Source organism: Toxorhynchites rutilus, chromosome 1, assembly GCF_029784135.1.
Source record: "Toxorhynchites rutilus septentrionalis strain SRP chromosome 1, ASM2978413v1, whole genome shotgun sequence".
Lineage (NCBI taxonomy): Eukaryota > Metazoa > Arthropoda > Insecta > Diptera > Culicidae > Toxorhynchites > Toxorhynchites rutilus.
In genome coordinates, this window is record NC_073744.1 from 54,015,679 (window position 1) to 54,159,857 (window position 144,179).

Below are 144,179 nucleotides of genomic sequence, written 5' to 3' on the forward strand. Positions count from 1 at the left end.
CTATCGAAGTGTGTTAAAAGCGTTGGAAGCGTCGCGCCGAGTGAAGGAGAGGCTAATCGCGCCCGGTTTGATTGCTTTGCTGGATTGAATGCTGGAGTTTTTAAACGGTTTTATTTGGAACACACCCTTATCTCTGCAGTCATTATGAAACTGCGTATTTCATGATCTTGAAAATCCTAGATGGCGACCGCTACAAAATGGCGGATTACATAAATATTTTCTCAAAGCCCCATCAATATGGGTATTAAATGGAGGAATTGACTAGTAGAACACAGTTATTCATGAGGAATGCAAAACCAAATTATATCACGATACCAGACGGCAAATTCCTATTACGACATGCTTGCCATCAAGTGTGTGTTCGTTGCCGGCTGAACAATAACTCCTACAACATTTGTACCGCTTTTGAGTGTTTAGATGCAAATACGAAACAATCAAAATTTGTCGTGTGCTGAGGCTTTATTCTATCCTTTCATTTTTTTCTTTAATTTTATGCATGAAAAGTTAGTAATTCTGGGATCTGTGCTCCATGATATTCGAATAATGGACACCCCTTAGTGTAGTCCTACGTCTCTCCGGTTATGTGCCCGACATTACCCACCCGTCTTTTGACGTAGGATTACGTCTTTCGGGAATATATTGGGGTACAAATTGAAAATCGAGAATCGAGCACATCGTAAAAATTGTAAAATAAATAAAATCAAACACTTATTGCTCAGTTATTTCATGATGGATTGATTAAATTTTTGCGTCAATCGATTTCGGTATTCCATAACAATTTTTTACACTGAAGAAAATAATATATATTATGAAACTAACTATCGAACAATTGAAAAATCTCAACCCCTATTCTAACGGAAATACCCACTTTTGATTGGTCGGAATTGATGACACATGCGGCGAGTCCCTAGCAGAGACATCAAAACCAAGCTGCCTGCAAATATATGCAATTCGGGGGCAAGTAAGGTGAGTAATACGATTAATACTAGCAAATACAATTTAAATTTGGAACTTCAATGTTGGTTGCTTCGTGAAATTTCATGTCAATTACCGATCGTGTATCGTGAAAAATTTAGCACAAGTGTAAGTGTAAAATTGTATATGATAGCAGTTGTGTTAAAAATGATTTGATATTGAAACGATTTATTTCAATTTTCATAAATAAAAACCAAGGTGTGTTCCCGCTCGAGAACGGGTCGTTTGGTTTAAGCTGTCTATTGTGTTCATATTGTGTTCATTTTCACCCAAGGAATGTTCATGCAGCGAGAAAAAATCAAAAAAGTGAAGAAATATTCGAAAAGTGATTTCCCATATGCTCTACATATAGTATTAGGTGTTGTTAGTCCAATTAAAATTCGTATGGGGTTGAATAAACATTCAGAAAATAAAAGTTATAAAAAAAATTACCTTTTCCATTTCAAATATGTTTTCTATATATTAAAGTAACATATTTTTACTGATGAGAAAAATTGATAATTGTGTTCGGTATTGATAATTATATTATTGATTAATTATTTAATTGGTGAGGTTTTTTTCTTTATTTCGTCCATACATAACACAGGAAGCATCTCGTCTAGGATCGTCTAGGATCACAGAGGGCGGTTTTCATTATGGCTCGTTCCACTTCAGTATCTTTTATCTGATACGCACCATCCAACGACTGTTTACCATCCTTATGTCATCACCACTCGGTAAACACTGGTGGAATGAAGAAAAAATACCCAACATCAAAACAAAACAGTCATTTTCAGGGTCACCAAATCATTGTCAAAGAGTTTAACGATGTAATTCTTCAAACATATCCAAAATCAACAAATAGCCTAACGGAATCCTTCGTCAACTATGCGGTCGTGTCTCGGACACAACCCTCCTGTGACTTTTTATTCAACATTTGTAACGCATCTTCTAGGATTTACTTCCGTACAAATGCTGACTGATACAGAACTAGCGGCAGTTCTTGAGGGGATGAACTGTAATCAGTGATTCATAGGATCACTAAACTAGATGTTGACATCAATTTCCGGCAAAATGTTGTTTTTTTAGATCTGGCCCCAATGTCAAGAATCGGCTTCGACTAAATGACAGACGTATGGCACGATTGGCTTTTATAGGATGGTTGTCAGCTGAGTTGTGGGCAGATACTATTTGTTGTCAAACAATTGAAAAATGTCAAGCATAATCTACACGAAAGTTCCGCGTTCTGATTCATCAATTGATACAAGCATTCTGTGCTCTCCCAGTTGCTCATTCAATACGAATACGAGACTGTGCAATGAATTATGTGTTTGGTTTGATTTTCCGCTGCGGTAAATCTCACGTTTATATTGGACCAATTCGCTCTCCCCCAGTTCTCATCTCATTCCCATTCGACGGGCTTGATTCTCGAATACACTTCACGGTGGAAACGAAATAAACGGCACACAATTGAACTACGTTTTACGAGTTAGTGAAGTGTCGAAGATAATAATGAGTTTTCAGGCAGAATGAGCACATTTGTAATAAAAAATCATTATGAAAATTAACTTTTTCGTATCAAACTGGCATTCAATGTGAGTGGAAAACATTGTTTTCTTCATGTGATATTAGGCTGTCAAAAAAGTCCTGCGGTATTTCCGCGAGGTGTCGTTGTAAGCGCGTAATTCTAGTTGTATTCATTGTATCGAGTCATACTATAGCTTGTTGGAAAGGTATTTTTGCGCGCTATAATATAGTCCTTGACAGTGTTTTGTTTGGTTAAGTCGTTCGTGAGTTATAGTGTCGCAAATATGGAGCAAAATAAAGAGAAAATCCGACATATTTTACAGTACTACTATGACAAAGGCAAAAATGCATCTCAAGCTGCCAATAAAATTTGTGCAGTTTATGGACCCGATACAGTTTCCATTTCCACCGCACAACGATGGTTTCAACGTTTTCGTTCTGGTGTAGAGGTCGTCGAAGATGCGCCACGCTCCGGAAGGCCTGTCGTCGAAAATTGCGACAAAATCGCTGAATTAGCCGAGATAGACCGGCAAAAAAACATCTTTGACCGTATCGACGCATGTGAATCGCTGTCGAATCGCAACTAAATCGACCCGTTTCTGAAGCGGATGGTGACTGGCGATGAAAAGTGGGTCACTTACGACAACGTGAAGCGCAAACGGTCGTGGTCGAAGCCCACTGAAGCGGCTCAGACGGTGGCCAAGCCCTCATTAACGGCCAGGAAGGTTCAGCTGTGTGTTTGGTGGGATTGTCAAGGAATAATCTATTATGAGCTGCTTCCCTATGGCCAAACGCTCAATTCGGACCTGTACTGCCAACAACTGGACCGCTTGAAGGTAGCACTCATGAAGAAGAGGCCATCTTTGATAAACAGAGGCCGCATTGTCTTCCATCAGGACAACGCCAGGCCACACACTTCTTTGGTGACGCGCCAGAAGCTCCTGGAGCTCGGATGGGAGGTTCTTTTGCATCCGCTGTATAGTCCGGACCTTGCACCAAGTGACTACCACCTGTTTTTGTCCATGGCGAACGAGCTAGGTAGTCAGAAGTTAGCCACAAAAGAGGCTTGTGAAAATTGGCTATCCGAGTTTTTTTGTCAATAAGGAAGCAAGCTTCTATAACAGGGGTTGGCATCTCGTTGGGAACAAGTCATCGAACAAAACGGCGCATATTTGACTTAAAACAGATGATTGTAACTAATTTTATGAACAAATGAAAATTCATAAAAAATACCGCGGGACTTTTTTGACAGCCTAATATAATAATCTCATACAACAATTTCATCTGAAGATAATTTGATATTATAATGATAAGTTTAGTGGGAAACTAATACTAATCTCGTATCTAGATGTCGACACCGTACCGTTGTCATCGCGGATACGTTTCATTCCGTTTCCACCGTGAAGTGTATTCGAAGTGTATTCGAGAATCAGGCCCGACATCTTTTATCGTGCATCATCCAACGACTAATCATCATCCTTTTGCCATCATCGCACGATTGTACCACTGGTGGAGTAAACAAAAAATACTCAACAAATTACACTAAACGCTCCTTTTCAGGGCCATCAAATTATTATCCAAGAGCTAAATATTGGAATTTTTCAAACATATCCAGAATCTATTACATTGATTCCGCTATTGAAATAACATTGACTTAAAGCGCTGCTTTGATGGAAACGTCGTGACGAATCCGGTAAACATTCAATTGATCGAAACACCGATAACAATCGTTCGCAAAACGTTTATGAAGTTGTCCTCGGCCAAGTCCGACGGTGGAATTAGTACTCGAAGGGGCTCGTTTTTATGTATCGAAGTACCCAGATTCCTTATTATTGAAGTAAAGTCGTCGCATACTTCCGCAGCAGACGAGCACGGATCATTGCTTGGCTGTCCAATATGTCTCAATGTTCATTAAAGAACGTTAATTGAATAGATTTTCATGAATGTCACTTACCTGTCCTGGATCTGGGTTAATTCGTCCGTGTTCTGTGAAGAAATCAAGATCAAAAAGTCATGCCATTCAACTCAATTATCAGCTTGACAGTTAGGTTGATAATGTTATGTTTATATTTTCTTTGTAAGTGCCAGTGACAATTGTCAAAGTTACCGATATGTATAACATCTAACATTCCTTCTACATACAGTTGGTAATATTTACAGAAAATATGTACATTCGACTGATGTTTACATTACCAAAGATTTATTTCCTTTTTTTTAGTCCATTTTCTGGGTGTATGCATGTATCGATGTTTGAGTTCAACGTGGTTTGACATATACTACAGGTGAGCTAGATTTTTTTTTGTATCGTAAAATTACTCATACGTATAAAATAGCGTGCAGTGTGTGTGCGCTATTTTACACGCTATTTACTAATACTAACGCGAGGACCCTTTTAGCATTCCTGATAACTTTCTAAGTTCGTTGGTTCGAGTTAACGGTGAGTAGACAATGAATCGTCCATTAATGATGTAACTGCTGCGTAATGGATGACGAGATATATGTGAAGGGGGACTTCAACCTAATTCCAGGAAACATATATGTGACTGCCAAGGATAAGCTGGACGTTCCCGAGAACCTCCGGGCACAGAAGATGCCGAAGTTCGCCAGGAAGTTCTTTAATTTGGCGAGCGATTTGTACTTGCGGAAAGCGAAGTAAACCTTTAGTTATCGCATTGAATGGACAGGGGTATTTGGAAGAGTGTCTCCAAAAGCAGCATCTCCCTCTGGAGGCTCACGACGATGCTACGATCTTCTGGCCGAATTTGGCCACTCCACCAAGGACGTTCTATAGTGGTATAAGACGAATGATGCTGACAGATCTGAACCCCTCAAACACTACGGAACTGCGCCCAATCGAAAAATACTTAAACGTTATGGGCTCTATTCCAGAAAACGAGACGAGCAATTCGTCTCGTCTCGCATTCATTCACTGTCGAGACGAGCAAAATATCCTATTCCAGTACACGAGTTTCATTGAAATGTTTTATTAGGTAGAGTGGTAGAGCTATTACATTTTTGACGGATACCAATATCAACATTTATATTTGGTTGTGACCAGGGTATATGTATATGTGTATAGGTATGTGTATATAAATGTGCACCAGCTTCATCTACACTTTAATATGAAGGGAAATGCGGTTTGTAGAGGAGGGGTTGTTTTGTTGTTGTCTGAATCCAGGTGTCCAGACCAAAAAATATGGCGTTTCATTCAAAATATATTTTATCAGATGGTTATATGGAGTATTTCTGAGTCGTGGCAGATCTCACTTATGTTCTCAATAGAAACATCTAAATATTGGATGCTGTTCCCAATCAGATCAAAGCGTTTCGGGCGATTCACGTTTCTAAATTTTCGAGTTCAATCGCTTATCTTCAATCAGTAAAAGAAAAATCACACACTTTCATTGTTAACGACTCCAATAATAGCGCTATAATTTTTCAAGTGTGTAAATCTACACGATGAAATTACTACCAATCACCACAAACTGCTTTATTTCACTCATGTCATTAATTTTCTTTCGTCGTTCCGAGCCTTGATCTCGACATTTCGCAATTGAAGTCGGGACATTTTGATCGCATTAGTTTATCTTCAAATTTCATCATTATCCGCTCCGTACAATCAATCATCGGTTCATAGTATACAAATGATAAAATTTTACCTTATTTGCGTTGCGAAAAATATTGTACCGACCTGGCGCAGCGAGAGGGAACCAAGATTAGGCTGCTGCCGCTTTTCTCCCCGACCCCCCACCAAACGGAAGCCAAAGAAAGTTGCACAACCGCACAATCTGCTGCTGATTGACAGCCCCAGCAGCAGCAGCCACGAAAAGTGCTGTGGAGATTCATTTTCCCTCTAATAACTCTTGGCTGAATCGCCATAGACTTTGGGAGAGACTGGTGATGCAATCTCTTGAGGTCTTAATTTTTAATCGATCGAAACCGTGATTTATCGCTTATTGCGATCAGCCACAGCACACACACACACACATACAGAGTTCATGATGATGGGAACTCAATCGAAACCGTTTTCTTTTCGATTGCTTCCCAGACACACCTGGACTGGGTCGGAGGGATGGTGGTGGAAATTTGTTAGAAACTGGATCAGTTCTTTTTCTACATTGAGTAATCTAATGATCAAAGATGTTAGATAACACTTTTCTTAATATAATTGATTTTGATATATATTTTGTGAAATAAACCAGGTATACTGGCTAATAATCTGTTTTATCACAATATCATTGGGCCTAATCAGATTGTTCGAAATTCATGCCGAACGTCATTTGGTCTTTCGCTCACTTGAAAATACGAAAACCTCAAATGATAATGGTTGTTAATGTCGCCGTACGCATACCGGAGCATTTATATAACACCGGAGAACTGGGTTCATTTTTGGAGCACGAAGACATGGTCTTTTTTGTAAGTCAATTTACACACAGGTTGCGACATGTTCTTCAATGGGAGAAAAACACCAACAATCCCAAAGGATTCGTTTCATATTTACATTTAGTCGCAGCACAACACAGTGGCAGCCCGACCACAGAATGTGAAATTGAGAATCTGCATCAGTCAGGTTGAGTGGGTTGTGCATAGCCCAGGAAATTAATACTTTCATACAATGTTTTATCTGCGGTTTGCGGAACTCGACCGAATATGAGTAAAAGTTTTGTTTCGAGGCTTCTCGTCGCTGGATGCCCTTATTAATAAAGTGACTGGTAGGAAGTGAAATTGAGTGGTATGACACGGTTAGTTGGCCTCACAGTTTATCTTATTACGGTTAAAATGGCAGCGATAAAATGTGTATTATAAAGTCAATGGAGTCGGATTGATAAGAATCTCCAGAAACGATGCTACACTGCGCATCATAACTATAGAACCACTAATTTTTTTTCTGAGTTTCCAAAGATGTGTAAGAAGTCGGTTGAATCGAAGTATATTGCGTAGGATATAATAACTATCTTCATTTATAAGAATGGACATTTAAACTTTATTGTTGTGTCCAGGCGCGAAACATTAAAAACTATAATTCCAGTGTTTCATAACTATAGAACCTAATGGAGAAACTCTCACTTTTTTACAGAACTAACGTCAATTTCACATGAATTACAATAATTTTCTAATTCGTAGGTCATCTGGAGTTCTCAATCAGTAACCTATTCGGGGTGGTTTCGACCAAGCTGCGCCATGCTGTAGTGTGTATCTCGTTCTACGCAGAGGATACTACTCGTTTGAGGTGAAGGTGGAAGGAAGTGGCTGCCGCAATAGTGCTCATTTTTTTCATCTCCCTCCCTCACCCCTCGCCTGAAAATCAATAATTTTGCGAAACAGTGTGAAGAAAATGATCGTTTTCGCACACTTCCCATCAAGTAATATCAACCAAACTCTAATCGATTACTCACAAGATATTAAATTTTCATCTGCCGTCGCACTGTATAGTGAAAAACGTTGGAAAACTCGAGCTAGTGCTCTGAAAGTTAAATTTTCATTTTTCAATTTCCCGCAATGGTTTTGTTTGTATTGGTGAATACATCGTTATTTTTTCGACACTGATGCCAGACAACACAATCGAAACAGCAATGAAAGGCACATAATAAAATGTTATTCCTGAGTCAAAGCGTTTCATGCCATGAAAACCAATAAAATAAAATTGTGTTGATATCAATACAATTATCGTTTTCACGTTTAATGAGTCTATAATGTAAGTCTTAGCAACTATAGCATTGGTTAAGAAAATTGTATTGCATAGCTCGGAACACTGCCATGGCTGCCTCTGCTATTAAAAATAGTAAACGGAAAAGTAAAGGGTGTGTCACATCAAATTGCATCACGGAAAAAACGCTGTAGAAATTCGCCCAGTAGACCTTTTGAAAATTTTAGACAGTAAAATAAAAACTATTAAACAACTTTTGGCATTTTCTTTTTATTCATACTTCAAGCCCAAGCCCGTATGCTCGCACCTTCCTCTTTACCCCGTCCACAAGGTTCTGTACAACGTCAGGTTGTAGTTTTTTTTGAACAGAAATCCATTTTCTCTTGAAGTCCGCCTCCGATTTGACAACTTTTGGGTTCTTCCGGAGGGCCTGCTTCATAATCGCCCAATATTTCTCTATTGGGCGAAGCTCCGGCGCGTTGGGCGGGTTCATTTCCTTTGGCACGAAGGTGACCCCGTTGGCTTCGTACCACTCCAACACGTCCTTTGAATAGTGGCACGAAGCGAGATCCGGCCAGAAGATGGTCGGGCCCTCGTGCTGCTTCAATAGTGGTAGTAAGCGCTTCTGTAGGCACTCCTTAAGGTAAACCTACCCGTTTACCGTGCCGGTCATCACGAAGGGGGCGCTCCAATTTCCGCAAGAGCAGATCGCTTGCCACACCATGTACTTTTTGGCAAACTTGGATAGTTTCTGCTTGCGAATCTCCTCCGGAACGCTGAATTTGTTCTCTGCGGAGAAGAACAACAGGCCCGGCAGCTGACGAAAGTCCGCTTTGACGTAGGTTTCGTCGTCCATTACCAGGCAATGCGGCTTCGTCAGCATTTCGGTGTACAACTTCCGGGCTCGCGTCTTCCCCACCATGTTTTGCCTTCCGTCGCGGTTAGGAGCCTTCTGAACCTTGTATGTACGCAGGCCCTCCCGCTGCTTGGTCCGCTGGACGAATGAACTTGACAAGCTCAGCTTATTGGCGACATCCCGGACCGAACTTCTCGGATCACGTCTAAACTGCTTAACTACGCGCTTGTGATCTTTTTCACTGACGGAGCATCCATTTTTGCCGTTCTTCACCTTCCGGTCGATGGTTAGGTTCTCGAAGTATCGTTTTAGTACTCTGCTGACCGTGGATTGGACGATTCCCAGCATCTTACCGATGTCCCGATGTGACAACTCCGGATTCTCGAAATGAGTGCACAGGATTAATTCACGACGCTCTTTTTCGTTCGACGACATTTTTCCAAATTTACGAAAAATTGACAGTGAAGCATGGCCAACGTGATCTATACACTCTTATCTGATTATAAGCGAAAGCTGAAAATATAATTCCTATAAATTGAATTTCTACAGCGTTTTTCCGTGATGCAATTTGATGTGACACACCCTTTATTATATTCAATCAAAATGCCTCGGCCAACGAAGAGAAGGGTTAAAGCTCTCCAACATGGATATGTGAAAGACATACGATCAACGAAGGAAATATCAACAACGAATTACTGTGCGAAAGAACTAGTTAATACCAAAAGAGCCCACATGTGCTATAAATTTACTCATGTTACGCTCGCGTATGATCATATATATATATATATATATATATATATATATATATATATATATATATATATATATATTTATATATATATATATATATATATATATATATATATATATATATATATATATATATATATATATATATATATATATATATATATATATATATATGTATATATATATATATATATATATATATATATATATATATATATATATATATATATATATATATATATATATATATATATATATATATATATATATATATATATATATATATATATATATATATATATATATATATTGTTCATCGGAACACATCGTTCACATACATTTTACTTCAGTATTGAATTGTTATTTTTTCCAAATGTATTCTATGACTCGTGTCAGTGAAGCGCCATGCAGTCTGATTAGAGAATTGATCTATTTACGTTCCAAAATCAAAATAAACGGAGTGCTTTGCTATTCTCTCAAAAACACCATTGCCCCATGAAAACACGTGCTTTTACCTATACTACTACACTGCCCATGTTTGTATAGGAGACGTAAGCGACAAAATGAACAAAATCGACGTTTTCGCCGTTATGCATTCCACGCAATGCAATACGTTTGCTCAACATGCAAACAAACATTTTTTGTTCTAAAACATTTGAGCAATTTTGAAAAAAACCTTTCCGAAAAATCACTGTTTGTCCGCATAACAGACGTAGTTCCATTCAGCTTTCATACATCGTTCGAAAATCAACGATTGTCAGTATTATGTGCTATAAGCTAAATCTACATTTGAATCAAATTCTTTGTAGAAACCAAACATGCCTTTCACGATAGTGTCTTATTATTTAGTGTTTTCTAATAGATGAATATAAGAAACCATTGAAACGCGGCTCATTTATTTATTACTAGCTGACCCGGCAAACTTCGTCCCGCCTAAAATGTATTTTTCGTTATCACATTCACGTTTTCTTACTGAGCGCACGTTCATAGGTCCAATCGCAAAAATGTTCATTGATTAGAAAATCTACCCTTTGAAATTACCTTTTACTATAAAATTCCAAAACTGGTCATTATAATATCAGATTATTTTCGTACACAATCCTCGTTCAAGATTGTTTAACCACTTGCAAATAACATGTTTCTCCATTACATGGAATAAATGTTTGATACAGAAAATATGATACACTAAAGACAGCCCTAAATCGGACAATTCCTTTCTCGAGTTTTGCTCTTATCAACATATTCGGTGATCCATTTTTATTTATATAAATAGATGAAGACATAGGAGTGAGTTTTATCACATTAACCCTCCTGTACTCGCGTGCTAAATCATAACACGTATACTCGCGCACGGTGTCACAGACCGAAAATTGAACTTCTCTGTAATGTTACCATTGTGTATTTTTCAAGCTTTATTGGCATTTATTTGAAGAAGAGGGTATGATTAAATGAAAAAATTCCAAAAAATATGTTTTCTTCGTCTTTATTATGTTTTAATAGTCATCTAATTCAGCCTCCTCAAAACAGATTAATTTTTGATACTCCAATACAAATAACGAAATTCGAATTTATCACTGTTATTAATTAAAAGTAAGCAACTGAATATAATTCATGAAAGTATAAAGAGCTATAAAATAACATAAAAACGTATTCATCGATTGTGGTTTCATTAGAGTAAGAATCAGAACATAGCATAACTGCATGCTCGAAACAAACATATTTTTTACATTTCATGCAGTTGTTGCGTGTTTTTCGGGTCTTTTATCGAATAGAAGAATGTGTAACGACCTCTAGATAACCACCAGATGATAAAGGTTCTGGAATATAACATTTGCATATTTCTAATATTCTTTGTCTCTGTATTCTTGGTAATTCTTGATATTTTTAGATGGGGCATAAAAAGATTACATAAAAGGATTTCTAGGTACCTCTTTTCTGTTATTTTCTTGTCGTTATTGTTCATTATAAAAAAAATAACGCCGAAACTGTAACTGTTAAAAATTACCGTGAGCCACCGATTAGTTTATAGTTTACTGTTTACATTTCTTCCACATGTGAAATTTTTCCACAAGTGTGTATATGTATGACCAGTATATTTAGCGAATAACTATACGAAAGTCAAACATTTATATTTTTATTTTTTTCTAAAATTTGAAAAAAAGCACTTGTCCAAAAAAGTTACTCATATTCTCGCGTCGGTGTGTCAGACCGAAAGTGTTAAGCAAGTGGCACACGCCCCTTTTATACCAACACATACCATCATAGAAACATTTCTCATATTCAAAAACCTTCACATGCCAAATTTGGCTCCATTTGATTGATTAGTTTTCGAGTTATGCAGAAATTTGTGTTTCGTTTGTATGGCAGCTCCCCCTTAGAGAGGGGAGTGGAATGTCAAACCAGGTGGAGTGTGGGGTAGGGGTAGGGAAATATAGGGCCTGATCACGAACATCACTGCACGGTGAAAACGAAATGATTTGTATGCAAAATAATATGCGCTTCATTTCGTTTTCACCGTGAAGCTACGTTCATGATCAGGCCCATAGTGTTTTTGATTTAGGAACCAGGGAAGAGAAATGAGATTGATTTGATGATGGTGAGATGCCGGCGTTCATTGATCGTGGCAACCATTCACAATACGTTGTCTGTGTCGAATTACTAACCCAAATAAAACCACCGAAAACAAAAACAAATAAAAAAATAACTTCTTTCTCTCTCTCTCTCTCTCTCTCTCTCTATTCTCTTCTTTGATGAACGTTAGTCCATTTTACATAGACAACTTCTCGTGTCCACATTTTGCGATTCCACTTTGCTGGTATAGGAGAAGTGCGTTATGTATTTTAGATACTGAATAACAAAAGTGCTACGAATTTTATTTTGTAAGGCGCCCAAATTCTAAATTTCCAATCATACGGTGTTAAATGGACCAGCAGAAGTATAATATACCCATGAGTTGTTTCTCTCAGAGACTATACAGCTCAGAGAAACACCTTGTATGAATCAGAGATTCCATCAATCTATTCCCTTCATGCCCACCAGCGAAGAGAAGAAACCGTTCCTCCGATAAGCCTGTTCTCCCAGTATTCGTGCATTAATTCTCCAGTCCGCGCTCTTGTTTTCCTGCATTCTCTGAGCACATAATATAGATGCCAGATTTGAAGACATGTTTTCGTAGTCAAGACATTTAATTTTGTGAAAACATACTGAGGTAATTTCAAAGTATGTGAAAACAATTGTTTATGTGATATATCGAACATGATTTAGAAATATCGTGATGGTTTGCTCATTTTTGTTCATTATGATTACATTTGAAGACATTTATTCGTGCCATGCAGAGATATTTGAAAAATCATCTGGCATCTCTCACATACAAGCTATTTCTCTCGTGAGAATGTTTACGGCCGAAAGCGAGCAAATTGCCCCGATCGAGGGTATGCCATACTACCCGATGGTAAGCTAATGCGGAAAATATCAAATTGAGAAAGAAAAGAATCCTTTGTTACCATTTTCTTCATCTGAGATATTCACTGGGAACTCGACTCAATAAATATGACCCACAGCTAAATCGGTTTCAAGCAACAAAAACCTTATAGAAATTATGTAGAAAATTACATCGAAAATCACTTCCAAAGAAAATTATTTTTCTTATTTTTCTAAAGCATGTTACAAAATTTAAAACATGCATGGTAGGATTCTATCATTGACTAACACGATTGCCTATAACCATTGCATTTCTATTCTTGCTGGTTTACGAGAAAATCAGGCGGGTCAAAGTGCCCGGCAGGCGCGTTTTAGACACATCTCCTCTATTTGAAACAAGGTCGAGGCAGTACTCCCGAGTTCTACAGCCGACCCTGAGTAAATAAAAACGAGGTGAGCTAGGCCGGGCAGTACGTCGGAAAAAATGGACAACTTCAAATTGTACTCCTGGTGCAGAAAAAACCGCATTGTTGATGTAGAACTGTTATCTTTGGACGAAATGAAATTTGAGAATTTACTCTTCAGTACAATTTGTGATGGTCCCAATCAACAAGGGCCGATGTTTTGCGTGGTTTTGTCGCTTGGACACATTAGAAGCCCAGGCCAACCACAGATATTCTCACACAAACATGAGAAACTTGGCATTTTTCAGTTTTCTGACATCGATATCATCAATTGGGTAATTGTTGTATTAAATGGTGTACAATGTCGTAATAAATCAATTTAATATTTTTCGGTAAAACACAAATCTCCATTGATCGTTGAGAATTCAACTCGCTTTCGATTAATAAAACGATCATAATAAGATTAATTTCAAACTTCATAGCGGAGCAGATAGTTGTAACACACTCGTAACACTCTGTGTTACCAGTGCTCAAAATATTATCTGTATTGTAGTTATTTCCAAACCCTCCGATAGATTGATATAACTCAAAACAATGATTCACAATACGCCAATTGCTCGTCGTACAAAGAAAAATTGCCAATGGACAGGAATGAAACTTTGCTTTGGTTCCGACCGCCATATTACGCTAGGCTGCGTTTCCCAAAAGTACTGCGTAGTGAAAGTAATCATGCGTGGAACCCATCTCGATGTACAATTAAAGCCCTTTGGCGAGGGGTTACTCCACGCGGTGTGGCCGATTTCACAATCGGCCAATTAGCACTCGAGACAACCTTCCACTAAATGACCAATCAGCTGCCAAAACAAGGAAACTGCACTGAGGACTGTAATTGTGCTGCTTGTGCAGTAAATACACAATCGAAATCGATTCCTTAACCGAATAAAATCCACAAATTGCAACCGATCACTGCGAAAAAAAGGGCCAGTAATCATCTTCGGTTTCGCTGCTCGAGGACACACGGTGTGCGATCGTTTGAGCGGATAGTTGTATCTGGGTTACCTGCGAAATACTGTAATCACAAGTTGAGGGTGCAAAATCAAACAACAGATCGAATGAAGCGGACTGCCGTTCACAAATCGTTGCAGCAATAGTTCATTTCAGCCAGGAGTTGAAGGACGAACCAATTGGGAATGAACAGAATTGTCGGGTTTTCGCTGCTATTTGCGATCCAATCACGGGCCAAGCCGAGAACATGAATAGCGATCGGAAAGATACTCGTCACACGACGGGGTTGGTGTTACCTGCCACATGCGAGGCGAGAGGCGCAATAAGGAAGCGATAATAAGCGAGAGTGCCTTCCTCCGTGCCACTTGGCAGATCCTCGATGCGCCATATCCGCTGGAGGGGAACAGTTCTAGAGAGTGTACACTTTCGCTTCAAAGAAATAAATGACCTGAATTGATTGTAACTTCATATCGACGAAATAACACACAATAAGTATATCGTTCATAACAGAGTTCTCTTCAGTGCTGTAAATGAAGAATTTCATGACTTGAAACACACTTGTTAACTTCAGTGCTAAAGGAACGTATTCATTCGCTTGAGTTCGGGATTTCCGTGAGATTCTGTGCTTTTCAATGTTTTTTTATCCTTCAGATTACGAGTTTGTTATTAATTCCAATTGATATTGGATAATTGAAGTCGAAATAGTCATGAGAGTTCGTTGCAATGATGATATGTGAAACATGACCTACCCCGAGGGTCGAGGTTACGAGAACATTTACCTAGAAATTACGGCATTGGTAAGGTTCACTGTTACTCTATCTATTTAACTCACATGAAGAGTTGCTAAGTTCACTGGAAACTCGAATGCTAGTTTTAGCATCGCCGTAGAGTATCCCGATGTCCGATGAGTCATGTATTACAGACCATTGGTTTAGCCGATACATTAACCAGAAAAGTCAGTACTTAACACTTTACGGACCGCGTCCCATCAGTTGCGGACCGCTCACGGAATTTCTCGTTTCCGCGTTCCTTCTTTACGCACTTGTGGGAAATTAGCGGGTAAAAGTGATTGTTGCGTGCAAGTTTCTGTTCTTTTTTTTGCTGGATTTAATGAATAATGAATTATTCCAGTTGAAATAAATTGATTGTTTATCAAGTAAAAACCTTCAAAAACATGCTCATTAGATAGAGAATTGAATCATTCATCTTTCCACATAATTCTTTTTTTTTCTTGATCGTGACAATGAAAAGTTATAGACTGAAACGTGAGCATGAATAGGAAAATATACAAAATTTTGAAAATCAAAAAAAGTTGTTCGAATATATTGGGTTGGGGAAAAAGACATGTCGTATTTCTGATCGAAATCTGACGCTTTATTTAACATACTTAAAATTATCCAATTTAAGTAAAATATGCGACATTTTGTTCGCAAACTTGTTGCCATTTAGAAGGCAACTTCATTATCACCCCCTCCTTATTTGCAAAAAAAACTCCGACAGCCAGTTTTCGCAAGCCTTTTTTGAGGCCAACTTAGTATCACCAAGAGCGTTTTGCATGGACCGGAAGAGATGATAATCACTTGGAGCCAGGATCGGACTATACGGTGGGTGCAATAGGACATCCCATCCGAGCTCCCGTAGTTTCTGGCGGGTCATCAAAGATGTGTGAGGCCGAGCGTTGTTCTGGTGGAAAACAACACCATTCCTATTGATCATTTCTGGTCGCTTCTGGTCAATCGACTGCTTCAAACGGTCAAGCTGCTCACAGTAGAGAACTGAGTTGAGGGTCTGACCATAGTTGAGCAGCTCATAGTGGATGATTTCCTTCCAATCCCACCAAACACAAAGCAAAACCTTCCTGGCCGCCAATCCGGGCTTGGCGATGGTTTGGGCCGGCTCACCGCGCTTGGACCACGACTTTTTTCGCTTTAGGTTGTCGTACGTGATCCACTTTTCATCACCAGTCACCATCTTCTTCAAAAATGGGTCGAGTTCGTTCCGTTTCAGCAGTGCATCGCAGGCGTTGATTCGGTCTTTTTTGCGTCAACTCGTGTGGCACCCATACATCTAGCTTTTTTGGAATCCAATCTTCTACAAATGGTTCCAAACGGTTTTATGGTCTATACCCAGTTCCTGGCCAATCGAGCGAGTGCTCACATGCCGGTCTGCTTGGATGATTTCAACGATTTTATCGGTTTCCACGTCGCCTACCAGTACGGGGTGTACCTTCGACAGCCACTACACCAGAACGAAATCGATCGACCCAATGCTGTGCTATGGGAATCGTTACAGTATCGGGTCCATAAACTACACGAATTTTTTCGGCCGGCGTTGCAGTTTTACCTCGCAGGTAGTAAAAACGTAAAATATGGCGAATTTCTTACTGGGTGGACTCCATCTTTGACGCGCTATAACTTGAGACTGAAAAGGACAATCACAACACTGTCAAAACGACACTTGTAGCACAAATTGTCGTCTTTAAATAGCCGTATAGTACGACCCGATGCGATAAGTACAACACGAGATATGTTCAAGTGTTGCTATATATTGACAATTAACGACATTTCTTTTCCCCCAGCCCAATAGTTATCGAAGTTATTCGATAGCGAAATATTTTACCTATCGTCCAGCCACAATTTTATTAATAGAAAAAGGGTATTAAAAGGTTAATGTTTTTTGAAAGGACCCAAAACACATTCTGGAGATAGTACTTATTCGATATAGAACAAAGCAAAACTTCCATTGGTCGGAAAAGGGTGTAAGAAAAGCTATAGCTTAAAACCTACACTACTTGTGTGGGGTAAATTAATTATTTTAAGAAAAATTTAAAAAAGTTATTTGAAAGGACCCGAAACTCATTTTTGAGATAATACTCATTGGATAGAGAATAATTTTATCCTTCTTTAGCCAAATTTTCGTTGGCCGGAAAAGAGTCTAAGAAAAGGTATGGGCCAAAATGTATACAAGTTGTAGGAGGGAAATTAATAAATTTATCGAAAATGGAAGTACAACTTTTTCACAATCGAAAATAAATGAAGGAACAGACAGCAAAGTCGAAATTTTTAGGCGATTTTTGAAATGCTTTAAATTCGTGAAATATCGACGCATGAATACGGGATATAAATTACTTTAAAGCATAATTTACATGTATTTGCACAAAATATTTTACAGAGAAATTTGTATTTTGATGTATGTAGATGTAGTGGACAAAAATACCGGGGAGAAATGAGAAAACTATTTCTTTCTGTTTTTTGAAAGATAGCAAATCCAATTAACGTTATCAACTGTCTTTCACTTGATTTCTAGAACGTTGTTGTGGACCATTCAGTACTGAGATAGCACTGAGATAGCAAGCAAACGAAAAATTTCGAATTCGTGTTTGATAATAAATAGTTCAATAAATTATCATCGAAAAACTATTTTGAAAAGTCTAATAGATTATATACACCCAGAATTTTTTTACGCGGGGAATAGAATTTTGTTATAATTTATCGCGGTATACCATAGTAGATGTACTTTGAGTATTTTCTCAAATTTTCATTTCCAAGCCTATTGAGAATGGGGAAAAAAAGAAAAACTCATTTTTTCACTATAGCTCTTATAGTGAACCATATAGGAGAATTATCTTATTATTATCTGAAAAAAATCACACATATATTTAAAAGGCGTAAGAACACATTTAAATATGAACTATAGTACAGGGAAACTTCGATATAACGTACCCTCGTTATAACGTACCCTCGATATAACGTACATTTTACTTCGATATAACGTACACATTTCCAAAGTGTAAAGGATATTTTTCAATATATTTTTTTTCCTGATAGAACAATGAACAATGAACAATACATATATGTGATGCTAAAACAAGTTGTGTACCTTCAATCAATCCCGAAATACAGCTGATTTTGGGATTCCGGATTCTAAATGAATCAAGATTTAATCAACACTACGAAGGAAAACATCATGAGAAAGGCTGACTTCGTCTTCTGATTGAAGTTATTCGTTAACTTTACTAAAACAGCAACAAAATAATGTATTATAGACTACGCTTGTGGGTACTTTATTATGCTTCGATATAACGTACAATTCGATATAACGTACAATTTTGAAAGTGAAATGTACGTTATATCGAAATTTACCTGTAGTACTATATCTCCAAATCCTCAAAAACATCAATATTTTAAGATTTTTTTAGTAATTTTTTAGGAATTTATTTCTTGATTATATTTTTCGATATATCATAGTAAGATGCAGTATTTTTTTACAATTTTTTTATCTCGAAGCTGTTGCGAATGGCGTGCTAAAATTGAAAGGTACGTTTTTCACCATAGATCCTATGGTGAATTACATAGGGATTCGAAAAATAGTCAAAATTTCTATACAATAGAAATTTTTACTTCAATTTTACGTTTTACTTCTTTACCCAGCCAGACCCTTTACCCCGTACAACTCGTTTTGGCCGTGTTTTGGCCTATAACTTTTCTTAGACCCTTTTCCGACCAATGAAAATTTGGCTCAAGATAAATAAAAATATTCTTTATCGAATGAGTACTATCTCAAAAATGTGTTTTCGGTCCTTTCACTTTTTTCAATTTTCTTTAAAATAATTAATTCCTCCTGTACAATAACTTTTCTCAGTCCCTTTTGCGATTAATGAAATGGTGGATGGAAGATAGGTAGAATATTTCTCTATCGAATAACTCCGATAACTATATTCGAACAACTTTTTTTGTTTTTCAAAATTCTGTATATTTTCCTACCCATGCTCACGTTTCAGTCTATAACTTTTCTCTGTCACGATCGAGGATAAAATGCATTATGTGGAAAGATGAATGATTCAATTATCTATCTAATGAGAATGATTTTGAAGGTTGTTACTTGATAAACAATTAATTCATTTCAATTGAAATATTTCATTATTCATTAAATCCAGCAAACGTTGAACAGAAACTTGCACGCAACAAAAATTTTTATCCGCTGAACTTTCATCCGCTAACTTCACACAGAGGCGAATGAACTGCAAAGTTTAAAGCCTCTTAATAATTTGCGAGCAAAGCAAACAACTTCACACAAGTCAAAACGTGCGATCCCAGGTGTATGTCTTACAGATTTCTTCCCGGTCCTTAAATTGTTAAGACCTCGCTCACCTAAAAAAAAGGTGGTTCAAAAGGTGCAGTTTATTATACTGTTTTCTGTTGTTTGTTTATTAGTTTATTTATTCCTCATTAATAATATGAGACTTCAAAGCCGATTCTGACTCGACCCTCTAAAAACATAAAAAACAATTTTCATTATCAGATGACTAATTTTTTTCACGACTGATTTTTATAAGAACTTATTCAGAATCATTGATATTTTTGACGTAGGACTACGTCTTTCATTTTTATACTGAGGTGTGAGTTCAAAGTTTCTAAAACGAGTGCGTTAACAACAAACAACAAGATTTTGAGCATTGATATCTCCTAAACAACTGAACGAAATGGTATGATAAACACTTTGTTCTCGAAAGATAAAATGTCTACGCGTTATATGCTTGTGATTAATTGATCCGAAAACTTGTTTCAATAGCTTTAAAATTGCCCGCTCGAAAATCCACTAAGTTACAGCGATTGGAACTTGGTATCGCTGCTGTGGCAAAGCTAACTTCGTCCATCATGAATCATGAATCACCAAGCGGTGTCACCAAAAGCCTGTTTGTACAAACCAACGGCATTGGTGCGCCGTGTTCGTTAAAGATTACCCCTAAGGCCAAAAGGGAACCCACCGGGGAGATGAATGGTACCGCGAGGAAGGCAACAAAAGAGCACCAGCATCAAAAAAGGTTTCTGCTTGAGGAGAATTGCTGGACGCTTAACTCGTCGATTGCCGGCGGGCGTCGAGCGTCGAGGAAGAAGACAGACGCCAAGAAGAAACTGAACCGATGTCATTGCAGCTACCGGAGAGAAGAAAACAGCTACCGCTCCAGAAAAATTCAAACCTACTACTGTGACGAAGGTGAGTACCAAGAAGAAAGCTCCTGCTACTGCCGGTACAGCTGTAGCAAACAAAAAACCTACTAAACCATCGAAAACCGTTGCACAGAAGCCGAAGACACCGATGTCGCAAAAATCAGCAAAGCGGCTCTGAGCAGTGATGCCACACGTACTGATTTATCTGGAAAGGTACGGATTGTTCCGTTATTTTTAGTACAGATTGTGTACGGTACAAATCACAGATTTTCGTCAAAAAGTACAGAATGGTACAGATTTTTCCGTGTGTGAAAGTTCTTACATTCGAACAAAGCAACATTAAGGTACACGACTACTTTTACGCCGCAGTATCGCTTGGAGCGACTTTTTTAAATTTCAATTCATGACAGTACGTAATCTAGATTAAAAAAAACTATATATAAGCATTGTAAAACACACGAAGGACTTGTAAATTTAAATGTAGTAATTGTAGTGAATAAATGAGCATTTTTTCATGCAAAATTTCTACAACGAATATTTTCGATGGTATACATTTTTGGACGAAAAAGTACAGATGAAAAGATTTTTAACCCCTCTGGTACAGATTAAAATGTGGCACCGCTGGTTTTGAGCGCAGCACAAGGGACTTTGTTTCCAGCAAATCAAATCCAGTTCTTCTTAGAACTTTGAAATATTTCAAGCAAAAGAGTTTATATTGTTTTCCATTTTCAAATATAATACTGCGATCGAATACATTTTGTTTTGTTTCAACGTAAGATCACATCTTTCGGCATTTTATTAGGAGTTCAATGAATCTTAAGAAATTCTGCTCGACGCTCGCCGGTAAACGATTTTTACTCAACAATTTTTCAAATGTGATAGAGCACGACATTTATGTAGACTGAATGGAAGCGACAGATGTCTTATCTATTGGAAATGGTATACAAATTATATCACTCACAAAGGAGCCATATTTCACGTTTTTACTACCTGCGTGGTAAAACTGCAACGAAGGCGGCCGAAAAAATTCGTGTAGTTTATGGACCCGATACTGTAACGATTCGCACAGCACAGCGTTGGTTTGATCGATTTCGTTCTGGTCTAGTGGCTGTCGAAGATATACCCCGTACTGGTAGGCCAATCGTCGTGGAAACCGAGTTGACGCAAAAAAATCCTTTAGACCGAATCAACGCCTGCGATGCACTGCTGAAACGGAACGAACTCGACCCATTTTTGAAGAAGATGGTGACTGGTGATGAAAAGTGGATCAAGTACGACAACCCAAAGCGAAAAAAGTCGTGGTCGAAGCGCGGAGAGCCGGCCTAAACCATCGCCAAGCCCGGATTAACGGCCAGGAAGGTTTTGCTGTGTGTTTGGTGGGATTGGAAGGGAATCATCCACAAGGAGCTGCTCAACTATGGCCAGACCCTCAACTAGGTTCTCTACTGTGAGCAGCTTGACCGTTTGAAGCAGGCGATTGACCAGAAGCGGCCAGAAATGATCAATTGGTGTTGTTTTCCACCAGGACAACGCTCGGCCTCACACATCTTTGATGACCCGCCAGAAACTACGGGAGCCCTATTGAACGGGATGTCCTATTGCACCATTGCACCATGACGTTTTTCGAAAATTCATAACTTTTGAACTACTGAACCAATTCAGATGAACAACATATCAAATTAAAGCCAATGAGCTAATCTTCTATAAAAATATCACACTCAAATTGGATTCTGGTCGCAAAGGTATAGTCTATTCACATAGGAATATTGAACGAAGAATATGAAATTTGAAAAATCATCTCTTCAAAACAAAACAAAAGGATCTTTGATATCGATACATGTTATGTAAAAAATGCTCAGCTTTCCAGAAAAAAATATAAAAAATATAGCGCCTTCTATCTTTTACCGAGAAAACTATGGAAAACTAACTAAATCAATAATTATAAAAACGAAAATCACAAAAATAGTATTTTTTCAAGTGAAACTAATTCATAAACCTCGATTTGATATGCCAGTCCTCTGAATCGGTTCAGTAGTGCAAAAGTTATAAATTTTCATAGTGGGAAAAATGAGAAAAAATGTTTTTTTCGAACCATCGGTTAACTTTGAAAAAATATATCTCAAAAACATCTCTGATATCGAGGCATGTTATGTGAAAAAATCCTCAGCTTACAAGAAAAAACTCAAAAAGTATATAGCGCCCTCTAGTCCAAAGCCCTTCTTCTTCTTCAATGGCACTAACGTTCCTACAGGAACTTCGCCGTCTCAACGTAGTATTACTTGCGTAATTTTTATTAGTACTTAGTTGAGATTTCTATGCCAAATAACAAGCCTTGAATGCATTCTGAGTGGCAAGCTCTAGAATACGCGTGATCACAGTGCAAGGCGGAGGAAATTTCTTTGACGAAAAATTCCCCCGACCAGAACAGGAATCGAACCCGAACACCCGGCATGTTAGTTATGACGCTAACCACTCGGCCAAGGGAGCACATGCAAAGGGAGCCATGCAAACAATAAAAAAGACTATAATCAATGAGTATGAAAATAAAATCCATTTTTTTGCAAGTTTAATATTTTTTATGAAAGGTTAGCTTATTGGCTTCAATTACACCAGGACGCAATGTGTACTGTGCTTCGGAAGCCCTGGATCCACCCGACCCAGTCGAGCGATTTGCTGGTTCCTGCAGTCGAAGTCATCTTGGCCCTGCGGTCGAGGCTGGTGAAAGGGTTTTCCAGCCTGTGTTGACAGGCAAGTATCTTATTATTCACGACGCTCCTTCTCTTGATGCTTCGTCGAATTGCAGCGGAATACCACAGGTCATTGGCGGAATCTCTATTCCCAACGTCGCTGATGCCAACGGTTCAACTGTCCTCCTGTATTACCAAAACCTTGGCGGAATTAACACCTCGTTAGCGAAGTACGCGACTGCCTGCAGCGATGGCTGCTACGACATCTACGCGTTTACTGAAACATGGCTCAATGACAACACAATTTCAAGCCAGCTCTTCGATAGTAATTACGCCGTTTTCCGACAAGATCGATCACCCTCCAACAGCAACATAAGGTCTGGTGGCGGAGTGTTGTTGGCTATTCGTTCTCGCTATAAGTCACTGTTACTATCCCCTCCCGAAAGCCTGACGGTTGAGCAATTGTGGGTGTCGATCGAAGCGGGCGACTCAACGCTTTTCATCTGTGTGGTGTATATTCCTCCGGATCGTGTAAACGATAATATTCTTATCGAAAAGCACTTGTCGTCGCTCGACTGGATTATCTCTCTTATGGGCGCGAAGGACAGTTTGACAATCCTTGGAGATTTCAACTTGCGTGATGTGAGATGGGAGCAGAACACCCATGATTTTTATTTCCCTACATCTGACTACATCTGACTCGCATCCCGTAATCTGTTGGATGCTTATCGCACTTCAAGACTCGGACAAAAGAGCGGAGTTATGAATCGTAACAACCGTATGCTTGACCTCTGCTTTGTGAGTGAGGAAATGTGTTCCAGTTGCTCCGTAATACCAGCTCCTGCTCCGCTAGTGAAAAGTTGCATACATCATACCCCGTTGCTGGTCAGCATTGATATTTGCGTACAATGTGATTACAAAGACACGACAGAGAGCATATACTACAACTTCGACAAAGCCAACTTCGACGAGATGAACAATTTCCTCTCAAACGTTAATTGGGATGAAGAATTGGCCAATCGCGACGTCAACGACGCAGCATCAACGGTATCGTGCATCATAATCTATGCCATTGATCAATTTGTACCAAAGCGAACTAACCGTGTACCTCTTAAACCTGCATGGTCGAACTCGAAGCTTAAGCGTTTGAAGAAGCGGAAAAGGGCAGCTCTTCGGGAACATGCCAAACTTCATACCGAATCCACGAAAACGCGTTATTCCAAGGCTAATTCGGACTACAGGCGGTTGAACGATCAACTACATCAAGCGCACCTAAGACAGCTCCAACGTCGTCTGAAATCCAACCCTAAGAGGTTCTGGCAACACGTGAATAGTCAAAGGAAGGAAACAGGCCTCCCCTCAACCATGACTAACGGTGTAGTGAACGCTGCAACCATTCCAGATATTGCAGAATTATTTCGTAAACAGTTTAGCAGCGTTTTCAGTAACGAACGAACAAACAGCCAGGACGTAGCAGCTGCATCGCGCAACGTTCCTTTCTCATCCTTCTCAAGTGGTCCGTTTACTATTACGAGAGAAATGGTTATCTCAGCCGGGAGTCAACTGAAAAGTTCGAGGGGTTCCGGTCCTGATGGTATTCCGTCCTTGGTCCTGAAACGCTGCTTGATTGCTCTAGCAACACCTCTACTTTCAATCTCTCCCTGAGGTCGGGTGACTTCCCATCCTGCTGGAAGGAATCTTACGTTTTTCCGATTCACAAAAAGGGTTGCAAAAGGACTGTATCGAACTATCGTGGAATAGCCGCTTTAAGTGCTACGTCGAAACTTCTCGAGCTAATTATTCTCGAAGAATTGGTTCAAAACTTCGCTCACTGCATTTCGATGGACCAGCATGGTTTCATGTCCAAGCGCTCAACGACTACCAATTTAGTACAGTTCACTTCCTACATCATCCGTGAAATTGAGCAAGGCCATCAAGTAGATGCTATATATACAGACCTCTCTGCAGCATTCGATAAAATGAATCACGACATTGCTTTGGCTAAGTATGACAGGTTAGGTGTTCAGAACGACCTGCTTGCTTGGCTTTCTTCTTATTTGACTGGTCGAAGCATGTCTGTCAAAATTGCGGACTATGTTGCTCCTTCCTTCCCCGTGACATCTGGCGTTCCTCAAGGCAGCCATCTAGGGCCATTCCTGTTTCTGCTGTATATGAATGACGTCAACTACATTCTGAAATACCGCAAGTCGTCGTACGCCGACGACCTCAAGTTGTATCTCGTGATACGGAAACCAAGCGATGCTGTTTTTCTACAGCTGCAATTAGAAGCTTTCGCCGAGTGGTGCCAACTAAACCGCATGTCACTCAATGCATCGAAATGCTCTATAATTTCATTCGGTAGACAACGTGCATTGATTCAACACAACTATGTTCTATCGGGGATAAGCTTGAAACGGGAATCGACGGTCAAGGATCTTGGATTACTACTTGATTCCAAGCTTACATTCAAGGACCACGTCGCCTACGTGGTGTCGAAAGCTTCATCTCAACTCGGGTTCATGTTCCGCTTCGCCAAAGAATTCAAGGATATATATTGCCTTAAGGCTTTGTACTGTTCTTTGGTTCGACCAATACTGGAATATTCGGCTGTAGTGTGGTGCCCATACTACCAAAACGAGGTGAACCGCATCGAAGCAATCCAACGAAAGTTTATCCGTTTCGCTCTGAGGCATCTTCCTTGGAATGACGTCCACAACTTGCCCAGCTACAAAAGTCGTTGCATGTTAATACACTTGGAATCACTTGAGGCGAGACGTAACATCACGATGGCATGCTTCATTGGTGACCTGCTCCAAGGTAACATCGACTGTACTTCGCTGTTAAGCTGTCTTAACATAAACATCCGCCGCCGTAATTTACGCTCTCACGTTTTCTTATGCGTCCATCCCTCGCGAACAAATTATGGATTTAACGAGCCCATGCGAAGGATGTGCCGTGTCTTCAACAGATACTACGATGTGTTTGACTTTAATGTTTCAAGTGTAGAAATAAGAGTTGTTTCCGTAGAGTTTTTAATTAATATGTGTAGTGTCGTAATTTTCATGTCATTGGGATAACCATTGTATCTGTTGGCAAATGAATAAATATAAATATATAAACATATAGATTAGGGACTCTCAAACTATTTTGGGCAAAAGACCGCTTTTCTAGAGTGAAGTGATACCATCGAGCCCCAACACCTTTGTGGTTGGTCAGTGAGGGAACTTGATATCAATTTCTCATCATTACATAGACATAAAATTCACATTTCAATTATTTACACTAAAATGATAGTCATTCTTCCAACGTTTTGGTTAATGTAACACAACTTATACAGTATTTATTCGACCCCTGGGGAACTGATATCGACCACTTCGAGAAAGCCCGAATTAGATATATCGATCAGTAGTTTAATTCATAACTAATTAAAAAAATTTTTAATTCATAACTAATAATAAAAAAAATCATGGGAAAAGTGGTTTTTCAGACCACCTTAAAATGAAAAAGGGCATCCTAATAAAAAAATTAAAAAATACCAATCTTATCTCTAATGTATTATGTTTTGCAATATAGAACAAAATTACCACTTTTGACGAAAATCTGAGAACCACTATATCTGTTTGGCATGGAATGGCTGTATATTCAGATTTGTGTGTTTTCAAAGCAATTTTCAAGCTACTGAAACAAGTTTTCGGGTCAATAAGTAACAAGTAACAATAACTCCTAGACATTTTATCTTCAGAAAGCGGTAATTATCATACCCCTTCGTTTAGCCGGCAAAGAGATATAAACGCTCAAAATTTTGCACCACCAACGTAATGTTCTCGTTTTCGAAACTTTGAACTTATACCCCGGTACTGAAGTGAAAGACGTAGTCCTACGACAAAATGTTCCATCCATAAACTGTGGTTTCCCATGGTGGTGGAATGGAGATGAACTTCAATTCTTTGAACGATAGATACATGAGTTAGAAAAAAGCAGCAAAACAAACGTGATTTGAGAGCTGTCATACCATAAGAATGTCAGTTTTTTTACACCCTTAGTTATGATCTGGGAAACGTGATCGGCATCAACAGAGATTGTAACAACACCCAATGATTTAAACTGATTTATCTTTTATCTCCTCCCACGTCGCATCCGGTTTAGCCAAGAAATTCGCTACTATTCCCTTCCGAATAATATTATCGTGGCAACACCGTTGCACGATTTTCCAAATGTCATAACAGTCAGCCCAACGGTTCAATCGTCGGTTTGTGATGTGCGCCCGAAAGCAGCCGGAGAGTGCGCCTCTGCTCCCGACGCGAATGGTCTATTCAAAATCAATACACTTGTCCGAGAGGTACTTCCCCGCTCGGATTGTGCTGTCAATGGGACCTATGATTGAGCCATGGATTTGCAACATTTTACACTTCCTGTCTGTTTGATATATCCCTCTGTAACGGGGAAGATTTCTTCACCTCGAACGTTCGATCGAGAATTGCTTGTGGGTGTATCGGCGAAAACAGCAATTTCAAATCAGTTTGAGAATGTGAGCTTGTGTGTTTTTGGTTGTTTACCTGGAATTAGCAGACCACACGATGCACCAAACGAATGAAATATAAACATTGAACAGGAAGAGACAAGTTTGTGGAAACTGTGGAATTTTATATCTGTGAGTTCTTCCGGCTTGCATCGAACAATATGAACAAAATATTGGCATTGGAATGGAAAGCAAACGCAAGGAGATATGATGCATTGAATCCATCCATTCAATCGAATCAAACCGAAACCCGTTCCACTGTTATAGCTCATTGTTGGTCGATAATTTTGTATACCATTAGTTATCGGCCATTATTAAGATACAATTTCCGTCTGACCGCCCTAAGGACATGCGCGGCCATATGCCCATCGGAAAGCCGAATCCAAATCACGTGAGTCACTTGTTCGCAGCAGCCGCACAAAGCAACGGAGCAGCGTTTTCGCGGCTGCATATTGTACGATGCGTAGGTGAAAGTGTTAATAAATTTAATGCCGCAGTTTTGTTAACATGCAAAATGTGGGGGGAAATCCGACAGCTACATCGGCAGCATCGTACAGAACAAATCCGTGTCCTCCTGGACGGTCGAACCGGCCGTCATGTGCTCGCGAAACCGTGCGGAGGTGGTTTCGCTCGAAAGAAATACTGTAAGATGGGTGTATACAAACGGCAAAACTGCTGTTAAAGTGGCAGCCAAAGTGGAAAATTGAACAATGGACCGGGCGAAAGTTACACAAGATTATGATGTTTCGATCGGAGAGCCTATACTATAGGAACTATACCGGCAGTGAGGCTGCAAATTTCTGGGAAATCTAATGTAATAGTTTGTTAACCGTTCCAAAGAGCCGAGGGTTGAGAACCACTTGATCCGCAACAATCGCCTTTCCCTTTCGAACCCATTTAAAGCAAACACCATTGACTAGCGGCGTTGAATAAGTTTGTAATTGTTTTGTTTGTTGTATGTCATCGGGACGGTTTGTGTACATTGCATGCTAATCGTAGGTCCTCCGCTCCGAACCGATAGGCAGTTTTCGCACGAACCATTACAAAACGTTTTCGAGACGACCCGCGCATTGCACGCAGCCACGCTCCACGATAGCTCACCTGGTGTGCGAATACGAGGAACTGAGTGATTTCATCGTGCGCCCAAGCTGTTGATTTTCCATTATTAATTGCTCTCATGGAAAACAGTAATTTAATTTCATTAGAAGTAGCTTTGCTCGGCCAATGCTGCGATGCAGTCACAGAGCGTTCGCTCGGCTAAGCGCGGATTCTTGTCGAGCATGGAAGCGAGTGGTGTTTGAGACTGTAGGTTAGTGGAATTGGAAACTGTTTAGAGCAGGGGTTTTTCAGATTTATTTTTATGGCAAAGTACTTTTTATAGCAAAAACTATTGACGGAGCACTTGCATTTTTTTGGCAATAAAACACATCATATTTGCAATGGTACTACTCACATATTTCAACCAAACATGACAATTGCAAATTTTCAGAAAACTCTGAAAGAAAATGGGAAAATTCGGAAAATCGAATTCCCAAGTTTTCTTCAATTAGGGTGAATGATCTTGGTTTGTCCAGTCGAAAATATGATCATGGTTTGCCCACTTTTTTGAATGCTCTAATTCAGCGCTCCTGTGTCAAATAAGGCCTTCGAATGTTTCGAAACATATAAATGAAATTGCCTTTTACATGATTTATAGTAGTTTGATAGTATATTTTTACGAAATCACTTGTTTTAAAGGATTATAAAATACACCTTCTATTTGTGTCAATGCGCCCCTCATTCGAGCTAACTTTTAATCGATCACCAGATGATTATTTGGCACGTATTCAGACCTTTTCTGGATTACAACACTTATAAATATTGTAAACATCATGCTTGCTCACCATTTGTATCGGATTTACATAGCTAAACCATTAAATTAACGCATTTTAATGAACTCAATTCTGATCATGAGTTGTCCAATTCAATAATGTTGTTTTGTCCACATGATTTCTATGGCAACCGCTTGGCGCGCTGCAGTTTGTTTATGTTTGTTTATGGTGTGCTTCGCGCATAGCAGAAGTATGGTTTTTCTGTGTTGATTGTGTTGAGGTGAACACTTCTAAAATGCCCATGAAAAGGCAATATTCTGAAGAAAGCCTAAATTATGAATGAATCAATATGATGACAGTAAACTCAAGCAATGATAAATGCAACATCTAATTGTGAATTCGAATGTTTTCATTCAAAAATGGAGATTTCTAAAACCGGACAAACCATGATCATTTTTTTGGGCAAACCATGATCAGAGGTGGTCTAACCATGATCATAATTCTTCTTTAAGGATAATCGTTAAAAAACATAAAAATTTGAATGATTTCAACACCTTATGGTAGTATTAGCAACTAGAGACTTGGGGCTTTTCAACAAACCCAAACTCGTATCGATTATGTGTGATTTTCATGAAGAAAAATCGATTTGCATTTACTAGTTGCGTAAAAACACCCCAAATTGGACAAACCAAGATCATTTACCCTACATCATGACAAGCGTTGTTAGTTCATTTGATGTTTGCGCTAACGAAATTCAGAATTTGTGTTTTTTGATTGAGTTAAGTGACGACTGAGAAATGTCGTAAAAGATTAAAAATGTATTTACTAGTACAGTACAAAGTTATCTTGAAGAAGTCCGAAATACTAGTACAAAATTAAACATTTTCATTCTGCTTCGGACCAATTTCATGAAACTGTTACAATTTTAACGAAATGCTTTATCTTGCAATATTTCGGATCCCTTTTGCGCGATTCCTAAAATTTTCAGCGTTTTACCTTTAAGATTTCGCTTCTGCTTCCCGGTGCCGTTTCATTAACCCCTCGTATACTCGTGTCTCATATCTCAGTCCGAAATACTAGTACAGTCCGAAATACTAGTACAAAATTAAACATTTTCATTCTGATTCGGACCAATTTCATGAAACTGTTACAATTTTAACGAAATGCTTTATCTTGCAATATTTCGGATCCCTTTTGCGCGATTCCTAAAATTTTCAGCGTTTTACCTTCAAGATTTCGCTTCTGCTTCCCGGTGCCGTTTCATTAACCCCTCGTATACTCGTGTCTCATATTCCGAAAAGTCTCAAATCCCGAACACTTCGTTTAAAAATGTAAATTTACTGAACTTTATTTTTTTTTTTTAATTCGTTTATTTTTACAGGCTCAGTTACTTAAGTTTAAAGGAGCCGAATTCTTAAATTTAATTTTAAAACTATATATATAAACAATTTTCTTACATCTATGGTTAGTAAGGTGGAAAACCGATTACTCGCGGTGTACTCGAGTTTAGGAGGGTGACATATTTTTAGGAGAAGGATGGGATATAAGGAAATTGTAACAATGTTGATGAACACTCAATTTATAAATCTATTCGTATATCTATAGTGTATTTACATTTCAACTTATTCTACTATTTATAGCAAGGGGACGAATTACCCGCAAAGGAAGGAAAGGAGGGTATAAGGATGTAGGGGCAATCACACACGAAGATCTATAGCTTCAAGGAAAGCATATATATGGGACATGTAATCAAGGTCTAACCGAGCCAACACATCTCTCACCGGCACATTGGGCTGTCTTCCTCGGGCCCGAAGGGAGTTTTCTAAATTCGATCTGGCGACCAGATACACCTCGCACGACCAAACAATGTGCTCGATGTCGTGATAACCTTGGCCACAAACGCAGAGATTGCTGCTGGCAAGATTGAAACGGAAGAGTAGTGCATCTAACGAACAGTGATTGGACATGAGTCAGGAGAAGGTGCGAATAAAGTCCCGACTCAAGTCCAGACTTTTGAACCATGGTTTGAGGCTAACCTTAGGGATAATCGAGTGAAACCACCGACCCAATTCATCTTCATTCCACTTGCGTTGCCAGTTAGCGATGGTATTTTTGCGGACTAAAGAATAAAATTCATTGAAGGCGATTTGACGCTCATAAATATCGCCTTCAATTGCACCTACCTTTGCCAATGAGTCAACCCTCTCATTACCCGGAATGGAGCAATGTGAAGGGACCCAGACAAAGGTAATGACATAACAGCGTCTGGATAAAGCACTCAAAATTTCTCGTATTCTCTCAAGGAAGTACGGCGAGTGCTTTTCCGGCCTCACTGAACGGATAGCTTCGACAGAGCTAAGACTATCCGTTACAATGTAATAGTGTTCAACAGGTCGTGAGGCGACGCTGTCTAGCGCCCAGTGTATCGCTGCCAATTCAGCAATATACACTGAGCAAGGATTCTGAAGACTGTGTGAGGTGCTAAAAAATTCGTTGAACACTCCAAATCCTGTGGACTCGTTTATAGTGGACCCATCAGTAAAGTACATATTATCACAATTGATACCCCCATACTTTTCATCGAAGATCGTTGGAGCGATCCTCGATCGTTGGTAATCTGAATATCCATGGATATCTTGCTTCATGGACAGATCAAAATGCACAGAGGAATTGATGTAGTCAGGGAAACAAACACGGTTGGGAATATACGAAGAAGGATCAACCTGCATGGAGATGAATTCATGATATGAACTCATGAATCCGGAGTGAAAATTTAGCTCGATCAGCTGCTCAAAATTTCCGATCACCAATGGGTTCATGACCTTACACCGGATGAAGAACCGAAGAGATAATAAATTGAAGCGATCTTTTAGTGAGAGTAGGCCTGCCAAAACCTCGAGACTCATGGTATGCGTTGAGGGCATACATCCCAACGCGATACGGAGACAAAGATACTGAATTCGCTCGAGTTTAATGAGGTGTGTTTTGGCAGCTGATTGAAAACAGAAACTGCCATACTCCATCACTGAGAGAATAGTTGTTCGATACAACATTATAAGATCTTCGGGATGGGCTCCCCACCAGGTGCCGGTGATTGTACGGAGAAAGTTTATTCTTTGTTGACATTTTTTTACTCAGATACCTAATATGGGCCCCCCAAGTACATTTGGAGCCGAACCAGACCCCAAGATACTTGAATGACATAGCATGAGTGATCGGTTTACCCAAAAGTTGAAGCTTTGGTTTTGCTGGTCTATGCTTCCTAGAAAAAACCACCATCTCTGTTTTCTCCGTGGAGAATTCGATCCCTAGCCCAATGGCCCAGGTTGAAAAATTGTTCAAAGTATCTTGTAAGGGTCCTTGCAGGTCGGATTCGTTTGATCCTACGACAGACACCACTCCATCATCTGCAAGTTGTCTTAGGCTGCAATTTTGTGTAAGGCAATTGTCGATGTCGCTTACATAGAAGTTGTACAAAAGGGGGCTTAAACATGAGCCCTGGGGGAGGCCCATGTAAGAGACCCGACTTACTGCCGAATCTCCGTGAGAAAAGTTCAAATGTTTATAACATATTATTCAATAGAGGCGGCAGACCCCGAGAGTGTAATTTGTCCGACAAAACCATTATTGAAACAGAATCGAAGGCCCCCTTTATGTCCAAGAATACTGAAGCCATTTGTTTTTTTTCGGCGTAAGCCATTTGAATTTCTGAAGAAAGCAACGCAAGACAATCATTCGTTCCCTTGCCCCTGCGGAACCCATATTGTGTATCTGAGAGCAGGCCATTCGTTTCAACCCATCGATCAAGGCGAAACAAGATCATTTTCTCCAACAATTTCCGTATACAAGACAGCATTGCTATTGGGCGGTACGAATTGAAGTCGGACGCGGGTTTTCCGGGTTTTTGAATAGCTATAACTCGTACTTGTCTCCAATCATCTGGAACAATATTATTCTCCAGAAACCGATTGAATAAATTCAACAAGCGATGTTTCGCCACATCAGGGAGGGTTTTCAGCAAGTTGAACTTAATTCTATCCGATCCCGGAGCAGAATTGTTACATGAGAGCAGAGCAAGAGAGAATTCTACCATCGAAAACTCGGAATCAAGATCGCACCTACCTTGTGGTATATCTCGAACAATTTTTTGCACAGGAGCGGAATCAGGACAAACCTTCCGTGCAAAATTAAAAATCCATCGATGTGAATATTCTTCGCTTTCATTCGTTGAAGAGCGATTTCTCATGTTTAGAGCCACTTTCCATAATTTTTTCATTGACGTTTCTCGTGACAAACCTCCCACGAAATTTCGCCAATAAGCACGTTTTTTCCCTTTGATTAAGTTTTTAAATTGATCTTCAAGGGCTAAATACGTTTGAAAATTTTCAGGGGTTCCACGTTTCCGAAAAGTTTTAAATGCATTCGATTTTTCTACATAAAGCTTGGAACACTGGCTATCCCACCATAGATTGGGAGGCCTTCGGGAAATGGTGGAACCTGGGATGGGTTTCGTTTGAGCGCGAACCGCGCTGTCATAGATCAAACGAGAAAGGAAGTTATACTCCTCCAATGGAGGTAAACCATCTCTGGAATTGATGGCTAGAGCAATCGCGTCCGCATATTTTTTCCAGTCAATGTGTCTTGTGAGGTCATATGCCATGTTTATAGATTCAGAAGAATTCGACCAAATGGTGATGGAAATTTTGATTAGCAAGTGATCACTACCGTTGGGGTTCTGGATTACATTCCACTTGCAATCTAACGATAGTCAATTCGAGCAGAGCGAGAGGTCAAGAGCACTTGGGTTAGCAGGAGGTTTAGGTACACGTGTTGTTTCCCCAGTGTTCAAAACGGTCATATTGAAGCTGTTACAAAGGTCATATATCAACAATGAACGATTGTCGTCGTACTGTCCCCACCAGGCAGTACCGTGAGAGTTGAAGTCTCCCAAGATCAATCGTGGCTCAGGAAGGAGTGAGCACATGTCATCAAGTTGTTTGCGGCTAACCGCAGCTCTCGGAGGCCAATACAAGCTGACAATACAGAGGTCTTTGCCTCTGATGTTTGCATGACAAGCAACAGCTTCGATCCCTCCAATAGGTGGAAGGTCAATTCTAAAAAATGAGTGGCACTTATTGATCCCCAAAAGCACCCCTCCGTATCTATCATCACGGTCCAAGCGTATAATATTAAAATCGTGGAAAGAGATATCATCTCGCGAAGAAAGCCAAGTTTCGGACAGAGCAAAAACATCACAATTGAAGTTATGAATTAAAAATTTGAATGTATCCAATTTAGGGATAAGACTACGACAATTCCACTGTAAAACAGTGATATCTCCGACCTCTCTATTTGAATTAGCCATCAAGAGAGATAATCATTGCAAGGAGGGGCCATGTTTGCATCAATTGTTGCAAAATTGTCTTTAATACTGGAAGCATTGAGATGACAAGGGTTCTGATGGAGTCGGAAACATTAAAACACGTGAAGATTTGATCCAAAAGGTCAGACAACTTTATAAATCCCGATTGGGAAGTTGAGCTTGACGGCGAAACAGGGACAGTTGGGGTTTTTGATGTCCCCTCGAGTGCTGGGTCGTTCGAAGATGAAATATTCCCACGGAAGCCAGGAGGAACCTGGTTTTGTTTGTCCGCTGCACTCGATTTTTTAGGCAAGCTAACAGAGGATATAACCGTGGGGACTTGTTCTTGAACTTTGGGAGTGGTCACATTTTTGCGCCGGGGATTCCCTTTGAAAATAAACGGTGTGCCCCCGCTAGCTGTATCCGCTTCCATTTCATCAACTGGCAACGTGGAAAAGGTATTGTGTGTTGAGATTGGTTGTTCTTGTTGTTGGGTCAGTGGCGAAGCGCCCTTCAAAATTTCCGCAAATGTGCGCTTCGAGCGTTCCTTTAAAGAGCGCTTCTGTTTCTCCCAGCGACTCTTGTAATTTTCACAAACTGAGAGCTCGTGTGGGGATCCCCCGCAATATGGACATTTATGCTCAGTCGCACTGCTGGATTTCCCCTCATGTTGCTCTCCGCAAGTGGCACAGCGCTCCTTGTTGGCACAATAATCCGAAGTGTGACCAACTGACTTGCATTTGTTGCAAGTCATGGGCTTTGGCACGAAGAGTCGTACAGGTAGTCTGAATTTGTCCACCATAACGTAGTCAGGGAGGGCGGCACCAGCAAAGGTGACTCGAAACGAGTCGGACGGCGTAAATTTAGTTTGGTCCCCATCATGGGAAAGTTTCCCGAGTTGGCGACAGTCCAAGATTTTCACTTCCATTGAGGGGAGCTTCTTGAACTTGCCTTTTCCTTCTGCTTTTATTTGTTCGCTCGTCAGACCCGTTTCAGTTATCACCCCCTCAATTTCTACGTTATGGGAGGGTATAAATGTTCGATATTCGAGAGTGAAATGTTGATCAGCAACAATCTCGTTTGCGTGTTTCCGTTCATTCACGACAACTCGTAATTTGTTCGGTCTAACCCTGCGAATTTCAGATACAGAAGTGTATCTGGCCAGATCTTTCATGATCTGAATCACGTTAAGGTTTTTTCCTTTCGGTTTTGGCCGGAGGAAAACAACCCAAGGGCCAGTTCCAGGTGCATCTTCTGGATAAACTCTGACACGTGGAGCGGAGACAACAGAGGGGGAAGACGAGGACGAGGATGAGGATGAGGACGAGGACGAGGATTGGGTTGGATCGGAAGCATCAGAAGGGGGAAGCGAAATCGATGATGGGAGAGGGGGAGTGGAAGTAACAGTGGGTTGAGAAGGGAGGCTTGCAATTTTCTTAGAGGGGGGCTTGGTAGGATGAGCGGATTCGTCCCCAGAAGAATTATCTTCCTTATGAGGGACTCGTTTATGTTTTTTTCCCAGATCTTGTATGAGATTCATTATCGGAGATCTCCATCTCTGGAGATCCTCCACTATTCTCCATTTTACAAAAAATTCTGTCTTATTTCTAAATTATTATTGATTTTAACAATAATCTTAAAAAAATAGCAAAAAAAAATTATGATAATAATATTAAACACTGAACAAATGAATTGAATAATAATATTAATAATAAATATGTGTACCTTAATATAAAAGTTGTTCCAATAATGCGCTCTACTGCCCTAATCAGGGAGAGACAGAGGCTACGCGCTACGGAGACAACACAATAGCGCAAGAATAGCTTACGCAGCCACGTGATGATGAATCCCGTTTGCGACAGTCACGCGATGGCGATCCCGTTATGCCGAATCAGTTCAACAGCCGCAATCCGGCTCGCTGCAAGAGCGCTGGTTCCTTTGTTCCTTCGTTCCACTTAACAAAAGGTCAGGTCGAAAGCGGACAGCAATGACCTTCACTCGTACACGATTCACTCGTACCAATAGCACAATAGCAGTGGCAAGTGGCAACGCACAATACCGACACTGAACTTTACTCGTCAAGAGTTGGATAGCGAATGAGAACTTTAATGTTATAAATAATTGAATAATAAAACTGACACTCTTCGTGGTGTAGGCTTCATTTTAACCATGCATTTGCAAAAAAGTGACTGTCTAAACCAGCGATAAAATGTTCGCGTTAGCAAATTTGCAATTCAAATTAAGTTTCGAAGCACAAAACCCAAGTTTTCGGGTGTACAGTATTTTTCCAAAGAAGAATAGCTAATTGGCTTTAATTTAATATTAGGCTGTCAATAAAGTCCTGCGGTATTTCCGCGAGGTGTCGTTGTAAGCGCGTAGTTCTAGTTGTATTCATTGTATCGAGTCATACTATAGCTTGTTGGAAAGGTATTTTTGCGTGCTATAATATAGTCCTTGACAGTGTTTTGTTTGGTTAAGTCGTTCGTGAGTTAGAGTGTGGCAAATATGGATCAAAATAAAGAGAAAATCCGACATATTTTACAGTACTACTATGACAAAGGCAAAAATGCATCTCAAGCTGCCAATAAAATTTGTGCAGTTTATGGACCCGATACAGTTTCCATTTCCACCGCACAACGATGGTTCCAACGTTTTCGTTCTGGTGTAGAGGTCGTCGAAGATGCGCCACGCTCCGGAAGGCCTGTCGTCGAAAATTGCGACAAAATCGCTGAATTAGCCGAGATAGACCGGCAAAAAAACATCTTTGACCGTATCGACGCATGTGAATCGCTGCTGAATCGCAACAAAATCGACCCGTTTCTGAAGCGGATGGTGACTGGCGATGAAAAGTGGGTCACTTACGACAACGTGAAGCGCAAACGGTCGTGGTTGAAGCCCGCTGAAGCGGCTCAGACGGTGGCCAAGCCCTCATTAACGGCCAGGAAGGTTCTGCTGTGTGTTTGGTGGGATTGTCAAGGAATAATCTATTATGAGCTGCTTCCCTATGGCCAAACGCTTAATTCGGACCTGTACTGCCAACAACTGGACCGCTTGAAGGTAGCACTCATGAAGAAGAGGCCATCTTTGATAAACAGAGGCCGCATTGTCTTCCATCAGGACAACGCCAGGCCACACACTTCTTTGGTGACGCGCCAGAAGCTCCGGGAGCTCGGATGGGAGGTTCTTTTGCATCCGCCGTATAGTCCGGACCTTGCACCAAGTGTCTACCACCTGTTTTTGTCCATGGCGAACGAGCTAGGTAGTCAGAAGTTAGACACAAAAGAGGCCTGTGAAAATTGGCTATCCGAGTTTTTTTGCCAATAAGGAAGCGAGCTTCTATAGCAGAGGTATTATGAAGTTGGCATCTCGTTGGGAACAAGTCATCAAACAAAACGGCGCATATTTGACTTAAAACAGATGATTGTAACTAATTTTATGAACAAATGAAAATTCAAAAAAAATACCGCAGTACTTTTTTGACAGCCTAATATATCGATCATCTGAATCGGTCCATCAGCTCAAAAGTTATATATATATATATTTTCGCTGTTCGGAATTTGAGACAAATGTAATAAAACATATTGTTAGCTTTTTTACCATGAATATGTATTTTTAAACCCATTTTATGGTGGAAAAATGGAACAAAATGCTCTATTGTATTCAAAAACCACATTAATTTCGCGAAAAAGCACCATTTTGAGTAATGAGACAGTGTTTAATGGCCAACAAAGCTTAAGTGTTTGGAATTTGAGACAAAACGATACTAGAATTACGAGGAATCAATAATTCATTGATTTCTTAGGAAATATCAACACTAGGACCATGCGATTCTCTCTAGCTTCCTCTTTCGTCGTTCGTTATTGATTGGCGTGTTGTTATTTTGACGTAGAACTACGTCTTTCATTCAGGGTGCCAAATCAGAAAACAGGTCACTATTTTATGAAATAAAGTTACCGTTAATAACTATTTTTGACACGAACGGATTTTTGCGATTTATATACCAAACGAATCGGAAATTCCCTAAGATTTGTTTGATATGCTATACATTACAATCCCCTGGTGTGTAAATGGTTAAAATTCACGAAAACTATAAGCGTTTCCATTTTCAAAATTTGTTCTGCTGATTTGTGACCTTTTTTACCCATACCGTCAATATCGAGCAACTTTTCGACAAGCAACGAAGGGGAAATCTTAAGATTAAAAGTCTCTGTGAACAAAGCAAAAGAAGAAGACCGAAGGGGAATATTTGCCTAGAGTATAAACAGTGGATCTCGCTGAGGCAAACTTTCAGTCTCGTTCTGTATTTAAAACAATGGACATCGCTTGTTTTGCGTCATCACATGCCTGCTATCGTCGGCTCTCTCCAGTATTAGGGGCTGTCAACATACCATACCACGTGGACAATTTTAGGGGGGAGGGGGGGGGTGTTACGAAAATGTCCACGCTTGTCCACGATGAGAGGGGGGAGGGGGTATAGATAATTTCCACGTGGACAAATAAAATTAAACTCGAAAGCCCAGAAAAAAATTATTTTCCAGGGCATTCATCTTGTACCGTTATGGAATCATTTAATTAAATAAATTAATTGAACATTATTATTAGTAATTTAACAACTCCGCTGACATTAATCACATAAAATCCAACCGTTCCATACGTATGACATTTAGTCGAAAACTTGGTAGTAGTCCCAGTTCTAGAAAAGAACGTTTGGGCTGGACCTTAATTTACCATCCAAATTCATAACAATTTTCGCTGTCAGCCTTGTGAATGTGACGGTGTAAATATAGTTTGTGACCTATTTTGTAACGATCAAACTTACAAAACTACTTTTCCTAAGTTTACGACCACCAATTTGATAAATGGAAGCCTTGACTTGAAAGGGATCCATTGCACAATGGTCCAGGAGATGCATTTAAGTGGAAATTAGCATTTAGAGCTTGACAGTTATTCTCTAGAAAAAAACTGTCTTAGATAAAGTTCTTCTTCTTCAATGGCACTAACGTTCCTACAGGAACTTCGCCGTCTCAACGTAGTATTACTTGCGTCATTTTTATTAGTACTTAGTTGAGATTTCTATGCCAAATAACACGCCTTGAATGCATTCTGAGTGGCAAGCTCTAGAATACGCGTGATCACAGTGCAAGTCGGAGGAAATTTCTTTGACGAAAAATTCCCCCGACCAGAACGGGAATCGAACCCGAACACCCGGCATGTTAGTTATGACGCTAACCACTCGGCCACGGGAGCACCTTAGATAAAGTTGTTACTCATGATAGAGTGCTCGTTTTTATGTTGTCAAAAATAGGGTGACCAAAATTGTCGATGAAATAAAAAATCTAACTTTCTTATCATAGTAAACATAGTTCGACAATGTTGTTCGACAATGTTGTGAGATGTCTCTATTTGAGACGTCTTTGCAGAACAAAGTTTTTCTCCATCTCTTGAAATAACCGGTATAGCGCCTTTTTTCTAAGTTACGTTAGGGTCACCATGAAAAAAACTGTTTTTTTGCTCTAACTTTTATATTTTAAATTGTACATGCAAACTGTCTTCGAAAGGCTTTTAGGGCATACTAATACAAACATTTTTCGATGCAGAACTTGTCAATATCCCAACTTTACTCAAAGTTATTGATATTTCTTCCCAAAAAACACGTTTGCATGTAAAATTTGAAATATAAAAGTTAGAGCAAAAAAAAAAACAGTTTTTTTCATGGTGACCCTAACGTTACTTAGAAAAAGGCGCTATATCGGTTATTTCAAGAGATACAGTAAAAATTTGTTCTGCATAGATGTCTCAAATAATTGTAGCTACAGCATTGTCTCTTTTTTCTTGATCATTTTCATTGAAATATATATTCTAAAAGTAATGGACATAAACTGTGAGCGATCGATTTATTTCCATTGTTAGGTGATGATAATTTATACCGCCAGAATGAAGATAATACAACAGGCTGTTAGTATTGTAGTTTAAAAAATTGTGGACATTGTTTTCCTAAATGCGGGTTTTGATTTAGTTTCCGTTCATGATAAAAAAAAACACTTCGTTTCTATCTCTTGAGAACTTTCAAGATTTTGCAAAACTGGAAGACGAACAGAAAATTCTATTTGATGTGCACGAGTCGTATCTCTGAAGAAGGGTTTCTAGCAGCGATGCTCTTTATTGTTCTTTATTGAAATGTGCTAAATTGTGAATTACTCTTCTATGGGTTGGCTCGGAAAGTTCGTGCTGCCATTGATGACAAACAATTCGAGGAATCTATCAAGAATAATACTCGGCACACGACAGATGAATTAACAGATTCACAAAGATATCAAAACATACCGTCCCTGAGCATCTGGTGAAGCAAGCTTACACAAACTACTAGGGCATATGGGTATATGGGTATTTGACCGAAATAAACTCTATTGATCACATCTTTATCTGCGACTCGTTCTATAAGCGTTAAAAATGTCGTTTGATGGGCGATGAAAAGCTCAATAATAAACAACAATTTAGAAAATCTTGGAATAATCGACATAAACCGTTATCTATTCCCAAAGCAGGTCCTCACTCGCAGAAAGTCATGCTGTATGTCTGGTGGTATTGAAAAGTTATGGGCTACAAACAACCAGTCTTTAAATTTTAATAAATACAGCACGCAGGTGGACGAATTGAGGGAAGGGAATTTGACAAGGTTTTTTGTAGCCACTAGACACTTTCCAGCCTTGTTTTGGGTTCTGTAAAAGCGAGGGTGTACCATTGTTGCTCAAACGATCTGTGTTTAAGTCGAGTAATTCCGAAAATATTTCGCAATATCAAAATAATTGAGGGGCTTAGAATGAAAGGGGTGTAAGTGATTTGATCGATTTCTCTTCAACGACTCTCTCTTTTGGTCATACCTTAGCTGCAAATACATTCCCAGCTGTATTTGATAATGTGGAAGATAGGTCAGAAACTCATCTATCGGATTCTATTAATTGGAACGTTTTTGCAGTTGAGTTATTAACTAAATAAAATGTTGATGAAGAGAAATCGATCAAGTCACTTACACCCCTTTACATTCTGAGCCCCTCAATTGTAATGGGATGATGAATCTACGGATCAGCGAAGTAAATGGGATCCGAAATCGACCACTGTTGACCGACTTTAAGTTCGAGCGGCAACTCGGTTATAACTTGAACAGCATGATGAGAATATTACTATTGCAACTATATCATCGGTACTTTTCGAACCAGCAATGCTGTTGGGAAATTGAGAACCTTACAGAGAATGTGCGTGATGTAGCTTGTTAGAGAGTTACAATGTAGAACGTTTCGACAACCATTTGGTCGAAACTATCAAATACACTTGCTGTAGCATTTATAAACATTAGACTAGCGTGAGTTATAAAAAAATTTGATCAGGCTACTTGTTTGCTACTTTTTTGATCTTGGGTGCTGGTAAAACAGGAGCTTCACACAAACGAGATTAGAGCAATTCACAGACCATTTCGTGAATTCATAACGAAATGACTGAACAATTCTGAGATGCTGAATGTATGTTCAGGAACAGTTATAGCATAATTTTTTCACGCACAGAAGCGATAACATGCTCCAGCCGGTGTACATGTATTACTGAGTGAATTTCTAAGCGGGCGCCAGCATATATACAGATTTATGGAATTTCAATAGTCTGTTTTAGAAGCAATTTTCAAACTATTGAAACAAGTTTTTGGATCAATAATTAACAAGCATATAACAAGTAGATAATTTATCTTTTCGATCTTTCGACCAGGTGTCTTGACCAGAAGCCAGACAAGAATAATTGCATTGAGACCATACAATGTCTTTCTCAGCAACAATTTTGTGGTACAAAAAGATGGCGTTACCCAACATGTAACGTATCCTAGATATTCGGTGACATTGATTGTTGAATTTTAGAACATTTTAGACGCTTCATGAATCCACTAAACCAATCTCTCCCGGCTAAGCGAGTTTTATATTGAACGGATTAGTAAACTTATTTTTTTCACCTAATTCAAATGCCATTTCCCGGATATCATATGACGTCAAACCAAATAGTTGATTTTGCAGGTCGAGAATATGATTGACCATCTCCAGTTCCTGCTGAAATGAAAAAAAAAACCGTTCTGTGTGTTGTTTTTATAGTTTACTCGGTTAAAGATAGAGGGCGCTACATCTCTATATATATAAAAATGTTCGGTTCGTTTGTGTACGCGTCAAAAACTCGAAAAGTACGGAACCGATGTAGCTCAAAGTTGGACACAATATACAATACACTTCAAGGAATGTTGTTACGGCATGAAAAATTGGAAAATTGAAAGAAAAATGATTTTATATATGACCAGAGTGCGTTTCTGAAATTGAGCTTCTAATGAAAATCGACTATTCAGCAAAGAATATGTGTTCTATGTGATGGAAACATCTTTTTTTCCACGTGTTTGACGACAAAATTATGAACTGAAATTGTGTTTCGAAGTGATTTAAAATTTATCGATCTCCCTCATCTATCTCTATATATATATAAATGTTCTATTCGTTTGTGTACGCGTCAAAGACTCGAAAAGTACGGAACCGATTGAGCTCAAACTATGATACAATATACAAAACAACCAAACACATCTAGGATTGTTGTTACAACATAAAAAATTAAAAATTCAACTCAACCATGCAACCACAATGTGCCACAGCAAAGCGTGGCAGGGTACAGCTAGTTTTTTATATTTTTTTCTGGGAAGCTGACATAACATATCCAAAAATCAGAGAGGCGTTATTTGTTGTTTTTGAGTTATGATTTTTCAAAATTAACCGATGGTCCGAAAAAATTTTCCCCTTTTTTCCACCACTAAAATTCACTTTGAACCACTGCACCGATTCAGATGATTGACATATCAAATTAGAGCCTATGAGATAATCTTCTTTAAAAATAAACTGGCGAGAAAAAAAGGAATTTTGTTTTCGTAATTATTATTTGTTTTTTTATAGTTTACTCGGTTAAAGATAGAGCGCGCTTGTCATCCAAATTGACAAATGAGGGGCTTAGAATGAAAGGGGTGTAAGTGATTTGATCGATTTCTCTACATCGACTGTCTCTTTTGGTTATAGCTTAGCCTCAAAAACATTCCCAGCTGAATTTGGCAATGTGGAAGATAGGTCAGAACCTCACCTATCAGATTCTATAGCAAACTTAAATTGGAACGTTTTTGCAATTGAGTTATTAACTAAAGAAAAAGTTGATGAAGAGAAATCGATCAAGTCAAGATCAAGAGAGAGCACACCCCTTGCATTCTAAGCCCCTCAAATACAGTTAGAAATGTGTTTTCAGCTATGTTCTGACCAAAAGAGAGAGAGAGTCGATGAAGAGAAAATCGAATAGGGGAACTAGAGGAATGTGGTGGAATATTGTAGCTCAACTAATTGTGGTTCAAGATAGTAAGTAAAAACCGCTTACTTATGAAAATTAGAAATAGTACATTTTTTATTATTAGAAAAAAAAAGTTGAAAAATCGAACTTTTTTTTTGTGAGGAGGTAAAGTGGTCACCTTTGGGGTTAGCAAAGTTTAGTAGATTTATGCATGTTTTTTCTTGGACAAATTTGTTTAAATCATTATTGAAATAATAGGTACATGTATGAAATGAGCTAGGCCTATTCACCTAGAGTCGTAATTGAAATTTTCTCATGCGTACAAAAACGTAGTGGGAAACACATAAGGGTCTGTCCACATACCACGTGGACAGAAAAAGCACGATTTTAGACTCCCCCTCCCCCTCCGTGGACAAGCGTGGACATTTTCATACTCCTCCCCCTGTTGTCCACGTGGACATTTTTTATTATTTTATTAGATCAATTTAGGAAATAAGTGAATTGCCCGTAAATTAAAATTTAATTCCATTTAATTTTATTTTGTTTCAAATTTTACTAGCTACACCACATTTTGTTGTGGCATATTGAGGTTTTATGGCAGAAAAATGAGAAATGGGTATGCATATTTTGCATATGAATTTCATTTAAAAATACTTGTAATATAATATTTTTTTTATTATCTGCGATGATATAAAGGCTATTTGGTTTGCAAACACGGAAATGCGCAATATCCAATAACGATCCGTATCCGAATATGAGCCACACAATTTTAAAGATTGATCTTGAGCAACGCCAATCGAATAAAAATAAATGGATTTAAAATAGTTATCGGATGCAATTTTAGTTCACGAACAACTATTCTTGATTGTATACTGTGTCATAATATGAGCTCTATCAGTGCCGAACTTTTCGAATTTTTGAAGCGCACAAAAAGGGAAAACACACAAAGGGACGAAATTTTTGAGCGAATTCGAAACGCCTATACTGCCGTTCTATGCATCGTTGTCCCATGTTCCGAAATCAGCAACCGAGAAAAATGCAATCAAAGATTTCTAGCATATTTGTCTACCAGAAGCTTTAAGTATTCCAATTTAGCAATACACCGGGGTTTTTATTAGCAGTAAACTGTTGTCTAATGAAATGTGAAAAGTTTCCCTCACTTAAATCTATCAAGCTTGATTACGGACTTAAAAATTCATGGTGGGACAGTTATGTCCAGAATACCAACATGGGACAATTGAACTTGATGTTGTTTTTTGAAATACTGGGAACAAACAATAAGTTTTTTTTTGTGTTTTTTTCCGAAAGATTATGCATAAAAACATTGTTTTATGAAGAAGGTAGTGATCTGCAACACCCTTGCAGAATATAAATCTCATTGTTATTAGGCACTCGCTAACAAGGTATACACGTGATTTGTTAACCTTTTTTTCGTTTGTTTGAGAATTTCAAACCAGAAATGAGTGCATTAGCCCTGCTGGAAGCGTGGCATAAAATTCTTGTACTTGTACCGTTTAATTTATTATGGATCTACAACAAAATAGATGATGGGACAGTTATGAATAGAATATCAACATGGGACAATTGAGCGTGATGTTATTTTTTAAAAGCTGGGAACAAACAATCTATCGAGTGAAAAATTATCCTTTAATTTTAAATTTCATGGAATAATGAGCGCACAACAAAACGATGGCCAAAAATGTCCAATACAAACTTGAAAACATTCAATACAAGATCCAGTTTTTGCTTTGACAAATACAGTATTATATGACCGAGTTACAGCGTTTCAAAAATCATTCAAAATTTTCGTTGTCGCATTTTGCTCCTCAATTTTTTTTGTCGAGTGTAGTTCTTTGCTTACTCCGGAATATGATCAGTCACAGGAAATGTCGGTTCATTCACACACTCGATTCCCTTTTTGTCGTCAGGGCAATACGAAATGTTTTCCGTAATCGTACGGGGTTTTTTTAACGGGCGCTAATAGCGTTTTAAAAATATTTTCGATATTGAACATAAAAACTCAAAATTTTAAGTTTACCTCTAAAAGTTACTAAGGTTTCATTAATTTAAATATTTTACGACTGCATTCTACGCAATTTTTTTTATCTTTCAAATGAGCAAGATGATTATTTTAGAGAACTTTCTAAATTAGAGTCAGCTCGAGATATACAATTAGGCTCGAGAAAAGTTCAATAATTCTGTCATAGTTGAGAATTGACCATACGCGTAGACGGATTTTTTCATCAAATATGATCCTCTATCACCTCCTGAAATATTCCGAATCGGCTACCTAATTCCATGTATAATTTTATCAAAATACTGAATGCTATCAGAATACTATCACTCAACTGTTTTAAGTTTGACGACTAGTGGTAAAATCATTTTCCGCAATTCTCTATGAAAATCTATACAGACTAAATATATGTTCTTGAGATATAACAAAATGTATGAGACGTTAAATTCGATGAAAAATCAATTACGTATATCATGAAATCTCAACCATTATAGAATCGTTTAATTTTTATATGTAACAAATATTTGAACACGTTTGACTAAGCAGCACTCTCAGGCGGCTCAATTCATTTATTGATAGATACCGAGAGTTTGGCATTTTTGTATATGTAATATGAAATTTAATTTTAAATGCATAGGTGATTGTATTGGAAAAAAACTCTTCCTGTCCACGTGGACTCAGTCTATACTCCCTCCCCCCTCTCCATGGACTCCCCACTCCCCCTAAAGTTGTCCACGTGGTATGTGGACGGCCCCTAACGCTTTTCATAATGAGGCTTGATTTTGGTTGGGGTGGCATATTTATCGTGGGTCAAAACCACAAAAGTTCCACTGAAGTACAACGTGCCTAAAAAGTCATGAAATTCTTCAAACATAAGGTGACTATCAATACGGTGTCAAACTATCAAACAAGCAGGTGAGCACTTTCCCCCACTATCCTATGTCACTCACCCCCCTTTTCGTTTGAGCCACTCAATTAATAACTCAACTTAGATTAGTTGACATTTGACGTCAGATCGCTCTATTCCGACGCTTTGTTCTGATCTACAACCTCACTTGCGTTACCATTGGGTGATTCACTGACGGCCAAACCGGGAGGCTTAGCTTGCTCGCCGTTACACATCTTTTCCATTATAGACAATTAAACAAAAAGTTTCGATGCAAAACAATGCTTTAGATTGAAATTATTACACCTGAAAATACGTACTCTAGTCTTTCCTTAATCAACTACCGACTGAAACCGACCAAGTTCTCCCGTACTAATAAAGTGTCGTAAGGTTCAAACTTGCGCAGGCATCATCCCGGTACGAGAGCCTATTCTACAGCCTGCCGAAGATTGGCATGTGAGAACACCATCACCATCGCGAGGCACAGGTTGCCGGCTATAGCGCGGTGCCGACGATGAGAGCCTTCGAACGATTTACGTGGCTCGTACGGTTGATATACATGTGCTACTCTGGATGGGATGGTAGCCCCCGATCGAGCCTTTCGAGCGATGCGAAGGTGTACAACGAAGCCCACGTTGCTTCATTTGTCAGTACACCCCCAATGGCTTTAGAGGGGGGGAGCTTCTCTCAAGAGCGCGCGCGGCTCGCTATGTAACCATCGGCTTCATTACCGGGGCTGGCAATTATGAAACGTAATATTTAGGCGGATGATGATTTACGGGGACCAAAATTTAATTAATTGAAAACGGGAAGTACTACATGTCGTGTACAGCAGCGCGTGAAGTAACGTTTCGGACAGATTTTTCTCCAGCGCTGCTCGTGTAATTTATGATTGGTTCAACGTAATTCAGGCATGCTTTCCTTTGCATAAGCCTGTGCGTTTGTTGGTTTACGGCGCCAGCCGTTTGATTGGGGACGACAAAGGCCCGATTGGGTCACGTGCTGCAAATTATGTTCATTATTTTGTAAGACAGTGCAAATTTCATATTTATTTTCCTGCTTCCTCTATTTCAACTCGGCTATAAATATCCCGCCGCTGTATTCCTGAGAATTGACTTCAGGGACGCACTGACTAACACAATGCGGCCACTTTCGGTATTCCCGTTTACGACTTCGTTCCACAAATATCAGCCTACATTGAACGCAAGCGTATCTGCGAAAGAAAGACACAACGATCATTAGTCTCAAGGACAGCATCAATTTAGAAGTGATCCTCTGCAGGCGATGTTTGTTTTTTTCTGTCCTCTTAGCTTTGAAACGGCAGATGTTTTAATGCGGATTCCAATTCAAAACAACTCGGGAAACAGTTTGTGCATTGTGCACTATCGTGTATATATTTATTCCATTTTTGCTTTATGCTTGATTTGGTAGAATTTGAATTGCACAAAAGCAACATCACGTCCCAAGGCAGAGTGAATGTGCAGCTTCTGTATCGACCGAAAGAAGCCTTATTCAATTGAAAATAAAAAAACGACGCACACCTTTTTCAGTTCATCTGCTATTTTCAGCTGTTTGTTGACGGTTTTTTAAGCAAACGCCAATTAATTATTGACCCTTTTCTCCGATTTTCACAACATATGCAGTCCATCCAATTTCGAATTGCATCAATGGCTACGGAATTCTTCACGGGCGAGCAAAATAATGCTGTGCTATTCCGATGGAATCAACAATCGCATGCCGATAGGGATTTCACAGGTTTAACTGCGTTTTAAACGAATTATAATGGAAAATAAAAATTCATGACAAAAAAAATATTCCATTCGCTCCGGCAACGAGAACCCTGGACTGCAGTATGTGATAATAACAGTAAAATATGCGCTATCGGGGGTACATAAAAGAGCCAAGTATCGAGTGCCGATGCTTTTCAGGTACACATTTGGTTCCGCATAATTGGATCCCCCTGTCTCGCCATTGTTTCCCAAGTCCCAACCATTCCTGTTGGATGTCACACAAGCCCTCGACCAGTTTTGGGAAAATTTTGTATAATATTATCCTCCAGCTTCGTATTGAAACAATTATGACTGTGAATCCACACACCCGAGAAACCCGACCATCCCTAGCCGAGAATCGTCGCAGCGGACGCCGCCGCCAGGAAATCTCGCCGCTAGCAATAGTTAACGCCTGCAATCAGCGCCACTGCAAACCAACTGCCGCCACCTCATTCGCGGGAAAAACTGAGCGGACGAAAAGCCCGAAGATTGGTGATTTGGTCGGTATGTGACCATGCGGTAGCCGTGTCGACGAGCGCAAAGGTGAGCCCTGCCGCTTTTTTTTTCGTGCAGGATGCAGACTCGCGAGAGCAAAAGTGCGCGCGGGAAGAAATAAACCGCCGCGATAAAATGATTAATCAGGGGGAGGTGTGCACATAGGAGAGATATCCTCTTAAATTAATTTATTATAATTAAAATAAATATTTATAAACGAACTTATCGCGTTGTCATGGGGCTGAGAGCTGTTATCGGGCGAACGAATAGATGAATGGGGCTTACTTGCGAGGCTTCAATAGACCGGTAATGGACGGGCGTTGGCGGTTACTAGATTGTGTATACCTAGTGATTGAAAATAAAACTAAAACAGCCATTAGGGGTACTTAATGCCGTCAATAATTGAAAGCGGTGTGCTGTGCTGGGTATTCTGCAAAACAGATAATATTTTTATTTTCCTTACTTCTAAAAAATGTTGTAAATAGTCATGGTGTTGCTACCGGGAGCACTGCCTCAAAACAGCGAAGAGCGAACTGAACACGGCTGCCCTGTGGGAAACTGGGTAAATAAATGACAGTTCGTTCAACATCAAATGTGTCAAGGGAGGTAAAAAGCAAGACGGGTCTATGGTACTAGGTGAGGCCGTTTCGTCACTAAGTTGGTTAGGGGAGCGGTATATGAAAACAGTACGGAAGAAAGCAGAAGGGGAATTATTTCCTTGAAGCGTGAAAGAGACAGACTGATCACGAGCGAGCTTGGGCGCAAGCGTATTGTGTTTTGTTTACAAACAAAACACAGTAGACTTCCTAGATGGCTGAAGAGTGGTTTTAGCAAGTTGGTCCACCTTAGGATATACTTCTACGCGCCTTGGTAAAAAGAAAAGTTGAATCGGAAATAGAAATGAATTAAGGCTGATTTAGACGGTGCCAGTCGGTGCGCTAGTTGTAGAATTCAATCACTAGAGTCTAGTTACCAGATCCATGTAAACACCCGGCTCCAGTTACTTGCGCAAGTATCGCACACGTAATTGGCCGCGCCAGCGAATAGTAAATTTTCTATATACTGGCGCCAATAGATAAATGCAATTGCTTCCCAACAGTGCGCCATATTATACATTTGTGCGAAATACCAGGTAGTTTTAGTGTGGCCACATATTTATTTGTAAAAAATCTTTTTCGGCTGTGGTGTTTCTTTCAAAATTATGTTTCAACGGCATATAAAATATTACACAGCTATTAATCATTGGTGTGATGATGCGTTGACGACATTGAGACTTGTTTGATGAGTTTGGGAAGTGTCGAAAATAATGATGAATTTTCAGGCGGAATAAACACAATGAATAGAAAGAAGAATTTTAATAAAAATAACTTCTCCGTATCAAATTAGTGTTCTATGAAAAAGAAAAACATTTTTTTTGCAGGTGGTGTAAAAAATCTCATACCAAAATTGTGCCTGAAGATAATTATTAAACGGTGTTATAAAAACCAATTTTGATATGGTTTTGAGAAAATATGTAATCCGTCATTTTGTGGTGGCGGCCATTTTGGATTTACATTCCTCATAAATACAGGGAAACTTCGATATAACGTACCCTCGATATAACGTCACTCGATATAACGTACATTTTACCTCGATATAACGTACACATTTCCATAGTGTAGAGGAAAAAAAAATCCAATATTTTTTTTCTGATAGAACAATGCATTCTCTGTATTGTGATGCTAAAACATGTTTTGTACCTTCAATCAATCCCGAAATACAGCTGGTTTTGTAATTCCGGCTTCTAAATGAATCATGCTTTAATCAACAATACGAAGGGAAACATCATGAGAAAGGCTGGCTTCGTCTTCTGATTGAAGTTATTCATTGACTTTACTAAAACAGCAACACAATAATGTATTATAGACTACGTTTGTGAGTACTTTATTATGCTTCGATATAACGTACAATTCGATACAACGTACAATTTTGAAAGTGAAATGTACGTTATATCGAAGTTTACCTGTAACTGTGTTCTACTAGTCAAGCCCTTTCATTTGATACCCATATTGATAAAGTTTGGGGAAATATGTAATCCGTCATTTTGTAGCGGCCGCCATGTTGGAGTTTTAAAATCATGAAATACGCAGTTTCACAATGACTGCAGAGACCAAGGTGTGTTCCAAATTTCAGATCAATCGGTCAACCGGTAGGGGCTCGAATTTCTATCAATGTGGTAAAGCGCTACAGACAAACATGTTACAAACCTACAAACATACAAATTACAGGGCAAGCTAAATAAAAACGTTTAAAACAGTTCCTATCAATGCTTTATGAGAAAAATCTGTATTCTTACCGTACAGAATCTGCAACAAAAAAAACCGGAAAAAAATACGTTTCCGGAAAAATCTGTACATTTGCCAACACTGGATGGTTCGACGGTACAAGGAACATCAAATTCAATTCCCTCAACGTATACATGGAAGAATCTATATTCGCGTTGACGACATTGAGCTTCGTGTGTTCGATTTGTAAAGCGAAAATTATAATAGATGATAAAACCATGTAAATATCAGGAAATTTGAGTAAAAACAGCTGATTAAGATTCAGTACGATGTCTTTTTTTCTTTTTTCTTTATTTTTGAGACCTCCTGGGCTGGTTCGTTTCAGCAAAAACGGCCGAAACCATGCCGCGATGTGCGCTTACTATAATTCATTTTACATGCACATACGGATAAGCAATTAAAAATAAAACAATAAACAAAAAACAGATTTCGTCACGAGAAGTTCCACGCATTTGAGCTTTTTTTTCCCTTTTCGTTTGACGAGGATGTCCGTTTACCATGGCCACAGGTAGGGAATCCGCGCCGCTCGAAGATGCCGACTGTTCTTGTTCCCCTTATCGTGAAGGGAAAGGAACAAGGATCTCCGATTTGATCATAAGTTTTTTGTTCAAATTTTAAAAAACAGATCGGCATCTTTCAAAAAACAGCAGTGCAGCAGTTCGTGAAGGGTCGTCGCCAAGCACATCACGAATGCTCCCGCTGATCCTGTGTAAGTTCCGGAGGTTCTCGTACTTTGGGCAAATACAGACGATGTGTTCGACTGAATTGCGAACATCGCACAAGTCACAAAGGGGATGAAAGGGTCCTCTGTTGAAGTTATGAGACATGTTGCAGTGGCCCGTTCTTAACCTGGATAAGATTCGTTGCTCTCTCATCGTTTTGACGTCTTCGAATCTGGTGATGGATCCTTTGATTCTCCGGAGGAACAGCGTCGCTTCAACGGACCATTTTTCCGCCCAAAAACTTTTGAAGGTGCTGGCGATCCATAGTCTGATGTCGTCTAGCGGTACTTTGCGCTTAACGCGTTGTCCAAGGTGACCGATTCCGGCAAAACGGCACATGAGGACTGTATCCGGCAGCAGATACCTCCTGATAGCTTGTATCCATGGGTGCCTAGTGGTAGTCGCGCCAACAGCATCGATGACGCTAGCCGAGTCGGTAACTATCAGGATCGGTTTGCTTGACGGCATAGTGACAGCTTTAAAGATTCCGGCAGCTTCGGCTGAGAACACCTGGCAAAGGTCGACGAGCTTCTTGCTGGAAATAAGAGAGTTATTATGACCGCTTGCCCCAAAACCAACTCCTTGCATCCCTTTGGAACCGTCCGTGTAGCGAATTTCATAATTTTGATATTTTCTTGAGACAAGTTCGACGAAGGTTTCGGAAGTTGTTCCTGATTGTATCATCCACTCGGACCACCGGCAACCTCCAGTCGTTAGTCCCAAACCAAAGCTGTTTAGCTATCGGTGGAAGGTTTGAGTGTGTCACCTGCTGCAAGATTTCGTTCGTTAAAACAGTCAGGTGTGTCTCCTTACCTCCGCTGGTTTTAGCGAGGAAGCTCGCCGTTCTGGAGACTATCGCTGCGTCTACAAAAATGTCAAACGGAGGTTCTCCTGTTTCGGCGCATACCGAGGCTGCTGGTGTTAATGGTAGCAGACCAGAGATAATCCGTAGTGCATTGTTGTAAATCGGTGTTACAGTTTTTAGGAGTTTATCTCTGGCCAGGCATGTCACTTCGAGACCGTAGTTGAGGCGGCTGTTGATGATGGCTTTGGCCACCCGTAAACGGATCGTTCGGTTGTTACTCCGGTGAGGTTTGGAGATGGTTTTTAAGAGGTTTAACCGAGTGGCACAGCTTTTCTTCACCTCGTCGAAGTGGTGCTGGAAGTTCAGGTTGCAGTCAACCACCACTTCCAGGATTCTCAACGTTCTACGGCGGGGAATGCGGTCGTTGTAGAGTTTGACTCCCGAATTGCAACCTTGGTGTTTGTGACTGCATACCACCATGTGACCACTCTTTTGCGCCGAAAGCCGAAAACCTCATTTGACAGCCCATTTACCGATAGCATTGGTAGCTGCCTGGATCTTGATGCGTGGTGCCCTGTGCGTGTTCCCCACCACTACCAAAAGGATGTCGTCCGCATACGCGAATACGGATACTCCCTTCGGTATAACCCGGAACAGGCTGTTCATCGCTATCAGGAAGAGAGTGACGGCTAAGACGGAACCTTGAGGTACACCAGTTTCTTCATGAAGGCGCCTGGAGCTGGTGTTCCCAACTTTTACCTCAAAGGTCCGGTTTGTCGCGAAGTTTTTAACAAAGTACAGCAGGTTTCCGTCTACCCCCAAGTCAGCCAGTGTTTTAAGAACTGGTGGAATCCAGGTTCGGTTGTACGCTTTCTCTAGATCCAGGGCTACCATCTCCAGATGCTGTCGATTTTTTCTGGCCTCAGCTACCACCTCTCCAAGGGATGCGAAATACGTGTTTGTGCCCATCCCCGGTCGAAAGGCAAATTGTCGGCAGTCCAACTTCCTGTTTTCGGTCAAGTAGGTCAGTACGATGTGTTTTAATTAATAAAATAACGTGAAGTAGAAATTTTCATTCAAATTTTGATAATTCAAAACTGCCTCCGGGCCTACAGAACTCATAAAGATTAATTTGCTTCCCTAAATGGTTAACGCCACCAGACGTCGACACTGTCATTCGTCATCGCGGATAAAGTGACAGCCAAGCTTTCCAGTTGCTGAAAATATGTATAAACGCACAGCATCAGTCAACTGGTGATCTAAATATGGCGTGCTGTTGACGTTCAAGTATACTGACTAACTGGCGGCCAATTAAGTGCGCTACACATATAGCGTCACCGTCACCGTCCCGTCAACTATTTTCTTGGACTTATTTTGCCGACGTCAAAGTTGCCGGTGATGGTGTATGTGAATGCTACCATACGATTTCCATGGGAGAATATTTGACATTTCATTCCTTTATGTTGACTGCATGGTGACGGGACGGTGTATGTGTAGCGCACTTTACTGGTCAACGTATAATGTGCGAATCTCATAGAACGTTACGGAAAAGAACGTCCACTTACCCTCAACGTCTCCACCAATTCACACATGCAGTCAATGCTTGCATAAGCACCGTCACGTCAAATGTCAAACGAATGATCTATTCAAATTAGCATGCCTAGAATCAGTTCTAAATATAGAAAAATTCAATGAAAATCATTTAATTATATTATTTGAATACTTAAACTGCGTAGTCCCGACCCGTATTCAACAATAATAATATATAGACTATTTCTCTCAGCTAGTCGCGAATGATTTTGATTCCGAAATTTAGAACTAAGAGATATGTTGGCATGAAAACTACAACCAAAATTAAACAAAAGCCGTGACACAAATCCCAGACAAAAACCCAACGAACCGTCCCTCTCCGACAATTAGTCTTCTCTACAAATCCTGCCGGTCGTTTTCGTTGAACGTATGCTGACGGGTCGTTACGTTGCCGGTGTATGTGAATGTTTTCAAAAGAATTGTATGGTAGAATAACTGACATGACGTGACGTAACGGGACGTGAACGTGACGTGGATGTTATATGTGAATCGCACTTAGATCAGCCATTAGAGAGAAGTGCGATTATTGACGTAGAACTACGTTTTTCCCGAAGGGTGCCAAATCAGAAAACAGGTAACGTTTTTGTGAAATAAAGTTAACGTTAATAACTATTTTCACAGCGAACAAATTTTGATACTTTGCACACCAATGGAATCGGAAATTCTCTAATATTTGTTTGATATACTATACAGTAAAATCCACTAATACCTAAACAGTTTCAATTAATGAAAGCATTCTCATTTTTCCATACATTTGTTCTGCCGATTTGTGTGCATTCCCGAACAGAGCTGCCAATAACGAGCAACTGATACATTCGTTTCTGCCCGTTTTCAACATATTCGTTTTAAATAAGCCATTCACGATTTGAAGCCACACCACTTTTCGTTTGGTGGTTTTCGAAGCAACGTAGTTGCCGCAGAGCGTCGAGCGGGAGGGGATTGTTTTCTTGGCAGGTGCAGGAGGAGTATGGAATAGAGTTTCTATCCACAAGGGCCCTTCTCAGGGCTAGAGGCGGGAAACAAAAATAGAATAGACTGAAAACACAGACACGAGTGATATGAGTGGATATCATTCATGCCTAAAGCCGGGTTCAGACGGTGCGAGTAAGCATACGAGTCGGTCTAGTCAGTTACTGCAGTGCAGCTACTCACACCGTGTGAACACATCATGCCAGTTAGTGTCATGCGAGATCCGGCGTGCGAGCTACTTCAAAGTTTTTTGATTTTACTCGCACTCGCATCCCTCAAAACGTCAAGAACAAAATTTAGCGTTCGAATCAGGGATGCCAAATGTCTCTATTTTTAAGTTATTACTTATGCGAAGATATTTATAGACTTGAAAATTATTGGAAAAACAAATTAAAACCTCATAGTTTCCAAACGAAATCGTTGTTATTTTGTTTTGCACGCTTTATTTTTGTGAGTTTTTGAGAGTTTTCTTGAGAATCTCTAATATAGAATCATCATCGGACACAATTTTCATTCAAAATTCACTCACTTGCAAGTCGTGAGTGAATTTTGAATGAAAATTGTGTCCGATGATGAAAATGTATTGTTCTAAATAACAGAATGCATATTCGATTTAAAAACGTACATTTTCATTCATTACTTTCATTTTGACGCGTATTTTTTCCACCTGTAAATCTACTATCATTCTAATTTCACAAATTGGTACACGAAGCTGGCAAGGCGAAATAAATAAAATTTGAAAAAAATCTTTTAGACTGCGATTTATAGCATCACATACTTCCGGAATTATCTTAGCTGTGGATGCTTTCGAGATTCTAAAAAATATCGCCAACAATCTGAACGATATTCCAGAAGAAAGGCACACCAATGTCGTTTTTTAATTTCGCTCTTGCAGGTATAGCATCCCTCATGAGTGTATCTTGGCGTTGTATTTTTGGAACAACGAAATCCAATTGTGTTTCCACTTATTCAGGTGTTTTTCTCAACACTGCTCTGTACTCTAGAGGATCATCATCGTAGAGTTCCTCCAATATTGTATTTGTTTTCTTTGCATCCAATTCCTGGCCCGAATCCTCTTGCCTTTCTGTTTTTTTTCGGATAGTACCTTCAGTTCGAAGAAATTCAGCACAATTTGTTTTTATACACAGTCAGCGTGTATTTCGCGATGAATTGTGTAACGACAAATGCAACTGAAAACCTGAGACGAAAACTGCCAATAGAGAAGTCGATTTCGGATCAATCATCTGTCAAATTCGGACCTTATTGCTGTTTCTTACTATTGGATGGATATTTGAAAAATCATCTGGCATCCCTGGTAAGCCATTGCTGTAGTATCTAGTTTTTCGTCAGCGGCTCACACTGTGTGAACGGACAAGGCGAGTCAACCAATTGTCAAGCGAGTTTACCGGCCCAGTAGCGGCTCACTGTCAAGTCAACGACCAGCAACGTATAAATGGGCCTTAATGCTGATTTCACGCACATACACACACAGCTCGATACAAGGAGAGGAAGCCCTCTGTATCGAGGTGTGCTACGACAAAGAAGAGCAGCATACGAGATTTGTTCGTGCTAGTGCCGATATGGAAGAGTATCCAGAATTTTGGAATATAGATATACACTGCAATTTATTTAGAAAAACGCATATTTCATGAAGGTATGCTTTCAAATTCCAGCAGGGTAACCTTACTGTTGCATGTTGTGGGGTTCGATCACATCTCAAGCGGAATATAGGAGCAGAAGGGTTCATACTTTATCATTGATAACTCTACTCTACTCAAATTTTTCGAGTATACTGAAGTAATAACAAATTAAATAGCTAAAAAGTTATTACAAAAATGTCGATGCATTCTAAAATAATATCCGAAGTGATGAACAAGAGAATTGAATAATATAATTTCGTAGTTCTACGTCGAAAACTGCGGTCGTGTCCTAGATACAACCCATTACATTTTTTTTAATAGCAGAAAAAGCGAATATAGTACAGAATTTCAAAGTTGTGGAAAGTGTAATCAACTTGAAGTATTTAAGTCGCTACAATCGAACAGCGAAGAATATTAAGTTGAGGTATGTATATTGAAGTGCTCCCTTGGCCGAGTGGTTAGCGTCACAACTAACATGCCGGGTGTTCGGGTTCGATTCCCGTTCTGGTCGGGGGAATTTTTCGTCAAAGAAATTTCCTCCGACTTGCACTGTGATCACGCGTATTCTAGAGCTTGCCACTCAGAATGCATTCAAGGCGTGTTACTTGGCATAGAAATCTCAACTAAGTACTAATAAAAATGACGCAAGTAATACTACGTTGAGACGGCGAAGTTCCTCTAGGAACGTTAGTGCCATTGAAGAAGAAGAAGATGTATATTGAATAACTGACCCTGCAAACTTCGTTCCGCTCAAACATTATTTTTCGTTATCAGGAGGAGGATTGTCAAACCACTTAAGAAAGGTTTCTTGTCTCCTAAAACCTCCACATTCCAAATTTGGTTCTGTTTGCTTGATAAGTTCTTGAGTTATGCACTCGATTAGGCTTCATTTGTATGGTAGCCCCCATAGGGAAGGGGAGGAGTACAAACCGCTGAGAGAGAGGGGAGGAGTGCCTACTTACTATAGAAACGTTTCGTATCCCCTAAAACCTTCGCATGCCAAATTTGGCTTCATTTGCTTGATCAAAGTTCGAGTTATGCAGAAATTTGTCGTTCATTTGTATGGCAGCCCCGCCTTAGAGAGGAGGGTGGAGTGTCTAACCTGTGGTTCGGAACATTTACTGCACCCTTAAACCTCCATATGCCTAAGTTGGTTTAATTTGCTTGATTAATTCTTGAGTAATGTAGAAATTTGTGTTTCATTTGTATCGTGATTTGTTAAAAAAAATTATTCAGTTTCACAAAAAAAAATCCACGTTGTAAGTGGATCATATTTCTTGGTACCAAGAATCGATCAATGTTATTTGCAATGTTATTTGCAAGTGGATGAAAAATCATGAATGAGAATTGTGTCTGAAAATAATCTGATATTATAATGACGAGTTTTGGTTGATGTACTAATAATTTTATAGTAAAAGGTAATTAGAAGATCATTCAATGAACAGTTCTGCGATTGGACCCATGAACATGCGCTTAGTAAGAAAACGTGGATGTAATAACAAAAAGTGAATTTTGAGCGCGACGAAGTTTGCCGGGTAAGCTAGTATATTCTGAAAATGGAGAGAATTGATTTTCCGGATGTTTTGCGATAAAGAACAAAATTACCACTTTTAACGAAAATCTGAGAACCACTCGATTTGGCATAGAGATGGGCAAAACGTTTCATTTCAGTGAGCGGCTCAGAATCGTGCGCTCGATGAAAAGAGCCGTCGCTTAGTCTCAGCAAATGTGGTTCCGTCAAATGTTTATCCACAATAGATGTTGCAGCAGCTTATGGATCATGTGAGGATCGAAGATTGCCAATCAATGCATCAAACTCCTCCCATACAGATGACAGCGCTTCATCACCAACGATTTGTGGTAGTTTCGTAGGTGTGTATTCTATGGATGTCATTTTTAGCGTCCTTATCAACGACTGGTGTGCATAATTGTACTTTCTGTTATCCCCAATACCTTGCTGCTTGAAGCGAGGATCTAGCAGTATTTGTTAGGCTACAAATTCGTCTGACTCAAGATTTGTAGATCATTTTACCAGCTCCGAAATTAATACAGAGCTTTTTTATAATCACTACAATTGATTCCACTTGATCCATATAATGTTGATCATGTCGAATTATCAGTCGGGAGAACATAGCAGTTTTCGATAACGACACAGTTTTCTCCCCGTTTTATATCCCAAACGTTTTTGAAATATTTCGAATGGAATGTTTTCATGATTAACTATATTATATTAGTCAAATCATTTCATTCGATACCCATATGCGGGTTGAATTTATTATAAATAACTGTGATCAACTAGTCAAGCCCTTTCATTTGATACCCATATTGATGGGGTTTTGACGAAATTAGTAGTGTGTCATTTTATAACGGCCACCATCTTGGATTTCCATTTTACATAAATAACTATGTTCTACTAGTCAAGTCCTTTCATTAGATACCCATATTGAGGGGGTTTTGAAAAAAATACATATTTCGCCATTTTGGGGTGGCGGCCATTTTGGGTGATCTACTAGGCAAGCCCTTACATTTGATACCCATATTGATGGGGTTTTGACGAAATTAGTTGTCTGCCATTTTGTAACGGCCGCCATCTTGGATTTCCATTTTACATAAATAACTATGTTATGGGGTTTCGAGAAAATATGTAATCCGCCAAAATTTACAAACATACAAACAGTTAAATGAAGCCGCTTAAAAAGTAGCATTGGAAACATATATTTCTTCCGCACTGCCGCAAGCCACGGTTCATCAGAACGAGCGTACGATTCACGATTCTTTATCAATAAGCCTGCTCTTAAACAAAACACGGTTATTTTATGAACCGCAGTTTTTTTTTTTGACCCGTGGTTCTCAAATGAACGGCTCTTCAATGGACCGCGGTTCAAATAGAGCCACGGTTCATAAAAGAACCGTGGGTCTTTTTTGAACCGTGGTTCATTCAAGAGCCGTACATATAAGAGCCGTTCATTTGAGAGCCGCGGCTCAAATGAGTGGCTCGTGAGCGCTCGCCCATCTCTAGTTTGGTATGGAATGGCTGAGGTATTATAGTTTTTGAGTTATAAATGTTTGTAAAAAATGAGAAAAAAAATCTTTAGCCCTTTTCAAAAAGTAGTCTAATTTTAGTAGTATATAAAGCTGCCTCAATGGCCAGTGTCATTACACTCACAACGTTTCACTGCAATCTGAGATGTTGCCGGCAATGACCAGTTGAGTTTGCATGAAATTCATCTATTGCATTACAAATAATATTACTTATTGCAAAGTGGATCAATATAAAACAAAATTGTGGACTATCAATCAATCAAGCAATCATTTTGTGAAATATATTTAAATCGATTTAAGATAATGAGATATGTTCTGATTTAAAAAAAAATTATAATAGTAGAGTCATCCCATTTTTTTTCTTTATGTCGAGCAATTTTTGTTTAGGTCCTTCTCAAAAGTAAGGTTAGAGTCAAAATGGACAAATTAAAGAAAATTGTCCTTTTTTGGTCATAAAGAATGCGTCTGCAGAATTTGAGCCAAATTTAAAAAAACACAAAAAAATCAAATGGAATCGCTCATCGGTCATCGTGGACCACCATTGGGCAGACTGCGTATGACAGTGATATAACGGGTGTTAAATAAAAAAATGAGAATTTTTTCAATACCTTTCAGTAACTCAAATAAAGAGCGTAAAATTTTCTTTCTCCAAGAAAATTGCTCTTTGGGCTCCCTAGAAACAGTAGGCGTGTTTGGTTTTGCTAGTTTGAATTTAGTCAAAGCAAAGATGGCGTCGAAACAGCACGTGATCCGCGAACGCATTGTACGGTTCTACGAAACGCATTTCCAGCAAGGAAAAAAGTTCACGGTGGCACATTTTAAGGAAGAAAATGTACCTGTCAGTACGGTATATCGTATCCTGGGTTCCCTGAACGTAGAGCGGAAGGTCGGAAGTGGTCGTCCGGTGACGATAATGACGAAGCAGAGGAAGACATCGTTAAAGAAGCTGTTTGACAACAAGGACGCAACCAGCCTGCGTGACGCCGGTCGGAAATATGGCTGCTCCCTCGTATTGATCCATCGGACCCTCAAAATGGAAGGAATCGTCTGCAGGAAGAAAACGAGGTCGCCGGAGTACACGGAGAAGCAGATTGAGACGGTTAAATCACAGTGTCGGTGGATGATCAAAAATTACCGCGGGACGTCTTTCGTTCTGGACGGCGAAAGCTATTTTCCGCCGTCCAAAACGCATATTCCAGGAAATGATAATTACTACTCCAGCGACAAGTCATCCACACCGCCTGAAGTGAAATACAAGTTCAAGCACAAGTTTGAAAAAGAGGTTATGTTGTACATCGCCATTTCCGACCGGGACATTTCAAAGTCTAGGTTTAAGCCGATCGGTCTGGCAATCAACCAACAAATCTATCGAGAAGAGTGCCTCGATAAAATCCTGCTGCCGTTCCTGAACGAGCATCACGCGGATGGGAAGTACGTCTTCTGGCCGGACAAAGCGTCTTCCCATTACGCCAAGAGGACGCTGGCGTATCTTGAGGAGAAAAAGATGCCGTTCGTGCCGAAAGATCGTAACCCAACAAACTTGCCCCAGTGCTGCCCAATAGAGGATTTCTTTGGCTCACTCAGTGCCCTAGTGTATAAAAACAATTGGAGGGCCAAGGACACGAAGCAACTGACTACAAGAATCCGGAATTGTATCCGGAAAATGGACGTGAGTGCCGTACAACGTTCTTGTGAGAGCATCGCGACAAAGTTGCGTCGAACAGCAGACCACGGCCCTTACTCAAACATTCACTGACATTTTTTTGAAGAAAATACATTATGTTATTAGTAAAAAATACTGAAATCGATGAAAAAACAAAAAAAAAATTATATGTGATTGAAAAAATTCTCATTTTTTTATTTAACACCCGTTATCCACCTGTGCACGCGCAAGATGACCGAGTTGGCTCCGGCAAGGAACTAGCCAATCCATCAATATCCAGTGACCGCTGGCCGGTTTCGAACCTGATGCTGCCGCCGCCGGTTCAAACGCCGCGAGTTGCGAATCAGAGTGCGGCGCGGGTTCAACGACTCGTGGCGGCCTCCGGCCCTCCGAAAATGCGGTCTCGATGAGTTGCCTCATCATCACCCGGTCAAACCTAGGAGATCGCGTCGCGTCGCGAACGCGTGCGTTTATGTGTGTGTGTGTATGCGCGATAGTTCCGGGGCGCATGTGATATAGTGGAAAACAAGACAGACAGAGGGTCAGAGACGGGAAGGAAGGGAGCAAAAAATAACTGGTATTTATCACTGATGGAAAGATGATGGGAGAAATTTTGCCAATCCGCCCGTCGAGCGCATTTGCTCCCGAGTGATCTATTGGTTGTCAATATTTGTCCGAGATTTAATTTTCCACTCGCCCAGTCACCGCCCGGTTGTGGTGTGATGAGGTGACTCGGGGAGGATAGAAGTGAAAATCTTAAGCCGAAACGGACTACCGGTTATATGAACTTTACCAAACACTGCTATTAATTTATGCGCCAGGAAAGATATTGATAAATTGAGTAAGAGGTCGTTTTGCACAGACTGACAGATTCCGGCTGGGATGGATAGCAGCAGTTGCTTCCCTCCCAATTCGAGTGGTGGTCTGGTAATAAAAGCTTTGGCGAGTGGCTTAGCGTGGAGTAGTTGAGTCGGTTATGAAACACGCTGTGCTCCAGTGATGTAATTAAAATAGGAAGATGATATTGTGCATAGAGCTGTAGTTACGTAAAGTTCCGATTTCTATTCAGTTATCACATTGCAAATCGCACCGTTTTGATGCGATCATAAACGCGAGTGAAGAACATCGCCAAGTTTCAACTCTAATGAACCTGAAACCCCGCCTGATGGATGACACCACCTCACTTGACACCTTCGCGGAATGTTGACAGGATGACACCGCGGCGAGTGGATTCAAAGCGGAACCACGGGAGCAGCAGCAGCAGCAGCAGAGGCGACGATGGCAACGGCCAACTCAATGTCCCCCAGCGGGGCGATGCGTCATGTAGCCACCACGCCAGTGCGGTGCACATTACGAAAGTATATTTACACTCGCCTTTGTTCAAAGTTCAAATCGAGGGTCAATACCTGTCGAGATCAACGCCCTCGATTTCCTCGCGTCTGTTCTTTTTTATTCCTCAGCGGTGAGGTCTGTGAAATCCCATTTAGCCGTTGAAATCAGGCGGTTCGAAGAGGCTGACGAGCCGCGGTTGCGCGCGCTCAGTCGACGCGCTCTGCGATGCTAATGTCCACCTGGCGGCGGCGGCGGCGGAGGTCTTAAAACTCAGAGCCATGCCGAGGCGACTTTCCATTCAACAGCGCATATAAGGGACGCTTTTACACCTTCTCGCGAGGTCGCGTGCACACGCTAGAAAATGGAATGTCACGACTCCGAGTAACATTCTTTTTATTTGTTTTCCTCTGGTTCATGTATTCACTCTGCTGATGGGATCAGGCTGGATTTGTGAGGTCCTCCGCGCCAGGGCAGTCGGCGCGAGTTAATGGAATTGTTGTTTATTTTACCGGCGCACGCGGATCGGTATTTGAAAATAAACCAAAATTGATACCTGTTTCACAGAACAGAGTTCTTCTCTAAGATGCCAGATCTATGGATTTGTTCAATCCTCGCAGGGATATGAATCCGTTTTCCGTGCTAATTTAACTTTCTAACAATTATTCTCGTTAGTACTCAAAGGACTTTTTCACGTTTTTGGTTCTGTTCTGCTCACTCTCGCAAAAATTCGTGCAAGTATGTCAAACGAATCGAAGAACTACGAACGTGCCCATACCATGAAATTTGACATTTGATTTGTCGATTTTTTTACCATGAAATTTGATTTGAATCGTCGATTTATGATGAACTAGCTGTCCCGGCAAACTTCGTCTCGCCCAAAATTTGTTTTTTGTTATCAATACCTCCAAACATTCACGTTTTCTTACTATGAGCAAGTTCATGGGTCCAATCGCAGAACTGTTCATTGATTGATCTTCTAATCGACCTCGTTGAATTTACCTTTTACTATAAACTAGCTAGTATTTCTAACAAAACTCATCATTCCAATATCAGATTATTTTCAGACACAATTCTCGTTCAAGATTTTTCAATTTCACTTGTCACTATGTAATTGTAGAACATATGGGAATTTAATTTTCCGAATTTACCCTTTTTCCTTCAGAGTATTCCGAAAATTTTCAAATGACATGTTTGGTAGGAATATTATTGGTTGAAATATGTGTATTATTTTTATGGGACCCTCTCTCCATTCCAGATGAGGGAGGGGTGTCATACCATCATTGAAACATTTCTCATACCCAAAAACCCTCAAAAACCTTCGTTTGTATGGCAGCCCCCCCTTAGAGAGGGGGGAGGAGTAAATTCACCATACAAAGGTTTCATGTCCCGTAAAACCTTCACAAGCCAAATTTGGCTCCATTTGCTTGATTAGTTTTCGGGCTATGCAAAAATTTGCGTTTCATTTGTTTGACAGCCCACCCTTAGAGAGCGGGAAGAGTGTCTAACCACCATAGAGACATTTATTGCACCCTAAAACCTCCATGTGCCTAATTTGGTTTCATTGGCTTGATTAATTCTCGAGTAATGCAGAAATTTGTGTTTCATTTGTATGGCAGCCCCTCTTAGAGAGCGGGGTGGAGAGTCTAACCACCATAGAAATATTTATCGCACCCTAAAACCTCAATATGCCTAAATTGGTTTCATTTGCTTGGTTAATTCTCGAGTAATGCAGAAATTTGTGTTTCATTTGTATGGCAGGTCCCCATTAGAGAGGGGGGAGGAGAGTCTAACCACCATAGAAATATTTATTGCACCCTAAAACCCCCACATGCCAAATTTGGTTTTATTTGCTTGAATAATTCTAGATTCTAGATTCTATTCTAGTGCAGAAATTTGTGTTTCATTTGTATGGCAGGTCCCCCTTAGAGAGGGGGGTGGAGAGTGTAACCAACATAGAAACATTTATTGCACCTAAAACCTCCACATGCCAAATTTGGTTTTATTTGCTTGATAAATTCTCGAGTAATGCAGAAATTTGTTTGTTTGGATTTTCAATATTGAAACAAACAAAAGTCATTTTCTATATTGAAACAAACAAAAGTCATTTTCTATATTGAAACAAACAAAAGTCATAGGAGGTTGTGTCCAAGACCCGACCGCATTGTTGGCGTAGAACGCTGTTTTTTTTATACTTTAAGTTGCTTGTTTCTAACTTCGGATACTATTATATAAAGCTGCGAAATTTTAGAAATTGTTTAGTAGAATGGTTTGGTTGCCCCGAAATGGTTTTGTTTATTGTAGAATCAGTATACGATAATCGATTGATGATTCATTTTTCCCCTCGCGGAACAATATACGTATGTCACAATGTTTCATGTCAATTCATTGAAAATGGCCTCTTTCGCAATAAACATGCACTCGCCCACAGTCGATTATATACTTGTTGCACCAGCACCATCATTCCACAGCTCATTACTACAACAATGACAGTACTTGCGAGTATCATGCTACATTTAGTATTGTCTCAGTGGAATCGTACCTCTACACATCGTTCGTACAACGTCAGCATCAGCACCAAACAAGCCTTCAACATAGCACGCATACAGAGACATACATTGGTGGCTCGAAGCGACCAATAATATAAACACTTCTCATCGTTTTGCGCTATTCTCAAGAAACACTTCTTTAACCTTTTGCGGTCGGAATTTTCCTTAAAAGAGATCCTTTTATCTTTCCACGCTAATAATATTTTGTTTATACGGAGTACCGTTATCTATTGCTTATAGAAACTCAGTATGCTTTCGTGAAAATGTTTATTAGACGTTAAACATCGTTCAGAATGTAAACTATTACAATGTTGAATGAAGTATTTAGTATGATTTCTTTCTGTGGCTGAGAGCAGACAAACGACCGCTAAGGGTTAATATTAGCGTGCTCGAAAATAGTTGGATTACTTTATCATGCTCGAGATAAGCACAGCTGTCACCCTTAGTGAAGAAAGTTTTGCTACTGGCCACATACAAAATTCCAGTTACATTCTCGGGGACTAAATAAACGAAATAAGCTTTTTCTGTCAATCTCATCAACCTCGGAAAGAGTAGCATTGCTTCATTATGATCAAGATTGGCGAAAATGCAATCTTAGTTGAAGGAAGTAACTCATAACATTCCAGCAAGACATTCACGATAGCCTAGCTTGGTATTCCCCAAATAATCATTTGGCGCACAACCTTAACGCCTGCTTCGCCATAGCGTCAGTTCAATGCATTGATGCAAAGTCAAAAGCACCAATGAAGCCCTTCTTCTTCTACTTGGATGACTGAAAGTTTGCCTGAGCGAGATCTAATATTTATATTTTAATCATTTCTTTAATGCTTCTAGTTTTCATCAATTTAAACCGTTTACATACCAGGGGATTGTGATAAATAGCATAACAAACAAATCTTAGGGAATTTCCGATTCGCTCGGTAGGTAAATCGCCAATATCCGTTCGCGGCAAAAATAGTTATTAACGTTATCTTTATTTCATAAAAACGTGACCTGTTTTCTGATTTGGCACCCTTAATGAAAGACGTAGTTCTTCGTCAAAAACTATTGTGGAAACTTTTTGATGATTGAAAGAACGTATAGCTATGACTCTGTCAGTGAAATCGCGATTGCTCTCAGCAAAGAAAGTTAGAGCGAAAAAAAGTAGTAACAATTCAGTCGTGTAGTTCGATTTCCCCCCTCGCTCTCACCAAGTTTCGTAGTCCAATCAGTATTTGTTCGGTTTCCTAGCCATGATAAAGTTCGGTCTGTACGAGAAGAGTGTGGCAACTGTCGCGTTATTTAACTGATTTAGGGCTGTCTTCATTCTATCATATTTTCTGTATCAAACATTTATCCCTTGTAACGGAGAAACATGTTATTTGCAAGTGGATGAAAAATCTTGAACGAGAATTGTGTTTGAAAATAATCTGATAATATAATGACGAGTTTTGGCAGAAGTACCTGGAATGTTATAGTAAAAGGATTAAATTTTAAAGAGAGATTTTAAAAGATTTTAAAGAGTAGATTAGACAATCAATCAATGAACAGTTCTGCGATTGGACCTATGGACCTATGAGCTTAGTAAAAAACGTGAATGTGAGAACGAAAAACAATTTTTGGGCTGGACGAAGTTTTTCCGGGTCAGTTATAAAGGGTGTGTCACATCAAATTACATCACGAAAAAAACGCTGTAGAAATTTAATTTTTCGGAATTATATCTTCAGCTTTCGCTTATAATCAGATAAGAGTGTATAGATCACGTTGACCATGCTTCACTGTCAATTTTTCCGTAGATTTGGAAAAATGTCGTCGAACGAAAAAGAGCGTCGTGAATTAATCCTGCGCACTCATTTCGAGAATCCGGAGTTGTCACATCGGGCCATCGGTAAGATGCTGGGAATCGTCCAATCCACGGTCAGCAGAGTACTAAAACGATACTTCGAGAACCTAACCATCGACCGGAAGGTGAAGAACGGCAAAAATGGATGCTCCGTCAGTGAAAAAGATCACAAGCGCGTAGTTAAGCAGTTTAGACGTGATCCGAGAAGTTCGGTCCGGGATGTCGCCAATAAGCTGAATTTGTCAAGTTCATTCGTCCAGCGGACCAAGCAGCGGGAGGGCCTGCGTACATACAAGGTTCAGAAGGCTCCTAACCGCGACGAAAGGCAAAACATGGTGGGGAAGACGCGAGCCCGGAAGCTGTACACCGAAATGCTGACGAAGCCGCATTGCCTGGTAATGGACGACGAAACCTACGTCAAAGCGGACTTTCGTCAGCTGCCGGGCCTGTTGTTCTTCTCCGCAGAGGACAAATTCACCGTTCCGGAGGAGATTCGCAAGCAGAAACTATCCAAGTTTGCCAAAAAGTACATGGTGTGGCAAGCGATCTGCTCTTGCGGAAAGCGGAGCGCCCCCTTCGTGATGACCGGCACGGTAAACGGACAGGTTTACCTTAAGGAGTGCCTACAGAAGCGCTTACTACCACTATTGAAGCAGCACGAGAGCCCGACCATCTTCTGGCCGGATCTCGCTTCGTGCCACTATTCAAAGGACGTGTTGGAGTGGTACGAAGCCAACGGTTTCACCTTCGTGCCAAAGAAAATGAACCCGCCCAACGCGCCGGAGCTTCGCCCAATAGAGAAATATTGGGCGATTATGAAGCAGGCCCTCCGGAAGAACCCAAAAGTTGTCAAATCGGAGGCGGACTTCAAGAGAAAATGGATTTCTGTTCAAAAAAAAACTACAACCTGACGTTGTACAGAACCTTATGAACGGGGTAAAGAGGAAGGTGCGAGCATACGGGCTTGGGCTCGAAGTATGAATAAAAAGAAAATGCCAAAAGTTGTTTAATAGTTTTTATTTTACTGTCTAAAATTTTCAAAAGGATCGGTCTACTGGGCGAATTTCTACAGCGTTTTTTCCGTGATGCAATTCGATGTGACACACCCTTTATATATTTTTTAACCTCGAAAAACTCAACAATAACAAACCAGCACGAGTTGTATACTCAATTTTGCGATTAACTGTAGGTACACAAAAATCTATTTGATTATTCACGCGAAATTTTGCTTTTTATGTACTACAAAAAAAAATCTAGATTTAAAAAATATTGCGAAATAACACGAACATAAAACTGGCATCACTTGTTCTGCTCCGTGCGATATCTCCGTGAGCCCTGACGGATTGAGGTTAGAACCATTGGTAGACATTCTGTGATTGGGAAATGGGGAGGGGGTCGGTCAAACTTCTGAGCAAGCATGCGCTTGCTTCAAACACAGAGTTAAGGTTTCACCCCTTCAGAATCAACGGCCCATTTTATGTCCCCCCTTAACAATGGCTCACCCCGACCAACGAGTCACAGTCCCGCTAGAACCCAGATTACAGTTAGATCAATTACCCAGGTTCGTTGCTCTTGAAACATAAATTGATCCCGGGACCGAGCAGGCCCGTGATTTATGGTGCACGATTCATCGAGAGCTCTCTTTGACAGCGCACTGCCCAAGCAACGATCCGCAAGGGTTTGAGTTGATGAACCGCTGTCCCAAAGTATGCAATGGTAATTCTTTTATAGAACCTTCTGTGGGCCCAATAAAGTCGAAGAATCGGCATAACTCCGCGCTGCCATCTTGGGATGGTACTGAGAACCCACCGTGGGGATCTAATTGTCAATTTCTTCAGCAATTATTTTATTGGTACCTCGTGTCCGAGACTCACCTTATTGGTAGTTTAAAATGCATGTTCGCACGGTCGGCAACCGACATTAAATTACTAGTTCGTGCACTTTATTACTGTTATTAAACAGCTCTAATATAATCCCACAAAAATATAGGATTCCACGCAGCGAATCGTGCAATGAATGCTCTTTCTCTTCGAAAGTAGTTAGCTGCTCTACAGTTCTAAAGCATGAAAAAAATCGTAAGCCCATCGTACTTGATAAAATTAAAATTCCACGCATAAAATAATCGAACACATTTGCATAGTAAATTGCTTAATCGGGCACCGAAATGAGATGCAATGAAAAGGGGCTTTACTGTTGTGAAATTGGCATGTCGAAACAACAGCGAGATAAAGGCAAAGAGGGCAGTACTTAAAACAAAAAGTCAAAGCCAATAAAAATCGCGAATGCTACTGCCGTATTTCGTGCCGTAGATCGATCATTTTTTTTCATAGCAGCAAAAAAAACAAAAACAAAATAATAATGGAAAAGGTATGGCGAACCGAGCCACCGGGAGACCGGGCTGTCGAACGGCATAAACGACAGGTTGACATTTGTGGTCTAGAGCTGAGACCGCGGTGGTCTTTCGCCGGTCTACGATGTTGGAAGAGACGGTGAAAACAGAAAATAAAAACCGGTGGCCACGACGGGGAGATCTTATTACCGTCCCAATGTGAGTGCTGTTTTCGGGGTGCTCTGCTTTGACTGCGGGAGGTGATTCGCGATTTACGCTATCCATATCCGCATTTTTTCGGCGCTGTTTCTTCGCCCCTGTCGTGGAGCATCATCAGCCTCGGCTCAGTGGCGGTTTTTGCACCTTTCGGCAGCTACCTGATTGCAGCAGTGGTTTATTACCAGGTCTGAACGGTGACTGCATCCGCGCCACCGGAGATGACTCGCGGCAGCACAATAATTTAAACAATGTGCAATCAAGAAGATTGAGCTTAATATGCATGCTAAAGGTGAAAATTACACCGCCGGAGAACGAATCTTCGTGGGATGTCGAGATCTACAGAAAGGAAGAGCTTTTTTGTAGTGTCTGCCCAGAATGGAAGATGAGTATTGTTGCATGTGGATAGAAGCATACAATCCGCGTCGCATCTGGTAAATGAACGTGACTATAAACGTGAATAATGACGATTGGGAATTGGTCCCACAAGGATGAGGAATGCAATCTTTCGAAGCATTGTTCATCTTAGGTGGCACTAACGTTCTCAGAACGGTTTGGTTGTCTCTACGTAGTATTACTTGCATCATTAGTTAATAGCACATAGATAAGATTTCCTTTTCAAATATCACGTCTTGAATATATTCTGAGGACCTATACGACCCAGTGCAAGTCGATAGAAATCGCTATGACGAAAGATCCCGCGGTTTGGAACGAAAATCGAACCTGAAGCTCCCGGCATGATATGGGTGACGAATCCTCACTGACGATAACCACTCGACCATAGGAACGACGGGCAATAGATCCTGTGAACGTTGAATGTCGGCAACGATCTGTATGCTAAGATTCATTAAATGACGGCTGATCATCTCACTTTTGATTTCTGGTATCGTAATGCATCGAAACCCGGGCACTTGAGCGCATACGATGATAAATTCAACTATTCAAAATCTTAACATATCAAGGACTGAAAAATGACCGTTCCTATAGCATTAGAAGGCTTCCTTGTGGAAAAATAAATTACTGAATTCCACAAAATCATGTTATTTTTGTTCAAAATTTGTAAATTTCTCCATTGTGTCGTGATTGGAAATCCGTCCACTTGTGCTTTTAATTCCGGACACATCCTGTTAGCAGCATTCGCTTGAGAGAAATAAGTTATTGTTTTTGTAGAGCTTATTATTTCATTAATATTCTCTCATAATCTTAAACCAAGCATCAATAATGAACAACAGCTACGAAATTGCCGCTTGACCATGTTACTAGCTACGCTCTTGGAAAGCTCCAGGTGTCTTTCCATCATGTTATTGATCCATTCTGCTGAGATGATGATCTTTGAGGGTTTCCTACATTCTGAGATTTTCGACGACTTTTCACAACTTTTCCACTCCAGAAGCAGAAGAGTAAGTGTAAAGTTATATATGGTAGCAGTGGTGTTAAAAATGACTTGATATATGAAACGATTTATTTCAATTTTCGAGAACGAGAACTCGAGAACTGGTCGTTTGGTTTAAGCTGTCTGTTTTGTTATGTTCATTTTCACCCAAGGAAAGTTTATACGGCGAAAAAAATGGAAAAGTGAAGAAATATTAGAAAAAGTGATTTCCCATATGCTCTAAATATAGTATTAGGAGTTGTTAGTCCAATTAAAATTCGCATTGGGCTAAATAAACATTCAGAAAGTAAAAATTATAAAAGAAAATTACCGTTTACATTTCAAATATATTTTCTCTATATTAAAGTAACATGTTTTTACTGATGAGAAAAATTGATAAATGTGGTCGGTGTTGGTCGGATCTTATATTACATTGGTGAGTTTTGTTTTCTTTATTTCATCCATACATAACACAGAAGGCGACTCGTCTAGGAACACAGAGAGCGGTTTTCATCATATCTCGTTCCACTTCGGTATCTTTTGTCTGATACGCACCATCCAACGACTATTTATCATCCTTATGTCATCACTCGATGAACACTGGTGGAGTTAACAAACAATACCCAAAAACTAAATAAAACGGCCCTTTTCAGGGCCACCAAATCATTATCAAAGAGTTTAACGATGTTCAAACATATCCAAAATCAACAGATAGCCTAACGGAATCCTACGTCAACTATCCGGTCGTGTTTCGGACACAACCCTCCTGTGACTTTTTTTTGTTGTGAATGAGTAGCGTTCCTTAATCCGATTTTTCAGTATATCAAAGAGTTTTGCGGTTTTTCGGATCGAAATATGTGCTTCATACTTTCTAGGGTTTGTAAAATACTCTTATGAAACGCCTGCAATATGAAATTTTCATCGTGAACTTTTGATCCTGCCTTATTTAGAATCATATTTTGCATGTGTATTTCTTCCGAACATCTCGGATCTTTTGTTTTTTTTTGTTTTGATTTTTGACATTTTCTCGTCAACAGCTAGGTGCAATGCTTGACACTGCGCTAAAAACTGGTACGATATTAACTATCAGTCACATTAATTTAACATGCAAAAGATGATATTGTTTTGGTATGATATTGAATATAATGTAAAAGTATCCGGATTAAAAAGCATTACGGTACTACATGTATTCGCGATGGCGAAGTTACAGTGTCGATATCTGGTGCCCACACCGTTGTTTGTGCATCGAATGCTTGAAATTTTCTAAATAACTCTTCAGTTGAGTGTTTTGATGGCCCTGTAGAGAGCCGACAGTTTGTGTTGATTTTAAGAATCAGCTGAACATAGTTGATTCATTTTTTCCCTCTCGATTATATGCTTGTTAAACCATTTTTTTTAGTTCAAAGTTTTTTCATATTATAGAAGCTTAAAACTACATAGTTCATTCACCTCTAGCTTTGAGAAAGGTTAGTTAAATAAAAAAAGGGAAAATAAAACTTTTTTAAGTTAAACGGTTTAATGTACTAAAAGCTAGAAAATAGGCAAGTAGCAAGTAGCAAGTAGCTTAAAAAGTTTTTTTTAATTTTTTTAATTATCTAGTTTTTAGTACATCATCTGTATGATCAGTATACTTCTCTACAACAAAACCAATCAATTTTTTTAAATTTTTATTTCCTACCTAATTTTCTTCGGAATATTTCGATGATGTACTGCATTCTATGAGTCGAATCATTTCATTCGATACCGATATTGAGGGGATTACAAAAAAATACATACACCGTTTTGAATTTATGTTGTTCATAATGTAGTGTGTTCTCCAAGTCAAGCCATTCAGCCATTTTTTACCGGCGACCAAATTGGATATTTCAAGATAATGGAATACACAGTATTGTAATGACAGCAGAGATAAAGGTTTTTCTAAATTCCAGATCAATAAGTCAAAAGGAACGGGGTCAAATTTTTACCAATGTGGGACAACCCTAAAGACGTACAAACATACATACAAACAGGTCAAGTTGAATGAAACCGTTTAAAAAAAAATTGGCTATTTTGTTGCAGCGGCTTTCTTAGATTTGAATTTTCCATAAATTGCTGTAATATACTTGTCAAGCCCCTTCACTTGATACCCATTTTGATGGGGTTTAGAGAAAATAGGTAATCGCCATTTTGTGGTGGCGGCCATTTTGGATTTGCATTTCTCATATATAACTGTGTTCTACTAGTTAAGTTTTTTTTTTATATCCATATTGATGGGGTTTTAAGAAAATATGTAATCCGCCATTTTGTTGTGGCGGTCATTTTGGATTTGCATTCCTCATGTATAACTGTGTAAAAATCAAAATGTATTTGATCGTAGTAATATTAGGTTGGGGTGAAAGTTATTTACTATTTTCTCGATAGCTATCGAGAAAATCAATATCTTGCATAATATCGATCATACAGTTTCAGGTATAGGTTCGTTGTAAAGGTGACATTTCACACAAAATTTCCTTCGCTGTTTTTGTTTGTTCCATTCAGTTGTGAATTACAGGGTATTAACAATGGAGGTCAACAAAGATAAGATTCTACATTTTACACTTTTGCTTTTATAAATGCGAAAAACGCAAGCCAAGCCGCTGAAATTGCGATAATACGTGTAAAATACGTGCAATTTAATTGTTTTTTTCAATTTTTTTTTATTTTTAATCAAAATTTTTTAAATGTTTATTTTTTTTATTATTTTATAAACTAAATTGAGATCTCTACTGTCAGAAATGTCCCGTTTGAAGCTAGCGATTGACCAGAAACGTTCAAAACTGACTTACAGTAGAGGTTTTGTGTTCTATCAGGATACCGCAAGGCCACAGATTTCCGAGAGCTTGATTGGGACGTTTTTATGGATCCACCATATAGTCCGGACCCGGCACCAAGCGATTACCACCTTTTCCTCGCATTGGAAAATAGAAATTGTGATGAAGAGGAGATTGTAAAAATCTATTACTAGAGTTTATCGCCAATAAGGACCAAGACCTCTATGATAGAGACATTATGAGGCTACCTTTAGAATGGCAACAAATTTTGCAACAAAACGGTGGATATTTGATCCAAATCGGACAATCCGAAGCATATTAAAAATAATTTTGAATTTTATCCAAAAATAATGGATTACTTTTCCCCTAACCTAATATATTATAAATAGAAAAGAAAACTCTTTCGCTTCAAAGTAATTCAGAGTTCAAAGAAGAACTGGATTTAATTTGCTGAAAACAGAATCTCTTGTTCCCTGTGCCCAGAACCGCTCTGCTCTTTTTTGTGACATCGGTAATTTCGGCTTCCGTGCTACGGGTTTCTATGATTTAGTTGGTTTTCCTTGTTTGCTATAACTGTACCGACAGTAGCAGGAGCTTTTCTCTTGTTGCTCAATTACTTCACATTAGTAATTTTGAGCTTTTCGGCAGCGGTAGCTGTTTTTTTTCTCCCCGGTAGCAGCGGCAGTGGTACCATCCTTCTTCCCGGTGAATTTCTTTTTGGTCTTAGCGTGAATCTTTAATGAACTCAACACACCAACGCCGTTTGTGTTTGCGATCACTATCTTCTCGTTTGCCGTTGGAGCCTTTTCTTCGGCCCTTCTGAGCTCCATCACAGTTCGAAACATATTGAATGATTCTCTTCTTCACCGTGTTGTTGACTTATAAAGACTTTAAACTTTGCAGTTTATTCGTCTCTAGCCCTGAGAAGGGCCCTTGTGAAGTAAACACAACTTCAAACTCCGTCCGAACCTGCCTTGAAAAAGACACTTCATTGTCGTTCGACGCTCGTCAGCAAACCGCGTGCACTTCCTACAACGTCCAACGATGTTCTTGATGTTTCTCACCACTAGACCATCGCTCAAATATGTATCTTGTTGGTTAATGAATCAATAAGTGTTACTGGCTATGGAAATTTGGACGACAAACTAGAGGCGAATGAACTCTCTTAGTTTGAAGCCTCCAGCTACTGAGCAATAACCATTTCGTCCAGTTGTATAGGAGGTATCTCTCTAAATATTGTTGCTCCGACGTAATGCTTTTCGAAACTTTGAAACTTACACCCTAGTATAGAGATTAGAGACGTAATCCTAGGTCAAAACTATTTTTTTTTCTAGGTGACCCTAAGGTAACTTAGAACAAAAGCGCTAAATTGTTCATATTGAAAAAATAGAAGAATACTTTGCTCTACATAGTATTCAAAATATACAAAAGCTACATCACTGCACTATGACCCAGGAGGTGCATTTGATTGGAAATTAGAATTTAGAGCTCGACAGCTATTCTCTAGACAAAAACTGTCTTCGACAAAATTGTAACATATGATAGAGCGCTCATCTTTATTTTTTTAAAACCAAAATTATCTGCGAAACAGAAAATATAACTTTTTTACCTTTATAGTTAGACAACCATTCCATGCCAAACCGATATATTGCTTCTCATATTTGCGTCATAAGTAATAATTTTGGTTTTTTATTACAAAACATTAAAACCGTATTATTTAAATTCATTATTCGGTTGTCCATTCCCATTTTAAGGTGGTCTGAAAAAATAGTTTTTTCCACTTTTTTTCCCCAAAAATGACTTTTTTACAAAAAATCATAACTTTCAAACCTCTGAACTGATTTAGATGATCGTCATTTCAAATTAAATCCAATCAACTAACTCAAAAACTATTGAACTTGCAAAATAATGAATGTTATTTTCGTGATTATTGATTGTAGTAGTTTTTTTTATTGTTTTCATCGTTTTGGACAAGAGAGCGCTATATTTTTTTAAAATTTTTTTCGGGTTAGCTGAGGATTTTTTACATAACATTTCTCGATATCAAAGATACTTTTTTTCTGTTTTTGAGATATAATTTTTCAAAGCTAACCGAGCGTTCGAAGAAACAATTTTCCCCCTTTACTTACTACAAAAATTTATAACTTTTGAACTACTAGACCGATTCAGATGATCGATATATCAAATTGAAGCTTTTTAGTTAGTAAATATTACTTTTGCGAAAAATTTGGATTTTCGTTTTTTGTAATTATTGATCGAGTCAGTTTTTCATAATTTTCTCGGTTAAAGATAGAGGGCGTTATATTTTTCTATATTTTTTCTGAATGCTGAGGTTTTTTACATAATACAGGGTTTTCCATTTCGGGCTTCCGAAAGTATACAGCCCTGCGCTGACAACCGTTTGACATAGCTGTCAACCAAAGCGTCATATCGTTTGTTGAATGTCTACCATTTTACAATATGGATCGTTTTAGCATCGCACAACGTGTTAATTTTGTTAAATTATACTATAAAAATGATGAAAAACCGGCAAATGTTTCTCGAGCATTACGGACGGATTTTGGTCGTCATGGACGGCCTACAGAGCACACAATCACTAATGTAGTGCGTAAATTCGAACAAACTGGATCCGTAGCGGATATTGTGAAACCTGTGCATCATCTTAATGTGCGTTCGGCCGAAAATATTGCTGCCAGTGTGGAGGATGACCCGAATGTTTCGATTCCACGGCGTGCTCAGCAATTGGGCTTGTCAAACACATCATTGTGGCGAATTTTGCATTTGGACTTGCACCGACATCCATATAAAGTCCAACTGGTACAAAAATTAGAGCGTGGTGACCATGGAATGCGTCGGGCATACGTCGATTGGGTGAACGAACAACAGCAGCAAAATGCTGAATTTTCGCATCAAATTTTCTTCAGCGATGAGGCACATTTCGAGCTCGGTGGCTATGTGAACACCCAAAATTTCCGTATATGGGGCTCAGAAAATCCACACGTGATTGTGGAGAGGCCATTGCATCCGCCAAAAGTCACTGTTTGGTGCGCATTATGGTCTGGTGGAGTCATCGGGCCGTATTTCTTTGAAAATGAGGACGGCGAGACGGTAACTGTGAATGGTGAGCGCTATGGGCGCATGTTAACCGATTTTTTTTGCCACAAATTGAAGATATGGATACGGATGACATGTGGTTTTAGCAGGACGGCGCCACGTGCCACACAACACGACCGAACACGGCCATATTGCGAACGAAATTTGTGGGACGCATAATTTCGCGTTTTGGTGATGCCAATTGGCCGTCCAGATCATGCGATTTGAACCCGCTAGACTTTTTTGTGGGGTTATGTGAAAGACCGTGTCTATGCCAACTCTCCGCAAACTGTTGAACATTTGAAAGACAACATTCGTGAAGTTATGACCGAGATAGCTCCCCATATGTGCCGAAAAGTCATCGAAAATTACCTGTTCCGGATCAAGGTGTGCGAGGAAGCCCTAGGTGGACATTTGAATGATGTTGTATTTTACACATAATGGCATAAACCAAACTTTAATTTGAAATAAAAGTTTCATCGAAATTCGAATTCTAAGTGTGTTTTATTTCAATTTACTTTCGGAATTTAAAGTTGGAAAACCCTGTATATCCAAAAATCCGGGAGGTGTTATTTTTCGTTTTTGAGTTATTGGTTTGTAAATTTAACTTGTTTCAAGTCTTCGTTCAATTCCTATGCGACTAGAATCCAATCTTCCCACAAGTGTGTTATTTTTTTTCCAAGAAGGTTAGCTTTTATTTGAATATATTAATAATCTAAATCGGTTCGGTAGTTCAAATGTTATGAATTTTTGAAGAATAAGTCATTTTTGGATAAAGACCACCGGGTAACTTTGAAAAATCATATCTCAAAAACAAAAAAGCATCTCTGATATCGAGATATGGTATGTAAAAATCATTAGCTTTCAAAAAAAATATATTATTGAACTTCACTCCCTTCAGCTGTTTGTCATTCATTCTGGGACAAACATAAACAAAGTTTATTAGGTTTATTAGTAGCATTTGAAAGAGCATATTTCACTCTACATGATGTATGATTTTCAAAGTATGTTATTTTTCGTGTTTGAGTAAATTGAAATTGAAGTCATGAGTTTTTGGGTAAAAACATCAATAACTTTGAGAAGGATTAAGATATTGACAAGTTCTGCATCGCAAAATGTTGGTATTGATAAGCTCTTAAAGTCGTACGAAGACAGTTTTGTTGTAGAATTTGAAATATAAAAATTAAAGCAAAAAAAACCGTTTTTGCATGGTCACCCTAATGCAACTTAGAAAACAGTGCTAAATCGATTATATTAAAAGATAGAAAAAAAGCTTTGTTCAACAAAGTTGTTTAAAATAAATGGACATTGTCCAACCATGTTTATCTATGAAGATAAGAAAGTTATATTTTTCATTTCATCGACAATTTTGGTCACCCTATTTTTGATAACATAAAAATGAGCGTTCTATCACACGTAACAACTTTGTCGAAAACAGTTTCTGTCTAAAGAATAAATATCTCCCACAAAGTTGTTTTTAGCGATTTTTATCTAAGTTGCATTAGGGTAACAATGAAAAAACGGTTTTTTTACTCTTACTTTTATATTTAAAATTTTACATCAAAATTGTCTTCGTAGCGCGTAGAACTTCGTAGCTTCGTATTAATACCAACATTTTGCGATGAAAAATTTGTCAATATCTAAATCCTGCTCGGGGGGTCTCCGTAGCCACATTGGTTGCGCGTTCGCTTAGTAAGCGATCGATCGTGAGTTCAAAACTCAGGGCCCTCATTGACCATCTTTGTGTTGTTACAGAATAACTACGTCCACGCAACAATCATCAGCGATGGAGATCGATCCATGGTCGAAATAAGATCGATTCATCCATACAACTGCTCTGCTCTGCAAGAAACATCGGGCTGCTATTCTATTAATAACTCAACAATGATCATATCAACTGTCTCCGCTGTCCGGTCTAACTGGACAATGGAAGAACAGAACGAATACTCTTACGCCTAAATGGCTACTGTGAAATGTAATGTACCATATGCAATGGTATAGAAGGAATACTATAACGCCAAAAAAATGGCAACTGTGTAATGTGCTATTTATAGATATGACATGTGACATGTGCACTATTAAAATTCGGCTCTGTTACAGCTGAAATGCTAATGAGCCTGAAATAAACGAATGGGATAAAAAAAATAAATCCTGCTCAAAGTTATTGGTAGATTTTCATCCAAAAGCTCATGATTTCAATTTTAATTTACTCAAATACAAAAAATAACATAGTTTTGAAACTCACCTATCATATAGAGTGAAATTTGTTTTTTTTTCAAATTCCGTCAACAAACATTTTTGAATCTTGCCCCAGAAAGAATAACAAGCGTGTTTTTTGGGAAGAAATATCAATAACATTGAGTGAAGTTGAGATATTGACAAGTTCTTCATCGCACAATGTTTGTATTAGTAAGTTCTAAAAGGCTTTCGGAGACAGTTTGTATGTAGAATTTGAAATATAAAAGTTAGAGCAAAAAACAGTATTTTTCATGGTGACCCTAACGTAATTTAGAAAAAAGCACTATATCGGTTATTTCAAGAGATAAAAAAAATACTTTGTTCTACAAAGATGTCTCAAATAACTGTGACTACAATATTGTCGAACTATGTTTACATCTATCTATAAAGATAAGAAAGTTTAAATTTTTATTTCATCGACAATTTTGGTCACCCAATTTTTGATAACATAAAAATGAGCGCTCTATCATATGTAACAACGTTGTCTAAGACAGTTTTTGTCTAAAGAATAACGGGGGAACTCTTAATGGTAATTTCCACTTAAATGCATCTCCAGGACCATTGTGCGATGTAACCCCAGTTATTTGAGACATTTTTGTAGAACAAAGATTTTTTTTTCTATCTCTTGAAATAACCGATATAGCGCTGTATACTTGGAATCTCATAAAAAATTACACTGCTTTTTGAAAAGGGCCTTAGTTTATTTGCTTAACTTAAAACTTAAAAAAATATAAGACCTACAAAATTTCCAGCTCAAAGAGTTGAGTTTAGCGGACTAAATACTGTAATGATGATGATGATGGTATAACATATGCTGGAAGAGAAGTACGTTAGTAATGGGAGGCATATTTGGTCACCTGGTAGTAGAAATACGAAGTAATCATATCAACCACGCTAAATAGAGAAATAATGTCTAGAAATTCGCCCAGTAGACCGATCCTTTTGAAAATTTTAGACAGTAAAATAAAACTATTAAACAACTTTTGGCATTTTCTTTTTATTCATACTTCGATTCATACTACAACGTCAGGTTGTAGTTTTTTTTGAACAGAAATCCATTTTCTCTTGAAGTCCGCCTCCGATTTGACAACTTTTGGGTTCTTCCGGAGGGCCTGGTTCATAATCGCCCAATATTTCTCTATTGGGCGAAGCTCCGGCGCGTTGGGCGGGTTCATTTCCTTTGGCACGAAGGTGACCCCGTTGGCTTCGTACCTTTCCAACACGTCCTTTGAATAGTGGCACGAAGCGAGATCCGGCCAGAAGATGGTCGGACCCTCGTGCTACTTCAATAGTGGTAGTAAGCGCTTCTGTAGGCACTCCTTAAGGTAAACCTGCCCGTTTACCGTGCCAGTCATCACGAAGGGGGCGCTCCGCTTTCCGCAAGAGCAGATCGCTTGCCACACCATGTACTTTTTGGCAAACTTGGATAGTTTCTGCTTGCGAATCTCCTCCGGAACGCTGAATTTGTCCTCTGCGGAGAAGAACAACAAGGGGGTCTTCGTAGCCACTTGGTTACGCGTTCGCTTACCAAGCGATCGATCGTGAGTTCAAACTCAGGGCCCTCAATTGACCATCTTTGTGTTGTTATCGAATAACTACGTCCACGCAACCATCATCAGCGATGGAAATCGATCCACGGTCGAAATAAGATCGATTCATCCATGCAACTGCTCTGCTCTGCAAGACACATCGGGCTGCTGTTCTATAAATAACTCAACAATGATCAATATCAACTGTCTCCGCTGTCCGGTCTGCTGAACAATGGATGAACAGAAAGAATACCCTTACGCCTAAATGGCTACTACTGTGTAATTTACCATAATGTAATGGAACAGAAAGCTTAACGCCTAAATGGCTACTACTAACGACTGTGTAATTTACAATTTATAGAAACATAAACATATGTACATGTACACGATTAAAACCCGGCTCTGTTACGGCTAAACTGCTAATGAGCCTAATAAATAAATAAATGAGATAGAGAAGAACAACAGGCCCGGCAGCTGACGAAAGTCCGCTTTGACGTAGGTTTCGTCGTCCATTACCAGGCAATGCGGCTTCGTCAGCATTTCGGTGTACAGCTTCCGGGCTCGCGTCTTCCCCACCATGTTTTGCCTTTCGTCGCGGTTAGGAGCCTTCTGAACCTTGAATGTACGCAGGCCCTCCCGCTGCTTGGTCCGCTGGACGAATGAACTTGACAAATTCAGCTTATTGACGACATCCCGGACCGAACTTCTCGGATCTCGTCTAAACTGCTTAACTACGCGCTTGTGATCTTTTTCACTGACGGAGCATCCATTTTTGCCGTTCTTCACCTTCCGGTCGATGGTTAGGTTCTCGAAGTATCGTTTTAGTACTCTGCTGACCGTGGATTGGACGATTCCCAGCATCTTACCGATGTCCCGATGTGACAACTCCGGATTCTCGAAATGAGTGCACAGGATTAATTCACGACGCACTTTTTCGTTCGACGACATTTTTCCAAATTTACGAAAAATTGACAGTGAAGCATGGCCAACGTAATCTATACACTCTTATCTGATTATAAGCGAAAGCTGAAGATATAATTCCTAAAAATTAAATTTCTACAGCGTTTTTTCCGTGATGCAATTTGATGTGACACACCCTTTAACCCAGGAAGCTGAAAGAGGATTATATGGTCATTAAAAGATACTAATTGACTTGTGTGCCATCCATGCAAAAATTCTATTCTAAAAAAAATCAACATCTGTGTATGTTGTTGTGTGTGTGTGTGTGGGTGTGTTTGATTTGTGATATCTAACTACATATCTAACTAATTTTTTTGTATTTTATATATTTTTTTTATTTAATAAATAAAAAGTGTGTGACCTAACATATGTAATACGTTGGTAACACATATATTAGCTCACAGGCATTAGGTGTTAGTATGTATTCTAGTATGATGTGATTAAGTCGGTTACATATAGCATATAATCGTATAGTGGTTAAATGAGCTCCAAAAGATCCGTCTCCTTCAGGAAATGCAGTATTTTGTCCTCCTCCAAATTATCTCTTGCTAGGGCTGTCCTTGGGTTGTCAGCTATCTGAAACATTGTTCTCTTAACGTTGTAACGTGGGCAGACAAGTAGAAAATGTTCTACGGTCAGCCTGACGTTACATGTACTACAAGTGGGTGGTTCGGTTTTTTCAACCAAGAACCTGTGCGTTAATTTGGTATGCCCAATACGAAGACATGTTAGGCATATTTGAAAAGGTCATTGGTTTCTATCCATCCAAGGATGGGTAGTGTTTTTAATTTTTCTCAAAAAAGTATCTCTGCAGATGTTCCATCCCAGCACGTCATCAGAGATGAGTTAACCCATCTGGTTATATCATCAGATGAGACGCTTGTGCTTCATAGTTCGGATTTTCTCCCTTCTTTGTCTAGGCGATCAGCCTCTTCGTTACCGAGCATTCCACAGTGACCTGGGATCCAGCAGAAGGTGATATCATTTTGGGCAGTTTTCTCTTCAATTGCGAGTACCCATGGATGTTTGCTACTTCCGCTCTCGAGAGCAAGAAGCGCGCTAGCAGAATCGGTGAAAATAACCGTCTTTCTGTTGTGTTCGCACTTTGATGTAGCGATAAGAAGTGCCGCTAATTCAGCTGAAAATACCGAACAGATATTTGGGAATTGCAACTTAACTTGCAGGTTATTTGCAAAAATGCCGATACCTTCTTGTAAACCATCAAAGGATCCATCTGTAAAGATCTTGTGGTGAATAAAGTATTTGCTGTGGATGTGGTTGTTGAAAATGGCCAAAACTATGCTGCTGTTTTCACCAGCTCGCACAGAGTTTTTATTTGACCAATCAATCTGAGGTTTCCGTTTATACCATGGTCGAAGGTTAATAATGGGAATTGGTACAATCATTGGAAGAGTGGTTCGGCATGTATCCTGCAACCTGTTATTCACTCTCACAAGAGAGGATTCAACTGTTGGATGTTTCTCGAGCGTTCGTAGAATCTCGTGAGGAACAATTTGACGGGTAAATTGCCTGACTCAGCGAGTAACGCTTTACTTGAGGTAGTTCTAAAGGCCCCTGATGCTAGTCTTATTATCTTGTGATAGCTAGGCCTCAGTTCTTCAAGCGTTTTCCAGGTGGCACGGCTGAAGAGTTCAATACCGTAAGTAAGTTTGAAATAGACTAAGCTTCTTCCAATGTTGAAGATAGTTTTGCGGGATCCTGTTCGGCTTCGACCGTTTATAACACTAACTAAGTTAAGGCGGTTTTTAATGTCCGATATTGTACTCTTAATATGTTTATTGAATGTGAGTTGTTTGTCCACCATTACACCGAGAATTCGTGCAGAATTGACTCGTTTAATGGACTTACCGTTCAGATGATAAGAACGTAGTTTTTTTCCTGTGACGCTTATTGTTGCAGCAATGAAGAACTTGAGATTTTTCAGCTGAGATCCTAAATCTCACAGAATTCGCCCAGTTATTAACAGACGAGATTCCTTCCTGAAGTCTTCTTCTTGCTAGTTCTGGGAATGTAATATTTATACTGTAAAAGTAATTTCCTGGTATTTAAAGTTGTCCAGTTTCAATCCCAGAATCTATTCGAGATACCTCGCCTACACCTCTCCGCGTCAAATTGCTGAGCACACCCAACATATTAGGTTGATGACGAAACAAATTATCTAATTAATCTACTCCCTAATAACTTCCGGTTATTGTGGTACATTCACGATGTTCATCGTTGTGCTCTTCCATAAATAGTGCTAGAAACAAATTGTGTTTTTCTTTTAATTATTCTCACCCGACCGAATGGATCCTACGAAAACACCATCGTCACGCTGACTCAGAGCTATTTTTGATGAGATCGCCACTCTCCGGAGCCCTTTCGCCTTTTCGTTGTCCCTTCGCGCGGTGGAGAAAGGCTTATGCTGCCGTAAATGATGTTGGTGGTGATGATGCATTGTCATGCAAATGCAGAAATCCTTCGTGCGGTGGCCATTTAATACATTTCCCAGCGCCGAGAGTGCGTGAAGTGGTGGGGGAAAGGGAAGCAAGAGGGAACAAGAAAAGAGGGGGGAAAGTTGTAAAAGTACACAGAACTTAATGCGAACTGCGTAGCTTTGGGGTCTTGTATGTAGCACCCCCATCGTCAGAGACACGAAGTGGAGCCGTCGTGAAGATATGTGTAAGTACGAAATGGATGGGTTTGGATTTTGGTTTAGAGAGTTGATTTTAGACATTGGAACGCTGGAGCGCCGGGACGGCCCGTGCCTATCTACGGGGAGTCGGACAGATAGCGCCGAGTTATACCCATGTCACGTTCAATGCAGCATGCCGTAAGGCTAATGTTTCAGTTTAAACAAACAGACGACAGGCGAAATTCGTGTTGTAGGAAGGTGTTAAAATGTGAATTAGGTAATCACGATAACACTAAACGCTGCTGGTGCAGCATAACATCACATCACACACACACACGATGTATGGGCTCCGGAGACATGCGATAGAAGGTGCTGATTTTGGGATGACGTTATTAGTGTCGGGCTTCGGGTTCGGATATCGCTGGCCAGACTAACAGCTGTTTGGCCGGTGTCCAAGATGTCCAGTCGTGAGTGCACGGGTTTGTGCGGAACCCCTTAATGGCGTTAGATAACGTGTGATATTTCGTTTTTGGATGTCGCGAAACAGTGTTTCGGCCGACCAATTGATAGATAAACAGTGTTCACAAGGTATAATTATTGATTTAATGTTTCGGATTTCATCACGGTCGCGACGTTGAGTTCGTTAAGTGGCGACAGGTGAATGTACCCTTTGAGTGTGCCCGGCATTGAAATGCAGATCATTTGTTCTCACGCACCATACAACGACTCCAGTAATGGTGCATCTTTTCTATCTTTAGATCAGTCTGGTAGATGTTTATGCTGGGTTGTATATTTCATTTATATTAAGAGTTATAAACTTTATATATACGAGGGTAGGCTGATAAGTCGTGCACACATGCTTGTAGAAGTTGAACAAAGACCAAATAGCATGATTGGGAGGAAAACAAATTGAAGTACAAATCTTAGCCTTCAAAATCATGTTTTTATTTTGCCACATAGTCACAGTTAATCATCACACATGTCTCCAAACGTGTTACAAGTTTTTTCATACCGTGCACTGAAAAATTGTTCCGACTTTTCTCGAGCCCAGCACTCTATAGGTGCCTTCTCTTCATTGTCCGCGCTGTAATGATAACCCCAAAGATTTCTCTTGAGTAAAGACAAAAAAAGTAGAAGTGAGTAATATCTGTGATATAACTACTAGGTAGACTTGGGACTACTGCTGAGTTGGTAATCATTTGTTTGAAATTGCAATTCTCAACGAATGAATGAATGAATATTTAAAAAAAAATTACTGAATGTTTTTCTTTTTAGTGTGTGAGTGGATGTGAATAAGTATGAAATTGTAACAAACATAAAATTCAACTAATTCGAACCTGTTGGTGGTCCTGAAAAGAACCGTTGGGTTTACGTGGCTTTGTAAAAGCAACTGAAGATGTTTGAAGCATGATTAATATTTGCTGTGGTGAGAATAATATACGAAGTTACACGAAGTACTACGTCTTACAGGAATGGTGCTAAATCAGAAAACAGGTCACGTTTTTATGAAATAAGGTTAAAATTAATAACTTTTGTCACAGCGAACGAATTCTGATGATTTGCATACCAATTAAATCGGCAATTCTTTATGATTTGTTTGATCTATCTATATATTAGGCTGTCAAAAAAGTCCTGCGGTATTTTTTTTTTGAATTTTCATTTGTTCATAAAATTAGTTACAATCATCTGTTTTAAGTCAAATATGCGCCGTTTTGTTCGATGACTTGTTCCCAACGAGATGCCAACTTCATAATACCCCTGTTATAGAAGCTCGCTTCCTTATTGGCAAAAAAAACTCGGATAGCCAATTTTCACAGGCCTCTTTTGTAGCTAACTTCTGACTATCTAGCTCGTTCGCCATGGACAAAAACAGGTGGTAGTCACTTGTAGCAAGGTCCGGACTATATGGCGGATGCAAAAGAACCTTCCATCCGAGCTCCCGGAGCTTCTGGCGCGTCACCAAAGAAGTGTATGGCCTGGCGTTGTGCTGATGGAAGACAATGCGGCCTCTGTTTATCAAAGATGGCCTCTTCTTCATGAGTGCTACCTTCAAGCGGTCCAGTTGTTGGCAGTACAGGTCCGAATTGAGCATTTGGCCATAGGGAAGCAGCTCATAATAGATTATTCCTTGACAATCCCACCAAACACACAGCAGAACCTTCCTGGCCGTTAATGAGGGCTTGGCCACCGTATGAGCCTCTTCAGCGGGCTTCGACCACGGCCGTTTGCGCTTCACGTTGTCGTAAGTAACCCACTTTTCATCGCCGGTCACCATCCGCTTCAGAAACGGGTCGATTTTGTTGCGATTCAGCAGCGATTCACATGCGTCGATACGGTCAAAGATGTTTTTTGCGTCAACGTGTGTGGCACCCATACATCGAGCTTCTTTGTGAATCCAAGCTTCTTCAAATGGTTAATAACGGTTTGATGACTTATCCCCAGCTCTTGGCCGATGCTACGGCTGCTACTATGCCGGTCTTTCTCGGCTAATTCAGCGATTTTGTCGCAATTTTCGACGACAGGCCTTCCGGAGCGTGGCGCATCTTCGACGACCTCTACACCAGAACGAAAACGTTGAAACCATCGTTGTGCGGTGGAAATGGAAACTGTATCGGGTCCATAAACTGCACAAATTTTATTGGCAGCTTGAGATGCATTTTTGCCTTTGTCATAGTAGTACTGTAAAATATGTCAGATTTTCTCTTCATTTTGCTCCATATTTGCGACACTATAACTCACGAACGACTTAACCAAACAAAACACTGTCAAGGACTATATTATAGCGCGCAAAAATACCTTTCCAACAAGCTATAGTATGACTCGATACAATAAATACAACTAGAACTACGCGCTTGCAACGACACCTCGCGGAAATACCGCAGGACTTTTTTGACAGCCTAATATATTAATGTAATGAGAATATGCTTTTTGATATATTACATAGTGTTATCCTGCACAAATTGTATGGAGATGTGGATATAATACAATAATACAAACAGCGAAACAGAAGCAAATTTTTCAGCAAATATTGGCAGGACAATTGAAAACTATAAAACGTTTATAGAGTATTTATTGAGTATACCAATGAGCAAAATGTAAATAGTTGAATAAAAGCTATATTTCAGCATAACATTTTCGTTTGTTCAGCTCTTTTCATGAGTGGTTGAACAAAAACTTTATTGTGGCCTAGAGGCACGGACGCGATTTTGACATAGGACTGTGATTGTGTGTAATAATATAATTTGAATTGAGTTTTTTCATTGTTCAAAATCGGTTTTATTTTTGTCTTTTTTGATACATCAAATGGAAGGCATGATCATATGCGTGAGTACACCTTTTCGAACTTCTAAATCAGCAACCAGTGAAATTCATTAATTACATTTTTTAACCTAAAACATGCTCGCTATAATGACATCCTGGACCAAAATTCCATAAATTGTTTTTTTTGACCATTATCAATATTGCTTTATTTACAGATTTTTATGTATACATATCAATGTAGCTTTTTAGTGTAACATTATTTTTACTTTCGTCAGGAGTTTCCAAAAAATACATGATATATCTTATGAATATTTTCATAATTTTTGCTTTTTCTCCATTGTTTCTACCTCTAAGTATTGGATAGTGAAAATCTTTGAAATTAATTCCAGTTTGTTGAAATGTTCTTCCCATTACTATCTTGACGTGCTCCCATAATTGATTTATTCTTCGGCACGATGTAAATTTATGTTCCAAGGTTTCTCTCTCCCCGCAGAAGCCACAATTAGGATCTGGTCGCCGTTCTTGGTGGTACAGCATATCGTTATGTGGTATTTTTCCATGCACTAGTAAGAAGTATGTGGATTTCTCGTCTGAGGTCAGCTTTTTGTGGTTGATATTTTTCCAAACATGTTTCCAACTTCTTGTCACCTGTTCTGTAATTTTCACCGGTGGCAACTGATCTAAAAGATGCTGATAGATCGTCATGGCCTCCGGATTATCTAAATGACTTTGTGGTAAACTACCCATTATTGTTCTAATTATTCCTATGTGGAGTAGATCTGCTGGAGTTTGTTGGGAATATGATTCCATGGACGGCAAAACTGATCTCGTTCTGATATAGCGATTAACCAAAAGGGCTTTAGTTTTTAGATTTGGTGAATGGAGTCCCAAACCACCTTGTTTCTTTGGTCGCACTACATCTGTCATCCTAACACGCTGAGCTGGAACGCCTGCCCACAAAAAATATCCAATTTTCTTCGTTATCATTCCAACATATCTGTTTGGGATAGGCAATATCGAAGCCATATACCACATTTTAGAGCAGATAAATGTGTTTAACAACACAACTTTCTGCTTGATGTTCACTATTCTCGGTCGATTCATCCATATAAGTGAATTTATATTGTGGTATATTTTATCCCAATTGAGGCAGGCAGTGTCTTTTATGTTGTTTTTGAACCGTACTCCCAAAACTTTGATTTCATCTTTCTTCGCAAAACCTTCCCAGTGTTCTATCCCTGGTCCAATATCCATAGCCTCAGTTTTTCTTATATTTAGCTTTGCTCCTGCAGCCTTCTCGAACTGTTGAAAACATGTTAGGATACGATCAATTTTTGAAGGGCATCGAATAATTATAGTGATGTCATCTGCATAAGCTATCACACATTCTCTTGGAGCGCTACAAATCTCAGCAAGATTGTCCAGCAAAGGTTGCAGATAGATGACGAAAAGCAGCATACTCAAGGGGTCGCCTTGTCGTACCGATTTCTTTATCGAGAAAAGTTCGGTAACTTGACCGTTGATGATCAGCTGAGAGTTGGTTTTCATAGCTAAATTTTCTAACAGATCTACAAACTGTCTATTGAAGCCCATCATTCTCATATTTTTCAAAAGAAATGAACGGCTAACTCTGTCGAATGCATTACTCAGGTCACATGCAACTACGATTCCGCCGTTTCTTTCTTGTTTGGATAGAGCAATATGATCCCTGACTGTGCAGACCGCTTCGAATATCGTGTTTTTTCCGTTGCTGCACTTCTGGTGACTTGAAAGTACCGTTGTTGCAATTTTTTCCACCCGCTGCTTCAAAACTCTACTCAGTACTTTGTAGTCCACATTCAGTAAAGTGATCGGACGCAATGAGCTGATGCTATTATCTCCTCCTTTCTTTTTAACTAGAACTATTATTCCATCCTGTAAATCATCCCTCACGTAACCGTTTTTGATTTCATTTATTACAAGTGTGAATTCGTTCTTTATTATATCCCATGCTTTCAGATAAAACTCCCTGGTAAGACCATCCTTTCCTGGTGACTTGTTTGGTGCTGATCCTTTAATGACTGCATAAATTTCATCTTCTCCAAAATCTTCCATCAAGTGGTTATTTTCATTCAGATTCTCCATCATCGTCCTTGCCGGAAGAAAACGATCGTCATCCTCAATCTCGTCCTCATGAAATAAACTCTGATAGTGTTCCAAGATATAGCTGCGTATGTTATCTGTGTTGGTTATAGATTGCCCATCGATCGTCAAGGATGTTACGCTGGTTTCTCTTCTTCTGTTAGCTTGATCTGCCAGTTGAAATATGGAAACGTCTTCTCCTCCAAGAAAATGAAGATTCGTGTTCTTCCTGCTATTTGTGAATTTTTTCTGTTTTAGTAACATTATGGCTTTGATTTTATTTATTTCTGGTGTGCAGTCTTGATCCTTGTGCTTTTCGTATGCATTTTTCAGGCACGTGTGGTAAAAACCCATTGTGTTGTTGAATGTCCGAATAGCGATAGAATTTTCCCATTTGAAAAACTACGCAATTTTCCCTTTGGTATACGAAGACCACCAATCCGCCCATGTTGCGTAATTCCTCCTCTGTCGTGTCCAGTAAGCCCATTTATATCTGAGCTCATTCATATTTTGATCAGACAGTAAATGCTTATTCACCCTAAAGAATGGTCTATGAGTTCTTTGTATGCGTATAGGTAGTACAATGCGCATAACAACTCCTTTGTGATCGCTAAAACTGTTCGCTTGTAACTTGCAGTATCGTACGTTGGGTAAGCAGTTTGGAGTGACATAGATTCTATCGATCCTTGACATCGACCGACCACGCACAAAAGTGTAATCATTTTGCGTGTTGAATTCTCTCCACACATCTTTGAAGTTTAGCCTTTCACATAATCTTTTTAGAGCCGGACTCATATTTGATATTCCAGTGGCGTCAGCTGGATTAACTATGGAGTTGAAATCTCCCAGCAATATAGTGTATGGAGGGTAATCTTGCATGAATCTGGGCACGGTTTGATTGAAGAACTCTTCACGCGCCGATCGGTTATTTGATCCAGATGGGGCATAAATATTTAAAATTCGAACGTCATGCTCTAGATTGATGCATAATATACGAGAATCCAGGCTCCGGGACACACTGATTATTTTAATTCCATTTCGTATAGCAAAAGCCGTACCACGACAAGTTTCGCTTATATTGAATGTAATATTATAGCCGGGAATACAGAGATTTTCATTGATAACTTCCTGCATGTAAAGTATATCTAGGTCTAGTGTATATATAAGTGACTTGAGAGAGTTTATTTTGTTTTCGTTACTGATACCGTTCAGATTGATAGTTGCGAGAGTATAAGAGAAGGTTTGTCTACTGTTTATTTCTTGCATGATCGATTACGAGTTTACTTGCCGCTTGGTGCGAAGTTCTTGTTGAGCGCCGTAGCCTTTCCGAGGATTCATCATCGGAAATCTCCATAACGCCTCTCTCGGATAGTCGGGTAAGTGAGTTTGATCGGCTGCTTGTTGGTGTAGCCCTTGAGTGGCCTAAGTTGTCACTTACATTTGTTGGTATGTCGTATTCTTTCGTTGCCTTGTATTTGCTGGATATTGCTTCAGTTGTGATTTTTGCATTCGTGGTATCGGTTGAAATCTTCGGTGCTTTGTCTCGATTGTTGTGGTCTTCAAGCGATGATGCTGGTCGTTTCTGAGCTTCGTTTGCGCTAGCCTTTCCCGGGCCAGCGACAACGTCGGAGTAGAGTGATGACGATTTGTTTTGAATTTGTAAAAGTGTTCGATTTTGTGCACAACTTGATCCGAAGTGAACCTCTTGATTGCAGTATCGGCATGTTTGGATTTGATGTGTATAGGTGACGTGTGTGTTGTATCCTCTTACGTTCACGAAGGAAGGAATAGAATGGTTTATTCGTATACGGACTATTCGTATCCCACTTGGTATCTGCGAGAAGAACTCCGAACGGCACATCTCGTGCTTTACGCTGATGATCTCACCGTATGTAGAGAAGTATTCAGAGATCCATTGGTCAGGCATTTTTGGAGGTAAGTGGTGCAGCTTTACGTCCGTTCCCCCATCCTCAACGTACAATCTGATACGATGGATGGTACCATTGTTGTTCAGCTCAAATTTGCCATCGTACTGTTCCACGACCTCTTCCACTCTTTCCTGTGTCTGCATCTCTACGAATACCTTTCCTTCGACTTTGTCGATTTGTATGGCAGTAACATCTTGAGGGGTCAGCTTCAATTGTTTTGCGATAAACGCAAAGATGGTCTCATCCCTCAACTTTCGTATGCTACGGATATCAATGTAGAACGTGTGGGCTCTTAGCGTATCCATATTAATAGATGGGGGCCTGATTTTTCAAGCTTTAAACCCCTACTACGCAAATAACTTCTTATTCCTTTCAAAGCGATCTCTCTGTGAATGCGTCTACTCAACACAAGTGTTCAGTGATAACTAATTGTTAGTAGCAAGACCTACACGTTAAACGTGAATTGAGCACGAATTGATTGGACAACCTGAACTTCAATCTAATAAAATTTATATCGTCGTTTATATATCGACCTTTTGAGCCAGGCTCTCGCCAAATCTTTGGAGAGTATAGAGTGAAATCATCCAATATCATCTTCAAGATCATTCCTAAATCATCCCTCCATTGATTCTGACAACTGATAAATACCTATTGTCTGCAAATCGAGAATAATTCATAATACGCATCTAATCACATAATGAGCTAACGCCTAATGGTAGGCAAAAAGATTGCTCGATGCGTTGTGGGGGAAGTAAAATGCGATGCGTTGTGCTAGTAAAATCGAAAAAAAAAACATTTGAATTGTCAAATTGTTAACTTTTTTACTATATTCACTGTTCATGTCTTGAGCCAAAAAAAATCTGGATAAATTTCCTGTCCAATGGTACATAACACAACATATGTCTCGATAACGATTTTGAGTAATATGCGTTTGAAAACTCTTAATGAATCGTTACATTCTTCGTAGAGTTACCCCCCTATATAGAAATCAAAGACATAGTTCTATGGCAAAATCTTTTATGAAACGTATAGTTCAGCATATCGTTTTATTAAAGACTTTTTTACTATTGTTCGACCATGATTCAACTTAATAGATTAATTGCAGTGTTTTTATGTGTTTTTATTCGTGAACTGAATGCTTGATTTGCGCCCACAAAGAGAGTAAACCGATCTTGAGCCTCCGAGTCTCAAGTACAAGCTAGCCAACTGAAAAGAGGCAGTTGAAAGTCCACCTTCAATGAACCCAGTGGCTTAGACCAAGGTTCGAGCACATTTTGGGATTAGCACTAGCCAGAAGGCTAGTCTTACTAACAGAGAGTAACAAATCGAAGAAGGTCGTGCCAAAATCGGTCATTTTTTGTCCGATTTGACGTGGAATTGCTCCATAGCATAAATCCCCGAACAAAAAAAAAAGGTAGATTGTTCTTAAAGAAGCTGTAAAGAAACTGAATGACAGATCGCGCTCAAAGTTGAAATGACGATCACTGACAGAAGTACCAACATAGGAAACAATTCAAAAATGTTCAGCGGGAAGATTCAAAATTACAAATTCCCGGTATATATTTGACAGAATGTACTTGCTACAGTGAACTATGGAAAATAAATCATTTTTTTGAAAATCTCAACTAGATTTTCGTGTTCGATTTTTTACGTGTTTATCCTTTCTATATTGAATAAACAGTCATAATTCCATGATTTAAATTTGAAAGTTGCAAGAAACTGCAGTCGATCATGTTTCCATTCACTTACATAAATTGACCCAATGTTCGTTATAAATATCAGTTTAAGATGTATGTTCGGAAATGTAATATCTATTGTGGTCAATTTTTCAAACAAATTGCAATCGTACTTACACTCACGTTTTTTTTTTCAAATGAATAAAAATAAAACAAACGAGCACGGATGATTTTCACCCAGAGAACTAAGCGTGCGACTAATTTATTTGCATATTTCGACGCGCCGCTGGGGAACATGTTCGACCGAAAGATCGTTCCAAAGCCCGCTGTGATCGATGCGTGCCAAAACGATGCGGGAAGGCACGCTGTTCAAATGGGTTCCCGGAATAAATCGCCACAGAAAACGACTGCAACAGAAACCACCGCTTATAAAATGTGTAGTAGGCTATAAATATTGTGGCGCGGTATTGTATTTCAAAACAAGAATTAACCGGGCAAACGTATCGCCCCAGGCAAACGTAACGCCCCGGGCAGACGTATACCGTCCGACGCTCGCTAGAGCTCGGTCGGACATTGCTAAAGGATCGTATCCTATGTTTCAAACTAACCGGGCAATCAGTGGATCCCAGGTTTGCGTGCGAGACACCGCCGCTTCCGACGGCGGGTCGGCGGTGGACTCGGATTGCGTCATCTTGGCGGCATGGGCCGCCTCGATTCCTTATCCTCGCCAAATGGGGACTTCGTCCCCATTACATTGTCCTCAGAATAAATTTCGAAAAACGAGAACAAGAGAATAAATTTATAATAGAAATGTGAGGCACATGATGTTTTTCCCGCGCCAAATATTTCTAGCCTACTACACTTTTTCTAAGCGGTTGTTTCTGTTGCAGTTGTTTACTGTGGCGATTTATTCCGGTCACCGTTCAAATGCATTACTGCAAAGTGCACTGTCATGACAACAAACGGGTCCTTCGAAGCTGTTGTCCAGCGCCAGACAGGAATGTGCAGCTTCCCCTTGGGCACCCTCCGTCCGAGCAACTGTCCCAGCTGCACTGCGCCGAAGTCGAAAGGATGTTTAATTCAGTCAAGATTAATCGCTGATATGATTTCGAGTTTTATTAGCGCTTTTACAACAGCCATATCGACTAATTCCGCATAGCTTGGATTTGTGGACTGCGCGCTCTCGGACGCATAGGCAAGCGTCATCCATCGTCGGCACTTCCATCGCGGACGGCGTTTGTTGACCGGTCTCCTGAAGCCAAGTGACGGGTGGAAGCCGCTGGTTGAATCAACCCTGCCGGGGTAGCAATAATGCGCTATCGATTTGTGTGATGGCAATTGCTAGATGAGAGAACTTCCGAAGAGTACATCCCTGTTTCGACTAAGCCCGACTGACATCCATTATGAGCCGCGACAAGTCTAATCTCTGTTCGCGGCTCGGCATAAACATTCGCGCGAAACGCTCCCCATATGCAACCGCATCGGGTTTTTCTTCTTCCGCGAAGCGAGTGGGTCACCCATAAACCCACGGGGATCCGCGGCTGATCCGTTTTCCACAGCAAATTTGCATCGCAATCGTTCAACTCGTTGCAAGCGCCGAGAGTGCGCAGTTTGATTGATTTCCATTTTAATTTTTTTTTTCGTTTGCGCGCTTTTGATCGTCATAAGAAAGCCAATGGGGCAGAGGGTACCTCACAGTTGTCCAATTGCAGTCCGGTACCGGTCGTCAGTGAGCTCGTATGATAGGTATTACAAATGTCAGAAGTCGGACCCTTCGAGAAATGGGGTTAGGTTGTGGCCACGCTTCGACGGGAAATGGATTTAAGTGCGGCGTTATCTAGTCGTTGCCCCCCTGGGCACCGCACACGATGCGGAGGTGAGCTAAGCGTTTCGTTTTGTCATGAATTGGAGCAAGGCTAAGTCACAAAGAGTTGTACTCAACGCAGCGCTGAGGGAATGTTGAACTATTTCAAAAAAAAAATGTTAGCAAATTAACAAATAGGGCGAATATACTGATGACTCTGGTGGTTCAGAGTAACGTCCAGTATTCATGGACCGTTGCTGACAGGAACGACAACAGGATTTTCTCAAATACAAAATAATTTTTTTAGAGAACTTCAAAAAAATCATTGATATTCTTATTCGCCGTCTCAACGTAGTACACGTAAACCTTTTTTTGTGCGGGGGACAGGGACCGCACAAAAAAAATCGCACACGATTTCAATGGGAATTTGACATTTCATTCGTTTTCGTTGACTTTTGACTTTACGGTGACGGGACGTTGTATGTGTAGCGCACTTTACTCGGGGCGAGATAAACGTCATACGAACCGAAGAATGACGATCCCACGAAATTTGTCTTTTGATTTGTGTGTATGGATCTACTCGCCCGTTTAAAAACAAAAGCTCCTTAGCTCCTTAAGCATAATCTGATAGGAATTCATTATGGCAACCCTGGTACACACTCAATCGCAAAATTGGGTGTGCACCAGGGTTGCCATAATAAAATCTGTGTTTTTGGTCTCGAAAAATCTTTTTATCTGAGTTTTTTCGCAAAAAATCTGTATCGAAATCTGTATTAATCCTTTGCGGTCACTTGTCTGCTCTCAGCCACCACAGCAAAGAAGTATACTAATATTATAATTTATGCAACAATGTATCAATTCACACTTTTTCTGAACGAATTTTAATGTCTTGTGAACTTATTCACGAACCAAAACGGTGCTACTATAAAAAATGTGTAGATGTAAAGAGCATTGTTTTGTATGTTCGAACAGAAAGATAAAAATCGAAAGACGACAAACTAATTACTTTTTTTAGATACATGCGACAGATATCACGCGAAAAAGAATTATAGCAAATATTTGTTAAACATAAACATAAAAACATTCCTTAGTAAATACTTATCAGAAGTTTACAAAAATAAAGCAATCTTGTTCGTCTTACATCATCACTGCTTCTTCAAGTAAAAATAATTGCGACCAGTACTACATAAATGTCGAAATTTAAGACGACCGCAAAGGGTTAAATTTATAAGTTCAACTAGCTGACCCGGCTAACTTTGTCCTGCCCAAAATTGATTTTTTGATATACATTTTTTGATATACTTCTGAACATTCACGTTCTTTCAGAAAGCGAATTGAATTCAGCGGCATGAATTCCAAGTGCTCCCGTTGCCGAGTGGTTAGCGTCTCACATTACAATGCCGGGTGTTCGGGTTCGATCCCCGTTCTGGTCGGGGGGATTTTTCGTCAAAGAAATTTCCTACGACTTGCACTGTGGTCACACGTATCCAAGAGCTTGCCCCTCGGAATACATTCAAGGCATGTTATTTGGCTTACGAAATCTCAACTAAGTACAGGTCGGACTCGATTATTCGAAGTATTGATTTTTTTTTCACTCCGGATAATCGAGTTATAAAAAAAACGAGTTTTCTCTCGGTAAACGTAATATAATTATAATTTGCACTTTTTTACTAAACGGTTTTATCTAGGTTGACCCGTTTGTATGTTTGTGACTTTGTAACTTTATAACTTTGTAACTTTGTCTGTAGCTTTGTATGTAGGATTACATATTTTCTCAGAACAGTTTCAATATGGGTATCAAATGAAAGGGCTTGACTGGTAGAATACAGTCATTTATGAAAAACGCAAATCCAAAATAGCCGCTACCACAAAATGGCGCCATATAGATATTTTTTAAAACCTCATCAATATTGGTATCAAAAGAATGTTCTCGACTAGTAGAACATAGTAGATGATGAAAAATCCAATTCCAAGATGGCCGCAGTCCCCAAACAGCTGATTACTTTTTAAATGTATTCATTCAGCTTGACCTGTTTGTATGTATGTTCGAATGTTTGTAGGGTTGTCTCACATTAACAGAAAATTGACCCCGTTCCTGTTGACTGATTGATCTGAAATTTTGGAAGACACCTTTAATTATACTGTCATTATATAACTGTGTATTCCATGATCTTGAAAAATTCAATTTGGCCGTCGCAAAAAAAATGCCTGAATGACTTGACTTGGAGAACACGAAACACAAAAAGCAACATATATTCAAAAAGGTCTCCACTAAATGGTCGACTATGTATTTTTTTGCAATCCCCTCAATATCGGTATCAAATGAAATGATTTGACTAATAGAATACAGTACACCATGAAAATATTCCGAAGAAAATTAGGTAAGAAATAAACGTTGAATCTTCATTATCCACAGTTAATTGTTTCATCATATACCCCACGATTTTATTTTGGTCGGAGGAACGGATGTGATAACTACTAACTGCTACTTGTCTTGTGTTTCTAGCTTTTAGTACATTGAACCGTTTAACTTAAATTTTTTTTTACTTATTTTATTTTCTAGTTTTTAGTAAATTATCTGTATCATTAGCATACTTCTCTACATTCAAACCATTCAAAAGTTATGTTTTTTTTTAATTTTTCTTTCCTACCAAATTTATTCGGAATATTTTGATGATGTACTGTATTCTATCAGTCAAATCATTTCATTTGATACCCATATTGAAGTGATTGCAAAAAATACATAGTCGACCATTTTGTGGCGGCGATCTTTAAGAATTTTTGTTGTTCATAGTGTAGTGTATTCTCCAAATCAAAGCATTCAGGCATTTTTAGCAGCGGCCAAATTGAATTTTTCAAGACGCAGTATTCCATGATCTCGAAAATTTCAGATCAATCAGTAATCAGGAACGGGGTCAATTTTCTATTAATTTGAGACAACCCTACAAACACTCAAACATACAAACAGGTCAAGCTGAATGCAATCATGAAAAGTAATTGTTTATTTGAGAACTGCGGTTACTTTGGATTTAAATTTTTCATGATCTACTGTGTTCTACCAGTCGAGCACTTTCGTTTGATACCTGTATTGATGGGGCTTTGAAAAAAATATGGCGCCGTTGTGTGGTGGCGGCCATTTTTGATTTGCATTTTTCATAAATAACTGTGTTCTACTAGTCAAGCCCTTTCATTTGATACCCATATTGATGGGGTTTTGAGAAAATATGTAATCCGCAATTTTGTAGTGGCCGCCATATTGGATTGGCATTTTTTATAAATATCTTTATTGTACTAAATGGTGTGTCACATCAAATTGCATCACGGAAAAAACGCTGTAGAAATTCGCCCAGTAGACCGATCCTTTTGAAATTTTTAGACAGTAAAATAAAAACTATTAAACAACTTTTGGCATTTTCTTTTTATTCATACTTCGAGCACAAGCCCATATGCTCGCACCTTCCTCTTTACCCTGTCCATAAGGTTCTGTACAACGTCAGGCTGTAGTTTTTTTGAACAGAAATCCATTTTCTCTTGAAGTCCGCTTCCGATTTGACAACTTTTGGGTTCTTCCGGAGGGCCTGCTTCATAATCGCCCAATATTTCTCTATTGGGCGAAGCTCCGGCGCGTTGGGCGGGTTCATTTCCTTTGGCACGAAGGTGACCCCGTTGGCTTCGTACCACTCCAACACGTCCTTTGAATAGTGGCACGAAGCGAGATCCGGCCAGAAAATGGTCGGGCCCTCGTGCTACTTCAATAGCGTCTTCCCCACCATGTTTTGCCTTTCGTCGCGGTTAGGAGCCTTCTGAACCTTGTATGTACGCAGGCCATCCCGCTGCTTGGTCCGCTGGACGAATGAACTTGACAAATTCAGCTTATTGGCGACATCCCGGACCGAACTTTTCGGATCACGTCTAAACTGCTTAACTACGCGCTTGTGATCTTTTTCACTGACGGAGCATCCATTTTTGCCGTTCTTCACCTTCCGGTCGATGGTTAGGTTCTCGAAGTATCGTTTTAGTACTCTGCTGACCGTGGATTGGACGATTCCCAGCATCTTACCGATGTCCCGATGTGACAACTCCGGATTCTCGAAATGAGTGCACAGGATTAATTCACGACGCTCTTTTTCGTTCGACGACATTTTTCCAAATTTACGAAAAATTGACAGTGAAGCATGGCCAACGTGAACTATACACTCTTATCTGATTATAAGCGAAAGCTGAAGATATAATTCCTAAAAATTAAATTCCTACAGCGTTTTTTCCGTGATGCAATTTGATGTGACACACCCTTTAGTCAAGCTCTTTCATCAATACCCATATTGATGGGGTTGTGAAAAAAAATATATGTGGCGCCATCTTGTGGTGCGGCCATTTTGGATTTCCATTTTCCATAAATAACTGTGTTCTACTAGTCAAGCCCTTTCATTTGATACCCATATTGATGGGGTTTTGAGAAAATATGTAGTCCGCAATTTTGTAGTGGCCGCCATCTTGGATTTGCATCAAGAAGGCTTGAATTCCAGAAATTTAATTGATCAATCTTTCAATTGGCATATGTCAATGCTAGACGCGAATGAATTCTAAAGACTAAACATTCTACAAAAGAAAATAAATATCAATCTATAATTTGCTATTAACACTATCAGATTACTATTAATATTTACAAAATGGCGAAAAATAAATATCAATGTCGTCAAAATTAATTCCAGTTGAATAAATTAACTCCAATCGGACAAACTTATCATTGTAGAACAAATGCGTAATCATTTTTACTTTTCACATCACATCAGGAAGCAGTATTACACGCTACACATGAATGCCAAAATGATCCTCATTCAGACTGATTCGAATGCTGTATGAATAAAATAGGTGAGTTGGGAAAAATATTATTGTGATCAAGCCATAACTAAAATTGGATCGTTATTTTGAAAGCACTGTAAATCTGTATGGAAACCTCAAAAATATGTAATCTGTATCTACAGATTCTTGGTTTCAAACAGACTGAAAAATCTTTATAAATACAGATTATTCTGTGGATATGGTAACCCTGGTGTGCACACCTTGAGTTTTTCGGGGTTTAAAAATATTAGGTGTATCGGGAAGTTTCTTCGGTTTGGCGTAACTTGACTATTCCAGTAAATCAAATTTCCAGACATTCGTTGGAAAGCTAGTGTCATTGCGCGTCTTTTCCAGTATATGTCAAAAAGTTGAAGCGTAAACAACATAGGCTTTTGCCATTTCGAATATGTCGAATTTCGTAACAACGAGAGTGTTTTTGCGGGGAGTGTTACTTCTTTACTTCAGTATGAAAAAGCTGCGGAAAGTCATCACATTTTGATGGAAGTTTATGGTGACCATGCTCTAACTGAGCGAACGTGTCAGACGTGGTTTGCACGGTTAAAAGTGGTAATTTTTTACTTGGAAGACGAAGAACGTTCCGGACCGCCAAAAAAGTTTGAAGATGAACAATTGGAATCTTTACACGATCAAGATCCGTCACAAACGCAACAAGAACTTGCAGATACACTTGGAGTAGCTCAGCAATCCATATCTGTTCATTTAAAAGCAATGGAAATTATCCGAAAGATAGGACATTGGGTGCCGTATGAATTTAAGAGACGTCGAGACATCGAACGCCGTTTTTTCACGTGCGAACAACTGCTCCGGCGGCATGAAAGAAAAGGTTGAAAGGGGATGAAAAGTGGGTCCACCATGACAATCCTAAACGTCGGGCAACGTAACCCCGTGAGAAATTGCCAGAAAGATGGAAAAAAGTTGTGACTAGCGATGGGTTTGAATATTAAATTTGTAACCATTTTTGCAAAATAAAGCATTAATTTTTGAAAAAAAAACAAGAAACTTAACGGTACTCCTATTAAATAATATAATACGACTTATATCCATCGTATAGTCGATCCTTTTTACTATTATGTAGTGATAAGAAAAAAAATCTCATTTATACATCGTGTTTAACACTAGAACTACCGAGAGTTGTTATATACCTATTTTTACCAAAGCGGTAATTTTGACCTAAACATTGTCAAAATATGAAAATTTGAAAAAAGTTTTACAGAAAATAAAGTATAATTCATTCTAATTTCGCAAGTACATGACAAATAATAGAATACAGCATTCTAATTTGTATTTTTATTTAAATATACACTCGACAAAAACATTAGAGGAACAGAGTGCGAAGTTGAAATGTTTAGGTGGTTGTTTTTGAAATCTTGTAATCTTGTAACGTGAAAACTCGACGCATGAAGGTGAAATATATCTCATTTTGAAGCATCAGCCTTCAAGTTTTGGATCATGCGACGACAATATTTTTATCGGAGTGTGTGTAAATGAAACGGACAAAAATATCGGGAAGAAACAAAAAACCATTTCTTGCTGTGTTTTCAAACTTTTTGTAGACTAACATAATTTTTTACCAACAAACCCTATACCAAATCCAATTAACCTTATCAAACAGTCTTCATTTGATTGTTATTGAGTTCCGGTAGGAACTTTCCAAACAGACATATTTATGTTTGAATTGAAAAATACCCTTTCGTCTTTGATGATGAATAAGTCAATACATAATGATCGCACCGCAAACGGAAAGGTAATTTTGAAAACTCCAATAAAGTCTGTATAAAACTAATTTACTGCTTCGAAAAAAAAATATTTGAATTTTTTGCATCGATTTTAAAAAAGTATCAAATACACGCCCAGCCAGTGTTGTAGAAAATCCCCTGCCATTTTGCAAATATTGCAGTGAATTTTAATGTTAGAAATAAATTTTTAGCATGGTATATCCTCTAAACTCCTGTGAACGTTTCATTGATCATAGTTTGGACCAAATTAGAGGAAGACTTCATCGCACACTGTACCAAAATTACAAAATACTATGCGTACTTTCGAAATGAACGATTTGTTACATCCATTTTCATACGTTTGTGGGCAGAGATGCCAACCTTCCTGATTTTTCAGGATTTATATTCTGATATTCTGACGAACACTCAATTTATCCTGATTTTTCTGAAATGATCTTGATTTTTCCTGATTTTTATACACTATACATTATTTGTAATAAATATACTGGTTTCCATGCCAAAGTTTTCTTCCATGATAGTTCTTCGGTTCGCACTTGTATATATCATACATTCAGTTAAATTCTCTAGACGCAAATCTGTACCTAACATTTTTTCATCTCTACCCTCAATTGTTTCGTGGTTTTCCAAAATTACTCAAGAGAAATTTTTTTGAATTTTTGAATTCATTTAAAAAGATTTTATATATAACTAGCTGACCAGGCAAACGTTGTTCTGCCAAATAAATTATTTCTAGTGAATATTTTGGGTGTTGAATAAAACACACTGATGTATTGTAAGTGTGTTTGAATATTTTAACGATCTTTAAAATAAATCGAATGTGACCGAAAAAAAAAACGAATTAAATGATTTGAACGAAAGGTTATATGATGTTTCTTGGTGTATTTCATTAACATTAAATGTCAGTTACATGTTTGATCTCTTAAAAGTTAAACGTCAACTGAAAAAAGTAATATAAGTTTGTCGTAAAGTAGAAAAAATGAAATATAGAAAATCAATATTTATTGCTGTCTAGTTGTTAGGAAATACGTGCATGTGATTTTCAACATGGCTTAGTTTATAACAGCTTGGTCTCGTTCATAAATTGGAAAACAGCGATACGCCAGCTAACTTCAATGGAGCTGATTAATCGGCCTGTTCGGAATCGCGTTATTTTATCGTTGTCATTCAATCGAGGAGTATTCACATCGGTAATCTAAGTTTGAAACACAGCCATATTGCTTCCTTTATTCATGGATGTTTTTATTACTCTTCACCGATTTGTAGAACTCAATATTCATATATGCATATTAGTGATCGGATTTTACAATTCGATCGAAATCGACTTTTACACTCTTAAATTCGTTCGCCTTGTCGCGAAACAATGGTCAAAATAAGTCATCCGTATTTGTGGTTCAATTTACTCTCTATCTGATCGGAATAATTCCAGAAATAATTCTAAATTGTTGAAATTTGAATGAAAATTATTATTCGATTTCGTTTGGATGCTAAATTTGTTTTGAATGTGTTTGAATGCTAAATTTTGTGTGTTTATTCCACCCGAAAAACCATTACTATTTTTGCTTCATAGAAATGGAACATGGAGATCAATGTTGTTTACGTCGAATTGCGTGGCAAGGTTGTCACATTTGCTCAACTCGATTGGACTTGAGCTTGAACAGAATGCAAAATTGCGCTTTTTCCATTCAACAGAATACAACCAACAATATGTGGGGACGAATACGATCGAACTTCATTTTGTGTTTGAACACACGCGCAATGTCATGACAATGCATTGCGCTTTGACCTGGCTATAACTAAAGCTGTGTCGGCGTTGCTCACGATAGTGTCTCGCAAGTGAATGTATTATTCCTCGCACCGCTTTTGTTGATTGTGTAGTAAGAATTGCAGTCGTTCAATCTCTACCTTCGCGTATATGTCGACCATAAATTGTTGACACAGCTTACGATATCTTGAATTGGCGTTTCTTGACCATGTCAAATCACCATATGATAAACATAAAAATCCTTCGAGAGCGCCATCTGTTTGTTTCGTCGCATGTTCATAAATATTAAATCAAAATGACAAATGATGTTCATAATGAATTAAGTATCTGTGACGGGGTCTCGTTGGTCTAATGTTTATGCAAGAGATTTTTCGTTAAAAAACCCTTCTGACTTGCACTGTAGTCACGCGTATTCTAGAGCTTGCCACTCCATAATACATTCATGGCGTATTGTTTGTCATAGAAATCTCAACTATATACTAATAAAAATGACGCAAGTAGTACTACGTTGAGAAGGCAAACCTTGGGAACGTTAGTGCCATTGAAGAAGAACATAGCGAGGGTCGTATGAACAGTGTGTGTCAACGATGAATTCCAGATTATTGTTTTTTCTTCGCATTAAATTTCTCGTGTCACCGTGCTATCATGATTAAAGGAGCGCTTGGGCTTTGGATCTACACACGTGCTCTCCAGCTGATGTTTTATCAGGGTTGATGGCAATAGCGTGATTGTCACTTTGTAATCCGAGCAAATGTGATTTGAACAATTTCGATAACTCATTGTGCTCATTCAAAAAGGCTTCCAGCTCGTCGGAGATGCTCCCTGCTTTAGATGAATTGATGTTACTTGTGTATTTGTTACTTGTGTATTTGTAGATGGATGTTCAATGAAGCGGGCGTTACGCCATCAGTCATTGAACAACTTAAATAAATTCGTTCTGTTGAAAAAACGAACAACGGTTAAATTATTAGAATATTTTTGACACAAAAATAATAAAATCGCAATTAAAAATAGGGAATTGGGGTCAAAATTTAAGGTTATATGTATGGTATGAAGTCAAATTTTTGAAAAAAAATATCCAGATCTTTTTTTCTGCATAGAGCCACCCTATTCGGTATTAAATGTATGGTTATCGGTATCCTACCGGTATCATATATAGTTTACAACCTATTCTCATATCTACCAAGTATTTTGAGTATAATTTCATCAAAATCGGTCGATCCGTTTCGGAGGAGTTCGGTAACAAACACCGTGACACGAGATTTTTATATATATATATAGATTTGTTCATTTGATTCAAAGTAGAATCAACTTTAATGATGGGACTATTGTAAATATATCTATAACAGTATCAAATATCATAAAAGTTAGGAAAAATTCAACAAGTCTTCCACTGCTGATATGCTTTCCTCATTTGTCGAGTAAAGATTCAGTCCAAAGCATGGATGATGAATCCAATGAACATTTGAGTATTGATTTCTCTGCAACTCTGCACTGTAGTGATGCTGTAGGTTTTTCGGAAAAAATATAAACGATCAAAAGTCTGGTGAAACACTAGCATTTCCGCTTATGCGAGGATTTATACCATGCTTAATTATTCTTTTACATATCCGGTCTTCGCCAAAAGGAAGATATACTCTGTTTCTGGAGAAATTTGGAATGGATTCTGTCTTATGAGCTACTACCAAGCAACCTGTTTCTCATAAAGGGTGTGTCACATCAAATTGCATCACGGAAAAAACGCTGTAGAAATTTAATTTTTAGGAATTATATCTTCAGCTTTCGCTTATAATCAGATAAGAGTGTATAGATCACGTTGGCCATGCTTCACTGTCAATTTTTCGTTAATTTGGAAAAATGTCGTCGAACGAAAAAGAGCGTCGTGAATTAATCCTGTGCACTCATTTCGAGAATCCGGAGTTGTCACATCGGGACATCGGTAAGATGCTGGGAATCGTCCAATCCACGGTCAGCAGAGTACTAAAACGATACTTCGAGAACCTAACCATCGACCGGAAGGTGAAGAACGGCAAAAATGGATGCTCCGTCAGTGAAAAAGATCACAAGCGCGTAGTTAAGCAGTTTAGACGTGATCCGAGAAGTTCGGTCCGGGATGTCGCCAATAAGCTGAATTTGTCAAGTTCATTCGTCCAGCGGACCAAGCAGCGGGAGGGCCTGCGTACATACAAGGTTCAGAAGGCTCCTAACCGCGACGAAAGGCAAAACATGGTGGGGAAGACGCGAGCCCGGAAGCTGTACACCGAAATGCTGACGAAGCCGCATTGCCTGGTAATGGACGACGAAACCTACGTCAAAGCGGACTTTCGTCAGCTGCCGGGCCTGTTGTTCTTCTCCGCAGAGGACAAATTCAGCGTTCCGGAGGAGATTCGCAAGCAGAAACTATCCAAGTTTGCCAAAAAGTACATTGGGCGATTTTCTGTTCAAAAAAAACTACAACCTGACGTTGTACAGAACCTTATGGACGGGGTAAAGAGGAAGGTGCGAGCATACGGGCTTGGGCTAGAAGTATGAATACAAAGAAAATGCCAAAAGTTGTTTAATAGTTTTTATTTTACTGTCTAAAATTTTCAAAAGGATCGGTCTACTGGGCGAATTTCTACAGCGTTTTTTCCGTGATGCAATTTGATGTGACACACCCTTTATGTATGCCTCGCAGCAGTCTTCGACGAGGAAGCAAACATGTTCTGGGAGGATAGAATATTTAAGCTGTGTGAAAGATAGTGAAAGATTGGGAAACAGAACTATGGATATAAAATTAAATTATAATGCTTTGATTGAAAATGGTGTTTTTGTTTTTCCAAAAATCGACATTAACTTTTCGGACAACCCAATATGAGCTATCCTGATTTATCCTGATTTTTATTCTCATTCTCCCTGATTTTTTAAAATTATAGTTGGCAACCCTGTTTGTGGGTTAGACAATGGCAAGGAGTGGTGATACTCACACATATACATACGCATTTCCATTACACACACTCCACACCCTCCAATTATTGTTTTGGAAATCTGATTATTTGTATTGTTCCGGATGTGCTTTCAGCTTTTTGTGCAGATAGGTCCATCAGCAGAAATTTCAGCTTTCTGACGGTCATTCTCATCTGAAGATGACAACAGTATCAAAATTCTTCAAGGTCTACGTACATTAATTCTTTTTACTATTACTCCCTATGGATAAAAACAATTTTTTTGCTGATTGATGATCTAAAATATATGCTGGACATATTTCAGGATTTAATTTCAAAAATACCTTCATCGATATCGGAAAAATCTTCTCTTGAATCTGTTACGTCCCCTCAAATTTTGAATACATTCGTGAGTCTCGACATACTTGAGAAAAAGTTGTATAACTAGATAAAAATATATATTTAGAATATTGTAATTATTTCCCCTCAATATAATAAAAATTTTCACAATTTACATTCACTGCAAACTACAACAACTGTAAATTTTAAAAAAATGTTACAGGAGGGTTGTGTCCGAGACACGACCGCATAGTTGACGTAGGATTCCGTTAGGCTATCTAGTTATTTTGGATATGTTTGAAGAATTACATCGTTAAACTCGTTGGTAAAGATTTGGTGGCCCTGAAAAAGGCAATTTTGTTTGGTTGTTGGGTAGTGTTTGTTCACTCCACCAGTGTTCACCGAGTGATTATGACAGAAGTATGATAAACAGTCGTTGGGTGGTATCAGATAGAAGATGCCGAAGTGGGATGAGATATGATGAAAACCGCCCTCTGTGATCCTAGATGAGATGCCTCCTGCTATGTATGGTTGAAATAAAGAAAAAAAAACTCATCAATGTAATATATTATAATTACCAATACCGAACACAATTATCAACTTTTCTCATCAGTAAAAACATGTTATTTTAATATAGAGAAAACATGTTTGAAATGGAAAAGGTAATTTTGTTTTATATTTTTTGCTTTCTGAGTGTTTATTCAACCCAATGCGAACGATATTTGGACTAACAACGTCTAATACTATATGTAGAGCATATGGGAAATCACTTTTCCGAGTATTTCTTAACTTTTCCAATTTTTTCTCGCCGCATGAACTTTCGTTGGGTGAAAATAAACACAACAAAACAAACAGCTTAAGCCAAACGACCCGTTCCCGTTCCCGCTCGAGACACCTTGATTTTTATTTATTGAAATTGAAATAAATCGTTTCATATATCAAATCACTTTTAACACAACTGCTACCGTATACAATTTACAATTACACTTGTGCTGAATTTTTCACAATACACGATCGGTCATTGATATGTAATCTCACTAGACAACCATCATTAAAGTTCCAAATTTAAATTTTATTTGCTAGAATTAATCGTATCACTCACCCTACTTACAATATAAAAATGCCCCCGACTTGCATATATTTGCAATGCCGATTTTCCTCGGACACCTTGGTTGGGATCAAAAGTTCTCCCTACTTTCATGTATTTGTAATGTCGATTTCCCCCAGGCAGCTTGGTTTAGATGTCTCTGTTAGGGAACACATTTCGGTAGGAACAAAAGTTCCCCTTATTTTCATGTATTTGCAATGCCGATTTCCCCCATGCTGCTTGGTTTTGAAGTCTGTGTTAGGGAACCGCCGCATGTGTCGTCAATTTCGACCAATTAGAAGTGGATATTTCCGTTAGGACAGAGGCTTAGATTTTCCAATTGTTCGATAGTTAGTTTCATGACATATATTATTTTATTCAATATTAAAAATTGTTATGAAGTGCCGAAATTGAATGACGTAAAAATTTCATCAATCCATCATGAAATGACTGAGCAATGAGCGTTTGAAATTGAACAATTTTCACGATGTGCTCGATTTTCGATTTTCAATTTGTACCCCAATATGTTCCCGAAAGACGTAATCCTACGTCAAAATCAACATAATTGTCCACAATATTGTAAGTATTTCGATTGCACTAATTTCAACCGTACCTATTTCTACCGCATATAACAACTGTCAGTAAGAAAACAAAATTGCATCACAATATATTACAAAATTCTAAAAATTTATGAAATTTTTAGAGTATTGTGATTTAGAAGCAGTAATTGTTCCGGAAACATTGATTGGCTGACACAGTAGTGGCAGATTGACGTAGTGTCTAAGTAGTTTTGATATTAAAAACATTTAAAATCACGACCAGTCATTTTGAAATGGGAACTGGGAAATCAAAATAATTTATAATATTGATCAAAACATGAATTTAGAAAAAGTCATAGAATGATTTAAAAAAAATTTGAAAAATACTATACAAAATCTTGCAAACCAATGATACAAACCGGTCATTTTGACCGGTTGGAAGCTCTAGTGTTAAAGAACAAACAAAAAAAAACTTCAATTCAGACGCAGCAAAATTGAGTGTACAGTTCAAGTTTTTCAATTTTGATAAATAGTTGTCAATAGTATTCAAGTATGGTGATTGTAAATGTGTTTTGAGTTGATTGGGAAATTATAGAGAAGGCACTTCCGCACGATGAGATCTGCGTGCCTCGGGTCTGGTTGAAAGTAGTAATGACAAGGAAGTCCCAATTTCTGCACAGAAGACTGCAGATTATGTTTCAGGATGTTCTATTAAGCCATCTTATCCATCGCCAAATTGATAAACTCCATGGTTCCAGTTCCAGATACCGCCATTGTACCATACATCAGTCGACTGCCGCCGCCATGTTTTACTTTGGTAACCAAATGCTGAATCTGGAGCACCGAACCTGGTTTCCTACACACTATCTGTCTTCCATTCGATTCAAAGATATTGGTTTTCGGCTCATCCGTGTAAAAGACCTTGTTCCAGAACTCCTTCGGTTTGTTTACATATGCCTTAGCAAACTTTATTCGATTTTTCATAGTCACCTTTGAGATGAAATACTTCTCACGGCCAACACGACCTCTCGGATTCAGGGGTATGACTAAAATGTCAAATCCTCATATTGTCAGTGTACCCAATATTGCTGTGGTACACTGACATTTTGGTTCTGTCAATCACTGTTGTTTACAACTCGGTACGGTTATATAGTCGAATAGTGGCTATCCTTAAACTCCATGTTAAATGTGAAACCGAAATATGAAAATCGCTCATGCAGTTAGAAATAAAGCAGCGCATTTTACTTTATTTTTACTATCTTCGTGATTTCAACGATTTAAATCCTCGCAAATGATATGTTGGTAGACAAATGACGCCATATTGATTTTGATATTGGGTAGCCTATATTCAATTGATGTCTAACCCCTGCTCGGATTGCAATTTTCCGCAATGTCTTTCCTCGGCGAGTCTTACTTATTATCATTGTGCGTGTAACAATATCTATTCCTTTCCTCTCACTTGCCATTTTAATTAGAACTTTTTCAAACATCAACAGAAAACAAACCAAAAACCAACACCGCCCTAGCAGTGGTTTGGTGTTCACACCACACACTGACGAAAAAAAGTACGCTAATTCGCAAACATCTTACTTAAAAGGTTGATTTTTTCGGAGAAATTTAGGGTGTACATTCAATTTTACAATGCTTAGAATAGAGATTGTTTTCAATTTTTTGGAATAAATAATTAGCAGAAAACTTTTCGCGAAATTTTGTTGTGCACATAATTAATTAAATGTGTGTATTATTGATATGCATCAAAATATAGAAACGTATTCAAAATATTTTGCACCAGATGAATGGAGAGTATCGTCAAGTAGCAGTTGTACAGTCAATTTTGCGATTGACGGTATTTTGCGAATTTACAGCCAACAATGTTTCCAAACTCCTAATCTCTGAGGATCGGAAGATAACCAATATATTAATTATCCCATGTTGTTTATCGTCACACTGAAGCGTTCTCAAGAATTGTAATCTAATGGTTTACTCAGCTAATTGAGTCCCCAATTCAACGCTTATCGAGAACCAATGCATCGCTTGCGTAAGTTGTTGCGGTGAGAAATTACATCGCATGTTTGTCGGCAACTTGTCGTTAGTTTAATACCAGGACCATGGTGCATGGTGCGCGGCTCCGTACACCTCACACTCAAATGAACGGTAACGCACAGCAGCCGGTCAGGACTGAGGGCACCACGAGTCTCGGTATGGTCAACCTGTTGAATGGTACAATATGCTGGAAGAGTACATCTCTACAATTACTGTCGGCTCGTAGCGTTGCGTTCACTCATTTCCAACACCTACCGGCGACGGCCCAACGCCCACATCGTAATGAAAGAGAAAAATCTTTTATTGCGGTATGTACAGTGTTGCTTCTGAATCCGGACGCTTTTTAATCCGGACACTTTTCCATGACATTCAATATCATGCCTAAACCATGACATTTTTTACATGTTGAATTAATGTGACTGATAGTTACTATTGTATTAATTTAGTTTAGTGTCAAACATAGAACCTAGCTACAAATTTTTCTTTGAAGGAGTTTCATAAGGGTATGTTAGAAGACTTAGTATGGAGTATGGCGTGAGGAGCAAAGATTTAAAACAGTAAAATTCTTCGGTATACAGCACGGGGTCGATTATATGACCCGTTTGCATGTACGTGGGTTTGTAACTTTAACTGTTTGTAACTGTTTGTAACGTATTTCATTATGGCGTCGTGCACAAATTACGTAACGCTAAAAATGAGGTTTTTGGACCAACTTCCCCCCCCCCTATGTAACAAAAAGTAACGCAAGACGAACCCCCCTCCTCCTCATGTTACGTAACGCTAATCTGTACCCAAAGTCAAAGTAGTTTGAATTTTTTTTTAGCTTTTTTTAGGAATATCAACGTAAAAAAATCAGATATCTGCCCAGGTCGGAATCAAATGTTTAGACGAAAGTTCTTTATATGCAAGTAGTGACTTCGGAAGAACTTTCGACAAGTTCATAGAATTTCTAACAAACCGAAATGGAAAATTAATGCTCACATCTGTTGGGATTGGTGCTTTCAAACCATCTGGCGTTTAGCTGAGAAGACCATGGACTGGTATAAATTGATGTTAATTTACACAAAAATAACTACTCCTTCATTCAATGCGGCAGCTCCTGCCGTTACATTTCACTACCTGCAAAAGGTCTTGGGATGTCTTTACGTGAGTAGCAAACAACTATGCTTGATATTGTACTAATTCCGCTTCGTCGATTTGGGAGTTTGCGGACTTAATAGGGGGAAGTCGGGAAAGACGAGTTAAATTTATTAATAAAAACAAAAAATAATCCACAGAGAGCAGCTCGATGTAAATTTTCGTCTGCAGAAGATAAGATTCTCATTGTTGTCGAGTAGTTTTTTGGGTATTTTTCACTACATGAGTGTTTTACCATCACTTCTCTTCCAATTTATCAAATCAGCGGTGAAGTTTTAGCATTTTTACTCCAGAAATATTGATGAAAACAAAATACTAATCGGGTAAGACGGACACTCCACCGACTAAAGACGAACATTTCGTTTTTGAAACAAATTGATTATCTCCTCCTTCTTTGTTTAACAGATGCCCACTAACTACGTTTGCAAGTGCAACCAGATATCATGGACGAATCAGCAGAGCGGTTTTTAAAATGTCGAATTTGCCATTCCGAATGCCGGAAGTTATATGTTTTATTTACAATTCCGGGTCCCTTGTTTCGAGTTTTTCATCCAAGTGAGATCCCTCATGATCACGAAGAACCTGCCGGAAAAGAGACAATCCAACTCAATTGAATGCACTGCGTGCTGGAGAATTTGTAGCAACTAATATTGCATCAAAATTCAATTTAATAAAATAATAGATCGAAAATATCTATGAGAAAAAAAACGAAAAAAGGAAGGTTCTCGTCTGGTCCTCCATCCACATTAATTATGGTTACTGGCTTGATTATTCTTCGGTACCGAATAATCTCGAATTCAGGCGGCTCGCACATACTTTGAAAATCGATCCCATGAGGAAATGCGTTCGAAGAACAGTGCCTTCCTGAACAAATTGCAACGCATATTGGAACACTGCATAGAACAACTTCAGCATGATCGAGGTGCCCTAGCTTTGTTTTGCATCCTGCGATAATAGACGGAATAAGCTTATGTTTTCCAGCTATGACAAAATCATGATTCGGTAGATTAACGCAATATTCGAGCTGCATTAAGGTGAAGGTGGAAGCTAGCCACAAATGGCTGCCACAATGGCGCTCATTTCTATCATCTCCCTCCCTCACCCCTCGCCCGAAAATCAATAGTTTTGCGAAACAGTGTGAAGAAAATGATCGTTTTCGCACACTTCCCATCAAGTAATATCAACCAAACTCTAATCGATTACTCACAAGATATTAAATTTTCTTCTGCTGTCGCACTGTATAGTGAAAAACGTCGGAAAACTCGAGCAAGTGCTCTGAAAGTTAAATTTTCATTTTTCAATCTTCGGCAATGGTTTTGTTTATATTGGTGAAAGCATCGTTATTTTTTCGACACTGATGCCAGACAACATCATCGAAACAGCTATAAAAACCACTCAATAAAATGTTGTTCCTGAGTCATAGCGTTTCATGTCATGAACATCAATAGAATAAAATTGTGTTGATTGATATCAATTATTATTTTTACGTTTAATGGGTATATAATGTAAGTTTTAGCAACATTAATATTGGGTAAGAAAATTGTATAGCAGAGCTCGGAACACTGCCACGGCTGCCTATGCTTTCAGAAACAGTAAACGGAAAAGTATTACATTCAATCAAAATGCCTCGGCCAACGAAGAGAAGGGTTAAGGCTCTCCAACGTGAATATGTGAAAACAATACGATCAAGGAAGGAAAATATAGAGGAATTATGACCATCGAGTTACTATGCGGAAGAACTTGTTAATACCAAAAGAGCCCCCATTTCGCATGTGTTATAAATTTGCTCATGCTACACTCGCGTATAATCAGAATTTTACTTCATATGCAAATGCACCTTCTATATATATTTATATTTGCAATTGTTCATCAGAACATATCGTTCATACATTTTACTTTAGTATTGAATTGTAATTTTTTTCAAATGTATTCAAAGACTCGTGTCAATGAAGCGCCACACAGTCTGATAAGTGAATTAATCTATTTACGTTTGCTTTGCTCTTCTCTCACAAACACTATTACCCCATTTTTACACGTGGGTTTACCTATACTACTACAATGGCTAGCTTCCACCTTCACCTTAAGCGATGCCTGCTTACTGTCCATTACAACACGTGCTTTATCATCTTGGCTTAGGATACACACCTCTTTTGGTCTCAGAATCGAATTTATTCAGGAATAAAAATGGAATTTTGTTACGTAACGATCACTGCTACCCCCCCTCCCCCTATGTCACATTAAGTAACGAAACCTCGACCCCCCTGCCCCCCCTACTCGCGTTACGTAATTTGTGCACGACGCCTATCTTGAAAATCCAAAATGGCGGCCGCTATAAAATGGCGGATTTCATATTTTCTCTGAACCTTAACAATATGGGTATCAAACGAAAGGCTTGACTAGTAGAACACAGTTATTTATGAAAAATTCAAATCCCAAATTGCCGCCAGCACAAAATGGCGCCATATACATTTTTTCCAAACCTTACCAATATGGGTATCAAATGAAAGGACTTGATTAGTAGAATACAATTATTGATGAAAAATGTAGATCCAAGATGGCGGTCGTTACAAAATGGTGGATAACATATTTTCTCAGAACCCCATCAATATAGGTATCAAACGAAAGAGATTGACTAGTAGAACACAGTTGTTCATGAAAAATGCAAATCCAAAATGGGCACCACCACAAAATGTTTTGAAAAAAATATATTTTTTTTCAAAACTGCATCTATATGTGTATCAAACAGTGCTGAAAATATTCACGTTCACGACATTCAAATTCGGCGAATTTCTGCCTTCCTTGTATTGATAACCTACTGCTCAAGCGAGAGTCGACAAATATGGAATAACACTATCAATGAACCCCAGTGAAATGAACATCAACATCAGCTTGCCATGAAGTTCATTTTTCATTTGCATCTTCTTTTTCGTCATGGTATTCGTAAGGTCGAAAATGAAGATCATTGCGTGTTAGTGAAAATCAAATCATAAAATTCAGCGTCACCAATTGAGATTGAAATCGATTAATGGTAAAGGATGGCAATTCATCACACAAAATTCTTGTTTTTGGCGACTTCGGCAATGGAATGTATAGAATAACTCTGGCTACGTTTTATGAATCTACCCACGATTGCCCGAAAATGACATACACCACCATTTATATGTGCAATGGGTAACACGTTTTCAATAAAAATTCACTGCAAGTGATGAAGATCAACTTAACGTTCGTGATAATCACCTGAAATTATTGACAGTAACGAAAGTGCCTGAATGCAGGCTTTTCGAAATTCGTTCATGCTGCTTTCAATCAATATACCAGACAAAGTTCACGCGTCTTGCCTCTTGTGTTATACTCATTATGCCAGATATGGAGTTGAGTTTTAACAGAAGAGAATTCATCCGATACTGGGAAAAATCTAATTCCTTCATTCGTGAATAAATTTTGATAATTTATGGCACTGGTATCAAATAAAGGGGTTGACCATTTGAACACAAATTCAAAATGAGCCACGTCAGATTTCGATTTTCTACAGTTAGATGTTTCATTACATGTCCCTCGATTTTATGTTAGTCTCATCAATAACCTAAAATAATGAAGAAAGGGGTGTGGTAACTACTAACTGCTACTTGCCATCATCTGTATTATTATTATGTTTAATCACAATGAAACCTTTGAAATTAAAAAGTGTTTTTACTTATTTATTTTTATAGTTCTTAGTACATTATCTGTATCACTAGTATATTTCTCTACAATAAAACCGTTCAAAATTTTCTTTAAAATTTTGGATTTGCATTTCCCATAAATAACCGTGTTCTACTAGTCGATCTCTTTCATTTGATACCCATATTGATGGAGTTTTGAAAAAAAAAATATGACGCCATCTTGTAGTGGCTTTCCATTTTTCATGAATAACTGTCTACTAGCCAATCCTTTTCATTTGATACCCATATTGATGCAGTTTAGAGAAAATATGTAATCCACCATTTAGTAGCGACCGCAATCTTGTATTTACATCTTTCATAAATAACAACCACTATTTTGTACAGTCGCCATCTTGTATTTACAATTTCCATCAATAACTGTGTTGTACTAGCCAAGCCCTTTCGTTTGATATCCATATTGATGGGGTTCTGAGGGAATATGTAATCCGCCATTTTGTAGCGGCCGCCATCATGGATTTACATTTTTCATAAATTACTGTATTCTACTAATCAAGCCCTTTCATTTGATACCTATATTGATGGGATTTTGATAATATATATATATATATGGCACCATCTTGTAGTGGTCATCTTGTAAAAATACAATAAATAATTGAATTAATAAAAAAAAAATACCAAACGTGTTTTCATTTAGGCCCGCTACTTATGACGCACCCGTAAAAAAGTTCTACAAGAATTAATAAATAATTTCTCTCAAAGAATTGCAAAGAAAACAAGTGTCCGAATATAAAAGCAAAAGTGTCCGGATTTCAAAGCATGATTAAAAAAGTGCTCGGATTTAAAATCACGACACGATGGAAGAAATTTCGAATTTTGAGCAAATATAACAAATATAAATATATAATTTTGTGGAATTCTGTGATTCATAACTTAGATGAAGGCCTTCTAATTCTATAGGAACGCTAATTTTTCATGCCATGATATGTCAATATTTTTTAGAAGTTGAAGTTATATTCGTAAGCGCTTAAGCGTCCGGATTTCGAAGCATTACTATACCAGCTATAGGCGTTTATCGAGCGACGTTCATGTGAAGAAAAAACATTACTCCACACCAAAATGCAATATACTTAACCTTAATTTGGACGAATCGAGCTTATGGTATACTTGAAATTCCATCGAATCATATACACTCCTAATTGATCCTATCGGTTTTGAAAATTGTTCGCAACATTTCTCCAACCCAGCGATACTTAGCCGGCTGCAACAAAAGGCAAAAATATTTCTCCAATTTCCCGCTCTGTTCTCGCGACCATTTTCAAAAGATCCCCGAAGGCGAGCACGAACCGCTCGACGAAGCATAAAAGTGCAAAAAACAATAGCTGATTATAGCTTATCAGTGAAAAGTCGGCGAAATCTTCCTTCCCTTCAGCTGGATGGCTGCACCATCATCGGTCAATGTTAATAATTTCCATAATTGAAAAAAGCCCTCCGGTCCGGACCCGTCTGTTTTCATTCTGTTACTGTGTCTGCATTTTTGGCAGTCCTTTTCCAGCGCAGAAACGAAAATGAAAAATGCCCGAGCTTTTTGCACCTGTCATTAAATATTTAGCCGTCGAAAACAGCCGCGGCGAAACGCTAATGTGGTCCTCCAGTTTCCGCCAGAACGTGACAGAAAGTTTAACAGGAAAACGGGTACGATTGAAAACGACAGAGGGAGAGAGAATGCCGGGATTAAGCATTCCCGGAAGCAATTTTGGTCTGAATTCGCGGGTATTTTGGTCCGATTCGTGCCAATGAAGAGCTCATCGAAATCGAGCGAAATCGGGCAGAAAGGGAAAAGCACGTGATTTTTTTAATCCACGGGATTCAATAGGTCGTATGAATAAAAAAAGTATTTACTTATTCTGCCCGTTTCCAAGTAAAGTAAACTTTCCTAGTATTTACTTGAATCCGTATGAATAAAAGTTTACTTTACTAATTTCATTTTAACGCATGTTCGAATTCGAACATAGTTTTTACTTTGTCAAACATCTGTCAACTGATTGTTTAGATTTCATTTCAAAACGTTTTTTTTGACAAAGCGTGTATTCGCGATGAAAAAAAATAGTGTCGACGTCTGGTGGCGATCTTCAATTAGGGATCATAGTTTGGGTCCCTATCTCGTTAGTGTAATACCTATCAGATTAGAATACACGAAGCCAGTTTTCAAATGTTAAAATTTGAATGAAATTGTTCACATCATGTTATTTAATCACTTAAAAACACTTTTTTCCGACATTTATTTAACCCTTTGTCTATACATTTCCAACATGAGCTCATGAGCATACTTGATAATTACGAAGTAAATACTTGATGAATGCTGTTTTATTCATACGAAATCAGCTAAACACCCATTTTCGAAAAGTAAATACTTTGTTGTTTCTTTTATTCATACCAAACGTAGTAAAAACTTAATCTCACTGCTCGAATAAAGTAAAGTAAAGGTGAATTTTGTTTTTATTCATACGGCCTAATGAGGGATAGCTATTTTCGATATTAATGGAGATGTCATGTGTGAATGTTCACATTTTTGTTAATTATTTAAAAATGTGTCAGTCAATTGAGACTTAATTGCGGTTAGTTTTTTTCGCTGACTGTCTGATTTAAGTCAGCTGTAAACGGTATTCGTGAGAATGAAAAAAAAATTAACAAGATTTTGTAGAAGATTTCTTGTATGATTGGGAGATTTTGGATCGATTTTCAGAAGATCGATCTTTTAAATTTCGATTTTCCATTTTTTTAATCGATTCATTTTACCCGAAAACAATCGTGAAGATCGATCTTTTTCTTCGATTTTTTTCGATCTCAGAGTTTTTTTTTCCAGTGTACATCGATTTTAATCTCACTACCTGATAAATATTATAAACGTAATGTCAACATTTGAATAGCTTTCGAGAATGTCAAATTAGTAATAGTGAAAAGGGTTGGGCGATCTTGGATCGATATTTGGAAGAACGATCTTCTCCTCACCGATTTCCGATTTTTTGGAATCTATTCTTCTTATTCCAAAAAAAAACCCAGAAAATTGATCCTTTCTTTTCGATGTTTCCAATTATTTGATCGTAGAAAAAAAGGCAATTTGTTTTTCACTGAAATTTGATTTTAATCTTACCAGAAATCACATGGCAAAGGGCCTGGCCGGGTAAGGGAGTAAAAAGTGCCCCCAAACCAAATCACCAGCTGTATGGCAAATATTGTATGGATATTAAATAAGAAATTTTGGCTGTTTATTTGAACCCCTATGTGGTTTGACGTAGGATCTATGGTGAAAAACGTACTTTTGCGTTTATTTCACGCCATCCTCAAAAGCTTCGAGATAAAAATTTGAAAAAAAAATACTGAATATGCATCTTACTACGGAGTATCAAGAAAAATTATTAAAAAAAATTTTTATCTAAAATTGAAATACTAAAAAAAATTGGAATTTAGAAAAAAAAAATTTTGGATTTAGACATTCAGTACTACTCTAATTCATATTTAAATGTGTTTCTACGGTTTTTCTAGATATGTGTGATTTTTTTCAGTTTTTTCAGTGTTGCGCGGTACAAAAAAATACTATTTTTTGTATTTCCAAAGGATCTGGCTGGTTGAGGGAGTAAAAAGTGCCCTCGAACCAAATCACCAGCTGTATGGAAAATATTGTATAGAGTACTAAATAAAACATTTTGGCAGTAGTACCGTATATTTGAGTCCTTATATGGTACACCATAGGATCTATGGTGAAAAATGCACCTTCTGGTTTTTTTCACGCCATTCTCAATATCTTTGAGACAAAAATATGGAAAAAAAATACTGAATGTATATCTTACTAAGGTGCATCGATAAATATCTTCAAACAAAAAAAAAGCGGTACAATAAAATTTAATATATTTTCTGGCATTTCGAAATTTTGAAAAAAATATAACTTTGAGACCCGCTTCTGTTCTAATTTTTATTTATATGCGTTCGTATGTGTCTTTTTTTCTACATGTGGTGCAATTTTTTTCCTGAATGTTAGAGCATTGCGAGACACAAACATAATTTTCTTCATCGTCTACATTATTATTTTTATTTTCTTGAAATCGATTATTTTATTGTATTCGCGGTTTTCAATTGTAAGATTAACATAAAAACTAATAATAATTTGGATGTTTTAAGTGTTTTTCTCATTAATCCGAATGATCTTCCACAAGGATCCACAGTTTAAATCCGATGTAAAGATAATCTCATATATTTGAAGATATGAGAGAAAAATCTTTGTTACGCGCAATGCTCTAAATATACCGACAAAATTTAGGCATACAGAAAACAACATTTAAATAAATATCATAGCAGTACTGGGTCTCTAAATTCAAAATAAACTAAAAATGCCCCAAGGCCAAAAAATTATTTTTTTTTCGCGCAATCCTCTTAAAACTTCAAGAAAAATTACGCTACATGTGGAAAAAACAACACATACGAATGCATTTGAATAAAAATTAGAGCAAAAGTGGGTCTCAAAGTAATATTTCATTCAAAATTTCGAAATGCCTGAAAATATACATATTTTTTTTAATACCGCGAAAAACACTCTAAAAATTCTGAAAAAAAATCACATATACCTAAAATAGCCGTAAGAAGAAATTTGAATACGAACTAGAGTAGTACTGAATCTCAGAATGAAAAAAAATATTTAAAATTAAAATAAAAATTAATTTAATTTTTTTTTTAATATTTGATTTTTTGATGAAGAAATTGTTTGAAAATATTGGTCGATACACCTTAGTAAGATGTACTTTCAGCATTTTTCCATATTTTTGTCTCAAAGCTATTGAGAATGGCGCGAAGAAACGAGAAGGTGCATTTTTCACTATAGATCCTATGGTGTACCATATAAGGACTCAAATATGTGATACTACTGCCAAAATGTTTTATTTAATACTCTATACAATATTTTCCATACAGCTGGTGATTTGGTTTGAGGGCACTTTTTACTCCCTCGTCCAGCCAGACCCTTTGGAAAATAAAAAAAAAATGTACCGCGCAACACTGAAAAAATTCAGGAAAAAATCACACATATCTAGCACACATAAAGCCGTAGGAACACATTTAAATATGAATCAGAGTAGTACTGAATCTCTAAACCCCAAATTTTTTTTTCAAGATTTCAATATTATTTAGTACTTCAATTTTTGATAATTTTTCTTGATACACCGTAGTAAGATGCACATTCAGTATTTTTTTCAAATTGTTATCTCGAAGCATTTGAGGATGGCGTGAAATAAACGAAAAAGTACCTTTTTCACTATAGATCCTACGTCAAATCACATAGGGATTCAAATAAACAGCCAAAATTTTTCATTTAATATCCTATACAATATTTGCCATACAGCGGGTGATTTGGTTTGGGGGCACTTTTTACTCCCTTACCCGGCCAGGCCCTTTCATGAACATTGGATCCCTTTGAAGGTTGTCAAACTAGTGGTCGTAAACTTAGGAGAACCAGTTTTGTAAGTTTGGTCATTACGAAACAAGTTATATTTACACCATCACATTTACTGGGCTGACAGTGGAAATTGTGACGAGATGGATGGTGACATCAGGTCCAGCTGAAGTGTTCTTTTCCAAAACTGGGACTACTACCAATATTTCGACTAAATACCAGACGTATGACACCGTTGGATTCAGCGGAATTGTTGTCAGCGTAGTTCTGGTTGAATATCAATTGTTGAACTAATAATTTTCAATTAATTAATTTAATTAAATAATTCCATGACGGATCATGATAAATGCCCTGAAAACTAAATTTTTTCTAGGCTTTCAAGTTTTTTTTTGACCTTCATCCTGAGAATCAAATGGAATTGCCTTTGATGTTTGAATATAAATGTGAAATGTTTATTCCATGTTTAAAGTAAAAACAGCACTTATATTGAACAAGTAAATAAATTCCACTGATGATTCAACATGAGCCAAAGGTTGTACCGCTCATGACAACTCTACACGAGCTGATGATTGCGCCGGCTAGTGATCATTCTATCCTGGATTCCTCGAGTCGAAAAAGACGCACCACGCTAGATATTGGGTGCAGACCAGGGGGGGCGTTGCTGATTAATAGTCAGCTGCATCCCAATAGGAAGTATCCCGTGTCGGGCACACGTACAGAGAGTTTCAATCGAGCAGTCATCGGGTGCGGACGCATCCTCTGCTACTCCGCGCGTGATTTGATTTGAGTTTGCTTGTTTGTGTGCGTCGAACAAACATGTTACGTTCCGTTCTCGATCGTTATTTTTATGTGCAATTTTTGAATTGTGATCGCGAATAGTGCGGGAAGTGTGAAAATGAAAATTTGTTTTTGGCTTTCAGTCGCAGTGTTGAGCAATATTTTGTAGGCTCCTGGGAATTTTTCGGTTACTATGTTGCCTTACTGTGTTAATCTGTTGCCCGTTTGATTTCCTACGCTATGGGTTTATTTTTGGCTGTTTTCGTGTTTTTTTTTTGAAGGCGCAACAAATGGGAAATAAAAGTGATAATGAGAAATGGGAATTTGGATCGCTACGATGCAATTTAGTGATGTTTGATCGAGAAAGGCGTTTTTTTTTTCAAAAATGATGCACCGAATAGATGTGTGTGTTGTATTGAAACAGTGACAACATGCTAAAATAGTGTGCAGGACAGGAGAGGGTCTATGGTGTGAAAAAGATGAACGAAGATAATGAATTTCATTCTTGTGGAGGAACTGAAATGCAATACTAGAGAAGCCGCTCTGTAATTGTGTGCGTGTACAATGTGAAGAACGAATGAGCCAATATAGTATGCGTTTAAAGTTGACGGTTATTTTTGAATTCAACGCTACTAAATGCGCGTCGCGTGATGCTGGAACTTTTACGGACTATGGGCTCGAGTGCACATAAATGGATGTCTATGGTTTTTATTGAGAAAATGTTTTTCATCACTTTTCAGTAACTGATTATTTTATTATAGTGTTTGTTTATCGTTCGTAGCTATGTGTGCTTTTGTGTGAGTACTTGTGTAGGCGTGTAAGGAAATGAATTATATGACCGGGTTGTTTTCTATACGCATAAGAACAGCAGAATATATCTCTGGGACGAATAATCACGTCAGGATTAATGTTCAGAGTATGCGCGATGAATAATGTAATGTATTGCTGGTTTGATTAGTTTTAGATGAGTTCCCTTGGTTACCTTCTCAGGTTTCCCAAAGATAATTGTCTGTTGGCGATTGGAGTTGAATAAACGCGCGTAGTTGAATAACAAAATAAATCACCGGTTTAATTGATTTTAGAGAAGTTTTTTGGTTACCTTCTCAGGTTTCCCACAGTTAACTCTCCGCCGTCAGGATTTAATTTCAAGAAGAGTACATTCAATAAATAAAAGAGTATATAACTGATCCAATTGATTTTACATATTTTACGCTCAGTGAAATCATTCATTCACGACCGTTGCCATTGGTATCAAATATTTGTTTCAAAAAGTTTTATTATTTTCTTTAAGGTTTGTTCTCGTCGGCAATAAGTTCGTAGTTCTATTTTAACAATTCAGTACATTTGAACAAAAATATGAAAAGCTAGCCAAAATACACAATGTTATTTCGTTTTCCATTTCGGATATCACATGGGGTTTTGCGCTCGCGGTGCTTTAAAATGAAGGGATTCTAGGGAAATACTGAGAAGTTGAATTCATTGAGGCTCTAACTGTACCACTATGGCGTACCAGCAGCTGTTGTGTAATCTGGCCAGAAAATGTGGAAAAATAGGTTTGACCTTTCCTTTCTATGGTGTTGGGGTGTTGAGAAGTTTATTCTAATGATTGTTTTTAGCTGTAAATAAACTGAAAGTTTTCTGCTATGTTTTGCCATGTTGCACTGAATGGATGAAGAGCCGCAACCAGCGATTTATTTTTTGTCTTTAGTAGTTTTATTTTACTCAATATTTGTGTGTATGTGAATATTTGATGACATCTAGTGATACCTGTTTTTTCTTGTTTTGTAATCGGTATAGTAGAGACTAGATGGCCAAAAGGTTAATTGCTTTTCATGTGTTTATTGGCCTGATCACGAACGTCGCTTCGCGGTGGGGACGAAAGGAATTGTATGCAAGTTTATATGTACTTAATTTCATTTTCATCGTGAGATGACGTTCGTAATCAGGTCCTATGTGTGCGTATCTTTAAAAGTTGTGCAATATTTATGAGAAGGTGGTCCTGGACCGATCAGATAAAATTTTAGGTACTACAATTTCTACAATTTGGGGAATTTGTTTGGTACTATCCTTCCCCAAATATTAAATTCCGAGTGAGGCTGTAGATTCTGAATTTAATTCCTGATTTTATAATGTAAATTTCAAACATCAGAATTTCATTCCAGATTTCAAATTGAGGATTAGGATTTTAGATTATAGATTAAATGAAAATATACAGATCGAGAGTTGTTAAAGGAGTTTTTTATGACCTTCTCAGGTCAGGAAAAATATCTATGTACTACGCACGATGAACAATGAAATGCATGACCGATTCGATAAGAATGTATATTTTCTTCAAATCTCATTTCGACGAATAGTTGAGAGTTAACGTTTTTAAAATCATATCACTTACCGCAGTGAATCCTGATTTTTCTTAACCATTCCCACTAACAATTATCCCTTCCTTGATAAACGCTAGGGAACCACGCTATAGAGGCGACCCTTCTGGCCTTCGGGCGGCGAATATCATACTAACATTCCTTCCCTTCCCCTGGTGACTGTAAGGACGTGGCCGGCGTCGTTATTGACCATTTAAAGCTTGAATCGCCGAAAATTGCACAACGAGAATGATTTGTTAGTCCCAAGCGTCATTCTGCGTGTTCTTTGTGCTATTTGGTTAGTTCAGGTCAATCACGGAGAGCAACTACGAATTGTACAGTCTACCCAAGCTCAAGCTCAAGCTCAAGCTCATGTCGGGCACACGTACAGAGCACTGAAGACGGCAACATCCCAATTATGAGAACACTTGTAATACTAACCTCGAGCCAACCGCGAATAATCGGTTACATATTACTAACATAGTTGTAAGCAAACGTTGTCAAGATATTGAACTCCCGGCCCCGTTAGGCTGACGCCATATGAGCCTTAATAAAAATATATATTTTGGATGAAAAAAAATGGGTGGGTTATATCTATGATATAACCGCAAGGTTGACGTGGGACTACCTTAGCTTAGAAATTCTTTGTTTGTATTGATTTAATTTTTGATTGAATGAAACAATTTCGGAATTCAATTGAATTCAATATATTTGCTTTGTGAGTAAACAGATTGTATAATGCCATGTGAGGTCAATTCATGCATTTGGATAGATTATGTTCTTCGTTACACATAAAAATTAATGACAGTCCTTTTACGTTTGGTATGATGGCATTTTGGTTTTGAAGTCTGTATTAGACCAACGCATTTCAGTCGGAACAAAAATGCCCCCGATTTGCATGTATTTGAAATTCCGAGTTCTCCTGACACCTTCGTTTAGAAGTCTGTAATAGGTAAACACATTTCAACCGGAATAAAAATGCCCCCGAATTGCATGTATTTGCAATGCCAATTTCCCCACGCTCCTTGGATTTAAAGTCTGTGTTAGAAAAACACATTTCAGTCGGAAGAAAAATACACTCGACCTGCATGAATTTGCAATGCCAATTTACCCAGACACCTTGGTTCTGAAGTTTGTGTTGAGGAAACACATTTCAGCCGGAACAAAAATGCCCCCGACTTGCATGTATTTGCAATACCAAATTCCCCACGCTCCATGGATTCGAAGTCTGTGTTAGGGAAACACATTTCAGTCGAAACAAAAATACACCCGACTTTCATATATTTGCAGAATGGATTCCCCCAGGCACATTGATTTTGAAGTCCGTGTTAGGGAAACACAGCTCGGTTGAAACAGAAATACCCTCTAGTTGCATGTATATTTGCTAAGCGGATTCCCACAAGTACATTGATTTTGAAGTCTTTGTTCGGGAAACCGTAAATCGGGCCAATCAAAACTTGGCAGTTAGGGCGTTTAGATAACGCTTGACATTTTACAGTTATTCAATTGTTCATCTAATGAAAAATAACATTTTATTAATTGCGATAGAAGCGTACAAATATTCCATATCCATTGATGCACACATCTTTCCGATCCAGTAAGAAATGTTCGAGTTATAAGCATTTGGAATCTTTCGTTTTTTCCTGCATGTTTCGTGTTTTGGTTTTCATTTTACCCCCATATACTCCGGTTAGACGTAGTCCCACGTCAAAAAAAGTAAATAAATTGGAAAAAAGGTATTCGATTTTCCGAAGATCGATTCATTGGTACCGAATAAATCAATGAATCGATTCCAACGCCGTTTAGAAAATCGATCCATCAAGATCGATCTTTTTCTAAAGATCGCCTAATCGTAATTCCATTTCTAAGCCTAAAATATGGCTTTGTGTGCGTACGTGCTTGCTTCATACTCTGTATGTACAATTAGCACATCTTCACTACGCTGACACCCCATTTGTATCTAATCCCGTGTGCTCCCGTGTGCCGTTTAGAAAATCGATCCATCAAGATCGATCTTTTTCTAAAGATCGCCTAATCGTAATTCCATTTCTAAGCCTAAAAACCAATTAAAAAAATAAATAACTCAAAAATACAATTAACATAGTTTTGTAGAGCCAAAAAAGTTTCATCAAATGAATGCTTACCATTTGCCAACCAGCAAACAAATCGTTGAAAAAATAAATAAATATGAAAACGCGACGAACATATTCCGCAACCCTATAACTGTCTTTATAGCTAATTTAAAATTTTGTTTGATTTGAATTTCATAACTAACTTATTTAATTTATTGAATTACATAATTCTAAACCACATTGTATATATGATGACAGTTACCTAAAATCACAATTTCATTGTAAAATGACTAATTTTAATTGCGACTGATTAAAAAAAAATAACATTTTGAATACACCGTTAAAAGATAATTCTCAAATTTGAAAAGTTTTTATAACTCAAACCATTACCCCTTCGATATTTTAAAAAATATTTTGACGTAGAACTACATCTTTCGTTAAGGGTGCCAAATCAGAAAACAGGTCACGTTTTTATGAAATAAAGTTAAGGTTTATAACTATTTTTGCCGCGAACGCATTTTGACGATTTACATACCAAGGAGTCATGCACAAATTACGTATCGTGATAAGGGGGGGGGGTGTGTCAAGGTTGCGTAACAGGAGCGTTTCTTTTGAGACTAACACAAAATTATGTGGAGTGTTTATACTATTAGTCGCTTCAAGCCACCAATGTATGGCTCTGTATACATGGTGCGTTGACCGCTTGTTTGCAGCTGATTTGTTTCGCTGTACGAACGATGTCTAGAGGTGCGATTCCACCGAGACAATACTAAATTATAATTTTATACTATAATACCATTTTTTTTTCAAAGAAAACATGAAAAAGTTGTTGTTGGAAAAAGGTTTTCACTGTCCATCTTCCGATATATCGCTGACTTGTTGTAAATTTTTTGAGAAAATTTGAAAAACACATTTTTGAGAAAAATGAATTTCAATTTTAAATATGTTAATATTTGCAATGAATTTTTCTTTAAAATATTCATATTTTTTCGATGACTAAAATTTTTTATACATTTTCTTAATTTTTCATAAAAAAATTTTACATCTAGATAAGAAATTTTATAGCTAGAAGCCGAATTCACTTTGTGTAACTACATTCATATATTACAGCCACATAAAGCGCCAGTTCAAATCCAACCTTCGAGAAATACAGTCTATTCCTATTAAAGTTCGAGTTCTCATTTTTTAAAACGCTCCAAGAAGCTTCAAGTGAAGAAGGGAGATCCGACTTGTCCAAACAAAATTTATAAATCAAATATGTAGGGAATTGTTGAAATTTCATAAAAATAAACAAGATACTTTTTTTAAATCACATTAAAAAAATATTTTAGAAATCGAAATTAATTTTTCTCAAAAACAATTTTTTTTTAAATTCTCAAAAAGGATGATAGCCCTCACTTTGAGAAAAATACAATTAGGTGTAAAATTTTCAGAAAAAACATGAAAAGGTTGTCAGAAAGACTATTTTCTTGTAAAAATAATTTCTGTAATTTCATCATCGAATTTCAAAACCCGGCCAAGTACATTTCATTTATTGGCCCTGAAAGAAAATGCCCTGTGCAAAGTTTCTGCTCAATCGGACATGATTTAAGGGTGCCTTAAAGCGCTCAAAGTTTCAATTTTCTTTAATCCTCAAAAACCTTCCAAATTTGAAAAATGGAAATTCAGGAAATTTAGTCCAAAAAGTCGATTTTCGGCCAAAATTTATTTTTCGAGATAACATCAGATCTCGACTTTGTATGCATTTTTAAGTCGTTTGGAATCGAAAATTTTTTTTCGATTTTCCTAATTTCATGTAATCCCTCGTTGGAAGATTTTCGAGGGTCAAAATTCAAAATATTGAGTGTTTTGAGACACCCCTAAATCATGTCCGATTGAGCCGAAATTTTGCATAGATCGTTTTTTGAGCCGATAAACAAATTGTACACGTTCGGTTCTTTCAATTCAATGATTATGTTTTTTCCATGCCTTCATAACCATTCAGGCATTCAGGGTCAAGATCGATTTTCGACCAGACATTTTTCTTGACGTAGAACTACGTCTTTTATTAAGGGTGCCAAATCAGAAAACAGGTCACGTTTTTATGAAATAAAGTTGACGTTAATAACTATTTTTGCCGCGAACGGATTTTGACGATTTATATACCAAATGAATCGGAAATTCCCTAAGATTTGTTTGATATGCTATACATTAAAATCCCATAGTCTGTATATGGTTTAAATTGATGAGAATTGGAAGCATTCCCATTTCCTCATACATTTGTTCTGTCCATTTGTGTGCTTTCCCGAACAGAGCTGTCAATAACGAGCAACTTATCGACGAGCAACGAAGGGGAAATCGTAAGAGGTGAAATCTCCTTGAACAAAGGAAAAAAAGAAGAACGAAGGGGAATATTTGCCTAGAGTATAAACAGTGGATCTCGCTGAGGCAAACTTTCATTCTTCGTGAGGAAATCGACTGAACAACATCGTTGCTGGGCAAGCTGGACGGCGAGGGGTCGAATGCCTTTCTTATGGCAAGGGGGTGGAGGAGTAATATTATGGATAAAGTAAAGATTGCCAATGACCTTTTTGAAGGATAGAGACGAATGAACTGAAGAAGTTTAAAGTCTCAAGCAAGGAAGGAAGACAAACTATCAGTATCGTTCTGTATTCATAGCAATGAATATCGCTTGTTCTTCCTTGTTTTGCGTCATCACATGTCATCGTTTCGGATTGAGCTGTGGACGCGACCAAATTACTCACTCGCTGATGTCTCTGGCATTGCAATCATTGCATCAACCTGACGCCATTGCATTAAGATTCTGAGCTGTACAATTATGTGGGGAATCATCAAGCTAGGCTATCGTCAGCTCACCTAGAAAATAAATGTTCTGGAATTTTGTCAGAGATATGGTTTCGCCTGACGATAGGAAAACACTCTCCACAAAGGATGAAAGCTAAGCTAATGTAGACTGGCAATATTAACAGAAAGGGCTTCTGTTGAGTAGAGCGCAGAACGGAGATAAGTGTGTGTATATTTAGTTGCTTCAACCCATCGATATATGGATATTTGTGTGCGTACGTGCGTGCATCATAACCCGTACGTAAAAATAGTGCATTTTCACTTAGCTGAAACCCCATTTGTATCTGCTCCCGTGTGCATTGGCCCTGTAACGATGCAACAATCGCCCAATTTTTTTTTATGCAAAGATTGACGATTGTTTGGTGTTGCAAATTATGCAGTCGTAATGATAAATATAAACAAGGAGTGGAGATAGCGGAAGGGAAATATTTACGCTAGGGTATTAGTAATGAATCTCTGCTGAGGCAAATATTCAGCCTTTTTCCAAGCAGTTAACATTGTTTGTTTTTTGTCATCAATGTATTGAACTGACGCTATGGTGAAGCAGGTGTTAAGGTTGTACACCAAACAATTATTTGGAAAATACCAAGTTATATTAAGTTATTAATTTATTTGAACTCGCGTGCCAGTCGCAAAACTGCTTTCAACTAGGATTGCATTTGCGCTAATCTTGATCATAATGAAGCAGTGCTACTCTTTTCAAGGTTGTTGAGATTAACAGATAGAGTTTATGTCGTTTATTTAGTCACCAAGAAAGTAAATGTCGTTCTGGAATTTTGTATGTTATTTGGTTTCGCTGGCCTTTAGTAAGTAGCAACTATCGAGCACGTATTGTTCTGCGAGCACAAGAATGAATCTTCAAACAAAATCGTCAAATTATTCTACAATAAAAAACATTTCAGGGAGGCCAAACTGGTAGAATGGTTATTTCAAAATTTTCGTTGCCTTATAAAATTATATCCGCAGTTATAAACAAGCGACTTGAATTAAATCACAGTGTAGTTCTACGTCAACCGCATTGGTCGTGTCTTGAGCACAACCTCCTATAATGTTTTCAAGATGATACCATATCTCGACGTTTTATGCATTTTTTAAGTCATGTGGCATAAAAAAAATCGATTTTCTAAATTTCATATATCGACAGTCGATTTTTCTCTGATAATCAGAAAATGTACTAACAACTTTTTTTTTGCTATCCAACTAAACAGCAAATCCAATTAACCTTGTCAACCAGCTTTCTCACCTTCCCACACAGAGTTTGAAGCTTGAATGAAAAAATACTTCCTCGTCTTTGATGAGAAATTATTCAATAAACAACCATCGCACCGCAAATCGAAAGGTAGTTTTGAAAACTCCAATAAATCCTGCACAAGAATAATTTGACTCTAACGAAAACAAAATATTGTTTTTTTCCATCAATTTCAAAAAAGTGCCAAAAACAGGATTAAGTAAGTAAGTAAGTTCGCAGTAAGTTCTTATATTTGTAGGCAAATGTTTAGCCTAGCGTATTGCCTAAACATCTGTGAACATTTCATATTGATACGGTTAGCCGTTTTTTCTAGCCGATTTTTCAAAGTATGGAGTAAATTAGAGGAGCATTTAGTCGCAAATCGTACCAGAAGTACAAAATCCTAAGCGACTCAAAAAACGAACGATTCGTAACTTTCCACTTGTTTCTGGGCTTGTGTGCAGACCTGAGTAATCGCAAAGCTATTGACATGCAAACGTATCGCACATTTATCCGCCAAATTCGATTGATTTCCAGGATGAAATGTTTGTCTATTGTGTCATACCACTCCAAAGGATATACACGTGAAACCACTTAAAAATATGCCGCCCTGATAGCGGTCGATTTATAATGTGTTATCTGATTGATTGATTTTTTTTTTATTTTTCTCTGTTATTCTCTCCAGACAGCACCACACAGCGAATCAGATATTGTCTCTAGCCAGGTATCGACCCCCTGAAAACGATGCTCAAAACTGTATCACGCAAAAGGCCATAGCACCGTCAGGTCGTGTTTGACAAATCACGCTTTATGCGAATATTGGCTGAAGCTGTCTCGACAAACTTCTTCCTAAATTTGGCAGTGCACTCGCGGTTGGTCACCTACATACTGTTTGCCCTATTACGTATGTTATGGTTTTGATTTGGCAGCTGCCATCACTTGGTTGGGTAAACGAAACGAGGGGTTTGTCTTCGCATCAATACAGCACATTTTGTTGGCTCTCTATTGATTTTGTTGCACAAAGTTTACCCCTAAACAGACCCCTCGTCATGACAACAACCCGAAGGAACTGGTCACTCGTGAGCATAAGTAGGGCATCCGCTGGATATGGGAATAAGAGATCTTATCGGGGGTCCTGTTTCTGGGTACCTTCCAAAAGATAACCTGAATAGGTAACCGTTTGGTATAGTATCGCTCTATCTTGCGTTGCTCTACCAACTGATCACTATCGATTGTTATGACTGTCCTATTTTGTTTCTATAATTCTGTGAAGTTATGCTCACTCCGTTGTAAACTTATTATGAGGCATTAATCGGGTAGTTAACATTTTTAAGAGGCTTAGCATGTTTGTTTTTCCTTTTAATGTATGGGGAAGTGTCAAAGCTTCTGGTACTCCAAAATCACAAACAACTTCACTCACCTGAAGAGGGTCCCCAATTATCTCTTAACTGTTCCTTTCGAACGAAGCAAAAGCATTGGGAATAATCCCTCCGACTATATTAATTCCTTGTTCCCATCCATTGCGGCTTCGAAAAACCACCACCAGGAAGCGGGTGAAGCGCACGCCGCCGCCGCCGCTGAAACGGTCCGAGCTCCGCGTTTGGCAGATGGATAGACACTTGAGATGTTCAGATTAGAAGAAAGTGAAACTCTTTCGTTTCGGAAATCTGACAGAAACCATCGAGCATTACCGCTGCCCCGCGCTAGAGAAAAGAACGAAGCGAAAGTAAACCCGCCCCGTTGAGACCAGTGTCTTCCAGAGAGCCTTATTAAAGTCTCCAATCGATTCCTCATCAAAACGTGTCCAAATGGCAATGGAGCACGGGTTCGGCGGCTCGTTGCAACCCATTCAAAGCTTAGTTTTCGTTGGAACGAAAGAAGCATCGAGACGAGGACGGAAAAGAAGTATGCATAAGCAAAGGATTAATTTGATCGGCAGCAGCTGAGCGCTACTTCTTATGTTGCACAGAACATGATGCTCGCGCGTCTTCCGAAGAGGGGCACCAGGAAGAAGAGAACCGTCCATCGAGGAGCATGGAGACGAAAGCAGCCGTCGGATGAAACGTGAGGAGGAAGTGAGTCTCGAGTGCTTCGCAAACATTTGAGAGCATAAATCGAGATGTGATGGATCCTCGACCAAGACGGCGATGATGATAATGATGTTGTAGCCCGTGTTTCGGCCCTGTAAGATCGTAACGTAAGCAAATAAGCCAGCCAGGCTAAGCAGGGCAAACGAGCGTGAGAGTAAGACGAGATGACTCATCAGATATCGTACACAATTTCGCTTTCCGTATTGGCGATGTTTGGTTTTTTGCTGCAATGCCTTTCGGCATCGTGTCGGATATCAACGCAACGATTTGATTTCTGGTTAGGCTCATTTTTGAGAAGGAAAACAATATAAATAATGCTACGGCTGGATGCCGTTTCCTGTAAACATGTTGCGCGAATTCAACCGGGAGATGGTTGCATTGAATGGTTCCAGGAAGTTCGGAGTCGTGGGAATTTGCGAGGAAGATGAGCAGATTCGATTCAGGCTATTCAGAAAGGTTTGACAACATGTTTGTCTGAGAGGCATGAGATTACTCAGTCTTTCTTTGGATTGGTATAAAACCACTTTCATAAAGCTTCACAAAATGCTCGTAGAATATCCTATCCCCAAGAAAAATATTTAGCAACGTATTCCGGTGACTCAAGTTGCTGCATCATTTCTGATTAATCGCGTAAAGATGTGGTCCATTTGGTTGAGTTGATGAATCACGTAAGGGTTTGTTCAGTAGAGAAAGAATATTTTTTGTCTGCAACTTTATTATCAAATAATTGAACGTCGGCGAACTCATTTTGTAGAAATAAATGCTTTATCTGGAATCACATTTTTGATCTGAATTTGAATTTTCATCGCAGGATTATCGTTAATAGGATATAATAAAAAATTGTAAGGGGTTGTATCTAGGACACGACCGCATATTTTCGACGTTGAACTACGCAATTATATTATGCAATCCACTTGTTTACCACTTCAAACATTATTCTAGAATGCATCAAAATTTTTGTAATAGATTATGTTCTTCGTTACAAATAAATTTGATGAACGTCTTTTTACGTTTGATATGATGACCAGGACTACCATAATATGTGAACGGAAGAAATGTCAAACGATCATTGTATTTTACATTTCCCTCTGAAATTATTGCACATCTCATGTTTAGGTAGTTCTCGAACTGTGAATGTTCATTCACCTCTAGTATCTGAAATGACGATTTTCCCAGGCTTCTCAGTTTAAAAGTACGTTTTAGGGAAACATACTTCGGTCTGCACAACGACAAGCGAGTACAAAATTTCTCAACACCAAAAAATATCCCCGACTTGCATGTATCTGCAAAGCGGATTCCCCCAGGCACAATAATTTAGAAGTCCGTGATGTCTGTGTTGGGGAAACCGTAAATCGGACCAATCAAAACTTGGCAGTTAGGGCGTTTAGATAACGCTTGACATTTTACAGTTATTCAATTGTTCATCTCATGGAAAAAAAACATTTGATTAATTTTGATAGACGCGTAGAAATATTTCCTATCGATTGATGCACATATCTTTCCGATCTGTAGTTATAAGCACTCGAAACACGGGTAGGGTTAGCACACAAATCGGCAGAACAAATGTATGGGAAAAAGGAAGTTCTTCCAGTTTTCATGAATTTAAACCATTTAGAAATCAGCGAATTATAATGTATAGCATATTAAACAAATCTTAGAGAATTTTCGATTCGATTGGTATGAAAATCATGAGAATTCGTTCACAATAAAACTTTATTTCATAAAAATAATTCCTTGATAGATCGTAGATACGTTTGCTTCAATCGATTGATAATACACCCGACAAAAATTATAAGAGCAACAAAGTGCGACAACCAAATTTATAATCAACTAGCTGACCCGGCAAACTTCGTCCCGCCCAAAATTTACTTATCGTTATCACATCCAAGTTTTCTTACTAAGCGCACGTTCATGGGTCCAATCGCAGAACTGTTCATTGATTGATCTTCCAATATACCTTTTAAATTACCTTTTACTATAAAATTCTTAGTACTTCTACCAAAACTCGTCATTATAATATTATTATGTTTCATTATAATATTAACAAGTAACAGTAGTTTCTCCGTTACATGAAATAAATTCTTGATACATATGATAGAATAAAGACAGTGGACAATTCCTTTTTCGAGTTTTGCTCCATTGCATCCATTTTTACTTATATAGATAGAAGAAGCTATAGAAGTGCGTTTTATCACCCCAAAACCTCCACATGCCAAATCTGGTTTCATTTGCTTGATTAGTTCTCGAATAATGCAGAAATTTGTATGGCAGCCCCCCTTTAGAGAGAGGGGGGAGGAGTCTCGAACTATGATAAGAACCTTCCCCGACTCCAAAAACCCTTACATACCAGTTTTTATATATATATAAGTTAAGGAAACATCTGTGCAACTGGCTGTTAACAAAGAATGGGAACATTAGAAGATGCATGCTCTCAACGCATTCATGACAAGGATCATGAGATAGGCCAAAGATTGCAAATAGCCAACAACAATCTAAGCAGCAGCGATAAGGACTCCCACGACGAAAGCGAGAATGCAGGAATCCTAAACAAACCGATGAAGATGGAAACTGGAGGAACACAAACAGAAGCGCAATACCACAACAACGGAGGAGACGGAGATAAGCATGTTGGCGTGGCAAGAGAAGAGAAGGTTGAACGTTGTAGCAAATCTGTAAATAAATTAGTCTTAGTCCTAATGTCGTAGAGTAGAGTACTCTTTAAATCCGAAAGCCCGGATCGGGTCTTTAACTGGCGCAGTCGGTAGTTCCGGCCGCGAAACGTTTAAGTGTTTTTTTTTTATCGGGGGAATACCGATGAACTTTAAGAACTGATTGAACTGTGGTGTGTGTTAAACATTAAACGTGTAAAACGAGTGTGATATAGTGAGGAAAACACATCTTTCGCCTTCGCCGGAGCACCAAGTAAGTAATATTTTATATATTTCTACTATTTACTACTAAGACCAATAAAAACGTGACCCAATTTACCGCATTTATTGCGTATTCAGTCTTAAAGTTTTATGCTTTTTTTTATACAAATAGAACTAGCTTAATAAACGGATGATTACTCGCAAAATGGCGGAATCAATCCAAAAACAAATAAAGGAAATAATCCTTTTGCTTGAAAAACAGCATTGGCGACTTTCGAATTTGGAATTACCATTAGTGGGTAATCACTCCCAGAACGCGGTTAATAACTTTGATAAATTAAGGATCCCTGATCCTATTAAAATGATCCCAAATTTCGCGGGAGAGCCGAAAATGCTAGTTTCATGGCTAGAATCGGTGGATCAAAAAATCCAATTCATCAAGAACATAATTAACAATGAACAATTGATTAATGATGTAATGCCTTTGTGGGTGAGCATCATCAGAGACAAAATTATAGATAAAGCTAATGACGCTCTTGTAAATAGTCATACAAAATTAGACTGGTCGGCAATTAAATCTGCTTTAAAAGATTCTTTTGGCGACAAAAGAGATCTTTCCACACTTTGTACAAGTATCCCTTACTTGAAACAAGGTTCAAAAGATTTAACTTCGTATTATGAAGAGTGCCGAAACTTATTAGCTGATATAAAGGCGAAAATTTTGTTGAACGCCGAGACAAAAGTATGCGCTGTAGTTCTTATAAAAACATACGAGAGCATGATTACAAATGCTTTCATAGATGGCTTACATGCGAATTTATCGTCATTAACTCGCATTTATCGACCTGATAGTCTTTTAAAAGCCTACGAAAGTGCTTTAGATCAATACAACGCCATACAAAGACGACATGAAAGTTTTCCACAAAGAATGGTCCCTTTTACGAAAAACAATTCATTTAGAGAACAATCACAGCAGCAATCATATTTCATGCACAAAAAACCTTTCAGAACAGATCACAAACAAAATCGGCCTTCATTGATTAATACTAATCAGTTAGGTTCTTCGCGATTCATTAATCAAAAACAACCCACAAAAACAAATTATAATCAACGTTCTACCCCCAATTTCCAACCTTTTCAAAACAATCGAATTCATTACCAAGAAGAGATCCAGAATAGGGAACACGTAGGTAAAGTATCTCCTGACAGTAATGCCATTAACTATAACGAGTATTCATTAAATAAATCCGCTATTACTCAAAACACTCCTGAATTAAGGGATAACCTAAATTTTCAGTGGGATTCATACCCAAACCACAAATATATTTCATCTGGCCTCAAACAAAACCATAATTTCTCAGAGCAAAATCTAAAATTTTCAGAGGGATTCAGACCTCTTTCATATGATAAAGAAAACAGTTTCCTCCCATATCTGAATATTAAAACACAAATTGGAAATCTAAAATTTCTTGTCGACACTGGCTCTAATAAAAATTATATTTCACCAGAGCATATTCACCCCACAATGAAAATTAATTGCGTACCTCATCTAATTAAAAACATTTCCGGATCGCATAATATAGACAAATTTAGTGAGCTCAATATTTTCTTCAACTATAAATCACTACCAAGGCAGAAATTTCTTTTATTTCGATTTCATAAATTTTTTGATGGTCTAATCGGATACGAATCTTTAAAATCATTGGGCGCTATCATCGATACCGTATCCAACGAGCTACTAATAGGAAGTTTGAGAATTCCTATGAACAGAAAAACTTTTAACGGAACTGAAACGAACTTTCAGATCAATAATATTCATAGCAGAAAAACACTAATATCGAACAAAACACAAAATTCTTATACTGATCACAATGTTCAAATCGATCCAAGCATAATTAATACGAAAAATGTTTCATTATTCAACCCGAGTAGTAATCCAGATATTCTAGAAACTGACTTACACAACAAAATGTATTCAAGCAATCGAACAAATCTCCAAAACAAACAAGAGCATAATTATAGGAAAGAGCGAATAAATAGAACAGTACAAACGGGAATCAATCAAAATCACGCAGAAATTATCGAAAATTTTACTTATACGAAATCCAGAACTCAGCAACCCTCACATAAACTTGATAAAAACAACGGAAGCGATGGAACCGTTGAAAGGTTCCGCTCAACGAGCAACGAAATATCTCGTTGCTACAGACACAAATTCGGAAACTTGACAACTAATGAAATGTTTTTAAAATCATCTATATTACATAATAATACAATATTATCTCCCCCAGATTTCAAGCGTCTAGAAGCTCCTTACGATATCAAGGATAGTGAAGAAAAATCATTCAACTTGGCAAAATTATTTTGATATCGAAACGAATGCGATATGAATGTTGTGGTAAAATAAGACAAATCTCAAAGTAAAACAACCATCACAATAAATGCGAACCGAACACATCTAAAATGTTAAATGAACCAAACATTACTTCTACCATAACATTAATCATATTCTTTCCCTTTCCAGGAAATTCTAAAATTCTTTCTGCCCGCTTCTATCAACTATATCCATACAATCCAATGATTCTAGTAGAAATTCTGGTCTACTAATCATAAAAAAGCCCCAGCGATATAAGTCAATAAAATGTGCCCTAAAATCGACTAAAAAAAACTCTTCTAGTACCTTATAAAATAAAAATAGAACGGCAAATTAAAAAAAAAACATTCATGTTTCAATTCACATTCTATTGCCAAAAATAAAACAAGATCAAAATCACCGAATTGTATAAGATCATAAACTGAAGAAATAATAAAACATCTAGATAACAATAATTTTAGCGAAATCATAAATAGTCTAACAGACTGAAAGTAGTCTTCTGAAAAACAATGAGTAAGTTAGGTTTAAAATTATTCCTATAAGCATGAAACAAAACAGAAGCAGAAAAAGGGCTGATTTTTTTGCCGAATTTGAATTATTAAATTTGACTGAATTATTTAAATTATTTTCAATTGAGTATTCCTAGAGTCGTACAGCATATCTTCCAAACATATAATTAGTTAAACTTCGATTTACCTGACAATTTTTCCCATAAAAAAACTGAATTTCGTAACAAGTAAAGTAAAAAAAAAAAATTTTTTTCTAACAAATTTAGATCAAATCTATGAGTTCTCAAATCTAAATCCATCAGCATTTCACGATCATATGGAAATTTTTCGCATTGTATCGATTCTACAATTAGATAGTACGAGTTATTATATATTTTTTGTTAAACCTTTACAAGTGAGAAACACAACACTAAAAATGCCCGCCACCATCGCCATCATTAACAAAACCGGGCGAATTTTCCCACTAAGAAGTGTAGCCGCATATCCGATAAGAACCGTCTTGAAGATTTCACCAAGAACGAGTGTTTCACTAACTCATCAACTAGAGCCGATGATTGTACCGCTCAGGACTACTCTACACGAGCTGATGATTGTACCGGACATTCTGCCATGGATTTATATTGAGTCCGACTTGAACTTGTTTGTATTAAAGAGGCATAACACTTCGCAGTCAAAAAATGATGAAAACGCAGTCAAAGCTCTACTGAAACGGGACGTTTCAGACTCGGAGAAGGGAGAAGTTAAGGAAACATCTGTGCAACTGGCTGTTAACAAAGAATGGGAACATTAGAAGATGCATGCTCTCAACGCATTCATGACAAGGATCATGAGATAGGCCAAAGATTGCAAATAGCCAACAACAATCTAAGCAGCAGCGATAAGGACTCCCACGACGAAAGCGAGAATGCAGGAATCCTAAACAAACCGATGAAGATGGAAACTGGAGGAACACAAACAGAAGCGCAATACCACAACAACGGAGGAGACGGAGATAAGCATGTTGGCGTGGCAAGAGAAGAAAAGGTTGAACGTTGTAGCAAATCTGTAAATAAATTAGTCTTAGTCCTAATGTCGTAGAGTAGAGTACTCTTTAAATCCGAAAGCCCGGATCGGGTCTTTAATATATATATATATATATATATATATATATATATATATATATATATATATATATATATATATATATATATATATATATATATATATATATATATATATATATATATATATATATATATATATATATATATATATATATATATATATATATATATATATATATATATATATATATATATATATATATATAAAAAAAAACATTCATGTTTCAATTCACATTCTATTGCCAAAAATAGAACAAGATCAAAATGGAATTGAAATGGAATTGTATAAGATCATAAACTGAAGAAATAATAAAACATCTAGATAACAATAATTTTAGCGGAATCATAAATAGTCTAACAGACTGAAAGTAGTCTTCTGAAAAACGAAACCATGCTTAACCTTCAAAACCATCAACACAGAGCACGTGTTGTCGAGCGGGTAGTCATTGAACGAGGGTAATGATTTAAAGCAGGGTAGTTGAAAGTGTAGTCAACGGGTAGATTAGTCAAGTTCTCGCTGGATATAAAATATGGAGCAATGTCAAAATAAAGTAGTTCTAGCCTAGAGCTCAACCATCCAACATGTTCTTGTTCAACCATCTTACAGAACCTTAGGTGATTATAAGCTATTAAAGAAGGTCATTTAATAATTTTTCGGCGCTTCGATGCCTTTTTTGTAACGTTCTTACTATGCCTCATTCCTCGTCATTGTCATTGCCTCAATTGTCGAGTGATTTTTTTCTGATCATAAAACATATCAAAACAAAAATACAAAATTAAGCATCGAAATCGACTCAGCAACGACACAATGAACGTTCGTAAAAATTGTTAAATTGTTAAATTGTTAAATTGTTAAATTGTTAAATTGTTAAATTGTTAAATTGTTAAATTGTTAAATTGTTAAATTGTTAAATTGTTAAATTGTTAAATTGTTAAATTGTTAAATTGTTAAATTGTTAAATTGTTAAATTGTTAAATTGTTAAATTGTTAAACTGTTAAACTGTTAAATTGTTAAACTGTTAAATTGTTAAATTGTTAAATTGTTAAATTGTTAAATTGTTAAATTGTTAAATTGTTAAATTGTTAAATTGTTAAATTGTTAAATTGTTAAATTGTTAAATTGTTAAATTGTTAAATTGTTAAATTGTTAAATTGTTAAATTGTTGAATTGTTAAATTGTTAAATTGTTAAATTGTTAAATTGTTAAATTGTTAAATTGTTAAATTGTTAAATTGTTAAATTGTTAAATTGTTAAATTGTTAAATTGTTAAATTGTTAAATTGTTAAATTGTTAAATTGTTAAATTGTTAAATTGTTAAATTGTTAAATTGTTAAATTGTTAAATTGTTAAATTGTTGAATTGTTGAATTGTTGAATTGTTGAATTGTTAAATTGTTAAATTGTTAAATTGTTAAATTGTTAAATTGTTAAATTGTTAAATTGTTAAATTGTTAAATTGTTAAATTGTTAAATTGTTAAATTGTTAAATTGTTGAATTGTTAAATTGTTAAATTGTTGAATTGTTAAATTGTTAAATTGTTAAATTGTTAAATTGTTAAATTGTTAAATTGTTAAATTGTTAAATTGTTAAATTGGTCAATTGTTAAATTGTTAAATTGTTAAATTGTTAAATTGTTAAATTGTTAAATTGTTAAATTGTTAAATTGTTAAACTGTTAAATTGTTAAATTGTTAAATTGTTAAATTGTTAAATTGTTAAATTGTTAAATTGTTAAATTGTTAAATTGTTAAATTGTTAAATTGTTAAATTGTTAAATTGTTAAATTGTTAAATTGTTAAATTGTTAAATTGTTAAATTGTTAAATTGTTAAATTGTTAAATTGTTAAATTGTTAAATTGTTAAATTGTTAAATTGTTAAATTGTTAAATTGTTAAATTGTTAAATTGTTAAATTGTTAAATTGTTAAATTGTTAAATTGTTAAATTGTTAAATTGTTAATTTGTTAAATTGTTAAATTGTTAAATTGTTAAATTGTTAAATTGTTAAATTGTTAAATTGTTAAATTGTTAAATTGTTAAATTGTTAAATTGTTAAATTGTTAAATTGTTAAATTGTTAAATTGTTAAATTGTTAAATTGTTAAATTGTTAAATTGTTAAATTGTTAAATTGTTAAATTGTTAAATTGTTAAATTGTTAAATTGTTAAATTGTTAAATTGTTAAATTGTTAAATTGTTAAATTGTTAAATTGTTGAATTGTTGAATTGTTAAATTGTTAAATTGTTAAATTGTTAAATTGTTAAATTGTTAAATTGTTAAATTGTTAAATTGTTAAATTGTTAAATTGTTAAATTGTTAAATTGTTAAATTGTTAAATTGTTAAATTGTTAAATTGTTAAATTGTTAAATTGTTAAATTGTTAAATTGTTAAATTGTTAAATTGTTAAATTGTTAAATTGTTAAATTGTTAAATTGTTAAATTGTTAAATTGTTAAATTGTTAAATTGTTAAATTGTTAAATTGTTAAATTGTTAAATTGTTAAATTGTTAAATTGTTAAATTGTTAAATTGTTAAATTGTTAAATTGTTAAATTGTTAAATTGTTAAATTGTTAAATTGTTAAATTGTTAAATTGTTAAATTGTTAAATTGTTAAATTGTTAAATTGTTAAATTGTTAAATTGTTAAATTGTTAAATTGTTAAATTGTTAAATTGTTAAATTGTTAAATTGTTAAATTGTTAAATTGTTAAATTGTTAAATTGTTAAATTGTTAAATTGTTAAATTGTTAAATTGTTAAATTGTTAAATTGTTAAATTGTTAAATTGTTAAATTGTTAATTTGTTAAATTGTTAAATTGTTAAATTGTTAAATTGTTAAATTGTTAAATTGTTAAATTGTTAAATTGTTAAATTGTTAAATTGTTAAATTGTTAAATTGTTAAATTGTTAAATTGTTAAATTGTTAAATTGTTAAATTGTTAAATTGTTAAATTGTTAAATTGTTGAATTGTTGAATTGTTGAATTGTTGAATTGTTGAATTGTTAAATTGTTAAATTGTTAAATTATTATTTGTTAAGTTGTTAAATTGTTAAATTGTAATCACGCTACACAGGTTTCGAAAAATTGTTAGATTCGGTTATCGAGTTCGATACAGTTCGAAGTTCAGACTCAAATTCAGATTGAAATTAAGACTAAGGTAATAATGATAAATAATGAGATAATAGTGACACTTTCCTTCAATTATTCCAAATTGTCGTCTAACTAATTTAGTGTGTATGTATCATGTTCATTCGCATGATGCATTTATAATTTCACATCACTGCCGCTGATGAAAGAAGAAACATTTCAAACTGTTTAATGCTACCCTTCAAAAAACATAATGTGGAAGACAATCTTATCGTTAGTAAACTTACGAAAATTGATGTTTCATTATGTTGTCCCTTCCTGATGTTAAGCAAGACGCTATAACGGCTGCAACAGTTCTTTTCTTCGCGGCGCAGCATCGACAGCCAGACAGACAGGTCATGATCGCATTTTAACGATCGTTGCCCACGAAAAATCGCTTTTCCTCCCCAATGCCGAAATGATTGGTCCTAAGCCCCATCAGTCAGTCAGTCAGCTTTAAGGCAGATACCAATTTGATTCGTTTCCCGCCATCAGAGTGCATCGTTCGCCTCGGCACATAGATGAAAGAGCAGTTATCGATCGGAGAAGTGATCGTCGGTTCTAAGCCCATACTGTTTATATATAGGTGTCAAGGATGAGCGCGAATTGAGGCGTGTTTGCGTGATTGAGAAGTAAAGATGGTAAGAGAGAAAGAGACAGAGAAAGGAAACGCCTATCAGTATCAGCCAATTTGGCGGGATAAAACGTTTTCCTGGATACAATCTCGTTGATACTCGCAATGTTACGTAACACTTCGGAACAATCTCGATTGGTCGATCAATGGGACGTGTGATGAATGAAAGGTCGTACCTTTGGGGTGAACGAAAGTGATACTTGACTTTATGCGAAACGGCGATCAACACAATTGATTGCTTTCCTTCGTGCAAAGACTTTGCACGACCTCAAAACATTGTTCGTTGGAACAGTGTTCCCCCAGCTCCTCGGAGAATGAAGGCATTCTATCATTGTCGAAAGATATATTGGTTTGTATTCTCGTGAACAGCATGAGGCTACATACATCGAAGCAGAAGATTTTTTTTTCGAATGAGTTTAAAAATGTTTATGGTATACTTGTATTTAGAAATGACAAAAACTAACTTCCAATTAACGATCAAGATTATTCTGCTTTTATAATCATATTTTAGGCAGGGTAGGACTAAGCTAGTTTGGTTATAGGGGTAAGTTGGTCAGTGACGATATCTTGAAATCTAAGCGTCCAAAAAATTTACGATCAATGGATGAAAAATAGCGAATTGCTGATGCAATAAAATAATCAAATTGAAAAAACTTTCAATTAACTGACTAATTTCCAACAACGGGATTCCACGCTATCGATTACTATTCTAAACCGAACGAAACTTTTGAAGACTTTTATGTAGTTTTTAGATAGAAAAAATATGATAATTTGAAATTTTCGTGAATTTGTTTTTTTTCACTTGGCAACTTGATATTTGACAACTATTTTTGTTTTGATTTAATTAATTAATCTC

At 38.0% G+C, this 144,179-nt stretch overlaps 1 protein-coding gene across 1 annotated transcript in view; it reads left to right on the top strand.

Moving 5' to 3' along the window:
- The first annotated feature begins 135,424 nt into the window (after positions 1-135,424).
- LOC129761114 (ras-related and estrogen-regulated growth inhibitor-like) overlaps positions 135,425-144,179 on the top strand; it is a 173,872-nt gene continuing 165,117 nt past the window's right edge. Inside the window, exon 1 of the mRNA XM_055758824.1 lies at positions 135,425-135,627. The gene's annotated coding sequence lies outside the window, so the exon portion shown is untranslated. The remainder of the gene's footprint in view (positions 135,628-144,179) is intronic.